This window comes from Vicia villosa, linkage group LG5 (assembly GCF_029867415.1).
Source record: "Vicia villosa cultivar HV-30 ecotype Madison, WI linkage group LG5, Vvil1.0, whole genome shotgun sequence".
In the NCBI taxonomy this organism is placed as follows: domain Eukaryota; kingdom Viridiplantae; phylum Streptophyta; class Magnoliopsida; order Fabales; family Fabaceae; genus Vicia; species Vicia villosa.
The window spans coordinates 118,260,375-118,402,452 of NC_081184.1; the positions used below are offsets into that span (position 1 = coordinate 118,260,375).

General features: G+C 34.2%; 18 protein-coding genes and 1 long non-coding RNA gene across 35 annotated transcripts in view; 8 read left to right on the top strand and 11 right to left on the bottom strand.

Moving 5' to 3' along the window:
- Positions 1–2,792, top strand: part of LOC131602188 (synaptotagmin-2) — a 5,647-nt gene extending 2,855 nt beyond the window's left edge. Inside the window, exons 3-9 of the mRNA XM_058874213.1 lie at positions 26–44; positions 460–677; positions 924–1,033; positions 1,117–1,215; positions 1,482–1,929; positions 2,055–2,183; positions 2,323–2,792. Coding sequence (XP_058730196.1) covers positions 26–44; positions 460–677; positions 924–1,033; positions 1,117–1,215; positions 1,482–1,929; positions 2,055–2,143 — 983 coding nt within the window. The 3' untranslated portion in view covers positions 2,144–2,183; positions 2,323–2,792. The remainder of the gene's footprint in view (positions 1–25; positions 45–459; positions 678–923; positions 1,034–1,116; positions 1,216–1,481; positions 1,930–2,054; positions 2,184–2,322) is intronic.
- A 490-nt stretch (positions 2,793–3,282) lies between these two features.
- LOC131602189 (pentatricopeptide repeat-containing protein At1g09820) lies at positions 3,283–5,857 on the bottom strand. Its single transcript, XM_058874214.1, has 2 exons — positions 5,440–5,857; positions 3,283–5,343 (listed from the first exon to the last, which is right to left on the bottom strand). The coding sequence occupies exons 1-2, from the start codon at positions 5,471–5,473 to the stop codon at positions 3,623–3,625; spliced, it is 1,755 nt and encodes a 584-aa protein (XP_058730197.1). The 5' UTR covers positions 5,474–5,857; the 3' UTR covers positions 3,283–3,622.
- A 4,300-nt stretch (positions 5,858–10,157) lies between these two features.
- LOC131602193 (pre-mRNA-processing protein 40C) lies at positions 10,158–25,399 on the top strand. Of its 2 annotated transcripts, none has more exons than XM_058874218.1 (17): positions 10,158–10,313; positions 10,445–10,525; positions 10,618–10,712; positions 10,794–10,949; positions 12,636–13,263; positions 13,358–13,518; positions 13,909–13,946; positions 15,311–15,389; positions 16,656–17,126; positions 20,842–20,925; positions 21,384–21,524; positions 21,637–21,743; positions 22,549–22,672; positions 23,528–23,671; positions 24,047–24,193; positions 24,509–24,631; positions 24,839–25,398. In XM_058874218.1, exons 2-17 carry the CDS (start codon positions 10,477–10,479, stop codon positions 25,154–25,156), a joined length of 2,865 nt encoding a protein of 954 aa, XP_058730201.1. In that variant the 5' UTR covers positions 10,158–10,313; positions 10,445–10,476; the 3' UTR covers positions 25,157–25,398. The 2 variants fall into 2 exon arrangements, with proteins under 2 accessions (XP_058730201.1, XP_058730202.1); XM_058874219.1 differs by having other exon boundaries at positions 10,159–10,313; positions 10,463–10,525; positions 24,839–25,399.
- A 3,759-nt stretch (positions 25,400–29,158) lies between these two features.
- LOC131607116 (U11/U12 small nuclear ribonucleoprotein 25 kDa protein) lies at positions 29,159–31,490 on the bottom strand. The gene is made up of 3 exons (XM_058879152.1): positions 31,136–31,490; positions 30,928–31,027; positions 29,159–29,584 (listed from the first exon to the last, which is right to left on the bottom strand). Exons 1-3 carry the CDS (start codon positions 31,423–31,425, stop codon positions 29,489–29,491), a joined length of 486 nt encoding a protein of 161 aa, XP_058735135.1. The 5' UTR covers positions 31,426–31,490; the 3' UTR covers positions 29,159–29,488.
- Positions 31,491–42,229: 10,739 nt separating this feature from the next.
- On the bottom strand, positions 42,230–42,800 carry LOC131605249 (protein MAIN-LIKE 2-like). The gene is made up of 2 exons (XM_058877627.1): positions 42,747–42,800; positions 42,230–42,625 (listed from the first exon to the last, which is right to left on the bottom strand). The coding sequence occupies exons 1-2, from the start codon at positions 42,798–42,800 to the stop codon at positions 42,230–42,232; spliced, it is 450 nt and encodes a 149-aa protein (XP_058733610.1).
- An 896-nt stretch (positions 42,801–43,696) lies between these two features.
- On the top strand, positions 43,697–50,057 carry LOC131602194 (uncharacterized). Of its 13 annotated transcripts, XM_058874227.1 has the most exons (7): positions 43,697–45,262; positions 45,740–46,179; positions 46,352–47,988; positions 48,642–48,842; positions 49,398–49,495; positions 49,601–49,654; positions 49,736–50,057. In XM_058874227.1, exons 1-3 carry the CDS (start codon positions 43,823–43,825, stop codon positions 47,820–47,822), a joined length of 3,351 nt encoding a protein of 1,116 aa, XP_058730210.1. In that variant the 5' UTR covers positions 43,697–43,822; the 3' UTR covers positions 47,823–47,988; positions 48,642–48,842; positions 49,398–49,495; positions 49,601–49,654; positions 49,736–50,057. The 13 variants fall into 13 exon arrangements, with proteins under 13 accessions (XP_058730210.1, XP_058730209.1, XP_058730213.1 ...); XM_058874226.1 differs by having other exon boundaries at positions 48,642–49,495; XM_058874230.1 differs by having other exon boundaries at positions 48,642–49,495; positions 49,748–50,057.
- Positions 50,058–50,196: 139 nt separating this feature from the next.
- Positions 50,197–52,874, bottom strand: LOC131602196 (pentatricopeptide repeat-containing protein At5g15300-like). 2 transcript variants are annotated; one of them, XM_058874234.1, is made up of 2 exons: positions 50,678–52,874; positions 50,197–50,569 (listed from the first exon to the last, which is right to left on the bottom strand). In XM_058874234.1, exon 1 carries the CDS (start codon positions 52,731–52,733, stop codon positions 51,120–51,122), a length of 1,614 nt encoding a protein of 537 aa, XP_058730217.1. In that variant the 5' UTR covers positions 52,734–52,874; the 3' UTR covers positions 50,197–50,569; positions 50,678–51,119. The 2 variants fall into 2 exon arrangements, with proteins under 2 accessions (XP_058730217.1, XP_058730218.1); XM_058874235.1 differs by having other exon boundaries at positions 50,197–50,596.
- A 67-nt stretch (positions 52,875–52,941) lies between these two features.
- On the top strand, positions 52,942–56,743 carry LOC131602197 (anamorsin homolog). Its single transcript, XM_058874236.1, has 8 exons — positions 52,942–53,085; positions 53,321–53,465; positions 54,128–54,294; positions 54,375–54,446; positions 54,920–55,079; positions 55,171–55,304; positions 56,261–56,335; positions 56,450–56,743. The coding sequence occupies exons 1-8, from the start codon at positions 53,083–53,085 to the stop codon at positions 56,486–56,488; spliced, it is 795 nt and encodes a 264-aa protein (XP_058730219.1). The 5' UTR covers positions 52,942–53,082; the 3' UTR covers positions 56,489–56,743.
- Positions 56,744–60,549: 3,806 nt separating this feature from the next.
- Positions 60,550–62,220, top strand: LOC131602199 (uncharacterized). Its single transcript, XM_058874239.1, has one exon. The coding sequence runs from the start codon at positions 61,271–61,273 to the stop codon at positions 61,862–61,864; it is 594 nt and encodes a 197-aa protein (XP_058730222.1). The 5' UTR covers positions 60,550–61,270; the 3' UTR covers positions 61,865–62,220.
- Positions 62,221–62,333: 113 nt separating this feature from the next.
- Positions 62,334–62,636, bottom strand: LOC131605250 (auxin-responsive protein SAUR21-like). The gene has a single exon (XM_058877628.1). It carries the CDS (start codon positions 62,634–62,636, stop codon positions 62,334–62,336), a length of 303 nt encoding a protein of 100 aa, XP_058733611.1.
- Positions 62,637–67,410: 4,774 nt separating this feature from the next.
- On the bottom strand, positions 67,411–67,800 carry LOC131602202 (auxin-responsive protein SAUR21-like). The gene has a single exon (XM_058874241.1). It carries the CDS (start codon positions 67,772–67,774, stop codon positions 67,472–67,474), a length of 303 nt encoding a protein of 100 aa, XP_058730224.1. The 5' UTR covers positions 67,775–67,800; the 3' UTR covers positions 67,411–67,471.
- Positions 67,801–70,192: 2,392 nt separating this feature from the next.
- On the bottom strand, positions 70,193–74,813 carry LOC131605251 (auxin-induced protein 15A-like). Its single transcript, XM_058877629.1, has 2 exons — positions 74,558–74,813; positions 70,193–70,341 (listed from the first exon to the last, which is right to left on the bottom strand). The coding sequence occupies exons 1-2, from the start codon at positions 74,811–74,813 to the stop codon at positions 70,193–70,195; spliced, it is 405 nt and encodes a 134-aa protein (XP_058733612.1).
- Positions 74,814–75,860: 1,047 nt separating this feature from the next.
- On the top strand, positions 75,861–76,495 carry LOC131602200 (auxin-responsive protein SAUR21-like). The gene has a single exon (XM_058874240.1). The coding sequence runs from the start codon at positions 75,906–75,908 to the stop codon at positions 76,206–76,208; it is 303 nt and encodes a 100-aa protein (XP_058730223.1). The 5' UTR covers positions 75,861–75,905; the 3' UTR covers positions 76,209–76,495.
- A 932-nt stretch (positions 76,496–77,427) lies between these two features.
- On the top strand, positions 77,428–77,870 carry LOC131605252 (uncharacterized). Its single transcript, XM_058877630.1, has 2 exons — positions 77,428–77,448; positions 77,562–77,870. Exons 1-2 carry the CDS (start codon positions 77,428–77,430, stop codon positions 77,868–77,870), a joined length of 330 nt encoding a protein of 109 aa, XP_058733613.1.
- Positions 77,445–79,478, bottom strand: LOC131602198 (large ribosomal RNA subunit accumulation protein YCED homolog 2, chloroplastic). 2 transcript variants are annotated; one of them, XM_058874237.1, is made up of 7 exons: positions 79,186–79,478; positions 78,898–79,074; positions 78,720–78,809; positions 78,551–78,640; positions 78,369–78,449; positions 78,231–78,288; positions 77,445–78,090 (listed from the first exon to the last, which is right to left on the bottom strand). In XM_058874237.1, the coding sequence occupies exons 1-7, from the start codon at positions 79,369–79,371 to the stop codon at positions 78,014–78,016; spliced, it is 759 nt and encodes a 252-aa protein (XP_058730220.1). In that variant the 5' UTR covers positions 79,372–79,478; the 3' UTR covers positions 77,445–78,013. The 2 variants fall into 2 exon arrangements, with proteins under 2 accessions (XP_058730220.1, XP_058730221.1); XM_058874238.1 differs by having other exon boundaries at positions 78,898–79,069; positions 79,186–79,416.
- Positions 79,479–83,158: 3,680 nt separating this feature from the next.
- Positions 83,159–85,952, bottom strand: LOC131607117 (protein S-acyltransferase 11-like). The gene is made up of 5 exons (XM_058879153.1): positions 85,819–85,952; positions 85,507–85,696; positions 84,275–84,497; positions 83,899–84,194; positions 83,159–83,774 (listed from the first exon to the last, which is right to left on the bottom strand). Exons 2-5 carry the CDS (start codon positions 85,579–85,581, stop codon positions 83,274–83,276), a joined length of 1,095 nt encoding a protein of 364 aa, XP_058735136.1. The 5' UTR covers positions 85,582–85,696; positions 85,819–85,952; the 3' UTR covers positions 83,159–83,273.
- A 6,258-nt stretch (positions 85,953–92,210) lies between these two features.
- On the bottom strand, positions 92,211–98,947 carry LOC131602203 (uncharacterized). Of its 2 annotated transcripts, none has more exons than XM_058874242.1 (8): positions 98,645–98,947; positions 98,161–98,571; positions 97,331–97,411; positions 96,856–97,247; positions 95,224–96,550; positions 94,516–94,610; positions 93,645–93,786; positions 92,211–93,301 (listed from the first exon to the last, which is right to left on the bottom strand). In XM_058874242.1, exons 1-8 carry the CDS (start codon positions 98,820–98,822, stop codon positions 92,631–92,633), a joined length of 3,297 nt encoding a protein of 1,098 aa, XP_058730225.1. In that variant the 5' UTR covers positions 98,823–98,947; the 3' UTR covers positions 92,211–92,630. The 2 variants fall into 2 exon arrangements, with proteins under 2 accessions (XP_058730225.1, XP_058730226.1); XM_058874243.1 differs by having other exon boundaries at positions 92,216–93,298; positions 98,645–98,946.
- A 2,018-nt stretch (positions 98,948–100,965) lies between these two features.
- On the bottom strand, positions 100,966–102,119 carry LOC131607118 (uncharacterized). The gene is made up of 4 exons (XR_009285200.1): positions 101,999–102,119; positions 101,728–101,781; positions 101,357–101,445; positions 100,966–101,277 (listed from the first exon to the last, which is right to left on the bottom strand). It is a non-coding gene; the product is annotated as an uncharacterized LOC131607118 (long non-coding RNA).
- A 36,677-nt stretch (positions 102,120–138,796) lies between these two features.
- Positions 138,797–142,078, top strand: part of LOC131602204 (alanine--tRNA ligase) — a 14,834-nt gene continuing 11,552 nt past the window's right edge. Inside the window, exons 1-3 of the mRNA XM_058874245.1 lie at positions 138,797–139,172; positions 140,009–140,247; positions 140,919–141,059. Coding sequence (XP_058730228.1) covers positions 138,884–139,172; positions 140,009–140,247; positions 140,919–141,059 — 669 coding nt within the window. The 5' untranslated portion in view covers positions 138,797–138,883. The remainder of the gene's footprint in view (positions 139,173–140,008; positions 140,248–140,918; positions 141,060–142,078) is intronic.

Sequence of the window (142,078 nt, forward strand, 5' to 3'; positions counted from 1 at the left end):
TTTATGTATCGTTGGACATAATCAGCAATTCCAGTTCTGTCAATGTGAGTTCCATTTATATTTTTAGCTGCTATAAGTTATAACTTATAATTAATTTCATTTGATGTTTGTGAAGCAGAGTGTGTGCACTTGTGTGAAAGCATTTTCAAAGTGTAACTACTATATATTTATAAAGTATTATGAGAACATGAATTTGGTGCTAATGTTATTAGTTATAGAGAGTAACTGCACTTTGGAAACTTTTGTTACTGCAGATTAAATATTTATTTGATTAATAGTCAATGGCTACTCAATTTTATAAAATATAGAACTTGAATTTTTCTTTTGTTTTTCTTTAGTCTGCAGATTTCATGTTCTCTTCATACTTATGGATTTATTATCTCTAGATTGGCTGTGGAATTTTTTTTTTTTCTTCATGTTATTAGTTGTAATGTGATTATTTTGGCCTTTTTCTTGTAGGTTTTTGACCAAACTTCTTACAGTAGATTTACCTAGACTATTTGTACGGCCAAACAAAATTGTTTTGGATTTCCAAAAGGGAAAAGCTGTTGGTCCTGTCACTGTTGGTCCCGTCGCTGATGGTGTTAAAGATGGAGAAATACAAGAAGGAAACATGGATTCTGTTGGTGAACTATCCGTCACTCTTGTGGATGCTAGAAAACTTCCTTATCTTTTTGGTAAATTCTATTGTCTTGTATTTTCTTTTAAGTAAATTGCTGTTTTTTTTTGGTTGATTATTTGTACTCCATTGGGACTTTTTTTACTATTTAATAGATTTTTTTTGCAGTCTATTTAATAATTTACGTTATGTGAACATGGTTTTTTTATCCCCTATTCAGTGTCTACAAAATTTTAGTTACGGAATAATGCGAGTATTGTTGTATTGTCTACCTTACTCAATTTTGTGTATACTGTTTTTCCAGGCAAGACAGACCCGTATGTTATTCTTAGCCTTGGAGATCAAACCATTCGCAGCAAAAAGAACAGTCAAACTACTGTCATTGGTCCCCCTGGAATGCCAATTTGGAATCAGGTATTGTTTTTGGATTTCTTGATTCATCTTTGTTTATGCTGTTTCTATATTTTTCGTCGTATTCACATGTGCTAGTACTGCAGGATTTCCATATGCTTGTTTCCAACCCTAAAAAGCAGAAGTTAAATATCCAAGTAAAGGACGCACTGGGATTTGCAGATTTGAGTATCGGTACAGGAGAGGTATGTCTTATGTGCAATGCCTAACGTATTTGGGTGATGTTTTATTCCTCATTTTCTCTATTTATTAGTTTTATACTTCATTCACAATCTACTGTGCATAGATAATACAATTAGTTTTTTTTTTGAACTTGCTGATTAGCATCTTGTTTGTCATTTGTCAACTGTCCTCCTTCAACGTGGCACTTGAGTGAAAATGGATAAGGGATTTTATAGTTAATTTTTTATTTTCCCCGTGTGCATGTTTTCTTATTTGAAAATGTTTTCAGGTTGATTTGGGATCTCTTCAAGACACAGTACCAACAGACAGAATTGTGGTTTTACAAGGGGGTTGGAGTTTTAGAGGAAAGGGCTCAGCCGGGGAGATATTGCTTAGGCTAACATATAAAGCCTATGTAGAGGATGAGGAAGATGACAAGACCGAGGAGGATTCCATTGATATTGATGCTTCAGATGACGAGTTGTCTGATACAGAAGAAGCAAATGTCACTGATCAAAAGGGCATAAGAGATTCTATGTATCAAACAGATAAAGAATCATTTATGGATGTTTTGGCTGCAATAATTGTCAGCGAAGAGTTTCAAGGGATAGTAACATCTGAAGCTGGGTTTACCAAAGGTTTGGATAATGGCTCAAATACAGCGTCTAAAGTACCAAAATCTTCTGTTGCCAATGCGGAATCAACTCCTAGTTCTGATAATTCTGAAGGTTCTGGAGGTACCATTCTCTTATAGTTTCTCTCAAATATAACCGCGTCTAACATGGATATGTATTATCTGAATATTTATAAGATTCATAAAGCATCTTGTATTCACGACGAAAATAAAAACTTTGAAATGCAGGATCAGCCTTATTTTGGCTTGCTGTGATTACTGGCATGGCACTACTAATTGCTGTCAATATCAGTGGTTCAAGTATCTTCAATCCTTAAGATGGTGTTCTACAATCTTCTTCATCTTGGTTCAGCTAAAGTAATTCTTAAGTCTTCCTTACAATATTATGCACTTACTTCCTTTGGATTGTTCAACTCCTTACATGTTATATTCATACTTCTTGTGTTTGTTTTCTACTTAAAGCTAATTTTGGTTTTTTTTTTTTTTTACCTTGCAGGTTGTGCAGTGGATTTTAATCAAATCAACTTTCTTTTAGCTACTAGTATAGTTTAGTATATTCATGAGTACTGCTGTAGAGCAAAGCATCTACGGACGGCGCGTGATTCATGGCTTGGTTTTGTGAGAGCTACAGATTTTAATTCTGCTTAAACATAAATTTATTGTTCGTATATATGCAAATACAACGATATTGTTTTTACCAGTCAATAATAAAATAGAATAGCAGGTTTTTTTCCTTTAAATTTGTCAGGGCTTCTTGTAACATTTAGAGTGCGTGAGGAATGATAGATTTTTTATTTATTAACAATGATTGCTGATGGTGTTTGGGGATAAAAGAATACAAGGCAATCAGAACGATAGTATCTAATCTAACGTCCATGCATTTCTTAAATACAGTTTAAAAAGACTGTTAAGAAACATGTGGGAAAGAGACTCCACTATAATCATTAGACAACAAAAAAAATTAAAGAATAGTGAAGAGTTAAAATTTTATTAAATCAAACTCGTCATTATGATTGATATTTACAAGATGATCTATCCTGTGATTAGTTTCTTGATAAATAAGATTGATCTCACACTTTCAATTTGTTCGAACAGTAAGAAGAGGAGGCAAATGAAGATTATTATAAGTCTTTTGAAAGATGATTAATTAACTACAACAAAGACATCTATTTTGTCAAGTAAGGAAGAGATAAATAAACTACTTATCATTCTCAATACATGGACTAGTGGAGCTGGACTTCTAGATATTGAACTTGAAAAAGTTAGTAAAAGACTTCCATTTATCATTTATAATATGTTACCTTTGAAAGGAAAATATAATGATGAAGAAAATATAGGTACCTCCAAAGATTACTTAAAAATCTCATTATCAAGGAAATTTTGAGAAAATTAGTTTGTTACTATCTTACCACAACACATGAATTTAGAGACTAAATTAAACGGGGGTTAGCTATTCATGGAAATTACTTGTTCATTCAAAGTTAAATCAATTTTAAGTTTGGAAACCAATCCAAACATGCATGAAGTGTATGGAGTAATAGATGATGAAATGTGTATAACACATGCATAAATGCTTAATACTTGAAATTTGGCGTAGTAATTACTAAGTTCTTTAAATCAAATGCTAGTGAAGCTGTAGTGACTAGTGTGTGCATTGTTCCTACTTTTCTCAGCAAAAAAAACAAGATATGTACAAGTTGAGATTTGTCTTTTGAATCTTTTATGAAGCTCTACTCTAAACAATAGATAAATAATACACTGATAACCAAAATCTAATCTATCAACCCAAGTTCTTGTTAATCCATGCTAGAGATATTATACAAGTGTCCTTCTATATCAGGAATAAAGCCTTTCTCTAACATTTCCAATCTTACAATATCATATGTAGAACGGTTTGGATTCAAACCCTTTTCCAACATCTCATTAAGAAGACCATTTGCAGCCTCTAGCTTGTCAACTTTACAATATCCTTTAATCAACACATTATAAGTAACAACATTGGGCTGCTTTTGCTCTTTCTCCATGCGCGCCCTCACCTTCAACGCTGCCTTGAGATTCCCCTCCATACAATAACCATCCATCAAAGTATTATATGTCAGATGATTAGGTTTCAAACCAAGGTTGAACATTTCATTAAGTAATTTCTCTGCATTTCTTGATTTGCCGATTTTGCATGTTCCATTTATCAATATGTTGTATGTCACAACATTGCCTTTTAAGCCATTGTTCTCCATTTCATTCAGAAGCTCCTTAGCAGCCTGTAAGTCCCGTTTTCTGCACAGGCCTGTAATTAAGCAGTTATAGGTTGAAACATTAGGCAAAATTTCTCTGTCTAGCATTGAACTACGCAGTGCAAACCCTTCCTCCATCATCCCTTCCTTACAATATGCATCAATCATAGTATTGAATGTAATAGCATTAGGAACCAAGTCTTGCTTAGTTATATCACCAAAAACTTTTTTTGCTTCCTTCATCATCTTCTTCTTACAAAACCCATTAATAAGCGCATTATAAGTTACAATATTCGGCTTCAAACCCAAACTAACCATCTTATCCCTCAAATCAACTGCCTCTTCTAGCTTACCATTATTACATAAACCGTTTATCAGCGAGTTATAAGTAATCGTATTAGGTTTCAATCCCATCTTTTGCATCTCCTCAAAGGCCTTCTCTGCAGCCAACACATTCTCATCCTTACAGAACCCATCAATAAGAGTGTTAAACGTAACTTCATTCGGACAAATTTTATCAGCAATCATTTCCTTCACAATAGCTTCCGCTTTGTACATTTTTCCAGCACCGCCCCTCTTGCAATAACCATCAACAAGAGTATTATAAGTAACCACATCCGGCGAAACTCCCCACGCCTTCATATCTTCAATAACATCCTCCGCCTTATTCAACTTCCCGCCTCTACAAAGACCATTAACGAAAATATTAAACGTGTTCACGTTTGGCCGAATCCTACTCTTCATCATCTCCTTATACACATACTCCACATCTCCAATCTTATTCCCCTTCACCAAACCACTCAACAACGGATTACACGAAGTCAACGATAACTTAAATCCATAATCCTGCGCTCGCTTAAACCCTTCATAAGCCGAATTCATCTCCGAATTTCTAACATACGCTAACACCAACATATCGATGATCAAAACAGTAGCATCACCGGATCGACCACCGCCTAATAAAAGCGAGTGAAAAACAGAAGAAACTGTATGTTTCCTGTTTTTCACAAAGCTATCTAGGAAAGACCTAACTCTAGAGTACTTTTTCGAATTCGCTAGAGAATGTAAAAGTTTTGCGGTTGGTTCGAGATCATATGAGAATCTGAACTCTTTCTGAGACCAATTGAAGAATCTATAAACAAGGTCTGAATCGATACCGGAATTAAGTAATTGATCGAGAAATGTTGCGGGTTTGGTTAGTGTAAGATGAGATTTGAGCTCTGACCAATGCTGTTTGCTCAAGAGCTCCGAGATTGTGGATGTGCTGAATGAGCTGGAGATTGGAGCTGTAAGCAGAAATTAGAGAAATATTTTATCAAAAAATTAACACATTAACAATAATTCAGTGGATTATTAATATTTAAGAATGAAATCTGTGTTACCTTGAATACATTGAGAAAGTTTGTGAATAGTCATTGCTCCTGGTGTTGTTTCTTTGAATCGCGGGTGCGGAGCGTTTTGCGGTGGCGGTTATTGCGGCCGGAAGTCGAGATGGGATCGCATCCTCGCCGCGAGGAGAGGAAGAATGTTGGAATAAGGTGAAAGAAAAGGCTGAACGGATTTCTCGGTGGTTCTGCGCTGAGATCAACTCGGAGGGAGTTTTCCGGTTAGGAAAAGAAAAAACTGAATGCAAAAAATGTTTGGAGTACGTAGACCTGGAGTTTTTACATACAAGTGAATATAAACTCTTCCCGTAGCATCACAAAGGAATGGTGTATATGAGAAAAGAAATTTAATTTTGACGACATGCTTGGTTGACAATAACCTACAAACTTAACTGTGTTCAATCCAAAAAAAATTAAGAAGACACCATTCCTTTGTGAAATGGTAATAAACATATATTTCTTACATGAAGATTTGAAGTTGCGAAATTTATGTAAAACTACAAATTTCAACTAAACTTGAGTCCAAATATAATAAATGCTTATTTGTGGGGTATTTAAAAAAAAAACAAGAGGGTATTACTAAAATTCTTCTAAGGGCAAAATGTTTGTCGCACGAATTGGAGTATTCCTTGAAAATGACTTTATTTTCAAAGAAATCAGTGGGAGGAAAGTAGAGCTTGAAGAAATTCAAGAATCACAAAGCATGAATACATCTATGTAGGAATTAGAGCGGAAAATATGAATAGTTGTGGAAGAGCAACTTGCTTCAATAGAACAAAACTAGCGTAGGTCAAACAGGATACGTCACCAACCTGAGAGACATGGTTATCTCGTAACTAATCAAGGTGATGTATTACTCATGGATCAAGATGATCCTGTGACCTACCAAGAGGTCGTCACTAGTACTAAGTATGAGAAGTGGCTAGAAGCCGTGAAATTTGAAATGAATTCCATATACACAACCCAGATTTCGACCTTGGTAGAGCCTCATGTAAGAGTTAATCTTATAGGATGCAAGTGGGTCTTTAAAAAGAATACTAACCTGAATGGTAAGGTACATACCTATAAGTCAAGACTGGTTTCTAAGGGCTATAAACAGCTTCACGGTGTAGATTATGATGAAACGTTTTCAACAGGTGCAATGCATAAATCGGTTCATATTTTACTTGCAATCGCTGCATATCATGATTTTAGGAAATACAACTGATGGATGTCAAAACTGCTTTCCTTAATGAGATTCCTCATTAGGATATGTACATGACATAACCTGAAGGATTTAACATGCCACGAGAAGCCTAAAAGATATGTAAGTTACAACAATCAATTTATGGACTAAAGCAAGCTTCCCGAAGTTGGAATTTTCGTTTTTATGAAACGGTAAAATAATATGGATTCATAAAAAACGAAGATGGGCCTTGTGTTTACAAAAAGGTTAATGGGAGCATGATTGTCTTCCTCATATTATGTGTAGATGACATATTACTCATTGGAACCAATGTCCCTACTTTGCTGCAAGTGAAAACTTGGCTAGGAAAATTCTTTTCTACAAAGGACCTGATTGAAGCAGCCTATATATTAGGAATCATGATATATATATATAGAGAGATAGATTAGAAAGACTGCTTGGTCAAAGTAAGAGTACATACATAGACAAAATGTTGAGACACTTTAATATGCATAATTCCAAGAAAGAATTTATACTCATGCATCATGGTTTGTTTCTATCAAAGACACAACCCCCTTCAACTAAGAAAGAAATGGATAATATGAGTAAGATTACATATGCACCTGCAATAGGATTTATCATCGGTGCCATGTTATGTACTCGATCAAATGTCTCGTATGCTTTAAGTGCAACGAGTAGGTACCAATCTGATCGCGGTGATGCTCATTGAGTTGTTGTCAAGAATATCCTTAAGTACTTGAGAAGGACTAATGACTCGTTCTTTATATATGGAGTTCATGAAGATCTCACTGTAATTGGATACATCGATGCTAGCTTCTTGACAGATAAGAAGACTTTAGATCATAATATGGCTATGTGTTTTGCTTAAATGGTGGCGTTGTGAGCTAGAAAAGTTTAAAACAGGATAAAATTGTTGATTCAACAACTGATTCAGAGTATATTACTACCTCAAATGCAACAAAGGAAGTTGTTAAGATCAAGAAGTTCATAAGTGAACTTGGCATAGTTCATAGCATTATGGATCCCATTTATTTCTATTGTGATAACAATGGTGTTATCGCACAATTTAAGGAGCCTGGATCTAACCAATGATCCAAACACATACTTAGGCGGTATTTCCTCATTCAAGAGATAACAGATAAAAGAGATGTGAAGGTATGTAGAGTATTAACACTTGGCAATATCGTTGGCCCACTAACAAAGCCTCTTGCGTAATAAAAGCATGATGTCTATATTAAATCTATAGGTATTAGGGGTATGCCTGGTTGGCTATAGTGCTAGTGGGAGATTGTTGGTGTAAGCCCTATAAACCAATAATTTTATTTGAACTTGGTACTTGTATTGAATTATTTTTAATAATTAAAAGACATTTATTTGTTATGTTTGTTTTTTTAAAACAATAAAGTTCCTAAAATAGCCAGATGATTGTGTGATGCATGTGGTTTGAATATATGGTCTTGAGGGCCATAAGTGTGGTCCATTAACCACTTGAGAAATTATGGAGAGAGTATAGTGATGCCTTGATGGTCCATCTCCTTTATTCATTTGGATGGTCTTCCAATGAGGCTTAGGTGGAACTCCTATCTCATTGCCTTCTTGAATGAGAGATAATATTTTAAACTTGTGACTTGATGAATAGAAAACCCTGATGGATAAATAATCAATCCTCAACCCTAAATGAGTTGATGTCAATATTTTGGATGAGAAACTCATGCTTCAAAGTCTTAAGTCTCTTGTGGCCGTTAGAAGTTCAATGTTATGGATGAATGAATTGACTATGACCTATTGATGCATGCATATGAATGTGGTTCAAACTTCTTCCATGTTAAAAATGAGAGATCAAATTTTGGGGTGCAACACCCACACAAGTGGTTATATAAATAGAACCCTTGTGTGTATGCTTTTACAGTTGATGAAGTTAGGGTTGTGAAATCTCGCCGTAATTTATCTCTCTCTCTTTCGCTCACACACTTTCTCTCACTCTCTCTCATTTCACTCTCACTCTCACGCTCTCTCTCTCTCTCTCTCTCTCTCTCTCTCTCCTCCTTCTCTCTCTATGTCTCTCTCTCAAAGTCTTCATTACTAGCATATAACACTGAGAATTGAAGAATCTTTATTTGTATGAACTGAGTAGATATGTTATTTTTCATTCAGTACGCGTGATCACTCCTCTGAATCTGCATCAAAGTTCTTAATCACCACATGAGGTAAATGTTCTATCATTGATCATGCATAATTCACATGGATCAACTTAAGAGAATTTTTTCCGCTGCGTTTTATATCGCGATTTCCCTCCAATGTCCACAAGGATGAGTGGCAAAATCATTAAAAGCAAGTAGTCTTTGACCTTAGGAAGGTTTCAGATCTCACAATCCTAATCCAAGTTTAGCAAGGGTTTTAGAGTAAATTACATTACAAGAACTTTTGTCTTCCACCAGAATTCTGGAGATGGAATGGTTAACGATGAGGATGACACTAGTGATGATTAGGGGAAGATCTGCATTAGGATTTCTGTCCACTTTTTCTTCGTCCCAAAGCCTTAGGACTGGTCCTTCGTCAGCAAACGTGTCCATTTTCAAATTTGACAGGAGATATTACGTTCGATCGAACAAATCTCCCCCAACGACGTTGATAGGAAGTGTCGGGATAGAACTTAGTTCACGAACCTTTGGTGTTGGCTCCATTAGACGTGATTGTTAAAGAAACATAAATATGGAACGAGAAGTTTCAGTGATGAGATTTAGCAGGAATATATTTTCGAGTCTCACCAACGGCCCCATTGTCCTTCATGAGAACAATATGATGATCGAAGAAGCTAATTTGAGCTTGACGTCGCAACGAGACTCCATTTGCGATGCAGTGAATGAAGATAACTTGCAAGGTTAACACTCCAACACTCAAATTAGTTATGAGAAGACTCAAAATGAAGGGAAATCTTGGAGAAATGAGTTCGTACATTTGTTGGTGCTAGAGTGAGAGTATTTATAAGTTAGAAACTAAATTGGACTTATTGACATTTTTCTTATGGGCCTCGATCCGGCCGAATCACGCTCAATTCCATCCTTTTTAATTAATCTAAACAATAAAACATAAACTTATATTATTTTATTCTATCCCTTTCAATTCCATCTCATCAATTCAAAAATATCTCTAGAGAGCAAATCGAAGAAAAATGAACCATTTACCAAATAAGTTAGTATTAGGTTAGATTTGATTTGATGGATTAAAACGGAGCAGGACAAAACATCATAAAATGAGTGAAAAAGAGTGGAATAACAATAAATTAGTTGTTACATCCACTCTAAATAAGGAGTGAGTGGGGTAACTCACCTAACAATTGCTAGTTGGATTAAGGAATACAAATAGTTAATTTATGATTCAAATCCTAACAACATTATTTATTTGTATTTTATTTCTAAACGTAAACAAATTATTGATATTTATACGTAAATTAAAAAAAACCACTCTTAATAGGATTAAATGAAAATTGACAACGATAATTGTAACGAAATAAAAATAAAAGGAGATTGATGTTAATCAAGTAGACAAACCCTTGAAATGCAAATGGTCAGCTAAGCCCTAACTCCAAACATAAACAAACAACTCACTTCGACTTCTGACTGATCTGCTACTCCATTTTCATCTTCACCTCATTCTCAACTGCTTCCCCTTCCCTATCAACCAGGTTAACACACACTCTCTCTTCAATTTCTTTCTCCTTTCTCGAATTTTCGAAGCTTCATATCCGTCGCGTTAGAAACCGCGATTTACTTTTCAGAAATTCACCTTTATTTCTCACTAATTTCCATCGTTCAGTGATTGTTTTGAATGCAGATATAACACTTTTAATGGCTCAACAACCTCTCTCCACCGAAACCCCTAATTCTTCTTCTGCAAGTATGTCTCATTAATTCACCTTTACGTTTTGTTCTATGCTTCTTATTTATTCAATTCATGCCAAATTTTACTATAATGCAACTGTTTTACAGCTCCCGCATCATCATCACCGGCGCCACCAATCTCTTACGGTGTACATCAAAATGTCAACGTTTCTGGGAATTCTCACCAGTTGTCCTCACATTCCGTTAGTATAGTATTAACTTGTTTGAATTCTCACCAATTTATGCGATATGTTGTAGTTTATAATTGGTGTCTTTTGATGCAGGGGATGAAGCCTAATTCAGCTGTTAATCCTCCTCATATGTCTGTTCAACCTCCAGTTCACGGTCTCCCTCCACATGCCGCTGCCCCTTCATTTTTGTACAATACTCCCCACAGTGTGCCGGTTTTTACTGGCAACCAACATGCGCAATCTACAACTGTAAGACTTCTGCTTTTACTTTAAATTGACGAGTGCGCATGTTGAGATATTGAATTTGTGTGTGTGCGTGTTGGGGGATAAGTTTGGGTGATTCAGTAGTATGTTAGGGAATCAAGTTAAAACATTAAGTTATGACTGTTCGAGTTGACAAAAATATGGAATGAATGCTTTGTCAATACGGGATTGGAAATCAAGTACACTACCTTGCAGAATCTGGTCGATCCTCTACCTTTGAATTGAAGTGAGTTGAAAGTAATTTTCCTTTCTGTCCTTAATAAACTGGCTGGGATGGAATCGACCTTGTCCAAGCAAGGCTCTGCTTAAGTATGTTTGACCTTTTAAAACAATTATAGTCCCAAGCCTGCTTGCTCAGGTTTCTTTAGCTATGGTCTGGCTTTTTTTGGAAGTTTCTTTTGCCCGATTAGTCAAATTAAAGACATATTTCATATCAAGATATATAAGTAGGTCATTTAATTAATTTCTAAGTTGGTTAAAGGACAAATATACCAACGAGGAGAAACATTATAAGACCTTTATTTAGGCCTTAAGTTATATCATTAAATAGCTTATACACTCAAGTCTTTATGTTGGTCAACATGCTCAAATCTTTGGAAGGAACTTAAGAGTATGATTTTAACATATTTCAAAACCTCTAATATATAACTATGGTAACTAAAAATATTATATTATTTTATATCTACTTAAATAGGTCATTGGCCTAAAAGGCTTTTTAGATGACTTAAAGCCTTACCCTTTTTTGCTAATTAGACTTTTGAAAAAGCGTTAACCTAGTTTATTTAATGAATAGTGCTATTTAGTACGAAACAATTTGAAGAAGAAATGCAAGAATGCATACATGTCACTATTTTAGAGGTGAATTTTAAATTAATTTTAAATTTGATTTCCTTTTTAATAGGAATCATGGGGTTGTGGTGATAATGAAAGATTGAGATTTATTCTTGCATTTTTTGTTTTCATGTTTTCTTACTCATAAGCATTTTCCTTATTTAATAATTAAGTCTGGCTTTGCATAATAGATTAGGCTATAGGCTTTGGTCAGATATATTTTCATGATTTCATCCCTATTTGCTACCTTTTAATTTTAATGTACAGTACTCAAATACAAACACTTATTGTGCCTATTGAATGCTCCCATTGATCTAAGTGATCGTGGACTATAGTTGGGTTGGGACTGACATAGATAGTAGACATGCTTTAGGAAATTGGAATTTGCATAAAGTAAATGATGCAAAGTGCAAGTAACTTTGAATTTGATGTAAGAAAATATTTAAATAACAACGGAAATGTTTTATTATATTAAAACTGGGGGATGTTATTGTAATAGCATTGATGGGGCCTGTCTGTTACTTTTTTTTATTGCCCCACAGTAGTAGGAAACAAATAGGATGGTTTATGTTCAAATTTATTGTATATGTTTACTCTGGTCATCTAAATTGAGGAATGGGTATCATGTAGTAATCTGGTCACGAGGTGTTGAATACCCTCTCCATACCATATTATAAGTATAAAAAAACTTGCCCCATTTTATAATAACTGTAATTAATGAGTAAAGTGTAATTTAGGAGCTAATGGCTGACGAGCATTGGTATAATTTAATTGGTGCAATACTTAGGAAAAGAGCTAAATTAATAATATTTTCCTCGTACTCATATTTGCAAATTGCAGAACATGCCCGATTCTGGTACCCAAGATTTTAGTAAAATGTCATCTGCATCAAGTAACCAACATCCTGTTCCCGCTCTTACTTCTACATCTCCAATGCCACCGCCATCTGACCCTAACTACCGCCCCACTACTTTATGGATGCCAGCTGTCCCATCATTTCCCGTCCATCCTGTAATGCCTGGAGCTCCTGGCCCCCCTGGATTAGCAAAACCTGTGAGAATTCCCTCCAATCCAGCTGTTCCACCTCCAAGCACAGAGTTTTCCTCAGCTGCAGCACTGAGACAGAATATACCTACTGGTCCCATTGCATTAGATCCTAATGCCTCACATCAAGGTTTGCCCTATCCATCCTTACCTTCCATGGTTGCTCCTCCTCAGGGGTTTTGGTTACAGCCTCCCCAGATGAGTGGTATACCTAGGCCACCATTTCATCAATATCCTGCTGCTTTTCCTGGTCCCTTTCCATTTCCAGCACGTGGTGTTACTCTTCCTACTGTTCCAGTGCCTGATTCTCAACCTCCCGGTGTTACTCCTGTGGGTCCTGTTGGTATTTCTACTTTTTCTGCTTCCAGTCATCAGCTGAGGGGAACACCTAGTTTGCAGGCCGAAGTAATTTCAGCACATGCTGGTAAGCCTACTGCTCCACTGAAATGTATTAGTTCATTGTTTTGTTTTGAAAATACAATCCATGTTCCTTACATTTGCGGTTCTTATGGTTGCAGATGACAAAAAGTTAAATGCCATTATGACTCAAAATGAGGATGCTGCTAATGATCAACTAGATGCTTGGACTGCCCACAAGAGTGAAGCAGGAATTGTATACTATTATAATGTTGTGACACGGGAATCGACATACAACAAACCTGCTGGCTTTAAAGGGGAGGTATTGATACTGACTATCTACGCTCTTAGTAGACCGTATTATCTTTTCATGTCTTGGATCACTAGACATTTTAATGTTTTTTCAATAATATAAAACTTTCAAATATTCTAGAAGTGATGATATTCTTTAATATAATTTATGTGATTACTTATTAGTATATAATGTTTGAACATTTTAAATAATGGATATCGATACACTAATAGATAGAAAATTTTAAAACATATAGATATTTATAGACTAAAACCAATACCATAATGGCACAACCATACCGAATAATTTTGGTTGCATCTTCTTACTAAACAAAACCGTCTATTTTAATAAATGATACTATAATTTATGATCAATTTGTTTTTTTAATACAAATCATTTATATTTTGCATCTGTATGCAGGCTCACCAAGTTTCTGGGCAGCCTACTCCAGTTTCAATGTAAGTTCCTTGCTTATCTCCTGGTGGGAAAGCTTTTCCATCGTGATTTTCATATGTTTATTTCTCTTTTTTATCTATTGTTGCTGTATTCTATGAGGCCTATACAAAATGTTTTTAATTACATATCTTTTTAAAACATGTATGATTCAACAGTTTAAAGGAGTCATTGACACCATTGTCAAAAACTCTGCCAGTTGCAAACTTAGGAAAGAAGATTGTGGTATGCTAATAAAGTTAAAAACAGATGTTTATTGATATATTTGGGAGTTGGGAGGGAAAGGGGGATCATTGGAAAAGAAATAGAGGATAAAAATAAATTTTCTCCCTTTGAATGACTAAAATGAATAAATAGAATGAAATGGACAATGACATATGAATTATTGCAGAATATTTTTACCTATCATCATTTGTTGATACACGGGGCCGGAGTGCTAAACTAAATGTTGCTATACAATTTTAGTTCTGCCAAAATCTCATCAGCCAGCATTCCTAGGTTTCACATCCTACATGTAGAGATTTGAATTTATGTTTGATATTCTAATCGACAAATCAGTGACCAGAGAGATGTTCCATATCAATATTGTTGGACAGCAAAATAGATTACAAATTGTAATTGCTAGAAATTCAACCACACATTATGTCATGCTATGGTGCTTGTTCAGTAATGAGGATATTCAAGAGAATCTTTGTTCATGGGTTAGGAGGCCAAGTAGAAGGGGATGTAAACCATCTAGTTCAAGCTGGGTGGTTAAAATGGTGGAGTTTCTTGGGGGTTTATTTTGACACAAAAGTACTCCTCAAGCTGAAGGGAAAATTTTATCCGACAGCGGTAAAACCTGCGGTGCTGTACGAGACAAAGTGTTGGATGATTAAAAATCAACACGAGAATAAAGTAAGTGTAGTAGAGATGAGGATGTTGCGTTGGATGTGTGGTAAGACCATACAATATAAGATTAGGAATGTCAATATTAGAGAGAGTGTTGGGGTAACACCTATAGTAGGAAAGATGGTGGAAAATAGACTTAGGTGTTTGGGCATTTAGAAAGAAGACCGGTAGATTCTGTTGTTAGGGGAATAGATCAGATGGAGAGGAGTCAAACAACTATATGTAGATGAAGACCTAGAAAAACTCTAAGAGAAACTAGTTAGAAAGAACTTGAGATTAACGAATTGCACAGAAACATGATTTTGGATAGAACATTATGGCGTAATTTGATCCATGTAGCCGACACTTAGTGGGATAAGGCTTGATTGTTGTTGTTTGATGGACAAACTGTTATTGGTTAATTGTTCAGGCTGAAAAGTATCTGTTAGTTTGAAACAATGATTTACAATCTTACAATGCCATTTTTTTCCTGTTGTAGGGTAGATTTGCCTGGTACTGATTGGCAGTTAGTCTCTACTAGTGATGGGAAAAAATATTACTATAACAAGCAAACCAAGGTATGATTTATGTCCATCTCTTAACTTAATGATCTCGGTCATTTTTCTATTTTGCCTGCCATTTTCCTGGTATATTTGTCTCTAAAATGTATTAACACTTTTTGTCGTAACATTGCCTGTTTTGTCCTGTTATTTTTTGCTTTTTTAATTTACTGCTACTCCTGGTCATGCCATTTTCAAGTGTTATTTGCATCACTGTGACAATCCCTTTTCCTTGGTTCTCTCTACTATCCCTTAACCTCTTTTCAAGTCTTATTTGCATCACTGTGACAATCCCTTTTCCTTGGTCCTCTCTACAATCCCTTAACCTCTGTAGCAGGTGTAATATTTTTGGAATGCAATGGAAAGAGGTGGAATGTTGTTGCTTCTCCACTTGAGAGATTAGATGGCGAGGGGGGTATATTGGTGTGAAAAATCTAGGAACTAACAAAACAGTTTTTGAACTTCTCTAGTAGAATGGTAACTTTAGAATAAAAGGGAAAGAAGCAGAAAATACAAGAATTAAGCATTTTTTAATGCTAGATGTCATTGTTGACATGGATCAAATGACATTCTTTGAAATCTTCGAAAAAAATCTTAATAAATTCATTTTGAGCAAGCTTTTCAATGTTGGATCATAACGATGGCAAAATAAGGAAACAAAAGTTATTTGATTTGATTTGGTTGAAGCTGCGTGCAAAAGTTTTGAAGACTGCCTTTGCCGTTGACTTGATTCGGTGTGGGGCATGTTTTCTTGGCTTCATTATAAAATCATGTTAGTGGGTGTTCATCTACATATAGTTGTTTGACTCCTCTCCATGGGAGGTATTTGACGTTTCTAGAGAAATTCATTCTTGGGCTTCCGGCTAATAACTTAAGCTTTAAAGAGAGATGGTCCATACTGTCCAAATTGTTTGACTCCTCTCCATCTGTTCTTGATTCAGTTAATTGCTGCCCCGCAAAATAGATACTTTTCTATCTAACCCTTCAGTGGTTTTTTTATCAGCACTGGGTGTGTCCTACCTTGTAGAAGTTTTTTTGTTGGTCTGAATGAAAGCAACGAGGCATACATTATTGTTGATATAACTAAAAGAGTGGTTATTAAGTCAATGCATTAATGAAACATTAACTACACCATCAGTTTTCCTAAATAAGCAACATATTCACTAGAATTTTTTAAATTGCCTAAATTTTATTTCATATATATACTGGTACTGCTTTTAATTAAATTGTAATGGTATTTCTCTATTATGTAATTTTTATTCTTTGGACTTTGTTTTGTATTAGACAAGCTGCTGGCAAGTTCCAATTGAGGTGGCTGAATTAAAAAAAAAGCAGGATGGTGATGTTACGAAAGATAGTTTAATGCCAGTTCCAAATACTAATTCATCTTCTGATAGAGGGTCTGGAATGGTTGCTCTGAATGCTCCTGCTATTATTACTGGTGGTCGTGATGCTGCAGCTCCTAAGCCCTCTAGTGTACAGAGCTCACCATCGGCACTGGATTTGATCAAGAAGAAGTTGCAGGAATCAGGAGCACCTGTTACATCCTCTTCTGTTCCTACCCCATCAGTGCAACCAGGATCTGAATCAAATGGTTCAAAAGCAACCGACTCTACAGCTAAGAGCCTGCAAAATGATAACAGTAAAGATAAACAGAAAGATGCTAATGGTGATGCTAATGTCACTGATACATCTTCAGATTCAGAAGATGAGGATAGCGGGCCTTCAAAAGAGGAATGCATAAATCAATTTAAGGTAAATTTCTTTCTTTCTTTCTTTGAGCTGATGTAGTTTCGTTTTTACTTCTTTCCTGTTATTGTCTTTGTTTCTGTTATGAGGAAACCCGATCCTTTGCTGATTGCATTATTTTTTTAACCATGCTTAAATTATCATTGAAATATTCCTATGACTTCCCTCCCTGTTTTTATTTTATTTTTTTCGAAATTTTTCTTCCACCCCTATATTTATATTTGGTCATACTTTTGGTTGGATGTTACACACTGTTTTTATTCATTCATTTTATTTCTATATATATTTTATCATTTTATTATATTTTAAAATTAATTTATGGTCCTTGGAAGAATATCAAATTTCTTAATATTTGTATTTAAAATTGATATCCTTAGGCTATTACACCATTTGTGTTGAGAAAAGAAAACAGCTTTTTTCCAGAATCACGACACATGATCTACTACAGGTTTAATTTAGGTACCCTACCTTTGGTTGGATGTATATATATGTATGCATATATGGACGGGGATCAACATGCTCTAGGATTGATGAAATTTGATGCCTAAAAGAGTTATTAAGTAGAGTCACTATGCCAGCGTTCCTTGTATTACTTGTGTTATCCTGCATGGTTCAACAACTTTTTACTGGGTATCTGTATCTTCTTACTAGATATCTAAATTATTAAACTCACTGTTGGATAGTAAGTTATTTTCACAGTCCACAGATCATATTTATAGAATTTTAGTTTAATCTAAAATCATTTGATATGTCAATGGGATACTTTAGATGTTTCTGCTTAAGCACTTTTATGATTTATCACTAGGCATATATGCTTTAGACTTTGGTGATTTGTTTCTATTAAATGTGTGAAACTCATAGATTCGGTGTAGATAATGCCGAGAACTCTAACTGATTTTCTCACAGTTTTGTATATCCTGAATTCTAATTGTTTGCATTATGATTGATTTATTTATAAATCAAAGGATAGCTCAAGGGTCTAACTAACTTCTGTTAGTGTCCTGATTTGATGAGATTAGTTAGGCCTAGGAAGGGTACTGTACAATAATTACAATGTAGCAGACCTAGTCTAAGCCTATCTAGAATAGTTTCAACTAACTTATTAAACTGATAGTAAGAGCTACTGCCTATTAGCTTCAAAAGAACTCTTTGTTTTTGCTATTGCTCATTGGGTTGTCTTCTTGACATCAGTGTTGTTAAATGTCGGTTATATTGCCAATATACCGATTTTTCATATCGGAATTTGCCTATCCGATACGATATCCGATATTCCGCTTCAATTTCGCGACGCTCCACATTTCGGCCGTTTTTTAGTATACCGGTATACCGGTTTGAAGTTCATATCAGAATTTATATTTTTCTGATCATTTTTGTAATAAGTTATATTAAAAAATAATTGAAATATTGAATGTGAAGAGGTGGAAGGAAAACGTAGGCTACGAAGAGGTGGAGACGTGACCAGTAATAATTAGTAAGTAGGCTGTGAAGTGTGAAGAGGTGAAGAGATGCAGACTAATCAAGTGAAAATGTGAAGAGGTAAAGTAATGATCCCTCCGTCTCAAAATTGCAAAGAGGACACCTATTGTGAGACGGAGGGAGTAATAAAGTGGAGAGCTGTATGGATATTAACATGATCTTGGTAGTCTCGAAAATAGAAGTGAATGTGAAGAGGTATATTAATTGATGTGATTATATATAGGACTAATAGGAGTCATAGTCCATCACCATAAATTTCTCTACACTATTTTCTTTCTTCACATTCATTCTTCCTGGTCATTCATCTTGTCCAAGTAATTCTTATTTCTTTTCTGTTTTCTTCTCAATTTTGTTTTTTGGTTTCATTTCTTCTAGTTTTCTCAAACTAGTTTCTTTTCATTCCATTCCATTGGGTTCTCTGTTTTCAAGTCCTTAAACCCTCTGTTTTTATACATTTGTTATAGTATGGAAAGTGGTGGTGAAACATCAAAACTTTTTTAATAATTGTTTATGTTAGTAGCTTTTATATGTGTTTCATGTTTTATTTTATGTATAAATATTTATTTTAAGCGCCTTTATGGTTTCCGCTATTTGTCCGTTACGATATCCGATATTTCTCATATTGGGTTTTTGGTGATCCGATATATTCCGCGATCCGATATTAACAACACTGCCTGACATTTCCTTGGTGTTTCAGTTTCGTTTTTTCTCTTGGATAAGCATAATGGTTTGATGGCTTTTGTTGAGATATTATTTTATTATAAGATTAGTAGTATCAATTAGGATATTATTATACCAAATCTTTCCTGTTTTAGTTTATTGATTAGGAGGCTTAGACCTATATATACATGTGTATTCTCTCCACATAATAAGAATTTCATATTCAAGTTGGTATTAGAGTCTGGTTTAAGATTCGGTGGGCCACCTGTAACACCTGAGTCCAAAGAAGGCGAGGGGTGGTTGCACCGCATGTAACACCTGAGTCCAAAGAAGGCGAGGGGTGGTTGCACCGAATATGGCAAGGAGTGGTCGCCACATCGGAATGAGAGGGATCCAGAGGCTGTGCAGGTATGGGACTGCATGGTTGAAGGAAAGCGTATAAGGATTGACGGGCACTACCTATACCAACAAGATGCATCTTCTTTTTGGTAGCCCGTTCCATAAGAACTCCATAGTTAAGCGTGCTTGACTTGGAGCAATTCTGGGATGAGTGACCTTCTGGGAAGTTTCCTATAAAGCGTGTGAGTGAGGACAAATCATGCTGAAAAGACTCGTGCTGGTTTGTGGGGTTAGTCGATCATCCCGAAAATAGTCTGGGGCGTTACACCACCTACTACCAGGTTTCCGCTATTGAGCCATCCACCATTTATTTCCACATTCCAGTTGTCTAGTCTTGAGCGTGAGGGTGTGTGTTAAGAGTCCCACATCGGACAATATATGGCCTGAACATGTGCTTATAAGTGGGAGCAATCCTCACCCTACTAGCCGGTTTTGTAGGGTTGAGTTAGGCCCAACCACATTTCTTAACAGTTTTGTTTATATTAGTTCTAGCTCTTACTAATTTATTCTTTTCTTGTTTTTTACTTTTTTGTGAAAGATATCTTCTGTCTTTGTACTTCCCTTTCCGCGTGTAGTAAGACTACTGTAAAAAATTAAAAAGGATTTTTGATAGCACTTACTTCTCACTTGGTACCAGATACTAGTATTCCATTTGTTTGATTTGAGTATGAAATACAAGGGTTGTCTTTGTTTTTCACCGTTATGTCTCACTTGGTATCAGACACTAGAATTCTATTTGTGTGATTTGAGTGTAAAACTACTGTAAAAAAGTTAAAAAGGGTTTCTCTATTTACAAATGGGAAATCAATTGTGTGATAAGTTGGTCTCACATGTTTAAGAGAATAAATTGACCTCACCAAGAGAAGATGTTTGAACTTTTACAAGAATTTGGTAATGCATTTGCTTGAACATTATATACTGATAGTTGACTGCTTGCATGTAAAAAATTACACGGTGAGTGAAAATCTTGATAGTATGAATTGATTCCTTTCTTACTACACTTTTACTTATTTTAAAGACCTGATAATGAAGTTGCTCTGGTTGAAGATTTTAGTGTGCTCTACTTCTGGTCATATTAAAACGTGTCATGAGTAGGGCAACAATACACACCATGAGGCACTATCTAATGTGCCTTAGTTTAAATCTACTATTATTTTGTATTTATTTGTTCCTATGAATTTTGTAGGAGATGCTTAAGGAACGAGGTGTGGCACCATTCTCAAAGTGGGAGAAAGAACTACCAAAGATAGTATTTGATCCCCGTTTTAAGGTATCTTGTGACCAAATATTTTCCATTATTTTATTTGAAAATTAGAGCCTTCCTTCATCCAAAACTCATACACATTGGTTTGGCTGTGCATGAATCATGTACAAGCGCAATGGGAAAATTTGTTGAACTTTGTCTTACACCTGTTTTTCTTAATGGTGTCTGATTGATATCCATTTTGGTGTGTGGTTAGCACGTCTAATTTGATTCTTGCAGGAAAAATTTTCCTTACCTAGTTTATGGTTTAAGGTTACCTTTCATGGGTTTCAGTCAATGCGTTGGGACTCAACTTTTTTTTGTGATCATGTATCTAGTTTTAAAGTTTACTCAATTCTTTCCAAAAGATGATATACCCTCCTCCATCTTTGTAGGTCTGTGTCTATTAAAATATTCTTTCTAACCCCATTATTTTTGTAGTCATCTGCAAAATTTAATGTTAATGGTAATATATGTCAATACAGGCTATCCCTAGTTATTCTGCTAGGAGATCCTTGTTTGAACATTATGTTAAAACTCGCGCGGAAGTAGAACGCAAAGAAAAGCGTGCTGCACAGAAGGCTGCAATTGAGGGATTTAAGCAGTTATTAAATGAAGCCTCAGAGGTTAGTGTTGCCTTTATTTGGAGATCATTTGTTCTTATAGTTGTTCTTCTATCAAGTCCATCTACCTTCAATTTGTGCAACCACTGAAAGTTTATGGATAATTTGTTTGCAGGATATAAATGACAATACTGATTATCACACTTTTCAAAAGAAATGGGGAAACGATCAACGGTTTGAAGCATTGGACCGCAAGGAACGGGAGCATCTTCTTAACGAAAGGTGCCACTTTGTGTTTAATTGGATATTTTTAAATTTTCTAACTTCATTTTCTTTGTACAGTGGTGTGTTCACATAATCACCATCCTTGCCATTGAATTAGTTATTTGGATTTTTAGTTTTCACACTGATCTTAACTATAGGGTTTACTAGCCTGATAACCAAGTTGGTCTGTTGCACCGGCCAAGCATATATATATTAATTTGGGAATGACCAGCTTCTAGGCTCTAGGGCATCTAGTAGTTTTACCTTAGGAATGAAAGCATAATATTTCCTTCATTACTCCTTTATATTCCACATTCTCTTCCATGGACATCAAGAGATGGAAGGTCTGTTAGCGTAACTCACTTCCTTATTAGAAAAGGCATAAAGGCAAACAAATCAAGTCATGCTTGCTGCATGCGAGTGTTTCTTATTTCACCAGTGTCAGCATGTTTGTTGTATGCAACAGTTCATCCAAAATGAACGCCACCTTTCAAGCCATCCTTTTTGATTTTTGTTTCTCAAAATTTGGTACATTCGACACAGCTAAGTTCTTACTTTTGTCTGAATATATCTATATTGTTTTGGTTTGGATCCTCATTTGCGTTGATATTGAACTTTTTCCTAGACAGCGAAATGATTTCTAATGATAATGCTTGAAAGCAACATGAGTCAGCAGGTAGTAGGCTAATGACAGACTCTCGGATTCACTGTGGGTGTGTCCTTATGCCCTCTAAACTCTTTGGATTTGGCATGGTAAATGGTTTCTTATGTCAATGTGATATTTGCAGAATCCTAGTTGATGGGGTTCATGTTTGTGTTTCAGAGTGCTTCCCTTGAAGAAAGCTGCTGAAGAAAAAGCTCAAGCAAGACGTGATGCTGCTTCTGCCAGTTTTAAATCAATGCTTAAAGAGCAAGGAGATATCACTTTTAACTCCCGTTGGTCCAAGGTATGGGAACATTATGAATAAGTTGTGACATACTTTTCTGTTTTTAAGATGCAGCTTTTGAAGAACATGTATCAACTCAAGTGCTGTATCTGTATAACATATAAACCAAGTTTGTGGGTCTTTTTTTATGGGATTTTCTCAATCCACCCCCCGAACACACGTGCTTCCGGAAGTATTGATCGAGTTCAAATCATGAGTCCAGTTCATAGGCTTAATTAGTATTGGTGGAGTTCTGTTGAAAGGTCTTTGTTTTGGTGACTGAGTGACTTTTGTTTTTTTTTATTATATGCCCCTAGAATTGCAAATGATAGATAAATTCCAAATAAGAGAACTGTTGCTTACACACTGATTGAGTTATGTTCAGAGTGAAAACTTTTCTCGGTCCTACAAAAGAAAATGGCAGAATTCCTTTTAGTAGTTAATATTTGTACTATTTTGAAGCTCAACTACATATAAATTTTGTTATAATTTTAGGAGAAATTATATTAATTTTTGAATAAAGTTCCTTTAAGTGTTATGATGTTTAGCTAATATTTTCTATAAATCCTGAATAAGTGAGCTTGTGTACTTTCTAATTTCGTGTTTCTATGAGTTATTGTTTAACTTATTTATGATAGATTTTGGCCATTGATTTTGATGATGTCTAAAAAGCCAGGTGCGATAAGAAATTAACTCTTCACAATTGACAGTTTATTGGAGTGCTAGCAAGATAGAAACGTTTTTTTTTTTGTTACTAAGAATGACTTAGGCAGTTGAAAAATCATATGCTTTTTTATTAAGATCTCCATTTACATCCACTCATGTTAATATCTACTTTTCTGTGGGGTGTTTAATTTTACTGTTTGGTTGATGCAGGTTAAAGAGAGTTTAAGAGATGATTCGAGATATAAATCTATAAAACACGAGGATAGGGAATTTTTGTTCAATGAGTATATATCCGAGTTAAAAGCTGCTGAACATGCAGCAGAACGAGAGACCAGAGCTAAAAAGGATGAGCAGGTACTAGGTGGTTAATACATAATATGTAATGGATGCCTTTGAAATCATTAGAAAGTTGGTAAATTGAAGAAAGAATAACCGTCGTCAAATTTTTTTTTAATTGATGCCTTGGCATGATGCTCCAGTTAGTTTGTAGCGGGTAAATACTGTTAAACTACTTCACATATACAATTTCTGGCTAAATGGAAGCTTAGTTTGTTAAGTGACTTCTATGACAGGCTGTATTAATGATTTTTCTGTTTTATGTAGCATTGTGTTATTTAAGTCGGTGTATCAATTTTACTTGTATACGGATGTTCTCCTAGCTGCTCATTTTTAGTAACTTATTATAACATTGATTTTGAACAAATTAAAACTCTTAAAACGGATTTGCAGGAGAAGTTGCGGGAAAGGGAGCGGGAGTTGCGTAAAAGGAAGGAAAGAGAAGAACATGAAATGGAAAAAGTACGAATAAAGATTAGAAGGAAGGAGGCAGTTACTTCTTTTCAAGCTTTACTCGTGGAGAGAATCAAAGACCCTATGGTATGAAGCTTTTGTTCTTCTTGCTACTGTTGTTATTTTGAAGATTAATTTCCTTTTCATAATCTGAAAGGATTTGAATATCTTTTAGGTGCTAGAGTTTTAAACAATTCATTTTGGTTTCTTAAGTATTGATATTTTTCCAGTTTTATTCGCATGGATTTCATTTTAATGTTTTTTACTCCCATCTTGAATTGGACTAAACTGCATTTAGGTGCTAGATGAATGCAAATGAGTTTCTCAGACTTGAAGGCTGAATTATACTGGAAAATTTGCTGTTTATAATAAATTTCATTTGTTGTTTGTGTATGTTCTTAGGCGTCATGGACAGAATCAAAGCCCAAGATAGAAAAAGATCCGCAAGGACGTGCAACCAATTCTGTTCTTGATTCAACTGACATGGAAAAACTCTTCTGGGATCATATAAAGATGCTTCAGGAAGTAAGTGATAATAACTGATGCTAGTGATATTTGTGACGTTCTCTCTTATATTGTTGCCTGTACTTTCCTATATATGTACTGTATATTTATTCTTAACTGATACATGCGACAGAGTGCCATTTGAATGGGAGAGGGTCTCTGTTTGAATAGAAGTGTATTTTGGTTTAAAATGTGCTACTTACATTTGTGACTCTTGTGATTGGCCAGCGTTGTGCTCACGATTTTAAAGCTCTTCTAGCTGAAGTCTTGACTTCTGAAGCCGCATCTCGGGAAACTGAAGATGGAAAAACAGTACTGAATTCGTGGTCTACAGCAAAACGTCTTTTAAAACCCGATCCAAGATATAACAAGGTTCAAAGAAAAGATAGAGAAGCCTTGTGGCGCCGGTATGCAGAGGACATGCTGCGTCGGCAAAAGTCTTCTCATGATTCAAAGGAAGATAAATATTTAGATGCCAGAGGTAGAAAGTCTCTAGAATCTTCCAAACATACATCAGAATCAGGAAGATTGCACGAGAGAAGATAATTTTTTTTTGTAATTCTTGTGCTATTGTTTTTCTCAGAATTCATAGATTAGGTTTCATAAGTCATAACCTTGAAGCCTAACATTAGAACAGAAATATATTATACATTGAAGTTCTAAATGCTGTTGTAGTATATCACTTTTATTCTCATGTCGCTTTAGGATGATATGAATATCGTTTATACTGTCCTCCCTTCGTCTCATAATAATAATAATCGCTTTAACAAGAAAATTTGTTTCAAATTTTTGACATTTAAATATAGGTATATGCTGTAAATATAAGAATATCACATTCTCTTGTAATTAATGCTTCTTATTGTACATTGATGTAGTTGAAAGACTCGGTATCTCAAGTTTATTGAGAGACAATCTTAAACTGTGTTACCGGGTTGATCCATTATCTCTTCTCCCTGAATTCATTGCTGTACTATTCTCAAACCTGATACTATCCACACTAAAAAAAAATTTGTTTCGCCTTTTCTCTCTCCCTCTCCTTCTGCTGGATTTTAGTATTATATTGAGATCTAATTCTTGAGGATGATTTTTTGCCTCAACATCGCTCCAAGTCCTTAGATTGCACCATCTGGCACTATTCGAACCACTCCGTCAACTTAGGAAGATTTTTTTTAACGAGTAAAGCAACGTTAGTACTCAATTCCTTGTTTTGGTTGCACACACTTGTAAATCATTTGTTTGCATCTCTCAATCACCATCCTCTAGTCCACAGGATTTTCAATTTTGGTGCATCTTATCATATTTGTGATAAATAAGACTCCTTTCTCTTCTATTGTTACATCTTACTTGCGTCTTGGAGTTTTCTCTTCTCTTGCTACATCTGGTTACTTACCTACTAGAGTTTTAACAAATGATTTTGATTCGAAACAAAGTCTTAAGGGATTGATATTGTCCAATTTATCTCTTCTCTATCAGTTACATTTTTCATGAATGTTGATTGACTCGTTCTTGTAACTGCATTGTCCCTAGGGGTGCTCATGGACGGTTATTATCCATAACCAGTCCATATCCATATATTATCCATTTAGCATAACCGGATTTTAAAACCAATTGTCATAACCAGATTTATTTTTTCAAAACCGGTTATAAACCGGTTATATCCATAACCAGAATTAATAACCGGTTTTAAATTTAAAAATTTCATTTTAAAAATTTAATTTAAAATGAAGTTATTAAAATAATTTTTTTTTTGGAAAATCGACTTTTCATATTTTTTAAAGACACGATTTTTCAAAAAAACTCGAATTTTTTGTTTTTTCAAAATACTCGATTTTTTGTTTTTACGGAAAAAAAACTCGATTTTTTTCGTGTTTCCGAAAAAAAACTCAATTTTTTTGTGTTTCCGAAAAAACTAGATTTTTTTGATTTTTCAAAAAAACTCGATTATTTCGTTTTTTCAAAAAAAACTCGATTTTTCATTTTTTTCAAAAAAAAACTCGTTCTTTCATATTTCTGAAAAACTCAATTATTCGTGTTTCCGAAAACTCAATTTTTCATTTTTTTTTCGAAAAAAACTCGATTTATCATCTATTTTAGAAAAACTCAATTTTTTCGTATTTCCAAAAAATTGAATTTATTCGTATTTCCGAAAAAATTGATTTTTTCGTATTTTAAAAAAAATTGATTTTTCAATTTTTCAAAAAAACTCGATTTTTCAATTTTTCAAAAAAACTCGATTTTTCGTATTTCCGAAAAACTCATTTTTTTGGTATTTTCAGAAAATTCGATTTTTTCGAACTTTTGAAAAACTCGATTTTTCATTTTTATGTTTTTTTTTTTCTTTCTGCAAAATATTTTTAAAATTTATATTTTTTTGTGATTTAAAAATAATAGACCAATTAAATTTTTATGTTGGATATGGTTATCCAAAATATGGATTTGGTTAAAACCATATTAATAATATATCCAAAATATGGATTTGGTTAAAACCATATTGATAATTAACCGGTTTTTAATAACCGGTTATGGATATGGATATGGATAAATCCAATAACCGGTTTATTTGAACATCCCTAATTGTCCCCTTTACTAATGACATTGTTTCTTTGCAGGATCGGATTTTGGGAGGATAGATTGATGTCAATGTGAATCTAATGACATATATTATCAAATCCATCATTAGTAGGCCCTCTCTCAAATCCATCATTAGTAGGTCCTGAGAGAGATTCTCTCCTTACTACTGATCCATAGTCTTCTTAAACTTCAAAAGTTGATGCCGAGTCTTTCCAACTTACAATGTTTACATTATGAATCATGGTGAAAATTGGGGACCATACTATTCCTTAAGTCAGAGGGTTTAAATATCTTAGGTTCGTAATACAGAATAATGGAGAAATTGAAGGCAAATATAAACCATCGAATTCAAGCTGTGTGGTTGAAATGGAGAAAGACATCAGGTATTTTATGTGATACAAAGGTACCGCTCGAGCTGAAGGGAAAGTTTTATCGGACTACAGTAAGATCTACGATTTTGTAGCGGACAAAATGTTGGACGATTAAGAATCAACACAAAAATAAAGTAAATGTAGCAGAGATGAAGATATCGCGGTGGATACGTGGTAAGACTTGACAAGATAAAATTAAAAATAAAATCATTTGAGAGTATCAGATTAGCGTCTATAGTAGACAAGATGGTAGAAAATAGACTTAGGTGGTTTGGGCATATAGAGAGGAGTCCTATAGATTCTGAAGTAAAGAGTGTAGACCAGATGGAGAGAAGACAAACAATTTAAGAGAAATGATTAAGAAAAATCTCAAAATTAATGAGTTGGACGACAAAAAGCATGGTCATTGATAAAATATTATGACAACAATTGATTCATGTAGCCGACCCACCTAGTGAAATAAATCACAGTTGTTGTTATTGTAGTCACCTTTCTGATCAATAGAAAGTCAATAAACGAGTTTTGTCTTTTTTGCTTTAGTTCATTTTAATGTTTGGAGTCCTTAATGAAAACTACTATCTCCAATTGTAATGAAAAGTAGATGAGTTATTTCTCTTTTTTAGCAATTTTATCATGAAATTAAACTCTATTTAGTGTGTCTATTTGGTCTTTGCATGCTGATAGCGCCAGAGAATATTATCCCACCAATTTTAAAATTTATGGCCTATAATGGTATTATTCATCGAATTTATTGTGCATATAAACCTCAGCAAAAAGGAATAGCGGAACATAAAAATAGCCAGAAATTATTCTAACTCTTTTCCTTCATGTTCCATCTCGTTTTTGGGGAGATGTTACATGTCATCTTGTCTCATTGATGACCAAGTCTCCCACTCTCTACTATTTCCTAATGCTCATTTACATCTGGTTCATATATTTTGTCCACAATCTCTCTTTCGGTCTTGACAAACTCTCATCAGGTCACTCAAGCCTGTCTTCCTTAGTTACCAACAGTCTCAAAAATGTTATCATTGCTACTCTTCAATAATACCTCATTTCACATGATGGTGCTTCTTTTTGAAATTTGTTCCATTCTTTGATTTGGCCCATGTACCTCCTAACCTTCTTCTAGATGTTATACCTACTGTCAGCTAGTTTTCATCTACCACCAGCTATGTATGTCCCATATGAGCCCACTATTGCTATCTCTCCTGAAAACCCTCCCACAAACCCTCCCACTCAACGACCTCTTCAGACTTACCAACAACGCCGACCACTATTTTTTGTACATGTCCTGACACATATTCCTCAGATTGAGATTATTCCCAACTTGCATAGTTACCACCACCTTTAGTGGATCTGATAATGGATTTCCCCATGGCGATTTGTAAATTTATGTCATACTCAACTCATCCCCTCATTATATTACTTCGAATTATCACTCTCTTTCTCCTTTGCATTATACTTTCTTTTCTTCTGTCTTATGTGCCTATTCTTAAATTTCTTGGTGAAGCTTTATCCCATTCACAATTAGATAGACAAGCTCAGAATCGTCACAGTTAGAAAAAGGCATGTTAATTAACTTAAATAAACATACATAGCAACATACACTTCCAATTTGTTGGTGGCTTCCACAAGATAGTTTCAGTTCAACATAGGGATTTCACATAATATCCTCTGTTATACTAAGACAAAACTTATAATTTTCCATGGAGTACAGGTTCGGAGAAAAATGAGTGTCATACTAGCCTATCTAATTCTATGCTAGGAAATGTCGGTCGCTAAGACTCTACAAACAACCTGAAATAAGAATCAACAATGAAGCTGTTGTTGGGCATGCTCAGCCTTTTAAGGCAAGTAATGAGATAGAATACTCGGCCAACACAAATATCAAAACATGCTACACCCAATGAGCTTAACCTCTCAACATGTTTGATCAAAAAAGCTTACTAAGACCATGAAAAAATCGATGATTTCTCCTTTTTGAGTGTCTTCTAGATTCTTTTGTCATGACATATGGGACAAAATGTACCTGCATTGGCATAAAATATCAGTAAACTACAACCCATTCCCCCAATACATAAGACATCATTCAAGAATTTGAAGTGGTGAGAAAAAAAAAAAAATTAACGAATTTGCAATAGATTAAAAAAAACAATAACGGACTGATTGAGTATTCTTGAACTGAAATTATGATTTCCCTATGAAAAGTAAAACACACTAAAGAAAATTCTACTTGAAATAACATGTCCTATCTGCTGGTTATTAAGTTGTTAACATGTAAGCAATCCAAAATGTTGACATTCGTGGAGAGAAAGTAAGCCATTGGAATTGTATTCTTCTGCATACTTTGTTTTATAGACCAAGTTCATTGCCACTTCCTAAAAAGAAAGATGTGAAAACTAATCAACAGTGAACTTCTAAAGAAGGTATCTATAGAAACTTCTGATATCAGGACAGTGTAATCTAACCGAAATTAGGTGTCAATGAGCTGAAAATGAAGGCAGATCAATTTGAACAGCTCAGTGCAGTGCATAAACTAAGGGTTGGTTCATGATGCATATGTAGAGTACCCAAGTCTAGAAGACCTACATTAGGTGATTCAGTTCCTCAACTTCCTTTCAGAAGCACAGCAAGTCCTAGCACTAGCTGACTTGTGAAAATGGTAGATTGTCACAATTATGGTGATGCTCTAAGGTAAAACTTATCAGATTTTACTTCGGCGATGATTCTAGACAAAAAGTATATAAAAAATATACACAGAAAATGAAGCTTTAACTCCAGGAAGAGTAAGACCACGAAAGATATTCGAGTGGAGTAAAACCTGAAGGCCAAGTTTTCAGGATAGAAATTTAACTAGTGCTGAGAAACATGGATACTTCAAATCAACTATTAAGAAATACCATGTATTCATCACCTGTTTTGTGGTTTTTGTGATAACTAGTAAGTTTGAATATAACAAATCAAAGATTGTTTTGACGACTAAAATACAAAAATCCATCTTGCTTCTAATTCGAATCCCTTATCTCTCAAGTACATCAAATAAATTCTTTTCAAAATGAAGAAACAAATCATTGTGCTTCATAGCAAACTAGGAATTTGAAATATTTTAGTACTACGGACACCAGAAACACGACACCAGTAATAAATTTAAAAAAAAATGAATAAATTAAACGTAATCACAAGTGTGTATGTCGGTTTCAGCCACAAACACTTCTTTATTCAGAGGTGTCGGTGCTACACATACTATGCCTTATTTTCTAAAATCAAAATTCACCACATTTGAAGGGAATATATATACATTGAAGTCGAATACTAGTAATTTAATTTCTTCAATTTCACAGTTCCAGACATCATTAGATAAGTAGAACAAACCTTAGAATTATTCCTTACACCCAAATCTTGAAGCACATCATCATCATTTAAGAGCTTGTTGTTATCAAATGACAAACAATAATTAGCCCACACACTCTTCCTGCGATTACATCACAACAATTTCAAGCACAATATAACAATTTCCATAAACAAAATCAAATAATAAAACACTGTAAAAGAACCCATAGCACTGAAACTAGAAACTGACCAAGAAATGTGACGATGACCCATGCTAGATTGTTCCATGTAATTGACCTTCTTCTTGATAGCAAGTTTCAAAACCTTCACAGTTGCCGTATTCATAACAATGACATCAAAGGAAGATGAATCCAATTTCAAAACCGAAATTCGCATTGCACTACCCAATTCAAGTCCAATCAGTGTTTCCACATCTTCCAAAGTTGGATTCTTCGGTACATCGCTGAGTATTGGATCTTCCAATAAAGCTTTCAACACCTTTTCTTTCTTCAAACCGCTCTGGTATTCAGTTTCTCCCATCTCTTCTCATTAGGACCTTTTTGCCAGACCCGTATAAGTTTCTATCCAATTATCAAATTAGTGTCAATTTAAATTTTGTTTACGCATTTCTACGGTTTAGGTTTAGGTTTAGTGATGCGAACCATGATAACAAAACTCGGACTGGACCGGTCGGTTCGACCAAGATCCGGATCCAGTCCCGGTCCAATCAAGTTTACGCACAAAACCGTGCAATAAACCGAACAAATGGGTAAAATAGATCATAGAAGAATTTTTCTTCACCCACCTCCCAACCTTCTTGCCCACCTATGGTGAATTTACCACAATACCCCTTGTTTCGGAAGTTCATTTCCGAAACTGTACTTTTTTTTAAAAAAATGTGTTTTCGGAAATGCTTCTCCGAAAACGTGTTTTTTTTAATATAAAATATTGATTTCGGAGATGCATCTCCGAAATAAAGTTACATTTTCAGAAAATGTGGTGTTTCGGAAGTTCATCTCCGGACGCACCCCCCTTGGGGAATTCGGAAATGAACTTCCGAAAATATGTCTGGACAGAAGAAAATGAAAAACAACAACAATTCGCTTTATTTAATCGGGTGAAGATTACAACGATAATATTACATATAATTAAAGTTACATATTGTTGATCACAGGTAGGTGGGGATGAGTCAACATTTTGATAACATCGTCCGCCGATCTTTGAAGTTTCGCGTCCAACTCGATCGGGCCCTTCGAAGAAAATCGGTCGAACGTTGTCCACAAAACCGCCAAATCTTCGTCGTTCTTGATCTCAAAAGGTGTGAACTTAATGCCTCCCTCGTCGTTAAGCGATGGCGAACGGTACTCGAGCTTGACAACCTTTCGATTCTCGGGATAGCGCAAAACCGTGTTGAGCGACGGTATCAACTCCGCAAACGGCGTGTCGCGCGAGAAGCGAAATTGGAACGGCATCGGGTAGCCGGTTTCAAAGTAGACGAATGCTAGGTGGGGGTAGGTTTGTGTCATTTGTGTTTTGTGGTGTGGAGAGGTTGAAGAAGAGTGTGTGGTATTTATAGACTTATTGGAGCATTGATGGCCCAAAAAACCTTATCCTGCATCAGGGGACATTTCGGAAATGAACTTCCGAAAATTGGCTCCAGACATGTATATTTCGGAAGTTCATTTCTGAATTATGCAGAAACAGACATAAATTTTGCATTTTGTTAATTGCTTAGTGTGTTGTCTAAATTGAACATATGCAATTGACATTAACCATAAATTAGACAAGCAAGTCATAAAACATAATTATATTATAAAGGGTTAAATATACAAACCCCCCTGTAATATTAGCGAGATTCGGTTTAAGCCCCATGTTAAGAAGTGTGGTTAGGCCTAACTCAACCCTACAAAACCGGCTTGTAGGGTGGACATGTTCAGGCCATATATTGTCCGATGTGGGACTCTTAACACACCCCCTCACGCCCAGGACTAGACAACTGGAGCGCGGAAATAAATGGTGGGTGGCCCGATAGCGGAAACCATAGAAGGTGGCCCACCGGATCTTAAACGAGGCTCTGATACCATGTCCTTATAAGTGGGGGCAATCCTGTGAATATAGCCCCCGCACAGCCTAGATTCTATTTTTCAATGATTTGGCAGTCCAACTGGAATTTTTATTTATTTTTTATTTAATTTGAAAGTCCAGCTGGAATTTTTATTTATTTTTTATTTAATTTGAAAGAGCCAAGTGGAATTTATTTAAATTTTTATTTGATTTTTTTTAAGTTATTAACTTTTTTTTTCGTAAGTTATTTTTATTAATATTTTTTAGAAATTATTTTTTTAAATAATCAAAATATTACATTTGGGTCTAAGCCCATTTAGATTTTAATGGTAGGCCATGCTGTCCAGTTACTCCCAACTATTTTTAATTCATAACTAAGCATGTTTGGTTGGTATATAAACATTAGTTTTGTTTATTTATCAAACGATGTGGGACTAGAAGTCCTCCTCTACTTTCAACATTTTAGTACCGTGAAGCCTTCCTGAATCATTTCATGATACAACACCATGGTCTTTTTTTTAAAAGCAACTTTATCACTACAACCAATTGTAACAGTTGCAAAAATAACAAAACTTATCAAGTAGAAAACATGCATGCATGGTTAAAGAACAAACATGCATGGTTAAAGAAAGAAAATAAGCATTATGAATTTCTTTTGAATTCTTCATCAAGTTATCATACCTTCCAACTAAAATGGTCTGCACAGCACACTAATCTTAAAAGCCAACGAAACAATCAGGACTTGGACTGCACTTGTTTCACATTTATACAATCTTAAATCCTACGTGTTGCTGCACTTTTTAATACAAAGTAAGACATCACATGGAGCAAAATATCACGGTGATATGTTAAAACAAGAATATATTGTGTTCTTTGTAGTGCTGCATGCAATTGAAACAAGATTGTGAAACCAAATAAACTCCTGGTATCCTTCGCGACGAGAACTCAGGAAACGAGGTAAAGTTTAACTTAAGGTAAATAACTTCTCATCTATAGTTTTCCAGAAATGTAAGAGTGGTCAAGACTCTCTCTATACAAAACACAACATGCATGCTAGAAAGAATTCTGCACTCTTTATTTTTGCCACAGTGTTTTTCTGCCACTACCTGTGTAATTCTGCTACAGTGTTTTTCAACTACATAACATCATCGTCCATACAATTATCTCTAACTGCATACAATTAACTCTAACTGCTTGCTCTTGATCTTATCAATTTAATTCATCTTTTCATATGTGAGTTAAAGCAAATCTAGTGTTTCAGAATTCAAAATCTAAAGAATTAAAAGTTTTATAATAAATCCATTTTGCTGGAAGAACAAATAAAGAAGAACAAATAAAGAATCTCTGCACCTAACTGTATCATCAAACTAATTCTAATACCAAAAGCCCTTGTAAATGGAGTAGAAGGAATCCTCCGCTCCCTGGGTTTTCCATTCTTGATTGGCACTTCTCAATGATATAACGTTTGTAGCGTTGCTTTCTTCTTGTGTGCATGCAGGCTTGGTTGATAAAGGACACAGGTTGTTTGATATGATGAGTACATTGTTTGGATTGGTACCAAAAGTTGAGCACTACTCTTGTAGATATTGCGGAACGAGTTATGTAGATGCTTTTGGAGTTGGATCCTTCAAATTCTGGAAACTATATCATCTCGTCCAAAATATATGCAAATTCAAACATGTGCGATGAATCAGCAAGGATGAGAGCATTGATGAAAGAGAAAGGTGTCACTAAAAGGAAGGTTATGTCTCTTTGGTTGGTGTTTCAAGTGGCCAGCTTCTTATATTGCACAGTAGCGATGAACAAATAACTCAGTATTTTTGGAGTTTCTTTTTGGAGTCCCACATCGTTTTTGAAGAAGAGGATATTAGTGTATATAATACAAAAATACATGCTTATTATTGACTTTAAAACAGACTGGAGTAATGGGCTGGAAGTATCATTGTGTGTGAAATATCATGGGTTCAAAAGGCCCAAATAAAATTTTAATAATTAATTTATAAAATAGATCTTTCTTTAAAATATTAATAAAACTAATTATAAAAAATGTAAAAAAAATATATAAACGTAGATAAAAAAGTTAAAATAATTGAAAATTCCACGTGGCTTAATTAAAATAATTGAAAATTTCACGTGGCTTATAAAAATTAAATCAAAATAAAATTAAAATCCAGTTGGACTGCCAAGTCATTCAAAAATGGAATCTGGGCTCAATAGGGACTATAGTGAGAGAATCTGAAAATTACAAGGTTTGTTTTACAAAAAAAACTTTACCAGGGGCTAAAACCTAAATTCGCTAACATTACAGGGGGGGTTTGTATATTTAACCCTATTATAAATGTATTGAATCAGTCCGATTTTACATGATAAACAACAATACATACAAAAAACGATCCGGAACAAACTAAAATTCACCGAACCAATCGGTGGATCCTAAGTCCAAAATAGGCTCATTCTTCGACCGCTCTCTATTTTGCTCGCGCTCTTGGCTCATCATTTCTTCAAACTCCGCCATTCTTGAAACAAAAGGATCCGGCCAAGTCTCCGCCTCGTTTGAACGATGTGCGGTCCATTGACAACAAGTAGCCGGTATAGGACACCCCAGTTTCAAAAACACTTGGACGAAGTGTCGCGATCGTAGATACCCGATGCATATGATTCGGCCCGACGAGTCCAATGGCGGTCGACTATGAAGTGGAAAGAAAGTCTCACTTAGTCCAAACCTCGTCAAATCGACGCATACAATATCATATGCACTTGCTATGAGATGACCCATATCGGGGAATGACATCCACTTCGAGACCGGAGCGATACCGGTAAGTGGTGGAACAAGTGCATCATGAATTTTTGCAAACTTTTCTTGATTTTCATATAGTCGGTCGTAGATGTCCCGATACGAAGTCAACTCCGCAAGAAGTTCCCGTCGGACTAAAGTGTGATTATTTTCCCCTTTACCGAGCAAACCCGCAACGGCCCGATATCCACAATTGCCGTCTCCTCCAACATCAACGATGTTATCGATATATTTGTGCATAAAAAGTGACATCTCATCAATGTAGACAATGGGTGATTTTTTTATCGGCGGTGTGCGAGGTGGCTTCGAAATACGGGCACCTTTGTTACCACTACTCTTGGACTTAGGTGTCTCATGAATTTCCGGTAACGATGCATCAACATGTTCAAAGTAGGAAGGAGATCGTTTTGTTGATGTGTCATCTTGTGTAATTTTGGACTTTTTCGGTGCACCTTTAGTCTTAACCGGTTGAGATGGCGGTTTCAAATCGGTGATCTCCGGAAATGCGATCTTTCACAATTGTTCTTTTATGTGCATTTTTGTTGTGTCGTCCGCTTTAGCAAACTTCTCCATTATCACTTCCAACTCGTCGGAGATGGTGATTTTGGAGTCATTTTCTTTCGGCGGGTCAAAATCATCAAAACGAAGTTTCTTCCAATGGTCGGCTACCTCATCCATGCGTATGGGTGAATTCAAATTCTTTTTTTTGCAAGTATACAAGCACATGGTAGGCTGTATGTCTTTCTAATCGTGCACCCACATAATGAACTATCCGGCCCCGTCGTCTCCGACCGCTTAGCTTCATGAAACAAAAAATTCAAACCCGTTCGAGATATGTTGTAAATCAATTGGGAGAATAGAATTTGCCCTTTAAACCGGTGTTCCATAACCGTCTTGCTCCGACCGAACGATGTTTGAATTTCATTGTGTTGATTTTCAAGCATTTGGTTCACGGTGTCCCATCCCCGACACAAATCTCCCTTGCTATCACCCAACCACCTCTTGAAGACCGCATGTGCGGATTCAACTCGGTTAGTCGTGGTGCAACCAAGATGTCTAACTCGATTTGTCCAAGCGCACACGACTTTTTCTCTAACTTTGTCAAGAATGGTGGATTCGACATAATGACAAAAAGTCTTAAGGGAACCACACAATGACCTAAAGTGTACCAATTTCTCGGTATACACATCTTCGGAGTAGGCATCCAAAATTTCCCTCCATGCCGCCATTATCCTATCAACCACAACACCGGCTTTAACAATTTTACCGTTTTCATCCGGCCTATCTTTTGTCCCAACCACGGGTTTCAACTTGCTTCTCACGTTGCAAGTTATGTGATACCGGCAAAGTAAAGCGGTAGATGTCGGAAAGACGGTATCGACCGCATTCATCAAAGCATTGTCCCGGTCGGTGACAATGACGTTTGGCATAACCGCTTGATCAACTAACAAAGACTTGCAAATTCCCAAGGCCCGCGTAAAGTTGTCTTCTTTTTCACACTCCAAAAAAGCAAACCCCACCGAATAAGTCTTGTCCGTCGAGGTAACACCAACTATCTCTAGAAGCGGAAGCATATACTTGTTGGTCTTGTACGTCGAATCCATCACAAGAACGGTTGGAAATGTGTTGAATAATTTGATACTTTCGGGATGAGTCCAAAAAATATCACGCACGGTAACTTTGTCCTCGGAGGTTCGGAAGCTTGAAACATAATTGTTATCGCCTAGAAGTTTCAAAAGTTGTTGCATTTCCGACCGAGGGCCCATATTTAAAACCTTGAGATTGTGCCGTTCATTGTAAACTTGCTTGATATTTGAAACGCTATCCGGTTTCTTACGCTTCAAATCGGCAAGTATGTTGCGAGGCGCCACTTTGACTATCGTTAGGTCCGATATCACATTCCTCTCTTCGCGGGACAAACGACACGCCATTGGATGCCCGTGTAACTTGACATCCAAGGCATGATTATGCATTCCACAAATCACGGTTAACCGCCACAAATCATCAACCCTCCGACTGGCACGCAACTTAAAGGGACACCCGCACTTTCTCGACCCCGTGTCCTCGTGTTTTAGCACCCGGTTTGATTGTACATAACTACCACCCCGTTCGCAATTCAAAACAACGAAAGCTTTCCGCCTACTATTTCCGTTGTCCGACCTTAAAATAACAATTGCAAATCCATTTTTGTTAGCTTCCTTCCGAACCCAATCAAGCAATTGTTCGCGATCGCCGAAGCTCCGATCAATTGTAAAATGTTGTCGAACATCGACCGCATTGATCATAGGAGTAACGTCAATAACCGGATCGTTATTAACGTTGAAAATTTTCGGAACTAATACTCCATCGTCTTGCACAATGTTGTCCGGATGCACCATACCTAACAAATGAATAAATTATCAAAAGTTGGCCAAAACTGTTTTTTTTTACTGCCAGGCCTATTTTCGGAAGTTCATTTCCGAAATATGTTAGGTAACATATTTCGGAAATGAACTTCCGAATTATATCAGTGTTCAGCAGAATTTTGTTGAATCAATGTAGTGAAATAGGGAATGAAATAAGTGATATTTACCTGAAATTGTAGCTTTTTATGCTCCCTTTAACGTGATCAACGGTTTGAAACTTGATTTTAGGACGAAAAATGGATGGAGATTGATTGGGTTTTGTGGAGGGTTTGGAAAAGTGTTGGAGAAAAATGATGAAATAGTGAAGGAGGGAAATTTGTATATGCAGAAATATTTTCGGAAATGAACTTCCGAAATATTAACGGTTTTGACATCTTCGGAGGTTCATTTCCGAAGACAGAAAAAATTCAAAAAAAAAAGCGCTTCGGAAGTTCATTTCCGAAGCAGGGGTAGTTTTGGTTTTTCGCTGGGGGTCACCCCCATAGGGAGGTGGCTAAAGAAAAAATCATCATAGAATAGGGTAAGTCCAATCAAATTTTCACACCGGTTCAACGACATATCCTATCCAACAATCAAATCAGACAGGTTACCTGGCCGGTTCGAACGGTCCGCCCGGCCGATTTGGTTTTTAGACCCAACATGTAGTCATTTATGGCATCCACAATTGCATTTTTAGAGTCAATATAGCTATATCTGAAGAAAAAAATATGGATCATTCATGTTATGCAATAGATATGGATACATGCTTTGAACAATAGCCGAAAGTGGATCACCAAATCTAGTAATCAACAAATCTTGTGGTATATGGATTGTGATATCTTCATATTAGCATTTTTGATACTTCCATCACCGATTCCTAAAATTTACTATGAAAAATTATTTGTCTCTTCAACGTCAGAATATGTACATTTGGCTAAAAGTCTTATGTTAGTGGTCAATGTAAGCACTTCACAAGAACTCCACATAGGAGAAGAATTTATAGTAGAATGAATAACTTCTTGTCTTGTTCCTTAAGGTATAACAAGAAGAATCTGACAAAAATATTCACCCAACACTACCACCTTTCCACCAAATGAAATATATTTTGCTTTCACTATATCCTTCAAAGTACGATCAACTAGTTCAAAAATAATGTATGTGCATCATAGGTGCTTCATCCCATGTGATTAGCTTCGCACAACATATTAAATTAACAAAAAGGTCTTCTGGCGTCATTTCACATGTCGAGTATTCATCAACATTTAATGGGATGTCGAACCTCAAGTATGCGGTTCTTCCACCAGGAATTATCAATGTAGTTATTCCACTTGATGGTACTGTTAGGATAATCTCACCCTTGACCTTAATGTTGCAGACATTGCTCTCTAAATGTAAGTCTTGCCAGTTCCTCCATAACCATAAAGAAAAAAAGACTCGACCTATTTTCTTCGACCTTTTTCATGATCCTATTATATATTCTCCTCTATTCACTTGTCATTGTTGACATCAATTTATGATGCTCCTTAGCTAAAGATTGTCTGTCATAGTTCAATTCATAGTAAATCAATCTATTATGTCTCTCTGATAACAGTGCTCTATTTGGCCGAAGCATGTTTGGATAGTTTTCCAAGTCTAATTATTGTTTTGCAACAAAATTTCTATTTCAGCAAAAGCATAACTCTTCAATTGATCTGGAGTCAAAAACAAATCTCTGATTGAAGAAGCACCACAACTGTAACCTCATATCCAAGGTGTCGCATCACTGAATCACGTAGGAAACTTCGCTTCACCGTAGTTTTCACAATCTTCTCCATTTTTGGTTCCGCAACTGAACATAACCTAATGTAGCTTAACTTAAATGTATTAAGGAATTGAATTATATATGTATCAAAATAAAAATAAAATGAAAAACTTACCAAATGTGAGAGATGAATGTTTTTGTCTTAAATACAATGGAGTAGAATTTGATGAAGTTGTTTGTGGGTCTATAAATTGAGAGAATGATTGAAAAAACTGAAGTATCCAGATTTTTGAGAGGTTGGCTTATGCTTTTAGAATTGTTTTCAATTGTAAGAGAATGTGAAAAGAAAGACTGGTCCAGTAACTTAAATGGGTAATCTTGATTACAATGTATGTAAGGGTAATATGGAGTCTAATTTCCAGACATATTTTTACTTGCATGAGTATGTTTTTGATGAAATAGTTTCGTGTAATGTGCTGCATCCAAATTTTAAATTTCGGATGAGGATAAAGAGATAAAATAGATTTTTCCCCCCAAGGTGAGAGATAACTAATAAGGGTGCAATGAACATCCCCTAATTTTCTCTAAGGGAATTTCTTATTCCACCATATAGGGGTGAAAAACACCCTCTAAAATTTCAAAAATTCTCATGGGAAATCGAAAATGCATTTTTGAGACGCACCTTTTTTGGTTAGATTTTAGTTAGTTCGGGAGATGCATCTTCGTTTTGGAACCGAAAATACATTTCAGATATTGCAACAAATACATTTCTGGACTTTCAGCAACTACAAGTTTTGTTTCAAATATTTTTGTAAGTTACAAAATTAACTAGTTACAACAAATTTTGAATACAATCCAAGCATAAACTATATATATATATATATATATATATATATATATATATATATATATATATATATATATATATATATATATATATATATATATATATATATATATATATATATATATATATATATATATATATATATATATATATATATATATATTAATAAAAATACAATCGGTAACTAAAATGATATCCAAATACAATCCAAGAATAAACATATATATATATATATATATATATATATATTAATAAAATTACAGTCGGTAACCAAAATGATATCCAAATACAATCCTAAAAGTCAATACACATAATATATTATCGAAACCAAAATACATAAAGATATACAAAGTCTACTGGGTATGGAGGACTATGAGTCGGCCCGTCACTCTCCCGGCCGGCGTTCTTCCGCTGCCTCCTATACAACATAGCCCCCCCCGAGCCTCCGCCATGATGACATATAGTACACCTCTAACCTCAGACCCATCATGAAACAATCCTCCATAAATACCCGTCTGTGTGATATCCATGATACGAAGACACCGAGGTAACACATCAACGGCATGATCGTCCCCAGTCTGCCCCTCCTCTAAAATATTTTGATGAGCTGACCTCGGTGGATTTACTGGAGCATCCTATGTAAGGTATGAATGAGACATCTTGAAGAAACAAATGATATTACCGTTAGCGTAGCTCCAGTCGTTTGGTGTTACGGTACTCCGGGCCTTATCTGGTACAAGATAATTTTCAAAATCATCACATAAGGCATCCATATCCCTCTATTTCACGAGGTGACAATAATAAACAGCAGGATACTGGGGAATATCATGCATGTACCGGAACTGGAGCATGACGCGCTCAGGCAGATAAGCAGCCGTCTTGCGCGACCCGCAAACCAACCATCCAAAAAATATAGCAACATTGTCGAATGGAGTCGTGACATGGTGGTCGGTGTATGTCTGAAAGTGTATATCACTAAAAACTAACCGGTCAATATAGACTCTGACGACTTTGTCGCCTGGTTCCCTCTGAGCGGGTCAAATGCAACGGCACACGGACGATCCTCACTATAACCTGCTTCAAATGACCAACCTGAGATACAGGGGAAGCATTGTAGGATCCTGGACTGAAACTACAATGATTATTAGTTAGTAACGGAATTGTAATAAATAACAAAATGGATTCACAATATAATACCAATAAATTTAATCGTAAGAAATGTGATGCTATTGGTCATCTGATTTGTCCTCCACTTGCAGCCTTCATACAACTTATGGTACAAGTACACCAAACAAGCTTCTCCCATAGTTTCACTCATGGATCCGCTCAAAATCATCAAAGAACCACAAATACATGATATTAGTGTAAGTGGCACTAGTGTCTACAAAAATGGCAGTAACAACCAGACATAACATGCATGCTCTCATAGCATACACTTTGTGACGGGTGACCTGCTCTGGATCACCATGAGCTTATTGTGCTAACAGAAGCTCATAGTAAAACACCTTCTTAAACTATCTATATATGACATGAGAACCACAAGTCTTATCCATCTGAGCCAAAGCTTTGTCAAGGCCAACTCCTAGTTTATCAACCAACAACTCCAATCCATCCTCTTTGTCGCACATTTCATGGTCTAAAAACCTCCCTCTTATCGGAAGGTGCAATAGACACGCGACGTCATTGAGTGTGACCGACATCTCACCATGTGGTAGATGGAAGGAGGACGTTTCATGGTGCCACCTCTTAACAAAAGTGTTAATCATACCATGATTAACAGTGGTATATCCACAAAGGGTCAGACCCTTCAACTCTGAAAGCACCAAGAGTTGATCAAATAATGGCTCTGCGGGAGGTAGGAGTTTAAAGATCTTCCGTCCATGATTAATGACTTTCAGCGGATCACGTTCCTGCATTAATGGTTTAACAAAATTCATTAAACAAAAATTAAATAAGAAAATTAAATCAACAAAATTAACTATAACAACAATTATAAATTTATACCTCTCAGTCCCATATATGTCTAGCAACATGACCCGGGTACAAAGGCATCAGTGACAAATCGAAAGCTCTCTCATCAGCCATTACTCATGTAGAATAATAAAACAAACGTTAATAATAAGAATTAGGCTCAAAACAAATAAAAATGCAGACAAGATAAAATCGGAGATGCATTTCTGGTTTTTGATGAAACATTGAACAAAACTGGAAATGCATCTCCGGTACGACCTCCAACTTTTCAGCTTCGTCAATGGCGAAGCTCAGCCACCATGACCTCAAAAAATCGGTTATTGGTCGTAAAAAAACATAAGTATAACGTATACTATGACTTCTAAGCTTGCAAACACTAAAAAAAATTGAACTTTAGACCCCAAAATAAAATTTGTAGGTAAAATTACATATTCTTCAAAAAGCTCAAAAACAACTTACAAGTGATGATTTATTTTGCTTCAATCTGGCTGAACACCGAACTTTGTCTGATGTTTGATTATTCTTGATGAACTTTTTGCAAAATGAGATGATTTTGACACAATGGGGGTTGAGAGGGTTTAAGTGTGTTTCCAAAATGAGGAAGGGGAAGAAGCGGCGCGCGTTTAAGTGCCAATACAAACTGGAGATGCATCTCCGATTCTATCCCGTAAGTGCATTTCAAGTTTGTTTCTGCGTGTAAATGTTCTTTAGTCTTAAAAAGTCATTTGAATTTGGGGCGCTTTCGGAAATACATCTCCGGTTTCTACCGGTGGTTGTATTTCTGTTTAGTTTAAAGCTGTTACATAGGGTCTCGTCCATCAAAACCCAGAGTTACATGATTTTGGTGGGTCCCGCAAATGTATTTCTGATTTTCAAAAACATTTTTAAAAATTCGCATGTTGCGTAAGAAAAACATAGGGTGGGTTGAGAAATCCCCTTTTTCTAAAGTGTATGTTTAGCTATTTAAATAAGTTCTATTCATTTTGGGCCACAGCCAACGCCATCGCTACCGGCCTAATTGATCCGGTTCATTCCGGTTCAGCACTTTTTTGTTTTTAATTATTTCTGCCTCGACTGAGCAGTGGAAGTAACTTAACGAACCGCATCACAGCTCTGGTAACTTACTCCGGTTTTCGATGACGGCGCCACCACCGGCGAAGCCTTTATCACTTCAAGAATGGGAAGCCCTAATGGAGAATTTCCAATCCGGCACCGGAATTGAAAAATGGAACTCTCTCGATCCATCTCTCACCGATCATATCCTATCCTCTCTTCTCCGCAAAGACTTTCCTCTTCAACTCAAATTCCAACTCCTCGTCTTCCTCGACGAATTCTCCATTTCCATTTTCCATTCCGAAAACCTCAACCGTCTCATCGAACCTCTCAAAACCGTTATCCAATCTCCTCCCGACGCCGTTCACATCACTCCTTTGTTCAAAGAGCAGTTTATGATTTCCGTCACTTCCGTTATCGTTTGTTTCTTGGAAGAGGAAAACGTTCAAACGGTGATGGAGAGTTTAGTTGAACTTCTGTTGACGGTTATTAACCGTCCGAATTTCGGTTCCGATCGTCACACACGCGCCATCGCGTGCGAGTGTTTGAGAGAATTGGAACGATCGAAACCGTGTTTACTTTCTGATGTGGTTGGACATTTGTGGAGTCTTTGCCAGAATGAACGAACGCACGCTTCACAATCCTACATCTTGCTTTTCACAACGGTTATTCATAGCATCGTTGAGAAGAAACTCAGCATTTCCATTCTCAATACACCGCATCCGCTGCTTCCGTTCAACACACCACAGTGTGTGAATCGAGAGGATTTTGGTTCGGATTCCGGTTCGGGTTTGAATACCAAGGAACTGAGGAGAGCTTTGGCATTTTTGTTGGAGTGGCCACAAGTGTTGACACCATGTGGAATGATGGAGTTTGTATCTATGGTGATACCTGTAGTTGTGGCGTTGGAATTGCAACCTTCAATGCTTAAGGTTCAGTTGTTTGGGATGATTCATTCTTATGATCCTCTTCTTTGCCATGTCGTTTTGGCTATGTTTATGCGTTTCTTAGATGCTTTTGATGGTCAAGAAGGCGAGGTTTCTAGTAGACTCTTGTTGATTTCTAGAGAATCTCATCATTATTTGGTGTTTCGCTTGTTGGCAATTCATTGGTTGTTGGGTTTCAATCAATTGGTGTTCACTAAACAATCACGTATTGAGAAGAAGATTGAGACTGGAAATGAAGTTTGTTCCTCTTTTTATCCTTCTTTGTTTGATCCGTTGGCTCTGAAAGCATTGAAGCTTGACCTTCTTGCATCCTGCTCTGTCTTGAGACAGAAAAATGATTCTGATTATAAATCTAGTTCCCGTAATGGTGATGCTGGTTTGGTTGATCCAGTGAAGGTGTTTGAACAGGGTCTCATTTCTGTATCATCCTTCAAATGGTTGCCTCCAGGGAGCACAGAGATTGCAGTTGCATTTCGTGCCTTTCATAAGTTTCTCATTGCTGGATCGTCTCATTCTGAGAGCGATCCTTCCACAACAAGAAATATGTTGGACTCCATAATATTTTGTACTCTGCAGGTGCTTATTAACAACATTTCCCATTTTAGAATCTTGTGTGGATTTGTTTTTGGTACATTGCATAAAGGAATTTCCGATTATATGATTCTTGTTTTGTTACTAGAATTGAGTCAAGTATGTATGTCACTTTCAAGTAGAATTGATTTTGCCTACAATAATTATTTTTTCGACCAAAATTTTCCTATAATTGGTTTTACTAGTATTGGTAAAAGTTATTTTTTACATTCAAATTTACACCAAACTTACTTTTAAAGTAAAAAATCCCATCACTTCATGCTCAATTTTAAACATATCAATTTGGCAAAATCAAGTTCATTCAAAATAACGGTTGTCCAATGCTCATCCAAACCAACTCATGTTAATGATAGTTATTAGAGAGATCAAATTCCGTGGTTAAGGCGAATTTACCGCTACTTGATTTGTGGTCTTGTCTTTAGGTATGGTGCATTCAAAATTAAAATCCATTTGTTTATTCAGGTGATGCTTGTGAACATGACTTTGGAGAGTCGGAGACTGGTTCCTGTTGTTGCTGCTTTTATGGACCGTTTACTATCCTGTAAGAAGCATTCTTGGTTGGGAGAGCGCTTACTTCAGAAATTTGATGAGCACTTACTTCCAAAAGTGAAAATGGATTATAAGTTGGTTTATTGCTTCCCAATATTTAATAGAATTGCTGAGAATCAAACAATACCTCCGTGTGGATTGATAGCACTACTCACAAACTTCATGATTTTTCTTGTGGAGAAACATGGCCCGGATACAGTAATGAAATCTTGGTCCCAAGGAAGTAGAGCTCTTGGTATCTGTCGAACTATGTTGGTACACCACCATAGTTCTAGATTGTTCCTTAGACTATCTCGTCTACTTGCTTTTACTTGTCTCTTTTTTCCTGATTTGGAAGTCCGTGATAATTCAAGGTATTGATTGCACTGTGTATTCCTGCTTTTAATGTAATTTGTTTTTCATGTTTGTCCCCTTCAATTTTGGTTTATGGATTATATCTTGAAGTCAGAGATAGCTTGCTAGGCTAAAGTTTAGATGGTCTGCAAAAGTGGTTACTTGACTTTTCTGATAATTGGTATGTTTCAGGACATACTTGCGTATGCTGGTCTGCATTCCAGGGAAGAAGCTTAGAGATATCCTGAGCCTGGGAGGCACGATGCTTGGGATTTCACCTTCCTCACACCAAACCACTTTCTTCAATGTTCAGTCACCTCGACCTTCTCAGAGATTCAAGACATTTAAAAACCTAACATCCTGCATTCACTTTGAGCGTCTGACCCCATTACTTGTTAAGCAGTTTTGGTCTTTGTCTTTATCAAGTTTAGCCGTGAGTAATAGCAAACCAGCTTATCTAGAGGGAATCAGGGACCTCAAACCCCCTAACGAGGAAAATGAATTTTCTGACAGCTCCAATTCACAGTTAATTCCTGAAACTGGAAGAACAAATCAACCAAATGAGCCACTCCGTGTTATGGACTCTAAAATTGCAGAAATTTTGAACACATTAAGGAAGTACTTTTCCTGTATTCCTGACTACAGATATATGGCAGGACTCAAAGTTAGCATATCATGCAGTTTGAGATTTGAATCTAATGCTTTCAATCGCATGTTGGGAATCAATAACACTGCCACAGCCCAGGAAGAGATAGATGCGCTGCCCGCTCTATATGCTACTGTGTTACATTTTTCTTCTTCTGCACCATATGGATCGATTCCATCCTCTCATATACCTTTTCTTCTTGGTGAACCTAACAGTAAGGACCATGCATCTCAAAATGCCTCCCTCAGTATTGTTCCTGTGGGAAAGGAATCCAGAGAAGAGGAAAAATATAGAGCTACTGTGGTGGTTGATTTGGAGCCCAGGGAACCGGCACCAGGTATAGTTGATGTTCACATTGAAACAAATACAGAAAATGGTCAGATCATTCAAGGTCAACTTCAGGGAATCACAATAGGCATTGAAGACATGTTTCTCAAGGCCATTGTTCCATCAGACATCGAAGAAAACTCAAGACCTCAGTACAACTTTGACTTGTTCACTGCTTTGTGGGAGGCATGTGGCTCATCCTCTAGCACTGGACGGGAAACCTTTCAATTAAAAGGAGGCAAAGGGATTGCTGCTATTAGTGGAACACAATCTGTCAAGCTTCTTGGCGTCCCTGCAAACTCATTGATCCAGGCAACTGAGCGCCATTTGGCACGCTTTGTTGTAGGTGTGAGTGGGGAGCCACTCATTGATGCTGTATGGGAAGGGGGAATTATTCAGAATGTTATTTGGGAAGATGCTTCCCCTGATGCCACTGCAGTTTTAAATCATGATGCTGGTCCACTCCGTCTTACATACAATAATGAAGAGTATGAGAAGGGGGTAATTATCAATAGCAGACAAAGCAGCCTAGGCTGTTTTCTTATTCTAATATTTCTTCCACCGAGGTTCCATCTCCTTTTCCAAATGGAAGTTGGCGATGTTTCAACTTTAGTTCGTATTCGCACAGATCATTGGCCTAGCTTGGCCTACATTGATGATTATCTAGAAGCTTTATACCTATCGTCATAACAGCTGTTGTTTCATCTACATTGATAACTACATAAAGATTACCAGTACTCAATCAGCTTGTGATAATGTATGTCTTTTTTATTCTTTTGCAATGTACAGTTTGTATGTGCCATATGTAGAATGGGGTTTTGCTGCTCAGCACATTTTTGCTTATGTGCATTTTGAGGTACATAATTCTAAGAAATTTCTTATTTCATATTTATATAAAAAAGAATTCCCTTCATGCAGTTTTATTGCTTGAAAATGATTTAGTTAGATAGATTTTTGTTTGTTTGTTCAGTTCAGATGATACATAGAAACATCTGAATCATAATAGGGTTAAACCAACCTTGAACATTTCATGTCTGGTAAATTGAATTTTGTGATATGGAAGAGCTGGCACTGCATTGTGAATCCTTTCCTTTTTGTTAAATAACTCTAGTACTGAGGATTTAGATGCTTAAGAATGGAAGAAGTGCTAATTTCCTATTACTGCTATTTCTTTCAATTTAGCTCTTGAATCTTGGCTGACTTGTTAATTTTTAAATTAGCGAGTTTTCTAAGTTTACAGGGTGCTTTATTATTTTCTAAATCCGGCAGTTGAGTTATATAATTTCAAAACTAATTTGTATCTTCACATCTTGTATTTCAATAAATTTGTTTCTTTATCAGTATTATGTATTTCTTTTACTGTGAAAGTTATATAACATATTAATGTTAATCAGCTTTCATGGGAAAATAATTTCAAAGACTTGTTGAATTACAGTTAATATTACATGTGCATTATATCATATAAAAAAAACATTACATGTGCAATAAGAACATAGAATCCCCTTGCAGATTTTGTGATATGCTCTTTCTGAAGGGTTACTCTGGGGTCAATCTTTTCTCTAAAGCTATTTCAGACCACTCCTGTAATTGGCATTATTCTTGAAGTTGTCTTTAGTATGCAGTGTGGCTTAAGGGATGCTTTCAGTTGCAGTACCAGGATGCCTTTATAAAAGCCCCCCCTCCCCCCTTCAATTCAAATTAGACTAGAAGGTACTTTCCCTCTTTTTAGTTTTTTTGTTGTCATTTCTTTCACATGACCTGTAGCATTTTTAAATAAGTCATCATTAATTTGTGGAGGTAGCACTATCCGATGACTTCTTCGATGTAGACATATAATGGATAGCGGCAGACCAATTTATATCGGGGATGATATAATGGAACTTTTAGATAGTGTGGTATTGCTAGAGTACATGGTTTTTTAAAGGAGCAAACACTAAGTTGCTGCAATAGAAATGTGGTATAACAACCGTCCCTGGAGAAAAGGAAAACATTTTAAAGTTCATGCATTATTCTGTTTCTCATTTAAGTCCCTGCTGGGAGCTATCTTATATATTTTCTGTTTGTTTCGGGAGCTGTCAATTTTTTTACACATCACATGCTTATGTGACACGAGAGTGGGCATTTCTTCATTCATTTTGTTATCCATGCTTGCGAGGACCAAACTGACAGTTAGTTAAAACATAATCCTCTTCCTAATGTCCTTTAAATTGAAAGAACCCTAACCCTTATTCCCCATTGTTGCACTGAATTGCGTCTGGATAAAAGAAATAGAGTTGTGATGGGAAGCGGTACACCATTTTCCAAGTCCGTGAAGGTAGTGCATCATTTTGGGAAGTGGTACACCATTTTCGAAGTCCGTGAAGGTGAAGTAAGCCTTTTCCTAAGAGTGGAGTCAATCCTCTTTATCATGAGTAGAGGGGTTTTCGAATGTACCTCATTACCACTGATAAAGGGTGTCTTCTATACAGAACCAACACATGGTTGAACCCAAGAAGACATTCAGCATTCGATCATTCAATAAGGTTCGTAAAAATCCATTTTTCTATTTCTATATACATGTCTGAATTCCATGTTAAGGAATTTATATTTTGATGTTTTTGCAGGATGATGACAAGGCAAATTGCAAGTACTCTATTTGGAAAGATGATTGGGATGAGATTGTTGCAGCTCAAACAGAGACATCTAAAAGAGGTTTAAATACAGATTAGAATGGAGGTTGGAAGAGGTATTGCAATGGATGACATGTGGAAAGCAAATCTGAATTATGATTGACACTTTGGTTGTTTACATGATGAGGTTCATGAAATGTTTTTATCTGCATCGTTTTGTGATGCAAATGTTGTTTATGGCAGTGTTTCAATACTTAATGTAATGGATATTATTTGAAGTAAATGTGTAGTTGTGGTTTAAGGTGGATGACAAACAATTGAATTGAAATTGGGTTAGTGTTGTGTCCGACAACACTATCATGAAAAGCACCTCACTAAAGTGATTTCCTAAACACATAATGTAATGTGTTTGACAGCAACAAATATGGCGAAACTAAAGGCTATGACATAATATATCTTGAAATTTAAAAGGTAGCATTAGTTAAATGGAGGCATTCAATTACACCAATATCTTAACATGTCTTGAAATTTAAATCGCAGTGACTTAATAGTTTAGTTGACACCAAAACCAAAGGTTTACACACAATAACTAATATGAACTTAACATAATATAATCACAAAAAAAGTCTTCAAACATCAATAATTAGTCTTCATTCATCTTTCTTCATCAGTATTGATGTGAACCTCAAGGTGGAAGCATTGTTGTTGAAATGAAATTCATGGATCTTGATGTCCCACTAATGTATGGCACTTGTATCAAATTTAGAAGTGTTTTTGTTTCCTCAAATATGTGGTGGACAAACCTTGTTGCTTGTCCATAATATGTTCCTAGCCCAAATCCAAAAGGAAATGTTCCTTATATATTAGCAACAATAAGCACCTGCAAATTATGAAACATATATCATGAGTGCAAACTGTGAGTGTTAATTGCTCTACCTGAGGACGAGGTTCCGCCTGGGGTTCACCGGCTAGGATGGTGACCAGCATGTGGTTGAGACTGACAAATCAATTTCAGTCTGCGGTTGAGCAGGCAGTTTCCATATTTTTGGCCTTATTGCTACCCCTCATTGCCACACCCTTTGATGTTGTGCCTTGATACCACCACATCTTGAACAAGTGATTTCAGGATATGACCTTCTCAGCTTAGTAGTACTCATTGGTGTCTCAGTGCCATACTTTTCTTCATCTTTTGGGCCTTCCTTGACACCTCCTAGATGATGGTGGAACTGAACTTAAGATTCTCAGCTTCATCCAGAGCTTTCATGCCAATGAATTCTTTAGCATAATCAAAGAATATTCATTTCATAGAAGGGCACATGGCTGACTAAAAAAATGTCTAACATAACTCAGCAAAGACCAATAGTTTGTTCAGGGAAGCCTATTGGACATTCATATTGATTTGGCTGTAGCCAGCTTGCGTAGGAACATGCAAGTAATCCATTTCACTCCTCAATCTCTCAACCTCATCCCATCTTCCAGCTTCAGCATACATGTTAGATAACAACATGTAAGCCCCATCTGTTAGTTTCTTCAGTTTGGCAAGTTGTAGGAAGGATATCTCAGCCAACGCCATGTTACCTTGTGTCCTACAAGCACCCAGCAATGTATTCCATAACACTGCACTATTTTGGAAAGGGGCATTCTTAATCATCTGATAAGCCTCTTCCAACAAACCCCATCTACTTAAAAGATCAATCATGCAACCATAATGCTTAATATTGGGCAGAATTCCGTACTTCTTTACCATATGATCATAATACCATCTTGCTTTATCAACCAACCCCTTATGACTACAAGCAACCAAAACACCGATAAATGTCAACCCATTCGGCCTAATACTACTATCAGGACTCTCTTCCATCTCTGAAAACAAATGGAAAACCTCCTCCGAATAACCATGGACAGCCAAACCAATAATCATAGCATTCCAACAACTCACAGTTTTCATCTTCATTCCATTAAATACTTCCCAAGCCAAGCTCAAATTCCCACATTTACAATACATATTCAGAAGGGCATTACCTAAATAGCCTTCAATCTTATGCTCGCACGCTTCGAGATATTCGTGTATTTTGTGACCTATCTCCAGTGAACCAGTTTCAGCACAGGCACCTAGGATCGATATTAGTGTCACTTCTGTTGGTTTTATTCCATCATTTTGCATCTCAGAAAAGAGAACCAACGCTCCCGCATAATCTCTAACAGAAACACAACCAGCAATCATAGAATTCCACGATACCGCATCCCTCTCAGGCATACAATCAAACACTCTCCTCGCAGCCTCAACATTACCTAACCTAACATATCTTCCAATCAAGGTGTTCCACGAAACAACATTCTTACACGGCATCAACTCAAGAAGCTTATCTCCAGATTCAAAATCATTAATTCGATTATACGCCGATATCATGATATTCCAAGAAACCAAACTAGTATCATCCTTAATTTGATCAAACATGCGGCGTGCAACCGAGACCAACCCACATTGAGCATACAAATTAAGCAAAGAGTTTTGAACACAAGTGTCATTTTCAAACCCTATTTTGATAACTCTACAATGAATCTCAGTTCCTTTACTATAAACAACAACAAGCACATCATCATCACAAGCACCACTGCCACTTTCTTGCATAAACTTATAAGCTCTAGAACAAGCTTTGATCACAAAATTATAAGTGAAACAATCAGTAACTTGCATTTGGTTATAAATATACAAAGCTTGAAGAGGGAAACAGCTTCTGGAAAAAGCACGAATCATAGTGTTGGAAATAAAAGCATCGTGCTTAACAATAGAAGAAGACTGTTGAAAAAGAGAATAAGCATGAGAGAGGTTACCCATCGGAGAAAGTGCGGAAAAGAAAATTAACTTCGTAGTGAAATCTATATGAGATTGAAGACCTGATTTGGTGATAATTGCTTGGAGTTGTTTCAATTCTGACATTGAAGAGAGTTTGTTAACCATGCAAGTTACTCGACAAATCGTGCTTCCCATCGTTTCTCTCACGCGCCACTTTTCCTCCGGCGGCGCCGCATTACCGGAATCTCTTTTGCGTTCTCACTGCCGTCGTCACCGTACACGTCACTGCCGGTTTCGATTTTTGAAAGAATCAGTTTTTTGTTTCGTGTTTACGAATAATAAAATATTTTTTTAATAAATCGTCAATTTAATCACTTAATATATATAAAAATAATAAATAATCTTTACAATAAACATTTGCCCTATTTATAAACCCTGAAGCGAGTCGGTGGCTTCTTCATCTTCCTTTAAATCGATTCTCGAAGCTTCTGTTAGGTTTTAATACACGCTATCTCTTTTGCCTGAACTTTAACATCTCATCGCAATGGTTTGTTCCTCTCTATCTCTTTCTCAAATTTTCTCTCTTTCTTTTCGTTAACATCTTCAATTTTTTCTAAGATTTTGAACGATTATTTTAATCTATGAATTTGCGATGTATTTCGATTGATTTCTCATTCTGAATTCTGATACGAATCGTTATTTTCCAGCTTTGGGAAAAGTGCTTCTGTGTTTTGGTATTTTTAATATGAATTATTTTAAGATCATTGTTATTGTGATTATAGGCTGCTGCAAAAATTCATGGTGTGTTGGCATGTACTGATGAAGCGGTTCTTCCAGTGAGTCAAGTGTTTGATGCGATTAGAGAGCTTGGAAATGAAGGGGTTGAGAAATTGGATCCTCTGGTTATTACATCTGTGTCATCACTGAGTAATTCTACCCCTCCTTTCATTATTTTGTTTATGTTGTAGTATGTTATGTGATATCATGGTTTTGCTTGTCAAATTTGTTTTTAACTTTTAAGGGGTAACTTAATTTTTAAATGTAGCCAATATGTTAAATCTCTATGGAGATTAATGATTTGGATAGAAGCGTGATCCTGAATAGTATTGGTTGTTGTTGTTTTCATCTTTTTCAACTTTGGATTTACCATATGAGGCAGTGTTTACCTCAAATGATGCTTATGTTTCTACTTTAGGGTTTTGCTATTACAAGCTGTTTTTATCACATACACAGTGTCCAAAACATGCATTTATTGAATTAGTGTACACTTTAGGCTTTTAAGCTTCTGTCAAGCTGTTTGAAAACTTAGAACTTAAATTCTCTTTTTGTTGGGTCACGTTGGAAGAAATCGTATAAATGAATTGCCGACATATTAGCATGCTTATTGCTTAATGGCTTGTGGTAACGATTTTAATGCTTCATGTTTGTGGAGTTAGAAGTTAGATGGATTTATACTTGAGTCAATACACATGTGTTGGAAGAAGTTAGATGGAAGCTACTACTATTTTTCTTACAAACTTTGTGCATATGGGGTATTTTTTTATAGCCAAAGATACCAATTTTTGACATCTATTTATTGCAAACTTCAGGCAAGTTTCCAGTGGAATCTTCCTCTGTGGATTTGGTTGTTTTAATCTGGAAGTCTCTTGATTTTCCTATCAATCAAATGACTCAAGAAGTCCTTAGAGTGTTAAAAGCTGGTGGGACAACTCTTATTCGCAAGTCTTCCCAATCTGCTGTGGGTTTAGATGATAAGGTAATAGTAATAGCTAGATTGTGCCTGGGTAAATTAATGTTGTTGAACATGATCTGACATTTTTCTCATTGTCCTTGCAGACGATACCTGATCTTGAAAACAAGTTGTTATTGGCAGGGTTTTCAGAAATTCAGGCTTTGAAATCTTCTGCGGTAAGTTTTATTTTCTGGTACCTATCTCCCTGTCATCTCTATTAACCGCTGGTTTCTTATGTTATAACTCTTCGGCAATTGAGTAAAAAACCTGTTCTGCCATAGAATAGGATAAGCTGTAAACATTTCATAAAACAGTTATTGTCTTGTCATGTCATGTCTGCTGTACAACAGAATGAAATACAATAGAAATGTGACCAATGAGTTGAGTGATAGGCTTACATGTTTCTTGAAACCCAGTTTACTGTTATTTGACGACCATTGCTGTAGTTAATGGTTTTTCAGTTTATGCTGAGATCACTAATTTTAGCTAGTTGTTTTATGATGCTATTTATTGTCTCGGACAAATTGAATTTCCTATTGCATGTCAACTGGGTATGAGCCATCAGTCAGCTAGAGTTTATTTTTCTCCTATTTAACTCCGCTCTGACCTTACAAGTTCTAATTTTAAATATCTTCTGTATTGCACATAGATCAAAGCTAAAAAGCCTTCATGGAAAATTGGTTCATCTTTTGCACTAAAGAAGGTTGTGAAGAGTTCCCCGAAAGTGCAAATTGATTTTGATTCTGATCTGATTGATGAAAATAGTCTTTTGTCTGAGGAAGATTTAAAGAAACCCCAACTGCCATCTGGTAAAGAGTACTTTTCAGCACTTATCTAGCTTTGTTCTTCAATTAGCATTCTGTGTGGTATTTGGCTATTAAATAACATGTTATGCAATAGGTGATTGTGAAATCGGAACTACAAGAAAGGCCTGCAAAAATTGCTCATGTGGGAGAGCAGAAGAAGAGGAAAAAGTATTGAAGTTAGGATTGACAGCAGAACAGATTAATAATCCTAAATCAGCTTGTGGCAGTGTATGTCTTTTTTCTTTCTTGGTTAAATCAATCTGTTGATCCCTATAGTATCATCTCGTTTTAAAAAAAGTCCTTATGTGTTATGGTATAAAAACGATAAAAGTGTTTAGAGTTAAAATTGTGATAAAATCCGTAACAGCATTAATCATGTAATGTGTCCCAAAAATGTTCAAATAGCCACCATCCCAGTATCCCAGTTTTGGAGCTGGCCGCTGCTCCATGCTTCTATTAGCATCTGACAACGTTGTCAAGACTATTTGGTTCGTTTGTCAAATCTTCTTAAATATGTTATTGTGGCATCCATGATTTTTTAATGTTTTGCTTTTCTAGTTACCTTGATTTTATTCTGATTTCCTGGTTCTGGCTTCTGAATCTTCCAGTGATAATATTTCTACAATAAAAACTTTGACTGATAAATATTGAACTAATTCCATCATTAAATCTGTTCTGACTTCTGAATTAATTCAAGGAAGTTTGCTGCTGATGTCTAGCACCTCGGGCTTTGTAGTTGTTGTTTCCGAAAACAGCAGCAGCAAGCGCAGTGTCGTTAACCAATGATTAGGTTGCTTATCTAATTTTGGATGTGCATGATGTGATCCCTTGATTTACATGTGGGATCTGGGTTGGTGTCAAAATTTTAAATAAGGAGAATAATTCGGCTTAGTTTAAAAAAACTCTTGTTGTTTTAAATTTGGTTTTATAGAACCCAACTAAATTGTATCTTGCACTTCAAAATTAAAGTTCTGTTGAATATAATCTATAGAAGACTTTCTAAGAATAGATTGAGTTATAGTTAGCCTTGACAATGAATTTTCTGGGGTTTCCTTGCAAAGTCTGGGATCTGCTCTTTGTGAGTTGTTACAGTATAGTGTGGCAATAACTTCACTATGCTATTTAAGATTATTATTATTTTTCTTTAATGGTCATTGTTCTCAAAGTTTGTCTTTGGTCTACAGTGTGGGCTAGGGGATGCATTTAGGTGCAGTACCTGCCCTTACAAGGGGCTGCCTACCTTCAAAATGGGCGAGAAGGTACTATTTTTCTCTCCCTCTACCAAGTGTTTTGGAGTCATTGCAGTGGTATGTACTGTAGTATTTGTTGCATAAGTCATTCATTAGTTCTCTTTTTTTTTTTTTTTTGTGCAGGTTTCAATTTCCAATAGCTTCCTTACCGCAGACATATGATAGATGTTGTTGAAATCTTTTGACGTGGGAATGGTATAATATGATTTATTGATGGTATGGGATTATTATCAGTTATGCTGCATACCTCTAAAGTGTGACTCTGACAGATATGTTTATGGGTGTTTGATTTCATACCGTTTAAAGTGACTCTCATAGATCCGAGTTTTCCAGCTATTATATACTATTAGTTGTCAATTTCATTCCTCTCTCTAGTAGCTTCATAATATTAAATAATAAAAAATCTTGTTTTCTGTATTTGAAAACTTGCACTCTAATATGTTTTTGTTATATCCAACCTACAAATCTTAAATTCAGCCATGCTATAAGTCATGTAATTGAATTTTATCAAGCTAAAGAAAAACAATGCGACTCTTCAAGCAATTTTGTGCAGAGAAAAACAATGTCTTCAAGTTATATGTGTTGGGTTTCTGCTCTACACTAGCTTATGATAATTTGTAAGAAATCTCAAATCTTAGTGTGGAAGTTATGTTATATTATAGTTGATGTATCCACGAAATCCGATTCTTTCTTATATAGTGTTGATTAAATTGTCGTCTAGAAAGTTACAGTCGTAACTCATAACTAATTCAGTCGCAACTAATGATATTCCTGTTCAAACTTCTTTAGATTCTATGATTAAAAGTTTTACCTGCTATGTCAAATTTGGATTAGTGAATTGGATGCTTTGTCAGTTTTGGATTAGTGAATTGGACGAATCTGCCGAAATGTCGACTAATTGGTATTTTGGTGGTTCATTCATGCTGTGTAACGTGTGTGGCAAATATATTTCAAATATCCTTCAAAAATAAATCTTAATTTCTACTATTTTCTATTTTCATTCAGCCTATAAAAAGATCTTAAGAAGAAAAAAAAAGGTTTAGGTCATTTATCTTATAAAATCTCAATAATAAAAACATTTGTAATGTGTTTTTTGATTCATTGAATCTATCTTCAAGGTATTCTACTGAAATATCTAATTAAATATCTAATTGTTAGTTTTTACTTAGACGGTATGTTTGAATTGATGGTATAAGGTATTCTACTTAGACGGTATGTTTGAATTATGTTTGAATTGATGGTTTTTACTTAGACGGTATGTTTGAGTTATGTTTGAATTGATGGTTTTTACTTAGACGGTATGTTTGAATTGATCTGAAATATCTAATTGTTAGTTTTTACTTAGACGGTATGTTTGAATTGATGGTATAAAATGGATGGAATGGAATGAAGTGATAATTAATGAGATTTCATTATTTGCATTTGTAAATATTGGATGGATGGATGGAGTGGAATACGATGAAATCTATTTCAACAAATTCTCTATCTTTTATTCCATGTGATTTGAGGTGTATGAAATAAAAAGAGGAGATTTCATTTCCTAAAAAAAAATGGAGGGTCTATTACTATAATTTTTTGTGCATAAAGTTAAAATAATAGTAAATATATGTTACATGTCTTTGAAATACGTGTAATATATACATAAAACTATAGTAATGAAAAAGAAATGGAGTTTAAGACAGCTTGAGAAGGTTACTTCGTGATCAAAAGTTTTGTGTGATGAACCAAATGAGTGATAACGGTTTTAGTATCACTTACCATACAAATACTCTAAAAAAAGATATAGAGATATATCTATATTTCAGCTTGAGAAGATTATTTCATGATCAAAAGTTTTGTGTGATGAACCAAATGAGTGATAACGGTTTTAGTATCACTTATCATACAAAGATATCTTTTCCCATTTTTATACGTTAGTCAGTCCAAATATTCTCTTAGCAAATTTAAGACCCTTCATCTCAAATTTACCATTTTGCTTCTCCTTGTGTGTTTTGATCTCATCATTGATATAAATTGTCGTCAAGATATCATTCAAATAGATAATAATTTTCTCATTCCTTATAAGTAAACACAATCTCCATACCTTCTTCTCACAAAATTATTAAATTCAAAATGATGATACCATTTCCTAAAGATTTGTTTTTACCCATTCAAAGGTAATCATAAGCATCGCCTATTTAAAAGATAAAAGTAATAAAAAAGAGAAGTTAATTAATTTTCAATGTTGAGAGAAAAAATAAATCAAATAGAAAGTTTAACATCAAATGAAATTATGTGAAAGTTTCCTTGGTCCTGCATTTTATTATTTTTTATCAGTATTATTATTTTTTATGAGTAGTGTGTAAATAGTAGTGTGTAAATAAGCAAGAGTTACTCTTGATGTACTAAAGAAATGCGCGCACACACGCACATGCACACTAAAAATATTTTAAAATATTTATCTATTTAAAATCTCTTGATAAGTTGCTTCAATCCCCTACCTAATTGATTAGGAAGTGTCTTGACCAATTAGAAAAGCAAGGTCTTATTGTCTAATCGATTAGAACTTGTATCTAATCGATTAAAGAATAAGCTTTCCACCTAATCTATTAAGAACTCTTTTAATCGATTAGGGAGAGAATATGGATTAAAATTTTCCTTGTTAAGAGAATAATTCTCCTTTCAAGTGGCAAGTTAAACTTGTGAAAAATCTTGGTGTAAGGTAGGCATAACAAATCAATCCCGCCCCGCCTGCCCCGAGTTAACGGGAAAAAAAAAACCGTTTAATTGGGAGAGGGGGCAGGTGCAAGGAAAACTCATTTTTTAGTTTCAGGGGCGGGGGAGGTTAGTACCTGCCCCGCTCCCGCATATTAAAGTTATTTTATTACCCTAATTTTTAATAATTTTACTACTCATTTACACTTCTTAATATTAAAATATCTTGTTTATTTGTTTTTAAAAAAATACAAATTAAATAAAAATTATCAAGCATTAAGAGGATTCTTAAAATAATTATTATTTAGTTTAATTATAAGTTTTTATTGCTATTGAAAAAAATATATTACAATTTATGCGGATGAGGGCAGAGGGCGGGAGACCAATTGTTAGTCTCAACCGATTTTGGAGACGGGGGCATGGTTGTTTCTAGGAGACTCGGGCGAGGCTTGTTATAGGAGGTGGGAGCGGGGCTGGTAATGCTTAAACTCTCCTCCGCCCCGCCCCCTTGCCATGTTTATTGTAAGGAAGGTTGTTGGGTTGATCCTTGTGCAAAGCTCACGTTGTTGAGTGGAAATCTCAAAGAAAAGTGTTGAGGACTTGATTAGGCCGTGTGGTTTAAGGTCAAACCAATATAAATCTAGGTGCGATATCTCTCTCTTTCACTCACTTTTATGTTATTTATTTTCGTTGCTTAATCTATTCTTCTTCTCTTTTCTTAAAATCAATCGTTTGAACAAATTCAAAAATCAAATAACACAATTCACCCCCTCTTATTTTTAAAGTCACTTGGTCAATAAGTGACATCAGAGACTAATTCATGTTATAAGACTAATTGTCTCAAGAGGAAGGAAAAACTTCAAACGGTTCACTAAACAAATTTTCAAGCTTTAATGGAAAGGGGTATACTTAATGAAAAGAGAGGATGAAAATATTTATAAAGGAAATGGATTGTGTTATCTTGACTATCGTAAAATATGGTATGTTTTTTTCTCACACATCTAGTTGAATGTGTTATGGGAAACAAATCTAGAGATACTTGGACCAAAGAGAATGAGGAAAATGTGCAGTATAATTTGAAAGCAAAAACTATTATGACTATCGTTCTCAGTATTGATGAAATTTTTAGTGTTTCTCATTGTAACTCTGCAAAAAAATGTGGGACTCACTTCAAATTACACATGAAGGTACAATGAAGTAAATGGATTGTGTTAACTTTTCCATTGTATTCTCCAAATTTGGGAGACTTTTGCATTGACTTGGGGATCTTGATTTCTAAGATTCGGGCACATAAGAAATGCTTAGGCTGCACCCAGGTCGGCTGGTGTTTGCCGCGATTCGGGGATGGAGCGTCACTGCCTCCGTCTCCGCCCGAGCTTCGGGGAGGAGAATTGCATTTTCCATCTTTCGAACAGTCTTTTGCTTTTTGAACTTTGTTTCCGTTTACTGCGAAACGGTTATGGTCGGAAGAAGTGACCTCTCATGGATACGACAAACCTCTCATGGATACGACAAAAAAACTCATGTGTGACACAACAATTTCTAACTTATAATACACTCAGTGGGGTTTTCGGAGATGCATATCCGAAATAATGTTGTTTAAATAGTTTAAAATGCATTCATTGGAGATTTTTAGAGATGTATCTCTGGACACTTTTTTTCACAAAAAATGAGGTGGATGCTTAATTCACGCATAATAAAATAATTTAAGGTGCGTTCAGAGATGCATCTTCAAAAATATCTAAGAACAATTTTGAATTTTCAGAGATGTGAGTCACTCTTTAGAGTTGAGATAAAAAACTCTCATACCTAATTTCCCAAAAGTCATTTTCAAAAAATAATAATTTTTCCAAATTAACAAAATTTTAAAATTCAATATTATTGTAAAAAAACATTTTCAATTAAGCTTAACACTAAAAAATGGTTTGTATACCATCAATAAAAAATGGTTGGGTTAACCAAACCACTTTTTAAATAGTACTCCATTGATGAACCGTTCAAACTGGAGTTCGAGGTAAGTAACTCTTTTCTTATTGTCATGTGAAGAGAACCCTAATCAATCATACATTCTCCTTTGTGTTCTTCACCAACCCCAGCCAGGTAAAAAAAACTAATTGAATGAATTGAAAGTTTTGTTGTGTGATTGCTCAACTACTATAATCCTTTTATTTTGATTTGGTGAAGATAGAAATCCTCGTAGTAATTTGCGTGAGCGTGATCACTGCATTTTTTCTGATTATTCTCTTCTGAATGCAGATAAACTTGCATTGCATTGCACCCTTTGAGATTATACAATTGCCAAAAATGATTTTGGATAAGAAAGACATTGTGGAAACTCATTATGAGGTTCTCGATGTCAAGGAGGATGCAAATTACGAAGAAATTCACGGTAGTTACCGAATTGCTGCACTTAGTTTACATCCTGATAAACTGTTGAACACGTCTGATTCATCAAGCAGTGATCAAACAAGTGCAGAGAGATTTCTCACAGTACATAAAGCATGGGAAATTCTAAGCAATTCAATTTCTCGTTTATTATACGACAAGAAGCTGCAAAGTTCAAGGCGGGAGGATTTATTGGCTTCTGAGGTTGCTGAAGAGTTAAGCTTACATGATATGACAGCTGAAGATACTGGTGAAGCATTGGAACTGTTTTATCAATGTCGATGTGGTGATTACTTCTCTGTGGATTCGTTGGAGTTGCAGAAAATGGGGTATTTCTTGTTGAGAGATGGAAGCAGTGTGTCTATATGTAATGCTGATGCTTTACCGGGATCGGTGATTCTTCCTTGTGGATCGTGTTCGTTGAAAGCTCGGCTTGTGCTCGGTATAAATGATAGTTGAAATTATTAACATTTTTGGCATGATTGGTGACAATTACAATTGAGAACATGTTTGGATAGAGATAATAAATTAATGAAGTTGGCCATTGTTGGAAAATTTCCTGGGGCTGAAACCTGTAAGTGTCATTTTCTATGTTGAATTTTGAAATTAGAATTAATGCATAACTTCAGACGTCTTGTCTATTTAGGCAAATTTATACATGTATTTTCCGAACATGTTATCAAGTTGTAAATTAATGACAATGAATTCAATTACTCAAACATCGACAAATTTATACAAAATACTTTACAACATATCTCAGTAATTCTAGACATCATGATTTTCTTAGACAAGATTATAATGAAATTATATTCATATAATGCATGGCAAATTGTTAATTTCTACATGCTACAAAGCAAAATGTCTTCTAGTCATCTTTGGCCCTACATACTAGATCACTAGAGAGAAGCATTTGAGATTTCTGTAGTGATTAACTTTCCAATTGAGAGGTGACATTAAGAAAGACGTCTTCTCTGCAAGGAATGGTGAGGCCGCCCATTGGATGATTAAATCCAAACTCTTGTTCAGCTTTACAAAGAAATTGTTGAAAAGCAGGTTGATGCAAATATGATATTGGAACCACAAATCTCTTCTTGTTCTCTACTCCAACATATACTGCTAAATACCCTTTTGGTATATTACTATTACCTGACAACATTTTCTCACCTTTTGAAAGTGTGCGGCGAAGGATATGCCTCTTAGCCTGCATTATCAATGGCAAGCGAAATGCCATTATATTCTATGAGAAGTTGATAGCAATTTTTTCGAAGAAAAAGGACTAGTTGATGGATATAGTGTGGAAATTTGAGAATGAAGGAATTTTGAGATGTTACATGTGTATATATATACAAGATTACATTGATATTTTGAAGGATAAGACCATGTTTCAATGTTTCAAATTCAATGTATTGTTGGGAATTAGTAGCAAGAAACAATAAATGTTGTAGTATGACTTAGAGACTAGATATATAAAAAGTAAGACATGTGCCTAACAGTTTGGTTATGGATTTAGAAACTTCCATTTAGACAAGGGAAACTTACGTAGACATGGGACAAATCAAGATTCATGATCGATAGATTTTAGCCTTCTAATTAGAAAATTAGTTGTTTACAAAAATATCTAGATGAGGTGGAACTTTTGGAATCTTTTCTTAAAGATATTTAGATATTACATGACTTTATGAGATGGGTGATGTGTGTTTAATATACATGTCTCATGTGGTACTTTTGAATGATTTATTTCAACTAAGGTCAGTAAAAGAAGCATGGGCATTCAAATTCCCTCCAATGTATATGTAGAAATTCATGGTTACATTGTTTGAAAATAGTATAATGTCTGAATATACATACTTCCAATGGAGAGTATATAAAAAATGTGAATGAAGTTACATGTTTTGAATTGACACTTTTTTTAAATATTGTTTAAAGAGTCGCCAAGGGAAATTGCATACCAATTCCACAATTAATAACTTTTGATGGGACTCTATGATAGGGTTAAGTAAGGGCCAAGAAGAATCACATAGTATTGTTTAGAGTAAGGTTGTCAAAATCTCGATCTAGGTCTTAAAATATTATGACTTTGTGATCTAACTCTGCCCAACAATCTCGATGTAGAATCGTGTATTGTAGACAAATTGTGAAAAAATAATCGTGAAACCATTGATTATGTGGGATGATGGCCAATTTCGGCCACGATCGGCTATTTTTCGACCACCAACATTACAAGCTGAGAAGGGTGAAAAAATGCCGAGGTCCAACAATTACAGTTCGACAATGACCGTTCGTTTTCCAGCTACTATCATAAAAAGCCAAAAAAGAGGACAAGATATTGAGGTGGAACAATTACAGTTTGGCAGATGCTATTTTCCCACCAATAGATTATTTAAGACAGTTTTGTACAGCAGGCACTTTCCTTTTCTTGTCTTCATTTGTAAGTTATAGGAAAAGAAAACCAATTTTGTTTAGTTATAGACAATTAGAATCTAACAATTTTGAATGAATATATATTGTAAACTTATTTTCCAAAATATAATACAAACAGACGGAGATCTATGTGCCGTATTTTCTTTTGCAGTGCTTCCTCTGAGAAACTAACTTCTAATAGAGATCCAACTTCCATATAATTTGTTGGGTGTATGAATATCTCTTCTTGAGAACCATTATGCAGAGAAGATATCAATAAAATTCTAGTATTATTCATGTATAATTTAGTTTGGTACTAGTTTCTTTCGAATGCATAGCACACAAGATCTTGGTTGCTTTGTTGGTAACAAGTTACAGAGAATATATTAAGTATGTACCTGAATACTTGAGGAAACCAAAGAATTGTGTTGTTTGTGAAGGAAAGAGTAAGTGTATTTATAGCTATATATTGAGATTCTATAAAGACCGAATTCTGAGTAAAATAATAGAAAGAGTAGGATGAGATAGCATGTGGTGTTGTCTTAGCTTGTACTCCACACTATCAGGTGCAGCCGCATATTTGTTAATCGGTGTACTTGATAATTTTGTAAACATACTTTGGACATGATTTCTTCACTGATTATGTTGATGTCCAGCTGATAGTGATCTCTACATGTTTGTGGTTGTACTTTCATTATCTATCTACTACATCTGATGTTGATCCTTCACCAAGTACTCTAAAGACAACACCATGTGATCTTTCATATGCCATTGTCTGACAATCACTCATATTTCATGGCCCTCCTTTACTCATCCTTATAGTTGCGTACTGTTTGTTACTAAACCTTTAGCTATATATATTCATCGCTGCAAGCATTTAGTACCAACACAAAATCATACTCATCCCAAGGTATTTCAAGTTCAGAAACTTGAGTCTTCAGTACACAATTATCCATCTTTTTTTACCTCAATACTATATTTTCATCACATACCTACAACAATGGCCTTTCGTTTATCTAGTATCATCAGAAGGGCATCAACGTCTTCAAAAGCAGTGGACGTGCCAAAGGGATATCTTGCCGTGTATGTTGGAGAGGAGATGAAGCGGTTTCTGATCCCTGTATCATACTTGAACCAACCATCGTTTCAAGAATTGTTGAATCACGCCGAGGAACAATTTGGATATGACCATCCAATGGGCGGTCTCACAATTCCTTGTGGAGAAGACTTGTTCTTGGACATCACTTCTTGCTTGAGTGTGTGCTAAAACCCATTGGTGGATCAAACTGACATAGATTTTCATAGTACAGTTTTGTATAGATGACACTTTCCTTTTTTGAAAATATAACTTGTTTCAGACAATTTTGAATGAGTTTGTTTATACTGTAAACTTACTTGCCAAAATATAATACACATAGACCATGATCTATCTTGCATATTTTCCTTTGCAGTGCTTCTAACAAAACTAACATAGTTTAGTAGAGACATTTTTGTAAATTAGGCTTATTATCTATTTCTAAAGATTGGAAAATAAACTGACAAATTTACAGAATGTGTATTTTTTGTTTAATTACAATGAACCTTACTATTCAAAAATCTCCTCTGTGCTTTTGGTTTATTAGTTAAAATATTCATTCCTTTCAGTTAAGGACATGAAATATAGGCAATGTTGTTTTCTATAAGAAAACACAGAATTGGAATTCAAATTTGAGGAATGCAAATAATTCAAATTGTTCTATTTACTATTCATCAGTTTCAATTTGTTTAAGCCTTAACAACAATTCAAAAACACTGAATCAGTGAAGTTTCAATTTGTCTATAACTAAACTCAACTAGTTTTCGTTGCCTATATGACTTGCAAACGAAGACGAACTTATGATAGTATGCAAAAGTTGTATATGTCTCTTACACATTGAGTTACATAAGAGAATACTCAAATGAAAGGTTTTGCTATTTGAATAAGGCTTTTCTTCCCTTCGACGGATTAATTAAACCTCATTTAAGTCTGCATTTTTTTGAAAATGTCAACAAGTAAAACTCTCTCCCTTTGATCGAAAATATACTTTTGCTCTGCCCTTTCTTGATGTAATTGTCAATAAATTTTGGCTTCTTGCCATTTCCTTTATTGTATCCACTCTTATATATAATACAATCATCATTACAACTATTAATGACTAATATCACTTAATTCCTAATTTATACATGTTAAATAGGAATCACAAATATATACAATTATTATTAGGCTAATTTCAAGCATCACATTAAAGAAAATGATATCATTGACTAACATCTCCCCTCAAATTGATGCGGCTGATCAAGAAGTATCAATATGCACAGTTGAAATTGGTGGGAAGGACGAGGAACAATTTTCGTAAAGATATCTGCAAGTTGAAGTTGTGAGCTGACATGAGGAAGAGATATAACATGATCACGGAGAGTCTCGTGAATGGAGTGGCAGTCTACCTCAATATGCTTGCTGCGCTCAAGAAAAACCGGATTAGTAGCAAGCTGATTGGCACTAGTGTTGTCAGCATAGGGAGGTGTCGGAGTGCCCTGAGGATGCCAATGCTTTGTGTTGTGTTTGAGGGAAATTTGCAAGCTATTTATAAATATTGAGGTTCTTTGAAAACCCAGTTACAAGATAAATGTTTACTTGAAAGAGTTAGAGGGTATGGTGATATAGCATGTTGGTGTTGTCTTAAGATTGTACCCAATCCTTTCAAGTGCAGCCTCAAATTTGTTCAGTCATTAACTAGTACATCATAGTTGTGTTAACATGCCTTATTCAAGGGGGAACATTATCTACCAACAAATAGTTTTCGATTGACCCTTTGATATTACTTGTCGAGAAGCCATTTTCTTAGATATTACTTCTCACTTGAATTGAGCATTTGCTAACCCTTTCAGAATACTACAAGACTGACATATATGCAACACCAAGTTTAGTTTCTTACCTTGAAAAGATTTTTTCTTTTGTTGTTATCATACTTGGTTGTAAAAAAGTTCTATCTCAATGAAATTCTAGTTTTCAAATTTGTCTTTAGAGTATTTTCTAAGGAATCATCATCAAATATAGTAGTAGTAGATAGATAATGCATATATGATTAATCCACTTGAAGTTGAAAGTTTAAGCACAAACATGAAGAATGGTTTATGTTGATACACCTATCGTTTTCCATTATGGCCTTATAGTCACTTATCAGCTGGATAACAACATTATCATAATGAAGAAAACATGTCTAAAACATGCATAAATTTGTGTTCCTATTTTGTAAATTTTTTTATCGTATTAAGACCATGTTGTATCTTGAATTCTAAGAGATTCCTGTATCCGCAAAACCGTGTCTTACTCTATTTGTATCTTGAATTTAAAAAAAAATAAGGAGGCATAAACTAAATAGCAATTGATCAATTGAAAATAATAAAAGCTCCAAGTTGCAAGAGTTGTTAAATTAAATTCCTTGTTTTCCTCATTAAGTAATAGACATCATGTGATTTTGTTAGACTAGATGATAAACTCTTCAGGCATGAAACTATATATACAAATAATGCATGGCCTATGTTAATTCTACAAATCAGAATGGCTTCTAGTCATCTATGGCATGATTTTCATTTGCATGTATCTAGAAAATCAATGGAGAAAAGAATTTGAGTTTACTGTTGTGATTAACTTTCCAATTGAGAAGTTGCATTAACAAAGATCTCTTCTTTGCAAAGAATGGTGAGACCACCCATTGGATGATCAAATCCAAATTCCTCTTCAGCTTTACAAAGAAATTGTTGAAAAGCAGGTTGATGCAAATATGATATTGGAACCACAAATCTCTTCTTTTTCTCTTCTCCAACATATACTGCCAAATACCCTTTTGGTATATTACTATCACCTGACAACACTTTTTTACCTTTTGAAAGTGTGCGGCGGAGGATATGCTTCTTAGCTTGCATTATCAATGGCAAGTGGAACGCCATTATTTTCTATGAGAAGTTGATAACAATTTTTTTGAAGGACTAGTTGATGGATATAGTGTGAGAATTGACAATGAAGGAATTTTGAGATGTTACATGTGTATATATAGACAAGATTACATTGATATTTTGAAGGATAACACCATGTTTCAATGTTTCAAATTCAATGTATTGTTGGGAATTACTAGCAAGAAACAATAAATGTTGTAGTATGACTTAAAGACTAGATATGCAAAAAGTAAGACATATGCCTAACAATTTGGTTATGGATTTAGAAACTTCCCTTTAGACAAGGGAAACAAACATACGTATACATAGGACAAATCAAGATTCATGCTTGATAGATTTTAGTCTTCTTTTTAATAAATTAGTTGTTTATAAAAATATCTAGATGAGGTGGAACTTTTGGAATCTTTTCTTAAAGATATTTAGATATTACATGACTTTATGAGATGGGTGATGTGTGTTCAATATACATATCTCATGTCATGTGGCACTTTTGTTAATTGTGTGCCAAGAAGAATAATCATAATATTGTAAGACCAAGAAGAATAACATAATTTTGTTTAGAGCAAGGCTGTCAAAATCTAGATCTAGGTGTTAAAATATTATGATTATGTGATTTAACTCTCCCCAACAATCTCGATGTAGAAAAGTGTATTGTAGACAAATTCTGAAAAAATAATCGTGCAACCATTGATTATGTGGGATGATGGCCAATTTCGGCCATGATCGGCTATTTTCCGGCCACCAACATTACTAGCCGAGAAGGTTGAAAAGATGCCGAGGTCCAACAATTACAGTTCGACAATGACCGTTCGTTTTCCGGCCACCACCATAACAAGTCATTTGTATTTAAATTTGATTTTCATAATTATCAAATTTCACCCTTCTCACTGACAATTAGGCCACCCATTGAATGATCATATCCAAACTCTTCCTCAGCTTGACTCAACAAGTTTTGAAATAATGGTTGGTTCAAGTATGATATTGAGATCACAAATCGCTTGTGTTTCTCTCTGACATACACTGCAACATAGTAGTTACCGATGCCCTTAGAATTGTGAATAGGAATTAGTTTAAATGTATTTATTTAGTGTAATTACCGATATAGCCATGTAACCTTTATATATACGAGAAATAATAATGAGAAAAGTATGAAGCCAATAATTATTGACATGGTATCAGAGTAGGTTTTCGATCAAACCTGTGAGTCTTAGGTTAATCTTGGATTTATTCAGCGACACCCCACTGGGTCGCTCTTGAAATCATCTCGGTAGATCTCGTTTCTCGGTAATTGAAATCATCTCGGTTCTCGGTAATCTCTTCCAAGATTGCGATTCTAATCTCTGGTGCTTACAATCGTGTTTCTGGTAGTGCTCATAAGTTACAATTTTGTTATTCCTCCTTGTTTGCAAATCGTGTTTGCTTTGATCGTGTTCTCGTATCGGTGTCGGCAAGTATTCTGAATTAGGGTTTTGATTTGGTGTCGGCAAGTATTCTGAATTAGGGTTTTGATTTGGTGTCGGCGAGTATCCTGACTTGGGGTGTTGATTTGGTGTCGGCAAGTATTCTTCAGTGTTCTGTTGGTGTTTCTTGTTTCACGTTAACAAAATTGTTACGTTAACAAAATTGTTCTTAAGTCATCTCTGATATTATGACTTCCGAAAAAGAGAGAGATCATATTTGTGTTCGTTTTACCGGAAAGAATTATCTTGTTTGGGAATTTCAGTTTCGGATGTATGTCAAAGGGAAAGGATTATGGAGTCACTTGGACGATGTCTCTTTGGCACCGTTAGAGACAACTGACTTAGATGCATGGGAAATAGAAGATGCTCAGATTATCACTTGGATTCTCGATACTATTGATCCTCACATGATTAATAATTTGCGATCTTTTTCAACTGCTCAAGAAATGTGGAACTACTTGAAGCGTATCTATAACCTAGACAATGCGGCCAAACGTTTTCAGTTGGAGCTAGACATTGCCAATTACAAACAAGGCAATCTGTCTGTTCAAGAATATTATTCTGGTTTTTTAAATTTGTGGACAGAACACTCTGCGATTATACATGCTGAGGTACCCAAGAGTTCTCTCGCGGATGTCCAAGAGGTCTACAATACTAGTAGGCGAGATCAATTTCTCATGAAGCTTCGTGCAGAATTTGAGGTTGTCAGAGGTGCTTTGCTGAATAGGAATCATGTTCCTTCTTTAGATACATGTGTTGGTGAACTTCTCAGAGAGGAACAACGTCTTGCTACTCAAAGATCCATGTCTCATGATGTTGTCATTTCTGAGTCTTCTATGTTTGCATATGCTCCTCAGGGTAGAGGTAAAGGTCGTGATATTCGACATGTCCAATGTTTCTCTTGAAAACAATTTGGACATTTTGCTCAGAGTTGCAGTAAAAAGTTTTGTAATTATTGCAAGCAGCGGGGCCATATTATCTCTGATTGTCCCACCCGTCCTCCACGATCAGCACAACGTTCAGTGCAAGCATTTCCTGCTAGTACAAGCTCTGCAGTTGGTCCTTCCATCACCAATCCATCTAATGGTGGTGCTCTCCAACCTGAAACAATCCAACAGATGGTACTTTCCGCTCTTTCAACCTTGGGAATTCAGGGTAAGTCTTCGAATGTTTCCTGCCCGTGGTTTCTTGATTCTGGTGCATCCAATCACATGACAGCCTCTTCTGAATACTTGCACAATTTACATTCTTACCATGGTAATCAGAAAATTCAAATTGCGGATGGTAATGCTCTCTCTATCACTAATGTTGGTGACCTCAACTCTGATTTTCGGGATGTGTTTGTATCACCTGGACTTGCTTCCAATTTATTATCTGTTGGTCAATTGGTTGATAATAATTGTAATGTAAATTTTTCTCGTGATGGTTGCCTTGTGCAGGAACAGGTGTCGGGGAAGGTGGTTGCGAAGGGGCCTAAAGTGGGAAGACTGTTTCTACTTCACTTTATTTCTAGTCATTTATCTCTTGCTTGTAATAATGTCTTGAATTCTTATGAGGACTGGCATAGAAAATTGGGTCATCCTAACTCTGCTGTTTTATCTCATTTATTTAAAAATGGTTTGTTGGGAAATAAAAATGTTGTTTCTAATGCCTCTCTTTCATGTTCTGTTTGCAAATTAGCTAAAAGTAAAACACTTCCTTTTCCGTCTGGTGCTTATCGGGCTTCCTCTTGTTTTGAAATGATTCATAGTGATGTATGGGGTATGTCTCATGTAGTTTCTCATGCTCGCTATAAATATTTTGTCACATTTATTGATGATTATAGTCGTTTTACTTGGATATATTTTCTTCGGTCTAAATCTGAAGTGTTTTCTATGTTTAAGAAATTTCTGACATATGTTGAAACTCAATTTCATGAAAGTGTTAAAATTTTTCGCTCTGATTCTGGTGGTGAGTACATGTCTCGTGAGTTTCAAGAATTTCTTCAACAAAAAGGCATTGTGTCTCAAAGATCTTGTCCCAATACCCCCCAACAAAATGGGATGGCAGAACGCAAGAATCGTCATTTGCTTGATGTGACACGCACTTTACTTCTTCAAGCTTCTGTACCACCCCGATTTTGGGTGGAGGCTCTTTCCACAGCTGTCTTCTTGATCAATCGTCTTCCTTCTACGGTTATTGATCTCGATTCTCCTTTTTTTCGTCTTTTTAAAATTCAGCCTAATTATAATGATTTACATACCTTTGGATGTGTTTGTTTTGTTCACTTACCTCCATCTGAAAGGCATAAGCTTGGAGCGCAGTCTGTTCAATGTGCATTTTGGGGTATAGTCACTCTCATAAGGGATTTGTGTGTTATGATGTCACTAACCATCGTTTTCGTATTTCTAGGAATGTGACATTTTTTGATAATCAGTTTATGTTTCCATGTGTTTCTCCTGTCATGAATGATATTGTTACTCTTCCTAAATTTTCTATTATGCCTCAATCTATAGAACGCTATAAACCAGGTCATGTATATGTCAGAAAACACAAACAGCAGGTTCCCACACCCCTTCCCGACGCTGAACCGCCACCTGATCCTGTAATGGTTGAAGTTGAACCACGACGTTCTGGTCGAATATCTCGAGCACCAGATAGATATTCACCAGACAGGTATGATTCCTCACATACTTCTATGACTGCCACACTCTCTAGCATATCTATTCCTACTTGCTATTCACATGCTGTTAAAGATGTACGTTGGATAAAAGCAATGAATGAGGAACTTCAAGCTCTTCAAGAGAATTTCACATGGTATATTGTCTCTTGTCCTCCTGATGTTAAACCCATTGGCTGCAAATGGGTGTATTCGGTGAAATTGAATTATGATAGGTCCCTCAACCGTTTCAAGGCTCGCTTGGTTGCCTTAGGAAACAAGCAGGAATATGGAATTGATTATGATGAGACATTTGCACCGGTTGCCAAAATGACATATGTTCGTACGGTACTCTCTATAGCTGCTTCTAACGGGTGGACTCTTCATCAATTAGATGTGAAAAATGTTTTTCTTCATGGTGACCTGGCGGAAGATATTTATATGACTCCTCCTCAAGGTTTATTTCCGTCATCTAAGGGTGTGTGCAAGCTCAAACGCTCCTTATACGGTTTGAAACAAGCGCCTAGAGCATGGTATGAAAAATTTCGCTCCACTCTACTTAGGTTTTCCTTTACTCAGAGTCAGTACGATTCTTCTTTATTTATTCATAGAACATCTACTGGAATTGTCCTACTTCTTCTGTATGTTGATGATATGATTATTACTGGTTCTGATCATGCTTCCATTCAAAGCCTTAAACAGCAGTTACAAGCAGCGTTTCATATGAAAAATCTTGGTAATTTGCATTATTTTCTTGGTCTTGAGGTTCATTCTACATCCAAGGGCATATTCCTCCATCAACACAAGTATGCCACAAATTTAATTTCTATGGCTGGTCTGCAATCAGCTAATCCAGTAGATACTCCTCTTGAGGTTAATGTTAAATATCATTGTGATGATGGTGATCTGTTGCATGATCCCTTATTGTATCGTCAACTCGTGGGTAGCCTTAATTACTTGACTATTACTCGCCCTGACATATCATTTGCTGTTCAACAAGTAAGTCAATTCATGCACTCTCCTCGCCACCTACACTTGGCAGCAGTTCGACGTATAATTCGTTACTTGAAGGGAAGCTCTCGTCGTGGTATATTCTTTCCTACTGGAGTTCCTCCTAAATTGAGTGCTTATAGTGATGCCGATTGGGCAGGGTGCCCTGATACTCGACGATCTGTCACTGGTTGGTGCATGTTTCTTGGCTTTTCTTTGATCTCATGGAAAAGTAAGAAACAAGCGAGAGTCTCTAAATCTTCTACTGAATCTGAGTATCGTGCCATGTCTGCGGCTTGTTTTGAAATAATTTGGCTCCGTGGTCTTTTGGCTGAACTTGGATTTCCTCAAATAGAGCCAACTTCACTTTATGCTCACAATACAAGTGCCATCCAAATTGTTGCGAATCCTGTTTTTCATGAACGCACCAAACATATTGAAGTTGATTGTCACTCAATCCGTGACGCTTATGATGACAGAATAATATCACTTCCTCATGTCAGTACTCAGTTGCAGATTGCAGATATTCTTACCAAGGCTGTTCCGCGTCCACGTCATCAGTTTCTTGTTAGCAAATTGATGCTCATTGACAAGCAGCATCAATTTGAGGGGGGATGTGAATAGGAATTAGTTTAAATGTATTTATTTAGTGTAATTACCGATATAGCCCTGTAACCTTTATATATACGAAAAATAATAATGAGAAAAGTATGAAGCCAAAAATTATTGACAAGAATAGCGTGTAAACGGAAACCTGTTTCTAGTTCTTGTTTGAGAGAAGAAGGAATAAAATGTCACAAATATAAGGATATAACTAACTACTTCAGGAAGCCAATGAGTTTGTTGTTTGTGAAGGCAAGAGGAAGTGCATTTATAACTACTGAGGTTCTCTTGAAACCAATTCCAACATAACTGATAGTTTGAAAAGGTACAATAATAGAGATCATGATTTAATCGGTGTACGTGACACTATTGTAAACATGCTTTAGACATGTTTTCTCAATTATGATAATCATGATATCCAGCTATAGTGACTGCGCAGCAGTCGATAACAATCGATAAACATAAACCATTCTACGTGTTTGTGGTTATACTTTCATTATCTATCTATTACAATATTTGATGTTGATCCATGACCAAGTACTCTAAAGACAGCACCATGTGTTATGGCCCTCCTTCTCTCATCTAGATAGTTATGCACATAGAGATTATAACCTGTTTATTGTTCAAAATATAATACAAAGTGAAAGATTTCTTGCATATCCTATTCCAGTTTATTTTCCTTTGATTCACTGCTATATAGAAAGTTGCTAACTTAACTTTTATTAAATGAGTAAGAAATTAAAGAAAAGACTATAATAGGAGAAATAATACCATGAAAGAAAGTATAAGGACACGGTTTCCACCAAGGAACTGAAGGCTATCCCTTATAAGCAAGCAACATAAGGCGTATAAGGCTCTGTTAGAAGTTAGTTTTGTTAGAAACACTGCAAAGGAAAATATGCAAGATAGATCAATGTCTCTTTGTATTATATTTTGGCAAGTAAGTTTACACTTACAGTATAAACAAACTCATTCAAAATTGTCCTAAACAAGTTATATTCTCAAAAAAGGAAAGTATCTTCTATACAAAACTGTACTCAAAATAATCTATGTCAGTTTGATCCACCAATGGGTTTTAGCACACACTCAAGCGAGAAGTGATATCCAAGAACAAATCTTCTCCGCAAGGAATTGTGAGACCACCCATTGGATGGTTATATCCGAATTGTTCCTCAGCTTGGCTCAGCAATTCTTGGAATGAGTTATGGTTCAAGTATGATATTGGGATCAGAAACCGCTTCATTTCCTCTCCAACATATACTGTAAAACATCCCTTTCGCATGTCCACTGCTTTTGAAGATGATGATGATTTTCTGATGATACTAGGTAAACGAAAGCCCATTGCTGTATGAATGTGATGAAAATATAGTATTGATGTAAAAAAAGATGGATAATTGTGTACTGAAGACTCAAGTTTCTGAACTTGAAATACCTTAGGATGAGTACGATTTTGTGTTGGTACTAAATGCTTGCAGTGATGAATATATATAGCTAAAGGTTTAGTAACAAACAGTATGCAACTATAAGGATGAATAAAGGAGGGCCGTGAAATATGAGTGATGGTTAGACAATGGCATATGAAAGATCACATGGTGTTTACAAAATTATCAAGTATGCAGTTGCACTTGAAAGGGAACTGTCTGCTGTACAAAACTGTCTTAAATAATCTAACTGTAATTGTTGGACCTCGGCATTTTTTTCACCCTTCTCAGCTTGTAATGTTGGTGGCCGGAAAATAGCCGATCGTGGCCGAAATTGGCCATCATCCCACATTATCATTGGTTTCACGATTAATTTTTCACAATTTGTCTACAATACACGATTCTACATCGAGATTGTTGGGGAGAGTTAGATCACATAGTCATAATATTTTAAGACTTAGATCAAGATTTTGACAACCTTACTCTAAATAAAACTATGTTATGCTTCTTGGTCTTAAAATATTATGACTATTCTTCTTGGCACAATTAACAAAAGTGCCAGATGAGACATGTATATTCAACACATATCAACCATCTCATAAAGTCATGTAATATCTAAATATCTTGAAGAAAAGATTCCAAAAGTTCCACCTCATCTAGATATTTTTATAAACAACTCACTTATTAAAAAGAAGGCCAAAATCTATCAAGCATGAATCTTGATTTGTCCTATGTATACATATGTTTCCATTGTCTAAAGGGAAGTTTCTAAATCCATTACCAAATTGTTAGGCACATGTCTTACTTTTTGTATACCTAGTCTCTAAGCCATACTACCACATTTATTGTTTCTTGCTACTAATTCCCAACAATACATTGAATTTGAAATGTAATCTTCTCTATATATACCCATGTAACATCTCAAAATTCCTTCATTGTCAAATTTTCACATTATATCCATCAATTAGTCCTTTTCCTTCAAAAAGTTTGCTATCAACTTCTCATAGAAAATAATGGCGTTTCGCTTGCCATTGGTAATGCAAGCAAAGAAGCATATCCTCCGCCTCACACTTTCAAAAGGTAAAAAAGTGTTGTCAGCTAATAGTAATATACCAAAAGGATATTTGGCAGTATATGTTGGAGAAGAGAAAAAAAAGAGATTTGTGGTTCCAATATCATATTTGCATCAACCTGCTTTTCAACAATTTCTTTGTAAAGCTGAAGAAGAATTTGGATTTAATCATCCAATGGGTGGTCTCACCATTCCTTGCAGAGAAGAGATCTTTGTTAATGTAACTTCTCAATTGGAAAGTTAATCTCAAGAGCAAACTCAAATTCTTTTCTCCCTAGAAACATGCAAATGAAAATCGACTCTGAGATTTCCTATCAAGGCATGATATTTGAATCCATTTCACCAAATGGACTATGTAGGGCCATAGATGACTAGAAGCCATTCTGATTAGTTAGAAATTAACATAGGCCATGCATTATCTGTATATAGTTTCATGCCTTAAGAGTTTATCATCTTAATGTCTAACAAAATCACATGATGTCTAGAATTACTTAGAGATATATTGTAAAGTATTTTGTATATTTTGAAATGAGAAAAACAAGGAATTTAATTTAACAACTCTTGCAACTTGGAGCTTTTATTATTTTCAATTGATCAATTGGTATTTAGTTTATGCCTCCTTATTTTTCTTATATATTATAAAGACCGGATACCTAGTACAAATACAGATAACTTGGTCTTAATACGATAACAAAATTTTATAAAATTGGAACACATATTTATGCGTATTACTTGGAATATTTTGATGATTCATCATTCACTTTGATTCCACCCTACTGCAATGTCTTAGATTTTATGCCTAAATTACAAAAATGTCTATAGCCTACTTAACTATGTCAGTCTCTTCCGGTGTCAAGTTTAAAGCCCATTCAAGCAAGAAGTAGTATATCAGAAGACATCATTTCAAGATTTATTGAGTCAAGTTGAGGACGAGTTTGGATATGATCATCCTATGGATGGTCTCTGTATTCCATGCAGAGAAGATGTGTTCTTAGATATCACTTATCGCTTAAGTAGGTGTTAATCCCTTCGGTAGAAGGAGCTGACATAGGTTATTTAACTTGAATCAAATTGTACAAATGACACTTTTTTTTTTCCTTTTCCATTGTAGTTTCCTTCCTTTAGAGGGAGATAGTTATGGACAAAGATTATAACCTGTTTAGGGCATTAGGCCAATGTTCAATGAATATATGTGACAGAATCTCTTGCATATACTTTTCAGATATTTTCCTTAGAATTGTTTCACTGTTGTACAAAAAGTACAGACTTAACTTATAAAATGGGTAATATATGTTACCAAAAACAAATGATATGGAGAAAAATAATAGAAACCCAGATTTTTGAACATGATATATTATGTAGATATTGATATATTTGAGTAAATCATACAAGGATGAATAAAATCCGATCTCGGGTAACAAGGGACATGTAGATATTGATATATTTGAGTAAATCATACAAGGATGAATAAAATCCGATCTCGGGTAACAAGGGACATGTAGATATTGATATATTTGAGTAAATCATACAAGGATGAATAAAATCCGATCTCGGGTAACAAGGGACATGTAGATATTGATATATTTGAGTACACCAGGCATGGGAAATTCTAGGCGATTCAACGGCTCGTTTGTCTCAAAGTTCAAGGCAGGAGGATTTATCCGCTTCCGAGGTTGCTGAAGATGCTGGCGAAACATTGGAACTGTTTTATCAATGTCGATGCGGTGACTACTTCTCTGTGGATTTGTCGAAGTTGCAGAAAATGGGATATTCCTTGTTGAGAGATGGAAGCAACGTATCTGTACGCAATGCTGATGCTTTACCCGGATCAGTGATTCTTCCTTGTGAATCGTGTTCGTTGAAAGCTCGGCTTGTACTCAGTATCGATGATAGTTGGAATTATTAACATTTTTGGCATGATCGGTGACAATTACAATTACAAACTGTAAGTATCAGGATATGTTCATCAATGTATTATTATTATACATACAATCTATATGCAATCTGATGATTATTCTATACACGAAACTTCGCATTTAATGTCAGGAATCATAAAATCGTTTTCTTTAGTTCCAATAGTCTCGACCATCTTTTATCAAACGATGCCTCACTTTGCCGAGTTTCATCTGAAAAACAAAACAACGGTCAATAAGTTATTCTTGAATTTTTCATTTTCAAGGTCGGTTTGTTCTCATTGCTCCTGCAATCTTGAATTACAGTGACTTTGTTAGTTGCCATGAAGTTTTCTGTTCAAAGAAACTCTTACATAGTATAGTACCCTCAGAGGCACGCAACTCCGAGGCGCACAACTTCGAGCAAGTGTCCTGCAAAAGAATTTTAAAAAAAAATATTATGGGGACTCCCTAAATAAAAATATCTTGAATTGAAATTCTGCTAAATATACTTGTACTGCTGAGGTTAGCCTGATGGCATCTTGTACAAGAGAATCAAGATCAACTTCGCATCCGGGTCTAGTATATATCACCTGTGTTAGATTATTGAGCAAGTTATTTGAATCAAAGAAATATTTCAAAGTATTTCTATCTATATGCCGAAAAAATACTAATTGATCTGAGAAGTACTTACGTAAGGGTCGCCTCCAATTTCAGGTAGCGGCGTCTTACATTTATCTCTACTTGCAGCCCTGAGAACCCATGCGTTAAAGTTTGCGTCAAGCTGGAACCATTGATCAAGCCACAAAGTCAGAACCAAGAAATTATTGTCACTATGATAAGTTCATAATGAAAGGAAATACCTGTCTGCAATATGGGGAAGAACAGTTGCTGCATTTTGAAGGCAAGGATGTGGAGATTCTTGCATCTACTGATAAGCCAAAGCTAGCATGCTGAAATTACCATTTACAAGTGTTGGCAAGTGAAGTGACTAAACAGATAAATTTGAAATTTGAAAATATTTGGATGAAATGAAACCACCTTTTGGATGGAGAGGTTGATGAATACTTGTGCATTCTTACTTGGATCATCTTCACCTTTAATCAAATCCTGTAAATGTAGGTCGCGCAAAGATACATGATAATCACACGTCCATTCCCCGTGATATTTTCCATCAGACGGCGATATTGTAATCAGACGGCGGGGGTTCTTCCTAATCTTGATTCGATCACATCGAATGAACAACATTAAAAAATGAATGCATGTAGCTTAAACAAATGAAATCTCAAGACATTATATATCACAGGCTATAAGGAAGGAGAGAGTTACCAATGGAGATTGCAAGTTTCCTTTTCTTTTGGTAGAAGCTGTGATAGTGTAACTACTAACATTAGAATTATTGTAAGTGTGAAAATGAGAGAGAAATCTGAAGGTTTTTGCCTTGGAAGCAGTATGGCATGGATTGAATATTGGACTAAAGCTTCTTTGAGATACAAAATTTCCAGATTTTGCCATATCTAAGTCACAATGAACTGAAGATAATAATTGTCAAGTGTGTTTGTGATGAGTTGAGAATTGGAATATTTAACCTTATCTTATTGTGTGACTCTCATTCAAGCTTAGGATGCAAATGTAGTTGTGTAATGGACCACATATTTCTTACAACCTTTATTCACTAAAACTCAAGATGTTTTTCCATTTCTTTAACTGCATTGTTTTATAGTTTTGAAAATCATTCAAATACAGAATTAGTTTAATTTGACTTAGGAATATATTTTTATGTTGAAGTTTAATTTAACTGTATTTGCTTTGAATTATTTTGGAATCAAGTTTGTGTTTAGAAGCTTAAAAAATGAATTAAATTACATATTTGAGGAAGAATTAGTCTCTGCAATTGCGCGCAGAAGATATCCAATTTATACACACAAAAAATACATGCAACTTAAAAAATTAAATTGATCGAGTCTTATTACATAATATTTCAAACAAAAAAAAAACTATTTACAAATTAAATCAATTCTAAAATAATTGAAACAAACTCAAATTCATCATGTTAAGTACAAAGTTAATGATGATATATATTAGGGTGTTATTCCCTACACCCCTAATGTAATGATCACCCAAAACTCCAAAATGCTATTTCAATACTTTAGATTCCAACCTTCTCACGCATTTATTCTTCAACAAAATTACTTCATGGTCGAGGCTCCCATTTTTGTCACAAAATTGATCGAATTCCAATCTCGTATCATATGTTTGAATTATAATCTTTGGATTTATCATTTGATAATGTTTTTCATACAGTAAGTTCGCTAAAATTGAAATTTTTTAATAAATTTAAATTATAAGTCATCTAGAATAAACCATACACATTTGTCATTAAATAATAAGATCAAAATAAAAGAACAAATGCGTATATATAAATGTCAAATACCAAATGTCACATGTCATAATCAATCCAAATTCAAACCATATTGCAAAAATGGCAAAGTATACAAAATAAAATCCCACTATAGAGTATATCTGACGTCCAGGTTCCTCCTTTGTCACAGGTACTGCAGCGCATGACGTAGAGATACACCAAACAAGAAATCCCCCAATTATACTTGGGGATCCTCTCCAAATAAAATATATGAGGTAGATAAGGTTGACATAGGTCGCACTTTTGTTCATAAACATGGACGTGCCGACAAAATTTAAGAGGTATGATCTCAATGCACATGCTTTATGGTATACAAGTCGTGAATCATCGCCATCAGCATCCACAGTTGCATCCAGTAGGTGGTCATGTAGATCAACCAAGGATGAAAACCTAGTATGACATCCTCTAGTGTCATCTAACTCCTGCTAAGCTTTTTTTGGGTCAACTCCCAAATAAGTCATCGTCATGTCTAGCGCCTCAGGTGGTAGTCCTAAATAGTTTAATAATTTTTTCTATATGAGAAAATAAAGAAGGCATGAGACATTGTCAAATGTGATGGACATCTCACCTACTGAAGGTGAAATGACGATGTCTCACTACTACAAAATATATCTTTGGTGACACTATATTACCACGGCCATTTAGCCACAGACTAAATAGCTAGTACATCAATTGGAGCGTCAATATCAATCATAAGTCAATATGATCCTTCAATTTGAATAGCCAAATTAATCATCTTCTATGACTTGAAATCCTAAAACATGCACTTATTTTCAAAGAAATGAAGCACACAACTAAGAGAATGACATAGTTATGAAACTGACATGAGATTTTGTGAGAAATCAAGAGTATACAATGCATGTTGAGATTATTGATCTCAACATGAAGATTGGAGACTCAAATACGACCAACTTTAAAATAAATAAAAAATCCTTAAAATCAATCTACGCATCTATAGCATCTTCCCAGATTATGCTTCTTTTCGCATTTCTTTTGGTCCTCGAAATAGGAATGATGTAGTGTTGAGCAAGATTTGGAAGATGGAGGTTCCTTTTAAAATTAGGGTCTTTGAATGGAGGCTTTTTGTGAATAGATTACCTACAAAAGATCTCTTGAAGAATAGAGGTATTTCTTTTCCTTTAAACTCTTTAAGATGTTCTTTTTGTGAAGTTGAATGGAAAAGTATGAATCACTTTTTTTTATTGTAAAGTGGTGAATATTATTTGGAATGATATTGCTTTGTGGATTGGTAAACCGGTAGGTAAGGAGGAGGATTGTTTAGATAATTTATTGGATTGGTATATATATTGTAAGGACAAGAAGGTTAGGGGGCAAGTGGGAAGTTGTTTGGTTAGCAACTTTGTGGTCGATATGGTTATTAAGGAACGGTATTTGCTTTCGGAATGACGGATGAAATGTTGATAATACGGTGTGGAATGTAAAGATGTTAGTTTGGAAGTGGTCTTTTTTGGGTGAAATTACTAGATCCAATTACACTTTTTATGAATTTATTAAGGATCCCTTGTATTTCCTTTCGTAATCTCAATTGGTTGGTAATTTCGCTTTTTTATTTTGGGGGGTTTGTTCCGCTTCTTGTGTAAACAGGTTGGAGAACCCTTTGTTCTCCCGTTAATGATATCTTGATTACTCAAAAAAAAAAATCTTCCCAGAACAAAATAGTTTGAGTAATAGGTTCAGTAACAAGTTTTAGAATCTACGAATGAACTAAATAATTGCATTGTTCTCATGCGGTTCTGTTGAGATCAAGAATAAATGACAAATTGTTTTTGGCGCCAAGAGCTCATTGTATCAATATGGACCATGACATGTAGTTAGAACCCTTCAATGGGGGTGTGGGTTTCATAGAGCTTGGATCTTCACTTGGATGAATATAGTAAACAAAATCAATATCGTCATTGAAAACATAAATTGGATCTTGATTTATGTGTGGCTACATGATATAAGGATTGAAGAAAATGCACAATCAAATACGGATGAAGATGGTGTGCAGAACTTGCAAGAGTTCATGAAAATTGAAAAGAAACTAAAAGGTTTTTGAGAAGTTCATAACTAACTTGAACTCAACAGAAAAAGGATGAAATGTTTCTCTTGCATTAGCATAATGATCTCAAGATTCTATATATACACGGATACGATGGATCACCATAGTTAACCTATTATGTCTTTATTGAATTGTTACTTACACACCAACACCAAGTAAACATAATGAAAACTAACTAATTGAAAGTGACAGCTTAACTAACTTCTTCATCGTTGTATAATATCGAGCATATTGATTATCACAATATAATAGGGTTGGTTTGTTTCAACGAACTATAAGGTCATTTAGGGTTGGTTTGTTTCAACGAACTATAAGGTCATTAAGTGGTATGTGAGCCATCGGATCTCATATATTGTTGAAGCCATGGATCTATATTCTGTTTCAGTTGATGATTTAGAGGGGATAACTTTTTTCTTTGATTTCTATGATATAAGAGAGTCTCCCAAATAAAAAATAAAAAGCAGACACTTCATGTTTGAGGTAGCAAAGGACTTGTATTGCAGCTTAATGATGTTGAGTAGTAGGAGCTATCATCCAACTCATAGTTCATGTTTGTTACCAAAAGGATGCTTTTCAACTTGCTTAAAAATTATAGTTTCATGAATAGAAGAAATAAAAGCAGAATATGTAGGAGATTTATTGTTATCAGATACAACATCTAGAATAGATGCATGAGGAAAACTGCATTCATAGGAACATCAATGGTGATGATCATTATAATAAAAGGAATAGGATCATCAAATGTAACAAAACTTGTGTCTGAAATGTTATTAGAGGATTGTAATTATTGGGAGAAATAATAAGAACGAAACCGAGTGTTACTATGATACAATAATTAACTAACATGAATGACGATATATCTTTCAAATATGCTCAAGAAGTTACTATGATACAAAATTGTGAAATAGAAAAGAAAGATAAGAAACTCTTTGATCACAGATCATGTGTATTTCCCTTTATGTGTCTCTTTAGAGTAACAACGAACCTGGGCAAAAAGCGTTGTACAGAATACGGAAAACCAAAAAACCTAACAAGATTTTGGCAATCCTTCTTTCCGTCACCATTATACGCTTGCGAACATAGGTGACTCAAGTAAGTTTCCCCCTCGTAAATAAACCGTAGCTGCTGCCATAGAAGAACACTCAACCCTAACATCATTGAAATACTTGCAGTAAATAGATAAACCAGAATAAACCCTCTGGTGGAGAGAAGCAGCACAGATCTCAGGAAGGCGAAAAAAGTTTCTTTTATAATTCTCCAAGCTAGAATTTCGTTAGTGGTCCCGTGTATGCGTCCGATGGAGTATGTCAATGGTGGCCATGTATGCAAGCCGGCATGTGCAGACACTATAGAAATATAGATGGTGCTTAACAATCCTGATATAAGGAAGGCGATGAAGCTGTGGTGATTAGCTGCACCGACACAGTTCCCGATCTGCCAAAGGATTACAAAACCGTTACCGGATTAGGATTAATATAGTTTAGACACAAAATTAGAGTAGTGGTGATGACATCATGAAAATTGAAATCGTTATGTTTAAAAGATAACGGAAGCTTACAAATGGGCAGTGGTGATCCATGTCGAGTATACATTTTCCACACGAGCGACAGTGATGAGTTCTGGGCGACTTCGGTTTTGAGCAGTAATGACAGAAGGTATAATTTTCAAGGTCACCATTTCGTACAGTGGGGTAGCTTCCCCACACTAAGTTTGGTGGTGTGCCGGCACAACGAAATGCTGAAAGGCTGAAAGATGAAATGGTAGCTACGGCCAAGGTCACTGTAACGAAAGAGTGGAAAATCCCAAAAAGACTGAAAGAATATACGACGGGATAAATTGCCCACACCCCGCCAACTGCACGAAAGAAATTAAACTGAATATGTAAGGAAAGTGTAAAATAATGCAGTAGGAACTAGAAAGCAACAGTGGCTTACATATTAGAAAGAGCATAAACACGAAGACCATAGTAAGAATGCATCGATCCCGCAGTAGTCTCCATCTATGGCCCTGCTTGTCACATTGCTGTTTGCCCTGATTTGTTATGGCCCCGCACCAGCCACATTTGAAAACCGGTGCATGAGATGGAAGCAAAAGACGCAGTCCACAACCCCAACATGTTGTCTCATAACTCTCGGTAGCCACAGTTACATGTTGCTCCTGTATGCGACTTACATAAGCAACTTATACAAATTTTCAAACTGTACAAAATAATGTACATCAAAACATTAACAACTTCTTGAATTTAGTGTTTATAAGCTATAAGCTTTCAAATGGTCGCATGTTGAATAAACGCTTGATTATGTTGTTTAGCCAAACGCTCACTAGATTTCACCCCTTCTCCAAATTAGAAGTTAAGTCTAGTCTCTAATGCAACTTAAAGAGTCAAATATACCACAAGTAAATTGTTGACCAAAAACAATGACTTTACCATATCATGCAACAAAAGATAAACAACTTCCCATCATCTATACTCTACAAAGAGGTATGGTGTGAAAATCAAATCTTTTCTTACCACCATATTTTTCAAGCTCTCTAACAAGCATAGTGTAAGGGAAAATCATCAACCCGAACACAATGCCCCAATATCATGTAGACGGGATAACTACCTTATTTTTCTCAATTAACTTCTGATTGATGTTTGGATTGTGTTGTAGGCAAAAGATATAGACTATTTTGCCAAACTCAAGGACAATCCAAACATGCTTAGTGTATGTTTGGTTTAACTTTTGAAAGAGTCAAAAGCAACCCTAGATGTATAGAACTGATTTTGGAATGATTTTGAGGTGTTTAGTGCTTCTAATGTAGAATTGATTCTGATTTTGGAATTGATTCTACTTGAAACTAAACTTTGTAACTTTTGAGTTAAATCGTGATTTATCATTCAACTCACTTCTACATAAATTTATCCAAATATAAATCATTTTACCTTCAACTCACTTTTAACTAGAATTTTACATAATCAATTCATTCAAAATCAACTATTTTCACCGCAAAACGGTTTATTGCTTAATTGAAGAGTTTTCAACAAAACTACATCCTAAACAACATAATTTTTCTATTAAGCAATTAGTAATCTTTTGAATTGAAAAATCCATTCTCATCCAAGTAATACTTCAAATTACAGAGTTGCAGAAAGAATCGAAAAGAGAGTAAGAAAATAGCATACCTGGGTTGAAGAAGCTGTGAAGTTTGTTGGTTTTGCTATTATTCCTATATTGGTTGGAGCAATTTCCTCGTTCATTGTTCCAATAAGAAACCAAGTAGTGAGAAAAGAAGTTGTTGATGATGGGTACAAATTACAATCCAAACCGCGTCAACGCCGCAGCTTCATTCAGCTTCTCCTTCAAATCACTAGTCTACTTACACAAACACAACAAGATGAACAAGAAACATCGCCAAGAGTCAAATTACCAAACACCGCTAATGAAATTTTTATGTTTTGTTCTATATTAAATAATTTTAGGAAATTCATACATACTTTTTTCTTGTTGAAAATGGAATGAAGATATGAAAGGAAACTCATTATTAAAATGTGGGACTTTTTCTATTTCAAAGACTTAAAGTAGGGATGGAAAAATTAAGGGAGTTTCTTTTTCACCCGGTTAAGTTCTTACTTTTATACTTTAACCAATTTCAATTCGACCGAGATTGTTATATTATCTTTTTATATTTTAATCCATTTCAATTCGACCGAGATTGTTATATTATTTTTTAACAAGAATGCGAATGTTTGAAATATGTTAACTATGCTAAAAAGGCTCACATATTTCTTTGGCCACAACAATAGTGGTTCTTAAGTGTGTTTTTGTAATCGGTTTGTGTTCTTTCAAATACAACATCATCAGTCATGATATGCAGGGAGTATTTGCTGAGAGATGGCATAAAAAACGTCATATTTCCACTTTGGGGTTGTTCTTGAGAACATTGTCCCTAGACATATGGATAAAATTCTGGCGGATTTTGAGAGTCATTTGGTACCAGAGGAGTATCGGAGAGCTCAAGCCACATCTCAGTGGCATTCTGTTGTGAGTTACATGACTTGGTTCTATTTTTGTGTCACACCCTATCATGATACGAGACGCTCTTGGACGTCCATCTAGGCCTGCTCATGAGGAGATCCTGGAGAATGAGCAGGTCAGAGATGATCATGTCGTTTATGTGTTGCTTATTTGTCAGAATATTATGCGGATTACACGTGAGGGCGTAAAGTTTGGACTGTTCGAGAGAGGTGGCGATGACACGATTGTCTTAGCACGTTTCATTCTTAGCGAGGCACATAATGCCTTTAGTTACCGTTGACATAGGAGGAGCCAAGGGTTAGGATTAGACATACTCAGTATATTATGCATTTGATTGTATTTTGGTTTTTTTTTCATACTTTGAGAACAATTTTTGTACTATGATTGTCTTTTTTTTAATTAACGCATTACATTATTTTATGATATCATGTTTATTCATTTTTTTTAATCAAATAATGGCAATCTTAATCGAATTAAGATGACTTTGGATTCAAAAAATTACAAACTTAGGAAACTATTTCTATACAAGAAACATGCAGACAAGATTTTTGAGTTATATCTTTGAATTTATCCAAAAATATTTGTAGATGCATCTTCGAACTATTTTTTTGGTAAAAATAAGATGACTGCTTAATTTACGAAGGAAAAAATGTGACTTTGGAGATGTATCTGCGAATTAACCTCAAAAAATTTTAGATATGTATCTCTGAAATAAATTTTAATAAAAAATGATATTTAGTGCGTTCGAAGATGTATCTCCGAAAAAATCCAAAAATATTTTGAGATTTTCAGAGGTGTCTCACCCAATAAAAATAAATTGTTAATATTAAATCTTAAGTTTGATTTACATAATGTTATAGCCTTGTTATTTTTAGATATAAGATTAATTTTTTTTAGACCGATTAATCTATTTAAAAATTTATTTTATTTGAATATATATATATATATATATATATATATATATATATATTGTAATTAATATTTATATAGATTAAAAAATTGAGCAATTAATAATATTATGTATTAATCCGAATTTATTTAATTACATAAATTTTGTGAGACAATTTCTTTAAAATAATTTATAAGATACTTCCATCATGATAACTAATTTTATTTTTATATTTAAATTTAAGTATAATATATTATTATTATTATTATTAGTTGTAGTTTTATAATAATAACATTATTCATATTTATTTTAATAAATTGATTTGATAGATTTTAAAAAAAAAAATAGCCTAAAAATTATTATTTTTAACTAAATATATTTATAAAAAGATTTAAACTTTTTCTATTCAAGAAAATCTAGTCTCGCCTCAACTTATTTTAGGGTGAAGATATAATTTTTATTTTTTGTCATATCTTCACTCTACTTGTTACTTGTGAGAGTTTTTTTTTTTTTTCTAGTAAATTATAAATTCGTGAGATTGTTTTAGGGTGACAAATAGACATGTCTTTTTGTTTGTTGGTCCAACAAAAGCCCGCTAAAAAGAGCGGAGTAAGGTGAATTTTGTTGATGGTGCGCGTCTAAAATCTTGTCTCATCCTACAAATAAAAATGAATGTGAGGCAGACGGGTCTGCGTGTATTGTATCTTTTAAATTTAAAAATTACAAATTTTTAAGTTAATGTCTGTAAAAAAAAAATAGCGGATAAGATGAGCAGATTAGAGGATGTAGACTTAAAATTTTGACTTGCCCCCCAAAAAATATTGGAGAACAGGTAAGCCGGATGAATTGGGTCTGTTTTTTCACTCCTAAAAATTGTATTCTATTATCTAGACTTCTCCACTATCATATAATTTTAAGTATCAAAATAATTATTCATTTGCTCCATTTTAAAATTTAAAAAAAAAAAAAGTTCAAATAAAATCTATGTTGATGTAAACTAGTAACTAATAACATCGACACTCAAAAAACTCATTTTGATTCTTTAAAAGGTCCTCGCTAAAAATTTTATATTATTTTATATTTTCTAATATTTAAATAACTCACTTATTTTTTCTAAATATCTATCCAACTAATTAAAAAATTTCAAATGAATCTCATTAAACAATATATTTACAGTACAAACTTAATTATATATTATTTTATTCCAATTAAAACTACAAGAAACGCTTTTTAGAATACAAAAGTTATTGACATAAAGAACGTTGAAAAACTTCAAGCATCCTATCAAATTTGGACATGGTGCTTTTAAAATAAGTATAAACACGATAAATTTTCACCAATAATCGTGCTCTAAGAGCTTCATTATCGGTGTCATGTCACAGTTTCTACACTATTATATTGAAATATTTGTGTATGTAGGATTGTATGAATATTTATAAAATATAAATGATTTGTATAAATAATTAAAAATATATATAATAATATAAAAAATTAAGTGGGGTCTAAAAAAACCCAAATTAAGTGTGATCTTTTTTTCTTATTATGAGTTTTAGTTGATTATAGTTGTAAAAATTAATTTAAAATTAAATAAAATTCAAAAATGATGAAATATTGAATAACATTGATATAGGCATCAAAATGTTCACTTTTTTGCTAGTATCCCCTAATATTTTTTTTATCATTTTAATTGATTCTTATAAGTTATAACCACATCTTACATTAACCACAAAATAATGAACATTCATTCAATTTCAGTGCAGAATTATATTATATTAACTTGGTAGAAGCTTTACAAATGTTACAATTGGAAAATGGATTGGTAAAGTGAATTAACTTCAACTGATTTTTGTTATAGTGGTAAATGGTTAAATTTTTTTACCCACCTCCCTACTTTCTTGGTCACCTCTGGTGAAAAATCATATATACCCCTTACTTCAGAAATACATTTCCGAAATGTAAGAAAATGTTGTTTTCGGAGATGCATCTCCGAAAGCGCCTTTTTTTTCAAAATCTGTCTTATTTCGAAAATGCATTTCCGAAAACAGCATTTCAGAAGTGCATTTTCGAAATACTGCGCGTTTTGCAGATTTAGCAAAACAGCCCCCTCCCCCAATTCATTTACCCTAAATCAACTTCAAACTCAACCCCAAAGAGATTTTTTGCAAACCACTTCCAAGGCTACATCAAAGGCTCCATCTACTTGATCTACTACATTCAAAAGCTTCTCAATCACTTCAATTTGTAAGTTTTATAATCCTTAGATCCATAATTCAAATGCATGTTAGGGTTGTTAGAAATTGCAAAAATGATATAGGGGTAGGTTGTTAGTAGTATTTAGGTTGTTTAGAAGCATTATAAGTTGTTTTAATGTTGGATTTTGGGGTCTGCCATGGAAGTTGCAGAAGTGAGCTTCGCAGGGGTGTTTCGGAAGTTCATTTCCGAAAAACACCTCCATTCCCAATTTCGGAAATGAACTTCCGAAGTGGTCCAGAATTTCTTTTTTTTTTTTGTTTTTTCAATTGTTTCGCATTCTTATTGATTTCAATTGTTTTCAGGAACATGGCAGACAACCCACTACGCATCAGACAAGGTAGAGAGGCCCTGACTGCATCGGCTAGACGCGAGCGGGCGGCGCAGCTAGCGTCGACGCAGGGACGGGGGCAAGGACGGGGACGTGTGCGTGTTCCCGTGCAGATGGACGAGGGTACTTCTGCATCTGGATCGAGGAGTCGTCTGACTCGGGTATCTTCTTCCTGCCAGCGAGAGGAGGAGGAGGGGGAGGAGAAGGCAGCTACATACCACGAGGCGGAGGAGGTACCAGATGTTGACCCTCTACACTGAGAGGAGGAGGAGCAGGAGGGCTGTCCGGGAGGGCCCAGTGACACTACCTTGCTGATTACCTAACACGAGCACGTCGCTCGGCGTATCGGGGGGAGAGGTATTTTTTATAATTTTCCCGACTTTATTATTTAACCGTTTTTAATTTTATTCAACATTTTCTTAACGGTATAATTAACATATTTTTTTATTTGTTTTTATTGTAACAGGAGAGAGAGAGAGACTTTGAAACAGGTGAACCACTCCCGGAAGGTTTTCAGTCTCTTTAAACCGGAGGCTGAGTGGTTTAACGACGCAATGAGAGCTTTAGGGCTTAGTGGGTTGTGCATGACGGGGTATACCACCATCAGCCACGGCATGCAGGGTGCCTTTGTGGAGAGGTGACACAGGGAGGCGTCTTTTTTCCACTTACCGGTTGGGGAGATGACGATCACCTTGCACAATGTGCAGTGCCTTCTCCACTTGCCGATCAGGGGGCGCTGTTGGACCACTCCCGGATCCAGAGGATCGAAGCCAGTGAGTGGATGGCGCTCTATTTGGGTATGGAGCCAGAAGTTGCTGACTTTGAGTGCCGGACGAGAAATGGGCCTCATATCCGGTTCACCACACTGAAAGCTTATTTCGAGCACCACCTTGTGGCGGAGGCCGAATCCGAGGAGGCGGATGACGCCCTATTTGTGCAGTATCACCGTGGTTGCGCTCTCCGGTGCTGGTACATGTTTGTGGTAGGCGCTGCACTCTTTGTGGACAAGAGTGCAAGGTACGTCGACGTGACCTACCTCCGCTATTTCATGGACTTGACTACCGTTCACCAGTGGAACTGGGGGTCAGTTGTTCTGGCATACCTATACCAGAAGCTGAAGGAGGCCTCCAACTTGAGGACCAGGCAGTTGACCGGATTCTGCACACTACTTAAGGTACGTTTCATTTTAATTGTTTCACATTCATTTATGTTTCGTATTTATTTTTAATACATTATCGTGTTTGTGTTTCAGAGCTGGATCATCTCCTACTTCCCCCGCATCCACGGCTTCCGCGTTGATCCTGAGTACGAGGACGAGATGCCCAGGGCCGCCCGATACGTTCTCTAGAGGGGGAACAATACAGTGGGACCATACCGTGGGTACCTCGACCGCACGATGTACGATGACATCTGTTGGAGGCCATTCAGCGACTACACTGATGTTGTCCCCTTTGACAGCATCTCGTTATATTCTGGCTGGTTGGCATGCGGGACCAACACCATGGTGCGGTATCTCCCTGAGCGGTGCATGCGGCAGTTTGGATTTGTGCAGATGATACCCAGGTCACCTTTTGAGGCTGCTCCCGACACAGTGACCCGAGTGCAGTTCACTGGCATATTTGAGGATTGGGAGCGTCATGTGGTCCCGGAGGAGTATCGTCGCATGGGTATGTCACATGGTTCTATCGGGTGTCACATCCTCTGATGAGACCCGACGCTCCCGGCGTTTTTAGGCCAGCATACGAGGAGATCCTAGAGAACCAGCAGGCCGAGGATGACCACGCCATTGATCTTCTGCCGATCTGCCTGCGGATAGAGATGCTTAGGCAGGACGCGTTGGATCGAAGTATCGTTGATCAGGACGGTCCAGAGGCAGTCGCCGTGATGGAGACGATCGTCACTGATGCGGGCCGTGCGGCGGCATACAGGCGGCAGAGGAGGTCCCAGGGAGAGAGGGTTAGGCATACCTAGTAGGGGGCCGGGTTTATTTTTTTTATATTCGGATTATATATTTTGCACACTATGACTCGGTCTGTATATATTATATGAATTTTATTTATTATATTAGTATTTTACGTTGATATGTCGTTTGTTTTGTTCGGCTTTTCCGTTTTGTATATATTATACGTTTTGTATATCTTTCGTACGGGACTATTAGAAAAAACATTAAAAAAAATAGACTTCTGCATAATTCGGAAATGCACTTCCGAATTACACTAAAATCTGAAAAAAAAGTATTTTCGGAAGTGCATCTCCGAAAACACCCCCCATTTGGTGTTTTCGAAGATGCATTTCCGAAGTCTGGGAAAATTTTTAAAAAAAAAAAAATACTTCGAAAATGCATTTCCGAAACAAGGGTAAACTGAGATTTTCGCTGGGAGTGACCCCCATAGGAAGGTGGGTAAAGAAATTTGAAATGTTTCTTTTCGAGGCAACACTGAAAGTGTAGTATTTTCCACTAAACTCAGTAACAGTTGGTGAAATATATTTTATTCTGTTCTATTTATTTTAATCTATTAGTATTACTAACACTTACTACATCGATGCATGCAATGTTAATATAGTTATTTGGTGGGTTTGGAGAAAATGTGTGACTTTGCTCTTCAAACAGACATCTTAGTGTAAAGCCAGTAGAGGTCTATCAAGTAACAAACACAGGAATGGTGTAGGCAGCCATTTTCAAAAGAAAATTTTGTTTGAGTTGCCGAGGTATGCTGGATGTTGCCTCTAGAATAATATACATAAATAACAACGAGATAAGTAATGTTAATAGTACAGAAAAGATGATAAATAAATGAAAGTCAAGGCCATTGTAAATGTCTCACTCCATCCTCACTCAAGTTCCAAGCTCCTTCTGCTATTTCATGATACAACTGATTCCATTCCCAGTTTGAGTACCCGAAGAAAAACCAGTAACCGTCAACTGGTTGATTTGCTGATTTCAGCTCCTCAATTTTACTAATTGTCACTATGTGATCAAGGAAGTAGGTTCCTGGTAGGATTTCAGGTAAATTATTTCCAGAACCTATTCTAGTTAAGGATAATAGAGGCATTCCGGTTTTCACAACTGGACCCCCAAAGGACAGAGGAGCCTCTTTCAATGTTTTGAAGTCTTCTTCCAACTTAGGCAGAAAACTCCAGTTTAGATGCTTGTTAATGATGAGACCTTGAAATCCAGTTATTTGATTGGCTGCCACAATGAGAATCTTGGATCCATCAAATGGCTGAACCCCCAAAAGCTTTTCTGTGGCAATTAGCACAGAACCGGCCACCACGTTAGGCAATGTTTCCTCCTCATTTGATACTGGTAAATTTATAATGTTGGGCTCTACCGCCTGATTCAGTATTCTATCTTGACCTGGGACTCCATGATATTTTGTCCGCGTGTGAAGTGATTCCCCGTGAACATTGGTTTGCAAAGTGCCATGTAAGTTTTGGTTCTTGACTACTCTTTCAGACAGCCACAGAACTGCTAGAGAATCATGACAAAAGAATTTAAACTACCAATTAATGTTTAGGTTCAACAAAACAGAAAACAGGAAATTAGAAGTTGAAGTGCTAATAAAAGCATAAGTCAAATTAAGATACAGTAACTATGAGTTTTTGACTCCACTAGTCAAGTCCCATTGAAGTCATAGTGGAGAGGAGCCTAGTAGAAGAGATACCGCCAATAAAAAAGGGTTGGGAAACAAGGATGAAAAGGTAATGACAGAGGTGATTGATCCAAGTTTGACATCAACAAAAACTGATTCAGATGCTTTCTAATATTCCAACACACATATAAAAATGGTATACCACAGTGAATGTTTTTTTACCTTTATCACCGATAAGATCGTGAAAGTTACTTCCATGCTCTGCTATAAACTTCATAACATCAATTACAGCCACATCTCCTCCATAAAGAAGAGGTTCCTTTTTTTCTGCTGGAAATAAAACCAGTGCAGGATAAACCTCCCCCTGCATATTTAATATGCACCTAACATTATTAATTATTACTAGAGATCATAAACAAAAATGCCTTTAATGTCCAACACTTCAAACTGCATAAAATTTCAAATTTACAGGCTAGACTACTTACATCCAATTATACATTTTTCAAATAAATCATAGATGAAATTCTTCATATTTCCTCATGATATCTGTTGATAACAAGAATATTGAATTTTAAAAATGTGAAGTCCCTCTATCCTTTTGCAATGCAACTAAATTATCCCATCTTAAATTCCAAACTTCTTTCTTATTAAAAATATAGCGACATAAATGGGTAACGGCCGTACAAGCAGTAATTACTACTACACATTCCAGGCTCAAAATTCAAGCCTGACCAAATTAAAAGTTTTTTTTCGCTTAAACCACAAAAATCATTTTAGGCCAATATTCTAAAAAATATGGCTAAAACCAAGAGTCATTTGAAGATTTTTGCTCATGTAGTCAACCCTACCTAGGAAAAAGCTTTTTGCTGTTATCATTGGTATAGAAAAAGCTTTTCACAAAAGTGACAATTAACAATCGATCATCTTCATTTGCTCCCACGCAACAATAATGATACATCTTAGAAATATAGTGCCAAACAAATACAACCCACTAGTAATCTCAATATTGTTTGGTATAAGTGTGATAATAATCCATAATTAATATAAATACAAGACAGGACATTGAGGCCTGAAAAACATAAATCCACAGTACCTGATCTACTGATTTCAGGATCAGATGGCAGTCATTCAATGTACAATCCAATAGGTAGATTGTCGGAATCTTCATTGTAACATACTCAAAATTTTCTGCCATGAAGCAATCAGTTGTCAAGATGTTAGAGACATCCAACATTGTCAAGCCCCCCAAATAGGACAATAAACATTGTCATTTATGAAAAGATCAATAGTTCAGGGTCAAACTCATTTACAAATTCCAAGTAAAAATCAGCATTTCAAATTCAAGTTAAAATCATTTTGATGGTGAAACGCAGAATTGCAGATGACCGGAAGTTAGGAACTATGAGCACAATAAAAAAATGATTAGCTCATTGCCAAAATAGAAGCCATTGAACAACAACTTCTAAATAATCTCATTTTAGCAAAAAACATGACAATGAAAAGATCAATAGTTCAGGGTCAAACTCATTTACAAATTCCAAGTAAAAATCAGCATTTCAAATTCAAGTTAAAATCATTTTGATGGTGAAACGCAGAATTGCAGATGTCTGGAAGTTAGGAACTATGAGCACAATAAAAAATGAATAGCTCATTGCCAAAATAGAAGCCATTGAACAACAACTTACTAAATAATCTCATTTTAGCAAAAAACATGACAAAATAAATAAGCTAAACATTAAGCAGGTAAAATATAGGGTGGTAGAGTAGAGACAGACAGACAAACATAAACAGTCCAGATTACCGTGATCAGTAACGTTCTGAGATCCCCTTTTTAAGGTATCAACATAGCCTTTGATGGTCCTATATACTTCACGAACAATCAAATCCATTCTCTGGCAGAATGCACACCAACTATTGCTAAACAAGACCAAGACATCTTTGTTCCATGCATTTGAAGTGTTCTCTTTGTTAGAAAGATTGAAACCAATAACAAGTTCAGAGAAAGTATGAGCTGTGATTCGAGGTATAGAATCCACCTCATGAAAATCCGAATTAACAAATGGAGGATGCCTGGCCTCCCTTTGGCCTTGAAGAACATATTCTGACAGCTGATATGGAAGCAAGGTTCCATTAAGAAACTCGGAAAGAAAACTATGCAGTGAAGCTAAGTTGAAACTTTTCTCTTCAGGGTAAACATAATGTTGCTGCCAAAAGGGGTCAACTATGACCATAGATGGAATTCTATAAGCACCAGTTAGCCTTTCAAGTAATTGATAATTACCATCAGAATAGAAAAAGGAACCATTAAAACCAAGAAACTTATCCTGTTCTTCTGCATACTTGTTTCCTTCAGAAGAACCATCCCTGGGGTTATTTATTTCTGATTGAACAATTTTGGCACTAGGAAGTTTGAGATCTGCAATAGATTCTTCAGATTGCACGGCTTTTATCTCTTCACCAGTGACAATAGAAGATTTCTTGACTTCGTCATGCTGAGAAGATAGCATGACCAATTTAGGATTTTCCCTAAGCTCTATAACAGATTTATATGAATACCCATCTGTCATTACAGCACTTGTATGATCTTGAGAAGTTTCTGCTGAAATTTGATTTGATTGAACTTCGGAATGCAATTGTTGTTGTGTATTGGCTGAACTAATGTCAATATCATTAGATAAAAGTTGGAAACCTAAATCCTTGGCTAGAGTGCTTAGTTTCCCGTCTTTCTTTTGCTGGACAATGTAACCCAATAACTCATTCAAAGAACTCACTTGTAGATCAGAAGCTACATTATCCACACTAACTTGCTTACCCTCATGAATAATTTTAATAGAAGATATCTTCTTGTTTAGTTTAATCTTTTGAGCTTTCATCAACAAATTTGAACTAAGATCAGATGTGCTTTTTTTTTGTCCACGGTAATTTCGGTTTAAAACTTTCTTGTGATTATCATTATTCCTATCCATTTGATTCACATGATAGTGTTGTGCCAATACTCTAAGAGCTTTAAGAGCTTCCAAACTTTTTCCCCTAGTTTCTGAGGAGTCAGATGATCTATCAACAAATAGAAGTACTGATGGCTTATTTGCTGGTATGGTGGCTTCTTGGTCATGTCCATTACCTTCCAACTAAATGAAAACAAATAAAACAGTATAAATCTCAACAAATGATTAGTTGACTGAAAGAAGCATGAGTATTTGCATGTTGGTGTAGATATCCATAGTAGTTAAATAAACTAGTCTACAAACAATACCATTGGAATTGCGATGTAAGAGAATTTATATATCTTCACCTAACAACTTAAGCTTTCAAGATAGTTGATTCATGACGAATACAGTCAAACATTGGTTTGGAGATGGGATAAGGGAGCAATGAAATATAACCTCATGACATACACCACAAAACATATAACAATAGCTAAAGTTTTATTCACCTCTTTGACGAAATGATTATTCCTCTGCAAAACATAGTTCAAGTCATCCTCTTCTTTAAGAATATGTGAACAACTTGAGCATCCAGCTAGGTAGTGAACTGCAAACCATGAACCGGAATCACCAACACCTAAGGATGAAAGCATCGCCCTATCTGAAACCAGCCCAAATCTATGTCGTTCAGGAGGCAGAAAGAATTCTTTCACAGCACTCATGAACTTCTCATAGAAAGAATGGAAATGCTCAAATTCTTCATATGAACAGGAGTGAAAATTATGACTATTCTGATCCATGAAGCCCAAACGGCCATCATTTACTGAGATAAAATCCCCAAGCCAAGGAACTTCACAAAACCCTTTATTGATGTTGTGTTCAACTTTGCACATGCCCACCTCTGATTATGAAGGAAAAAAGAAAATGAAAACAGAAAGGAAGGAAATTATGCATTTATCATTTATACTCAATCTTAGATAATACCAGCAACCTTCTGGTTAGTCTTCCCCCTTGAAAACAGTACTCTACCATTCTCTCCACTAAAACCCATCCCAAGATGAAGCCCTGCAAAAAAAACAAACACACACAGATAGTGACCCGTTTTCTAATGAGCACCGTTGTCAATAACACATTCCAAGTAACATAAAAGCCTTCAGGAAAGAGATGACAAGCTTAAGTAAATAGGGAAGTGAAAAAAAGAAAATAGTAATACTACTTAAAGAAACTATTTCTAAGAAGTTTTTATCATATATGAACTTATATCATGAAGTCTCGAAACTCAGCAACATATTTATAGTTGTATATACAAAATGAAAAGCTATTTGCATTATTTTCCTTAAAAAATAGAACTTTGGGTAGACTGCAATCCAACAGGAAAGGAATAAGTTCTGCATAAGCATGGTCATAATAAACTAACGATCATTAGCAATCTTTAGAAGCTTACAAAAAAAGGAGCTAGAAACAACTTGCAAAACATATCCATAAAGCTATTTTTATAAACTTAACAATTTTAACTATTTTCAGATAAACTACAGAATGTTTTCACAAGATATCATGGAAAGCATAGGAAATAAGCAGAAAATGGATTATGAACAATGTCTTAAGTTATTTTCATAAGTCCTCTCAGTAATCTAACTAGTGTTTTGTTCCCGTAGATAAATTCAGATGAGTCAATCTAAGTGAACAGGCTCGTATTATTGTTACGAAAATAAGCTCAAAAATCTATTGCGAGCAAATGCTAGGTCAACATCAACTTTCATGGAGGTTAGTTACAGTCACATATAAGCAACTAATAACCAAAATTCAAGACTCACCAATAGTGCCATTTTGTGTTCCATTGAATTTCTTACTCTTAGCTATCAATTTCGGCGTCCATCCACAAAAATCAACAAGAACCATAGTCTCATCAGCCGAATCCACAAACGTCGCGAAATCCCTCGGACTATCGAGCACTTTGAACGGAACCTCCTGAGGCGCATCAGAAACATAACGATGAAACGAAGATAAAATACTCTTGGCCGAAAGTCTTCCTGTATACTTATAAGCCACAGAATAATGAAAATAAACAACAGTTATCATTCCATCCACATTAACACCGATCGAATCCACAATCGTCTTCTCTTTATTGACATGCATGAACATTAGTTTAAGATCGGGAAATTCCTGAGGCTTGTTGGAGATTACAAGCGACATATCGTTCATTAGGGAACGAGATTCACCGGACCCTGCAAAAGAGTTAAGGATTAGAAATTGGATGAGATTGCGATGAAATGGAAGGGAGATGGAGGAGTTGAGTACAGGGGAGAGTGAGGAGGAGGAGGATGTGTGGATGGTGTTGGATCTGAGAAGTGAAGTTGTGGTTTGTGAGGATCTGCCATGATGAAGAGGATGAAGAGGGAACGAAGAAGAGAGATAGTGTTACTGTTGCTAGTATTAGTGATATCGCCGCCGTGGATAAGGTGGCGGGAGGCTTCATCGTTGTTTGGTTCCGTCTGCTGACTGATGCTACACCGACTGACTGTGAAACAACATGTACGCCGCAATGCCGTTTTCCGAGGGGCAGTGAATTTCCGCAAACCCTTCCTATTTTCTAAAAAAAAAAACTAGTAACAAACCCGTGCAATACGCACGGATACTAGTCTATTACGCGAATTTGTTTACATAATATTTTTATTTTAAATAGAAGTTTAAAAAAAAAAATATTTAGGTCAATAATATATCTTTTTGTATTTAAAAATATTTATATCAATAATATATTTTTTTGTATATAAAAATATTTAAATCAATACTAATTTTTTTCTCGTATACCATTTTTGAATCACAAATATTTAAATCATAAATATCATTTTTCGTATATAAAAATATTTATACCAATAAATTTTTTTCTCTATATAAATATTATTTTTTTCTTATATATCATTTATAAAAATATCTGGACCAATGGTAAATTTTCGTATATAAAATTATTTAGATTAAAAATAAATTTTTTCTCGTTTATCATTTTTGAATCACAAATATTTAAATCATAAATATCATTTTTTGTATATAAAAATATTTAAATCAATAATATATTTTTTCCCGTATATAAAAATTATTTTTGTTTAGGTAGCATTTACAATAATATTTGAAACAATAGTAAGTTTTTGTATATAAAAATATTTAGATCAATAATATATATTTTTTTCCCATATACCAATTTTAAATAAAAATATTTGGATCATAAATAGTAATTTTCATATATAAAATTTTTTAAATCAATAATAATTTTTTTTCCGTATACAAATATCATTTTGTTTAGGTGTTATAGTAAATTTTCGCATGTTAAAATATTTAAATCAAATTAAAAGATAATGACATGGCCCTTAATTATTGGAGATTAAATTAAAATTTTCGACAGAGTCAAATTTGATATCAATTTTATTATATGCTTGGATTAGACCCTTAATTAAAATATAATTAAAACATAATGAAACTCCACTGACATCTAAATAATTATCACATATTTAATACTCTTAAATTATAATGAAAACATATTTATTAATTATTTAACGATTTTTATTTATTATATATAAAAAATAATTATAAATATGCAGTAAATATGTTTAATAACTTTTATAACTCTACATTTTTATAAGTATTTTTAATTTACTTTACATATTTTTGTTCATTCACAAAAATTTTAAGTATTTATATAATTTTTGTCAAAAAAAAAGTATTTATATACTTTAATTTAAATCTTTTTCAATAAATTTTAATTACAATTAAAACAATTCTATCAAAATTCCACTTCATATTATTTTTACTTACTGAGTTTTAAAATTAAAAAAATTTAATAAATTCAAGTTTAATGGACACTTCAATAAGTTACTCTGAATTTATAATTTTTGCCCCCTCGTCATTGCGCCCTTCAAGAATCCTGAGAAAATGGTCATGAAAGTACAATACATGCTTTATTAACTCAAAATTTATCATGGACAAAACCATATATCACCGCGTAGCAAAAGAATAATAGTATTAAACTACACTGATACCATAACTCATAACTATTATTGTTGACATAACCATATATCATGCATAGCAAAAGAATAATAGTATTAAACTACATTGATACCACATTTGTTTGAGAAAATAAATATTAAATAGTAGCAGCAGCATGTATTGAATGACATGAGGATGAAGCTACTCTGCCAATCCTTATGAAAATAAATGTTAAATTGTAACACTGAACGATGCAATAATACTAAACAGATAGTTTCAAAGTTAAAGGAGAATAGTAATGAAAGTGTTATAAGTTACCTTAGTCAGTGTGCTATCAGTAGACAATTAGTTGCTTTCAACATGTTATATAAATAAATAACGTTCTAAGTGATATAATTTTCCAACGTTCACTGATATAAACTTTTTAATAATTCTAAGAACTTTTATCAAATAGATCCTATTATTATTCACTGGGGAGAAGCATTTTTCTTCTCTCTAGCTTTACTGCAGACAAAACAATAGCTTTACCGCAGACAAAAAAATAACTTTACCGCAAGCATATAAAGGTTTTTTCAATATTGAATAAAGTTGTACAAATCGAATTTACAGAGACTAGGCGATTTTACCAAAACTCCCAAGCTTGACAACTTAGATAAGAAGCATAGTTTATAGTGATCAACTAATGAAATGTAGTAAAAAAATACTAAATAGAAACCAAAATGATACAAAGAAAAATGGTGCTACCTAGGCCTTTTGATTGGGAGATACATGATACCAAATAACAGACACACAATCAACAACTAATGTCAAAAATTGGTGTTTGATATCATCTTCCAAAGCATATTTTAGAGTTTTTCTGTCAATAATCAGTGCATGTGCAACATGTGGGTCTTCTCCAGCTTCATTAATTGTGGGGCATTAGTGATTTGAGTCAAGATGTTGCCTTTGATTCCCTGAGAGGTATGCCTAACATTAGATGAAATCCATGTCTAAATAGTAAAAATGTCTACTTAATTTTAGTGAAATGAATACCTCTTTCCCCAACATTGATTAGTGAATTTGAATTTGTAGTAGAGATGCATATTTGCTTCATACCATATTGAAGCAAACTACATGAATATCTGCACCATAAAAAAATAATTATCAAACTCATTTAAATTTAGTAAATTCAAGCTTAAAATTGAAAATGCATATTGCATTATGAAGTTAAATAATTTACAGTAGACATACTTGTTTCCATTCATAGATAATCAATCAAATATGATACTACACAACCAGTAAATAATGAATGTCAAAGTTTATAGAGGAAAGTTAAAAGTCTCTATAACAACTTTTATGTTAATGCAAGGTCTTCAATAAAAATAAATACTACATTTGCAAATAAACTATATTGCTCCTCGTACCAATCCTTGTAAACTTCATAAATTAATCTCCAACTGCAACCCAATTTGAAAAACCTGCAAATCAGCCACCTTTAAGTACACTTCCAAAATTACTGCATACACAAAATAAGCATTTGATCCCTGTGTTATATTTGAAAGAATAGCAAGCCAAAGAATAGAGACTCTAACATTTACACAACAATACCTTCTCAACTTCTATAGTACTCAATTTGAAGGTAACAGATGTTACATGCTACACAGTTTAACTTGAATCTCATATATATGTACTTACTGAGTTTAATGTTTGAGACAAGCAAAATATTACTTGTACAAGAGCATGATTAACAATAAATTTGACAGCATCAAGACCTATAGAGCAAACAATTTCTTGCTGTTAATTCAACATGTTAGGCTAACATAAATACGAACAAAATAAAATTCCCTGATAAATTATAGGAAACATACCAAGAGTATCGTATAAAGGCCGTGATATATATGAATAAGCATAGCAAGCATGATCAACAATGAGCCACTTAGGTATGTTAATAAACTACAACCCACAAAGTATGTATCATGAATAAGAATTCTCAAGAAGATTCACAACTCATCAGTAGGGTCTGTGTAAGGAATCAGAAGATAGGGATTTGATTCGATCATGTTTGCAAGATCAACAATAATCATAGGCCCAAATATCTCTACTATAAATCACAAAAGCAAGTTTGGTTCACAATAGAGATAAAAGAAAATTACTGCTGACTTAGTAAAATAACATCACAGTCAAATATCACGATTCACACCAGATCAGTTGAAAAACCCAAAATAGATTTCTATCAGGCCTACTAAGAATAAACCCTAAACTTTGTTAGTATATAACAATTAATACACAGTTCCCAAGGCAGATATCACTTTTCAAAAACCACAACCACATACAAAGAACAGAAAAACCCTAAAAACTTTTGTTGTTCATCTTCCAAAACCTTTTAGGAAATTGTAAGAAAAAGAAGAAGAGACCAATGTTCACCCGAAATCGGCCACAGAGAAACAAACAATGAAATCTTAAGATTTTCATTCATCATTTTCCAGAAACCCTTCAGAAATTGTTGCAAAAAGAAGAACTGTTCACACAAACACACAGCCATAGCCACAAAGATCATAATCAAACCCTAAATCTAATCGTCATTTTCCAAATACATAAAACCCTTCAGAAATTTTTTAGAAGAAGAACAAAAGACAACAAATTCGTAGATCCAAAAACATAAAGAACAAAAATCAGAAAAATCTCACCAAAGTTCTGGAACCATAACATCATCTTCATATCCTTCAAAACATAAGTAAACCGAGCAACATCATCACCACCAAATCGCACAACATTCATCATCACCTTCATCAATCTTCATCGCCACCATATTCCCAACCGCATAAGGAAGAAACTTGTAAATGTGAAGAAGAGATGAAGCGTTTTGGAGAGGTGAAGGTGTTTGAAGAGAGAAAGTTGATGTATAAACAGTGAAGACAGAGAAATGGAAGGGGAAGACCAAGATGAAGTGATAGAATCAGATGTTAGAGGAGTTGGACAGTCTGCTATGTTATCACTTTTTGATATTTGACGGACAAAAGGGTTGCAATATTGGTAATCTAGTAGACAAAAGGTTGCTTTTGCAGACTTCCCAACAAAAGGAAGGGCGATTTATCTCAGTCATCTAAAATGTCTTTTTTTTTCAAATATTTCAAAAAGAGACCACATTGTACTTGCACGTGTCCCCATATTGTCCTACTTTAACTATTAAAATCAAATATCTTTGCAATTTGTAACAATTAATAGTAAAAACATATAAGTTGTAATCAAAAGTACAATTTGGTTGCAAAAAGTAAATTTTGGACACATTTTACCCCCAAATCAATGAGGTGGAGGGCAAAGAAAAAAGGTTAAAAATGTGTTTTCCAGAACCATTAATTTTCTTATATTATAGATAGATATTATAATGAATAATCAATTTATTCTTTTTTTTCTTATTGAAAATGAAATATAATCAATTTATTTCTCAAGTTAATATAAAAAATGCTTCTTTTTTTTTTCACATGTAATTGCATAATGTATAGACTTTTTTTTAATAAGCAATTTGTGTTTAGCCGGATTTGAATTTGAAATTTTGAGAAAAACACGCTCTTAAGACTCAAGCCTTCATCCCCAAGTCCCACACACGCACACAGTATAACGGATAGACTAGTTTTCAAGTTTGGAGAATTATTTTATTTTTTAGTTTTTTTTTCAACTAGTTTAGTGACTAAAAATTTCACCTTAAAAATGAATTAGTAAAATGTCGCAGATTAAAATTGCACATTTACAACTGATGTCTTTGCAAAACTATAAATTAGGAGAAACATAATTGTTTATATATGTATACACATGAAGAACGCGCTAAAAAAGAAACAACGTGACCGAGTGGATTTTCCGCATCTTATTCTTGGATATGGTGTTATCTTAATTTAGCCACGTTGGGGAGTGCAGAAGTTCGTGCTTTAAAGATGATAAATGAGGGAGGCCATATTAATCACCATGGCCATGTCTTCTATTTGGCCCCGTTGGAGGACAAGGTGTATTTTTTTTGTTCCCTCGAGGTCAGTGCATATAACAGTCGGGTCTCCATGGATATTATGGTACTTCATCTTCAAGTGAACAAGGGAAGCTACAATGTTTAATATCGTTGTGAAAGGTCTACCCAGGATGCAGTTATAGAGGCTCAAGCATAGAATGACCATGAATTTGGTGTTAATATATCGGAGGTCTCTTCCATCTCCCATGGATAACATCAACTTCGTGTATCTCCAAGGATGTGTCGTGGTTTCGTTGAATGCTTACAAGTTTGACATGTCATACTGTATCAGGCTTCTCTTGTCTAAGCCCATTTTTTCAAATAGTGAAGAGTAGAGGATATCGAATGAGCTTCCTCCGTCGATCAAAATTCTAGAAACATCAAATTGTCTTATGGTTGCCTTTATGGCTAAGGGGAATAATTCATTTGAAATCTCCCCAACCTTTTTTAAATCTCGGAACCCTAGCATTGGTCGACTTGGGGTTTTCAATGAAGAGTTGCCCTCTTTATGTAGACAGTCATCATTTCGGCTATTTTTCTCTTCATTGTGACTTTAGAAGGGTGATTTTCCTGGGGTGCCCCTCCAGTAATGACGCTGATGAAATGATTTTTTCCCTTGTTGGTTTCTTTGTTCTTGCCACTCGGACCGACTTCAGGAGCTTTAGCAAGTGACTTGGCCTTAGGAGATTTTCCTCGGTCTCTCTTGCAGCCTTTGATATATTCATATAGTCTACCCCTATTAATCAGTTCCTTAATCTCATCCTTGAGTTGGACGCAGACATTTGTGTTATGGCCATGTTCTGTATGGAAACTACAGTATTTTGACTTGTCAATCCGAGCAAATTCTCGGATAGGGGAAAGGAGGTTGGATGTTTGCATTGTGAAACTCGATGTTGATGCACTCCCAGTATATCTTATCTGGTGAAGTTTTAAGAGGTGTGTATTTGTCGTTCCAATTGTATACCCCATGTCCGGATTTTCTTTTCACCGAATGGACTTCCTCGCAAAAGGTTGGATAATGCCTACCTCTATGGCTGAAGTCGGGTTGTCAAAGTGAGCACTCAACTCCCCTAACATTATATATGGTTGAGTCAAGTTCAACATCACTTGTGTTGTCCGCACTTTCTTTTTTCCTAACTTGGTACGGAAAGAAGAATCATGTATGTGACCATTTTCAAAAATCCAGCAATGTAAGACTTCTTCAACCCCCTCTACTTTGAATGCCACCTTCCTAAATTGGTCGATAACATCAATAAAATTGTAGAGTAAATATAAAAGTGATATGAGTTCACTTATAATCAATGGCCAAATAAATAAGAATACAAATTAATGAGAGACTTGCATTACAATTTAATTGGGTTTAACAAAATATAACCCTCAAATTGAATGAGATTGAATAGAATTTAATCAATTCAGCTTATTATTATATTTTAATAAGAGGTGTACTACTTATTGTGAAAGAATCGCGAATACATCACGAGTAGATTTTAAACATTAGATATTGGCATGTGTACAATAAAACAACATTGTGATGCTCTTGTAATAATGTTTTTCAAAGACAAATAATGCAGTTTGGGGTCCTGCGTTGTAGTCATAGAGAGTCGTGCTTTGCATTTCGTTTGCTCAAAGATGAAAAATTAAAGGAAGGTGAGAAAAACAACCAAAATGTTGATCGACTACACCCATTGAGATTTTTAAATATGAATCAGTTATTTGGTTTTGCGAGAAATTGGAAAGTTTTAAAAACTATACAAAACAGAACTTTCCGTATGCCTTTTCATTTGTAAACTTTTGTTTTACATGCTAGCTGATCAAAATATTGTTTTGGAAAAAGTATTGTACACAGATAGACCGTAGACAAAAGACTGTTTGGAAAGTCATATGGCTTTGCTTGCACTTAAGGATAGATAATAGCCTCTTTGAGATAAAGTAAATAGTTTTTCTCTATGCAAATAAATGAACTATGCAGATTGTGGTTACTACAATGCTCAAATATGTTTACATAAAGGCCATGGTAAACAAGTATTTTATTAAAACATTTATTCAATTATTTAATACAAATTCAAATGGTCACTTCTCATTTGTTCCTGTGTAGACCGCGTGGACCAGTAAGGTGGGGAAGAAAATAGTTGTTTTGCCAAGATTGAGGAATCAATGGCTACCTTTTCTCCATCATATTTTGTTTTAAATCTAATGGCTCTAATTAAGATGAAAAAGTTTTTCCATATTTCAAAGTCAGCATATTGGAATTTGGAAGTAGACAAGTTTGGCATAAGTATATCAATCGAGTTGTTTAAATTTATCCACCCCTACTATAGACAAAGGAGTATTTAGAAACAAATCAGATGGCGGTTTTGCTTGTAGTTAAGAATAATCAACTTAGAGATAAAGTATACAGCTAATTCTCCATGCTAACTTAACTAAACAAAATAAAGAAATAGAGTACTAATGCGGACCATGGACGATGGTTAATACAATGTTCAGATATGTTTACATAAAAGTAATGGTAAACATGTATTTTAATATAATAGTTATTCAGTTATTTAATATGAATTTTAAATTATTAATAAGAGGTGTACTATTAATTGCAAAAGAATCACAAATCCATCACAAACATATTTTAAACATTCGATATTGGCTTGTGTAAAATAAAGAGATATGGTGGGTATTAATAAAACAACATTGTGATGTTCTTGTAATAATGTTTTTCAAAGACAAATAATGCAGTTTGAGGTCTTGAGTTGTAGTCATAGAGAGGCGTGTTTTGCATTCTGTTTGCACAAAGATGGAAAAGTAAAGGAAAGTGAGAAAAACAATCAAAATGTTGATTGACTGCACCCATTGAGATTTTTAAATAAGAATCAGTTATTTGGCTTTGTGAGAAATTGGAAACTTTTAAAATCTATACAAAACGGTACTTTTCGTATGCCTCTTCATTTGTAAACTTTTATTTTACATGCTAGCTTATCAAAATACTGTTTTGAAAAAAGTAACATACACAGACAGACTGTAGACAAAAGACTGTCTGGAAATTCATGTGGCTTTGCTTGCACTTAATGATAGATAATAGCTTCTTTGAGATAAAGCAAATAGTCTTTCTCTATGCATATATATATATATATATATATATATATATATATATATATATATATATATATATATATATATATATATATATATATATATATATATATATATATATATATATATATATATATATATATATATATATATATGCATATTGTGGTTACTACAATGCTCAAATATGTTTACATAAAGGTTATGGCAAACTAGTATTTTAATAAAACATTTATTCTATTATTTAATACGAATTTAAATTGTTACTTCTCATTGGTTCCTGGGCAGACCGCGTGGAGCAGTAAGGTGGGGAAGAAAATAGTCGTTTTCCCAAGATTGAGGCATCAATTGCTCCCTTTCTTTTAAATCTAATGGCTCTGACTAAGATGAAAAAGTTTTTCCATATTTCAAAGTCAGCTTATTAGAATTTGGAAGTAGACGAGTTTGGAATAAGTATATCAATCGAGTTGTTTAAATTTGTCCACCCCAAATATAGACAAAGGAGTGTTTGGAAACAAATCAAATTGGCAGCTCTGCTTGCAGTTAAGAATAATAACCTTTGAGATAAAGTATACAACTTATTCTCTATGCAAACTTAACTAAATAAACTAAAGAAATAAAGTATTATGCGGACCATGGACAATGGTTACTACAATGTTCAAATATGTTTACATAAAAGTAATGGTAAACAAGTATGAATTTTAATATGAATTTTAAATTATTAATAAGAGGTGTAATATTTATTGCAAAAGAATCGCGAATCCATCATGAATAGATTTTAAACATTATATATTGCCCTGTATACAATAAAGAGATACGATGGGTATTAATAACACAACACTGTGATGCTCTTGTAATTATGTTTTTCAAAGACAAGTAATGCAGCTTGGGGTCCTGAGTTGTTGTCATAAAGAGGCGTGTTTTGCATTCTGTTTGCTCAAAGATGGGAAAGTAAAGGAAAGTGAGAAAAACAACCAAAATGTTGATCGACTGCACCCAATGAGATTTTAAATAAGAATCAATTGTTTGGATTTCTGATGAATTGGAAACTTTTAAAAACTATACAAAACAGAACTTTTCACACGCCTCTTCCTTTGTAAACTTTTGTTTTACATGCTACCTGATCAAAATAGTATTTTGAAAAAAGTATTATACACAGACAGACTATAGACCAAAGACTGTCTGGAAAGTCGTGTGGCTTTGCTTGCACTCAAGGATAGACAATAGCCTCATTGAGATAAAGTAAATAGTTTTTCTCTATGCAAAGAAATGAACTATGTAGACACTAGTTACTACAATGCTCAAATATGTTTACATAAATTTCATGGTAAACAATTATTTTAATAAAACATTTATTCAATTATTTAATATGAATTCAAACTGTTACTTCTCATTAGTTCCTGTGCAGACCGCGTGAAGCAGCAAGGTGGGGAAGAAAATAGTCGTTTTGCCAAGCTTGAGGCATCAATGGCTACCTTTTTTCCATCATATTTTATTTTAAATCTAATGGCTCTGATTAAGATGAATTTTTTTTCCATATTTCAAAATCAGCTTATTGGAATTTGGAAGTAGACGAGTTGGGCATAAGTATATCAATCGAGTTGTTTAAATTTGTCCACCCCTACTATAAACAAATGAGTATTTGGAAACAAATCAGATGGCAACTTTGCTTGCAGTTGAGAATAATAACCTTTGAGATAAAGTATACAACTTATTCTCTATGCAAACTTAACTAAACAAACTAAAGAAATAAAATACTATGCGGACCATAAACGATGGTTACTACAATGTCCAAATATGTTTACATAAAAGTAACGGTAAACAAGTATTTTAATATAATAGTTATTCAGTCATTTAATATGAATTTCAAATTATTAATAAGAGGTGTAATATTTATTGCGAAAGAATCGTGAATCCATCACTAACCGATTTTTAACATTAGATATTGCGCTGTGTACAATAAAGAGATACAGTGGATATTAATAAAACAACACTGTGATGCTCTTGTAATAATTTTTCAAAGACAAATAATGCAATTTGGGGTTCTGAGTTGTAGTCATAGAGAGGCGTGCTTTGCATTCTGTTTGCTTAAAGATGGAAAAGTAAAGGAAAGTGAGAAAAACAACCAAAATGTTGATCGACTGCACCCAATGAGATTTTTAAATAAGAATCATTTATTTGGTTTTGCGAAAAATTGGAAAGTTTTAAAAACTATTCAAAACAGGACTTTTCGTATAACTGTTAACTTTTGTTTTACATGCTAGCTGATCAAAATACTGTTTTGAAAAAAGTATTGTACATAGACAGACTGTAGACAAAAGACTGTCTGGAAAGTCATGTGGCTTTGCTTGCACTTAAGGATAGATAATAGCCTTTTTGAGATAAAGTAAATAGTTGTTCTCTATGCAAAGAAATGAACTATGCAGACTGTGGTTACTACAATGCTCAAATATGTTTACATAAATTTCATGGTAAACAATTATTTTAATAAAATATTTATTCAATTATTTAATATGAATTCAAATTTTCACTTCTCATTGGTTCCTGCTAGAGCTGTCAAATAAGCCCCTTAATTAAAAGCCCTAATTATTTGGCCCTATTAAAGCCCCAATATATTAAGCCCCTAACTATTGAGATTTATTTTAGGGCCTAAAATTTTAGGCCCTTTGCATAATGTATTTTTTTTGGCCCCATTGAGGGGGCCTTATTTTATTAAAAAAAAACACAAAGACTTCATAATGAATCTCATTTCCTCTGGGAGTGATTATATGTCTAATGATGCAGTGATAATAATGTTAAATTTACTACTTAGGTCAGCATACCAGTTTATTTAACTAAAAGCATCACCCAATAGCCTTAGACATACAAAACCAAACAATAGTAGACAAATTTATGATTTAAAGCATCAGTGAAAGCAATTCATTAAATTAGAAGAAAGTGTCACCAAATACAGTACTATGATGCCAGATTTATCAATTAACGTGTCTCATTTTCTTGCCATTTTACATAAAACTTGTAGATTCAAAGAGATACTATTTCAGCCCTCTATCTTATAGAAGTGAGCTCTATATCTCCATACAAAAATAATATATATATATATATACACACACACACACACACACACACACACACACACACACACACACACACACACTAACAAGTCACATTCAATTTGAAATATTTAATACTTTTAAATATATTTTTTTACTTTTTAATTTAATTTTGTAATTTTATTTATTTTTTACTTTTAATATAATTTCTAATATATATATTTTTTTTTACTTTTTTAATTTTTAATTTAAAAGTTATTATTTTTTAATTTTTTAATTATTTTATTTGGGGCCTTATGACCCTCTTTAAAATTTTGGGGCCTATGTATTTGAGGGCTTACTATTCATTAATTTTTTTTAGGCCTCTTTATTATGGGGCTGGGGCCTAAATTAATTGGCCCCCTTAAATTGACACCTCTAGTTCCTGCACAAACCGCGTGAAACAGTAACATGGGGAAGAAAATAGTCGTTTTGCCAAGATTGAGGCATCAATGGCACCCTTTTCTCCATCATATTTTATTTTGAATCTAATGGCTCTGATTAAAATGAAAAAGTTTTCCATATTTCAAAGTTAGCTTATTGGAATTTGGAAGTAGAGGAGTTTGCCATAAGTATATCAATCAAGTTGTTTAAATTTGTCCACCCCTAATATAGACAAAGGAGTGTTTGGAAACAAATCAGATGGCATATTTGTTTGCAGTTAAGAACCATAACCTTTGATATAAAGTATACAGCTTATTCTTTATGCAAACTTAACTAAACAAACTAAAGAAATAAAGTACTATGCGGACCATGGACGATGGTTACTACAGTGTTCAAATATGTTTACATAAAAGTAATGGTAACAAGTATTTTAATATAATAGTTGTTCAATTATTTAATATGAATTTTAAATTATTAATAAGAGGTGTAATATTTATTGCGAAAGAATCGCGAATCCATCACAAACAGATTTTAAAAATTAGATATTCCCCTGTGTACAATAAAGAGATAGGGTGGGTATTAATAAAACAATATTGTGATGCTCTTGTAATAATGTTTTTCAAAGACAAATAATGTAGTTTGGGGTCTTGAATTGTAGTCATAGAGAGGCGTGCTTTGCATTCCGTTTGCTCAAAGATGGAAAAGTAAAGGAAAGTGAGAAAAACAACCAAAATGTTGATCGACTGCACCCATTGAGATTTTTAAATAAGAATCAGTTATTTGGTTTTGCGAGAAATTGGAAAGTTTAAAAAAGGCAAAATATCCTTTTTGGTCCCGTATGTTAACACCGGGGTTCATTTTGGTCCCTTAACTTCAAAAAGTTTCATATTGGTCCCTTAACTCTTCAAAAGGTGCCATATTAGTCCTTTTTGTCATATTGGCGACGAAAAAACTCAAAAATTGGTCGCTAAATCAGTCGCTAATATGACAAAAAGGACTATAATGACACCTTTTGGAGAGTTAAGGGACCAATATGGAACTTTTTAAACTTAAGGGACCAAAGTGAACCATGAGGTTAACATACAGGACCAAAAAGGGTATTTTGCCTTCAAAAAACTATACAAAACGGAATTTTTCCGGGCTACGCTGGATTTCTGAAACCAACTTTTTAGTTTTTTTTTTTAATAAATAGTCAATTGATTCCTTACACAAAATACAAATGTTAATCTCATAGAGCTTAAAATAAGTAGTAAAATTATTCACGAAATGGATTCTTTCTATTGGATATCGCTAAATCCTTAAGAAATCATGTTTAAATTAACTTAACTTCAAAGGTATTATGGACTAATTGTGCCAAGTTTAAATAATAGAAGTTTGGAATTGTATTAAATGTTGTTGATGTGTCATGTTGGGAATGCATTTGAGGTGTACAAGTAGTTGGAAAAACACATCCATTTTTAAATTTTTCTCTTTGTTGATTTGCCCATAATTTTTTTCTTGCCTTGATGGACCTTTCACTCTCCTTAATGCATTGAGTAGTGAAAAGTCACATTAAGAGTTGGAGTGAGAAACTAATCTCTTTAAATCTGATTGCTCTTTAATACCATTCAAATTAACAAATCTCTTTATTAGAAGAATGAAATATTGAAGAACCTAGTCGTTATTGGATAAGAGATACAAAGGTCTTCAACCTCAAATCCCTACTCCTCTTCAGTCATTTTCCATTGTTGAGAAAAGGGTAACTATCAATATCGATAATTTAGGGTTTGATGTGGATTTATGATTATGATGTTTGCGGATATGGATAGGAAAGTTGATTATTTGGCTAAGGAACAAGGGGAGAGTATGATGGATTGAGATGAGATTTTGAGTAGTGATAGTGAGGATGAAGAAGAGGAGGATGGTGATGATGTCGGGAATAATAGCAATAGGCCTGATGCTAAAAAAAGGTTGCTTTATATCTATGTTTCAGAGATATTAATATTGTTGAACTTGATTTGTTGTTAATTTTTTTTATTTTTTATTGTTAAGTTTGTTTCTTCATTCAAATTTATCTTATGCAGCTTACCTTGAATTATGGAGTTGATGTTTTGTAGCGTTAAGTAACGAAAACTGATGTATAGTTGTGAATTGGATCATGTTATGATTTTGTTTATTTCATTGTTTTTTGATCAACTAAAGGGATCATGGTATGACTTTCATAAAAATATATGTTTAACCCTAAAGTAATCATATAAATTTAATCAAGACAACTTAATGGAGAAAACGTTTGATTTAAAGGCCTTTTAAAAGGCATAAAAACATCATATTTGATTTAAATAAAAAAGGATTAAATGAATAATATTTTTAGATTTTTAAAATGCATTCACAAAATATGTCACATGGATGAAGAGTGTACCAAAAATCAAATGAAAATGATTAATTTTGCTAGGTTAAACAAATATTCAAAGTTGTAGTATAAAATGAAGAAAACAAGTGATTAAAATTAAGTTTTGGCACCCATGAGTCTTGAACTCACGCCCTTCACTTTACAAGCCAAAACCTTGACCACTAGGCCACGCGCTTGTGGTGATCATAAGGTGGTTCTAGTTTAAAAAATATCAAAATAAGTGATTAAATGGTTTAAAATCAAAACAACATAAAAAATGGTCTGAGGGGGTTCGAACCCGCGCCCTCAAGGCAATAAGACACTTACGAGCGCGCGCTCAACCACTGAGGTGGCCATACATCTGGTATACAAAACACAAACCAATCAATATATTTAAAACAAAGGCCCGAAAGTTCAAATGATGAACTTCATCTTCAACCTTGGACAAACAATTTTCAGAAAATGCAACTCTCTTGTTTCTCAACCATTTTCAAAAATATTAACATGAAACTTGTTCTAAATTTCACCATGATTTCAAAAATGTAAGCCTCGTGAATTTATTTAAATAAGAATTTTCCAAAAATCCTCAAGAACCCTAATTTTTCAAACTTAAATTAAATGACATATATTAAATATAAATGGCAACCAGTTGAAAGCTTTTTACCCTCACATTGCAACAAACATAATAAAATTGAGCTTTATTAAAAATGGTATGCAAATGCTAGAGTATGAGCTTGAACAACTTACCTTTGCAGGTGGAGATTAAAAGGTGGATTAGAGCACTTCTAGACGAGTTTTGATGATCTGGACAACTTCCTTGGACCTTAGTGATGCTAACTGAATGCTTAGACCACCTTGAAATAGTCTAAATTCTCCTACCCGAATCGAGTTGCAAGAGCTTGAAGTGAAAATGGAAGTTGGATTTAGAGTGATTACAAATGGGATATGAGTGTTTGGAAAACTTCTATATGGTGTATAGAGAGTGTTTGGATGGTTACTTGACACAGAGATTGCTTGAAATTCAAAAATCACAAGTTTATGCAAGTTGGAATTTTGGAGCTTTCAAGTGGGGGAGTGACTTTGAGATTTTATGTGTGTTTCAATTTAGAGGAAAAACCTTCTATTTATAGGGAAGATTTGTGGTTTGAGGGGGGAAATCATACCAAATGGTTGTACCAAATTCAAATGGTGTTTGTTTGCTTCTTTGTGAAGAAAGCTTGGAGTTATGGTTTCAATGTGTTTTGCCATGCTTTAAACATAACATATGGAGGCTCTTCTGCAGCTTAGATGATTTCATGTTGGGTTTGTGGTGCTTTTTATGCATAAGTAACAAGGTATGAGCTAAAGGATAAAGTTTTGGTGATTAAAGCTTCTTTATGAAAATGGAAGTGTGACATGCTTGAAATGGAATGATTCAATGGTTAATGGCTAAAACACGTGGACAATGGCTTAAAAGTTTATGTGATCTTCTGACTAGAGGGAGATTTACAAGTAATTACACCTGTAACACAAAGATCTTGCAGATTTGGGTAAGTCTACAACTTGGTTTATCACAAAATTGACCTATAATTCAAGCATGGAGGACTAACTTCATCTCTTTGATTCTCCTTGCTCAAAAATGCTATGGAGGAGTTCTGGTACTTTTTGAAAAGCCCGAAACATCCTCTACAACTTTTGTGTTTGGAGTTTTCTCAAATTCTCAAAGGATCTTTATGGAAATTGGCCTCAAAGTTGGGCAGTTTTTTGAAGTAAATCTGTCTTGTGAAATTTTTCTAAGTGTTTGAAAAAGTTAATAACTCTATGGCTCCATAACTTAAAATCCTTTCATTTTTTGGAGGTTCCTTCACAAGGAAAAAGTTGTAGATCATAACTTCCTCTTCTATTAATTCTTTGGAAACAAAAAATGGTTGCTTATTGAAGAAGTTATGAGCTTCCAAGAGCATTAAACATGTAATTTCTTCATGAAAAGGTCAAAACCCTAACTTTGACTTTTGAATCTTTGGTTGATTTTCTTGATTAATCTTGATCAAATGACTTCAATAATCTCATATTCATGATTTTGATCTTCAAAAGTCCATGGTTGACCAAATTTCCCAAAAGTCAAAGTTGATCTTATACAATAGACTTTTTCCAATTGAATTGTATTCTTCCAAGTATCAATTGAATCAATATCTTCTAGCCAAATGAATGATATGAATTTATTATTATTTTTCATTGGAGATCCTTAAATCATTTTTTGAGCCATAAGAACTTGTCTTGGTCAAAAGTTAACTTTCTAGAGAATTAGGTCAAAAACCCTAATTGTGTACCAGATGAATTTGAAAGTTGTTAATCTCGATTTGAACCACACTTGGGCTTAGATATTGATGAGGGAAATCACTTGAGCATATGATAAAGTTTGAGCCACCGTGTGAGCTTAAAAACCTTAATTTGCTTAAGCTCATTGATCAATCACTTATCTTGTGAACCAAGCAACAAGCAAACACAATCTTTTTGTATATTTTTTTGTTAGCAAGTGATTCATGAATGATTATGAATGATGATAAGGATGATCACACTCTTTTGAGACTCAATGCAAATGAGGTGGGATCTTAGGGTAAAAAACTGGAGTACAACAGCGGCCAGCAGGTCCATTGTGTTCACGAGACTCATGGGGCTTATCCACTTTTATTTTCTCTCCTCCTCAGCGAGATACAGGGTGGTCATCGTACCTCGGAACTCTAGCGTTCTCTTGGTGTCGTGAGTCTCGAGCGCTATTGTCGGCCTCCTTCTCCTCATATTGAATGTAGGATTGGGCCTTAATGAGGAGAGCGTCCAGCGTCGCGGGCGTTTCAATGTCGACTGCTTTGGCATAGTCACTGCGGGGGCACAGTCCTCGCTCGAGCAAATACTTCTTCATGTTGTCGGTCGTAGAGACCTGGACGACTTCTTGACTGAACCTCTCGATGTAGGCTCTAAGGGATTTGTCTTTCCCTTGCATGATTGGTTCGAGTGTCGCCTCAGACTTTGGATTGCAACGAGAAGTGGTGAAGTTCTAGCACTTACAAAACATATGTCAAGATAAATGTCTCAACATAAATCATAATGTTGGGACAAAAGTTATAACATCACTTGTTGACAGAAAACAAAGTGTGCATAAAATAGAATGCAGAAAGATAAACAACACCATAAATTATTAACCTAGTTCGGTGCAACGTCACATACTCTGGGAACTACCAAGCTAGGAAGGAAATCCACTATAATAGTATTAGTTCAAAGCCTAAATAGTCTCAGTTTACAATTTATCACCTAATCTCTACTTATATGCAATTTCTACCTAGGAACCTCCTAGATATGAGAATCCATTCTCACTTCCCACAGTCACCTTAGTGATAAGAACAGTCACAATCCAAGCAACTGTACCAATCACAATCCCAATGACTAAAATAAAAGAACCAAAAAGAAAGATTACACTTTCTAATAAACAATACTTGATCTTGCTTAAAAGCTCCAGCCAAGAACAATACTCAACTCTTTTGCTTAAAAGCTTCAAGAGTGAGAACAATCAGTCTACCTCAGTGTATCAGAAGATACATGAGCGGCATATAAAGAAAAACAAATAAGGAACTTGAACTCCTCTAAAAACCTAAACCCTTATTTACACTCATGGTTTCTTCTTGTGAATGCTTGTTATTTTTAGGTATAGCAAGTCCTTATATATAGACTCTTGCAGTATATGCTTGGACTCTTGAATCAAATCCAATATTCTCCTTTTCAATTAGCTGTAAGATCTTCACACAAAAATAGGAACAAATCAAATCAAATCCAAGTTTCCTAAAAAAGTCTCAAAGATCCTTTTTATGAAACCAAATTAAATTTGCATTGTCCCTAAAATATCCTTGATTGGTTGTGCCTGTATGAGCACTAGAATCTTCTAGAATCTCATATTTTTCAATCAAATATTCAAGGATTTAAAACCAGTCTGTACTGTCATGATGTTCTGGTATAGCATGTCACAACATCGGGCTGAACATCTGCCGAAACACATGACAGCAGAACCTGTCATGATAGTTGGTCAAGATGTTACAACATCTTGCTCAACATCAGTTAAGAGTTTTAGGAAAATTAATGCCAACCATAAAACCATGGATCTATCATAGGTAATAAGTTATATATACCCTTATAGTGTACATACTAGAAATTTTTTGCTAATGAAAATCAATTTTTGTCGTCATGGTAAGTTAAATGTGTTGAACGCATGGGCTTTGATGCACAAGTTTTTTTAATTATTGTTCATAGATAGAATATTATAAGCAAGTGAATTTCTACTTCTCGAATATATATCATATTTATTATGATAATGTTTAACACATGATATCATGTTCCTACACATAACACAAAGAATACTATAACGCTACTATTGGTGATCAAAAGAAATAGAATAATTGAAATATAAAACTTGAAATGCGATACCACAAAAATAGGAAGCATGAGAAAATAGTGAAGCACTACTATTAAAACATCACAATAATTTTTGTCATTGTAAGTGGTGCAGCTATTGACAAGACAATGTTGTACTACAGAAACTTCACTTTTTTAATTAGTGCATCAACAGTGGTTTAATGGAATTATTTAATTATATATTTAAGTAACATAGATTACATAATTTGGTTTTCATGTCATGCATAGAAGTGATAAAAACATATAATAATGGAAAAAGTTAAGATGATAAAGTAACTGCTTCCGTAAAAAAGAAACGTTGACCTAATGTGTCGTGTATTTTCTATGGTCTATAAATATAATTGCAGTTAATAGTAAATAGTATGACAAATCTAAATTGGTAGAGGAAATACTCCTTTTTATTCTTAATGTTTTTGCTTCATATTTAAAGTTTTTGAATCTTTTGATGTTTTTAATTCTTAATGCAATATTCGCTTTTAATTTACTTTTTTATCTTCTTAATATGTCTGCTTCATATTTAAAGTTTTTGAATGTTTTGATGTTTTTAATTCATAATGCACTATTTATTTTTAATTTACTCATTTTTTAGTCTTAATATTTCTCTTCATATTTAAATCTTCTGAATATTTTGGTGTTTTTAATTTTTAATGCAGTATTCATTTTTAATTTACTCTTTTTTGTTGTTAATGTTTCTGTTTCACATTTAAAGCTTCTGAATGGTTTGGTTTTTTAATTCATAATTCAATATTCATTTTTAATTTACTCCTTTTTATTCTTAATGATTCTGCTTCACATTTAAAGTTTCTGAATGGTTTAATGTTTTTAATTTTTAATGCAGTATTCATTTTTAATTTATTCCTTTTTATTCTTAATGTTTTTACTTCATATTTAAAGCTTCGGAATGGAATGATGTTTTTAATTTTTAATGCAGTATTCATTTTTAATTTACTCCTTTTTTATTCTTAATGTTCCTTCTTTATACTCAAAGCTTCAGAATGTTTTGGTGTTTTTAATTCTTAATGCAGTATTTATTTTTAAATTTTCTTCGTTTTTAATGCTTTCGTAATGTTTGTGGTTTTCATGCTTCAAAAAATGGCTTTATGGTCAAATGAGGAAGTTATAGCTCTTATCCAAAGGTGTGAAAGAAATGGAAGAATGTGACCCGAAAAATGAATCAGCATGGGAGTTTGTCTTTGTTGACTTTGCGATTTTGTAGGGTCGGACTTGAGATCAGAGACAAGGTTGTCGACATGAATGATGTTTGGTATTACAGAATGGGAGAACTTGTGGACAAAAAAATGCCTCCAATGACTAATGAGTTAGAGGAGTAGGTCAAAATATGGGGTGAATAGATGAAGTTGGATTCTACCGGTCTTGACGAGAGTAATGAATCTTGATCTGGTGGTCTTTGTAAGTTAAAGAGGGTTGGAAAAGAATGTGATAATGATTTGATTATGGAGAATTATGCTTTGACCTTATTTCGAAAACAATGGCCAATCACATTGAAGTGTTGAAAATACACACCAAGTTGCTTAAAGATATCAAAGCAGCAATATTGGATTAGAAATATGTGAGTGGGAGAGTGAAAATTGATGGATGAAGACTTGATGATGATTTATTATCTCTTTTGTAATTATTTATTAATATTTTGTGTGTGCCCTATTGTTTATCGATGTCCTTTAAAAATTACTACAATGATGTCAATCAGTATAGGTTAATGAATATTATGAGTCTGTCTTATATATGTAATGTTATGATATGCTATGCATCTTTGTTTATCTCTTATTTTGTGATGGTAAAAGGGTATCTTTTGTTTCATGTGAATTTATTTATTTTGTTTTTCCTGCATGTTATATATGCAATGCTCTTGTTTTTTTAATTCTTGTTCATAGCAAGAGTATTATAAGCAAGAGAATGTCTACTTCTCGAATATATATCATATTTATTATGATAATGTTTAGCACATGATATAATGTTCTCACACATAACATAAAGAATACTATAACGCTACTATTTGTGATCAAAAGAAATAAAATAATGGAAATATAAATCTTGAACTACGATACCAGGAAAATAGGAAGCATGAGAAAATAGTAAAGCACTACTATTAAAACATCACAATAATTTTTGTCATTGTAAGCAGTGCAGCTATTGACAAGACAATACTAGACTACTGAAACTTCACATTTTTAATTAGTGCATCAATAGTGGTTTAATGAATTTATTTTAGTAATTATTTAAGTAACATATATTACCTTATTTGGTTTTCATGCCACACATAGAAGCGATAAAAAAAATATAATAACGGAAAAGGTAAACATGTTAAATTAACTGCTTCCGTCTAAAAGAAACGTTGACCTAACGCGTCGTGTATTTTCTATGGTCTATAAATAGAGTTGAAGTTAATAGTAAATAGTGTGACAAATCTGAATGGGCAGAGAAAATGCTCGTTTTTATTCTCAATGCTTTTGCTTTATCTTTAAAATTTCTTAATATTTTGATGTTTTTAATTCTTACTGCAATACTCATTTTTAATTTACTTCTTTATCTTTTTAATTAACGTGTATGCTTCATATTTAAAGCTTTTGAATGTTTTGGTGTTTTTAAGTCTTAATGCAGTATTCGTTTTAAATTTACTCCTTTTTATTCTTAGGCTATGTTTGGATTGACAGAACATAACGGAGCGGAGCAGAATGGAACATAACGGATCAGAGTGGAGTGGAGCGGAACGGAATAAAGATCCCACTTCATTGTTTGGTTATTTTATTTAAAATTTCTCATTCCATCACATACACCCAAGTTGGATGGAAAAAAAAATGAGGAATTGGATGGAATGGGATGGAATGAGTTCCATCATGTTTAAAGCTTTTGAATATTTTGGTGTTTTTAATTTTTAATGCATTGTTCATTTTTAATTTAATCCTTTTTGATTTTAATGTTTGTGCTTCACATTTAAAGCTTCTGAATGGTTTGGTATTTTTAATTCAAAATGCAATATTCATTTTTAATTTATTTCTTTTTATTCTTATGTTTTTGCTTCACGTTTAAACTTCTGAATGGTTTCATGTTTCTAATTTGAAATGCAGTGTTCATTTTTAATTTATTCCTTTTTATTATTGATGTTTTTGCTTCACATTTAAAGCTTCTGAATGGTATGATGTTTTTAATTTTTAATGTATTATCCATTTTTTATTTACTCATTTTTTATTTTTAATGTTCCTTCTTATTACTCAAAACTTCATAATGTTTGGGTGTTTTTAATTTTCAATGCATTATTTATTTTTAAATTTATTTCATTTTTAATGCTTTCTTTTTTTTTTTGACAAAATTTTTAATGCTTTCTTAATGTTTGTTATTTTTTTTCTTCAGAAAATGGCTTTATGGTTAAATGAGGAAGTTATAACTATTGCCCAAGGTTTGAAAGAAATGGAAAAACATGACCGCAAAAATAAATAAGCATGAGAGTTTGTCTTAGTTAAGTTTCCTATTTTGCAAGGTGGAAATTGAGAGGTGCTATGAGACAAGGCTGCCGACATGAACAATGTTTGGTAATACAAAATGGGGGAATTTATGGACAAAAAATTTCCTCCAATGACTAATGAGTCAGAGGAGCGGGTTAAAATATGGGGTGAATATATGAAGTTGGATTCTACTGGTCTTGACGAGAGTAAGGAATCTGGATCTGGTAGTCTTCGTAAGTTAAAGAAGGTCGAGAAAGAAAGTGATGATGAGTCAATTATGGAGAAAGATGCTTTGACCTTCATTGCGAAAACAGTGGTCATGTGTGTTAGTTTTATGCTATAATTTTATGATCATGACGTATCAGTTTGAGTTAATGAATATCATGGGTATGTCTTATATTATTTTCTATTATTTTACATGCATGTTATATATGCAATAATATGATATACTATCCGTCTTTGTTTATTTTCTTTTTTTCCTGCATGTTATATATGCAATATTATTATATACTATGCATCTTAGTTTATCTCCTATTTTGTGATAGTAAAAGGGTATCTTCTGTTTCATGTAAAGTTATTTGCTTTTGTTTCTGTTGCATGTTATGATATACTATGCATCTTTGTTTATCTTCTGTTTTGTGATGGTGAAAGGGCATCTTCTGTTTTCATGTGAATTTATTTGTTTTTTTCCTACGTGTTATATATGCAATCCTATCATAAATTATGTCTCTTTGTTTATATCCTATTTTTTGATGGTGAAAGGACATCTTATGTTTCAACAGAAGTTATTAATTTGCTTTTGTTTTTCCTGTATGTTATAGATGCAATGCTACGATATACCATGCGTCTTTGTTTATCTTCTGTTTTGTGATTGTGAAATGGTATCTTCTATTTCATGTGAAGCTATTTGCTTTGGATTTTCCTGCATGTTATATATGCAATGTCATGATATACTATGCAACTTTGTTTATCTTCTGTATCATGTGAAGTTATTTGCTTTTCTTTTTCCTGTATGTTATATATGCAATGCTATGATATACTATGCATCTTTGTTTATCAACTATTTTATGATGGTTAAAGGGTATCTTTTGTTTCGTGTGAAGTTATCTGCTTTTGTTTTTCCTGCTTTTTATATATGCCATGATATTATATAATATGCATCTTTGTTAATTATCTGTTTTGTGATGGTGAAATAATATCTTCTGTTTAATGTGAAGTTATTTGCTTTTGTGTTTCCAGCATGTTATATATGCAACGGTTTTGTTTTTTTAATTCTGGTTCATATGAAGAATATTATAAGCTGGTGAATTTCTACTTCTCGAATACATATCATTTTTATTATGATAATGTTTAACACATGATATCATGTTCCCACACATAACATAAAGAATACTATAACGTTACTATTTGTGATCAAAAGAAATAAAATAATTAAAATATAAAACTTGAACTACGATACCACAAAAATAGGAAGCACGAGAAAATTGTGAAACACTACTGTGGACCTCCGTTTTTTAATTCCGGGCCATACCTCTGATCTGTAGAGATACGTGAACTGACTCTTTTTTATCGCTTATGCTTTCGCATTTTTGAAAATTCACAGAGTCGCCACCGACCTTTTATTTTATCCAATTAAGGAAAGGTTTATAAAAGAAACAGAAAAAAGACCTTTAAGAAATTTTGGGTAAGGGGGTAGGTTATACAAAGGGAAGGTGTTAGCACCCTTTGTATCCATGGTTATCCATGGGCTCTTAAGTTTGCTTAGCTCACTTGTTTTTCGATCACTTTTCAATTGCTTTAGAATGCTCATATGTGGTTTCAAATACCTTTGTAAATTGAATTTTGTAATGATCCGTGTGTGGATGTATACAAAATGCTTGTTTATCTTTCGAAAGATGTTTTGAAAAGAACGTTAACTTTGTAATAATCCGTGTTTGGATGTATACAAAGTATTGTCTTTTTTGAAAGTTTTGTTTTGAAAAACAACAGTGTATGAGAATTTTGTTTGTTTTGATTTGAGCAAGCAAACTAGGAGGTCTACCTTGAGTTGTAAGGTATTTATCCTTATTTCCTTTAAAAATCTATCCTTTCACCGGATATAAACGCAAGGTTCGATTTTGTACTCGAAACAGTAGAATTTTGACTTTGATTTTGAAAAAAATGAGATGGGATTTACCTTAAGAGGTGCAAGTGTGATTGTGTTTGGATTCAGATATTTTATCTTTGAAGTTAGTGATCTAACGGTTCAATTTTATCTTTGACATACACGCAGTTTATATATGCGGGAAATTAAAATGCGGAAATGTAAAGTGCGGAAAGTAAATCTACGCTATTACATCGATTGTGCAGGAAATGTAAACTAGCCTATTTACATGAATTTGACATCCTATACATTTATCTAGGAATTTTAAATTGAAAGAAAAATAAAAGACATATTTTTGGATTTTTTATGATTGATTTTAATTATAATTAATGCATGATTAATTAAATTAAAATGAAGAAAAAAGATGAAAATAGATTTAAACCTAGAAATTAAGTTTAAAATATGTACAAAATATTTGTCAATTAATTTTAAAACAAAACTAATTTTTTGGAATTTTTGAAATTGATTTGAAAATTGATTAAGCTAATTAATACATAATTATACAAATAATTATACAAATAATTAAAACTCAAAGAGAAAATTATTCAAAATATGTACAAAATTAGTTTATAATATATAAACAATATTTTATATAAAGAACAATTTTTTTTATGATTTTTGATTGGTTAGAATAATTAAAAAGCAAATATATAAATATATACTAATTAATTATGCAAAATATTGAAATTTTGAAGAAAAATAAAATATTTTTATTTCAGAAAATAATATATTATTTTAGAAGTCTAAAAATATTTTTTGTGCATTTTTTGGATTTTTAAAACTATTTTTAATTAATTTAACAAGAAATTAAAATAAAATAGAAAAATAAATAAAGCAGTGATCATGTGTGGTCATTATGATGGGTTATGGTGTGGCTGCGTTTTGGAGGCGTTGGATCAGATTACTAGATACATCTAGTGGCTCAGATTGAAGAGTGCATGATATAATGATGGGATTGCATGCACTGAATCCAAGGAGACTTTATTGTTCTGACTGGGTCCCACGCGCACAAGGTGGACCAATTGAAAAGCAAAGACTGGCCACGCAGGCAGTCAACTTTTCAACCTTACTATTCATCTTCTTCTTCATATTACCTGCGGATTTTCTTGCAGACTTACCTGCGGATTTTCCTGCGGATTTTGCTTTCAATTCTTTAACCTTTTGGATGACCTACAAAACGAAAATAAAAAAGAACAAGGGCCACCCAGATCACCTAAATGGACCCTTCTGAACATGATAGCGTCGTTAGTTTTTTCATTTGAAGCCTCTATCATGGAAAACGAAAGCTTCACATGTTTGAAGCTCAAAAATGGTGGAGCTTCAAATCCACGTTAAAGCTTGCATGTAATCACTCAAACCTACTCTATATCATGCCATGAGTCCATGCAAATAGTTAAATTTCATTTTAGTCAAGCATGCATACGAAAACGAAAGTTATGAGTGTATGTTCATGTAACACTTTATACACATGTCACGACTCTCATGGGACCAAGCAAAGAGCTTATTCTTACTCTATATTGCTTTAGGAGATGATTGGAAGTGATTGTTTGTATTGATATTGATTGGAATATGGAAAACGAAAATTTACAAAGTTATGAGATTTTTTGAGAATTTTGTGAAGTTCTATGCTATGCCCTCTTGCTATTTTCGTTCTCCCCTTGTTTGTGAAGTATGATAAGCTATTTATAAGCCATGGAGTGCTTAAAAACTAAGCTAAGAAGCCTTAATTGTCTTTGTTGAATTTTTGTCTTTCAAGCTTAAAATTTAAGCAACCTTTGCTTAATTCTTCCACACCTCTTGCCATAGACTTTCCTTGCACCTTCCTTGCTGCATAATTAAGTCAATTGTGGAGGCTTTAGCTTAAGATTAAAGCTATGTATTATTCTTCCATTTTTCCTTTTTAATTTAATCTTATATGTGATAAAATTAAACCAAAAATGAATAAAAATGGTGTGGGCTTTGTCTTGGTCGTGGGAGGACCATAATATTGTGGAAATGATGTTTGAACCATGAAAACTTGGCCCCATTTGGAAAAAATGCATTTTTGAGCAATGTTGGTTTCATGCATTTTCCCAAAATTTAGCCAACTTCAACAAGGTGTAAATCCCTCAATTTTTGTCATATGAAGGAGATCTTGCACTTTTTGGAAACCTCAAAGAGTCCTCTAACCAATGTCTTTGGTCTCATGTCAAAATGATTTTTGATGCTCCTTGTGTGTCCTTTTGAAAAAAGTGTCTTTTTGTTGACTTTGAAAATGACCTGTAATGTCTTTGATCATATTTTTCAATTGGTGAATCCAATGACCATGGGATCAATGGCATTTGAAAGATAATTGAATTTCCTTCAAAATGAGCTTTGGTTTGAATTTTTTGGATGAAGGATGAGAGAGTTATGACCAGTCAAAGTTGAGTTGACTTTTCAGGCAAAAACCCTAATTTTGAATCTTAGGGTTTTGTTGATTTTTGATCTTTCCTTGAGGAATTATGATCATCCAATGATCAAATGATGAATCCTTTGACAAAATATGGACTTTGACAAAAAATTTCATTTTTGACTGTCTGTTGACTTTTTTGGTCAAACGGGTCGTCTGTTGACTGTTTGAGCTGCTGACGGTGCGTCTGAGTGAATTGAAGTTTGAAAATTTGTATGATGGTACTTTGAGATATATGGATGTGTATGAAATCCATTTGAGCTCTCAAAAACTTGTTTCTCCTGTAAAAACAAGAAAACCCTAGTCAGGGACTGTTTATGTAGGAGACAGTTAAGCGTACCTGATTTTTGTGCAGTGTTGAGTCTCTGCTAATCGCGTGATATTCAGAAGACTTCTAGAACAAAAATCTTGGAATTTTGAATTGTGAAAGATTGATTTGATTGATGGTACAAAACACTGAGAATTGTACTGCCAGCAGTTTGGCTGTCGACTGGTTGTTCAGGTATTGACGTAGCAGTTAGAGTGAAAAAATCAACAGTCAAAGTTAATTTTCTTTTTTGTTGTTTTTGTTTTATGTGAAAAATGAAAGTTATTTACATGACTTGTTAAAAACACAGACATAATAAATAACTAATATTTACTGTATGCGGGCAAAATTACCGATAATAACCCTGAAAATCATTTAATGCACAGAAAAATGAATATTTGTTTGGCAGAAAACACATAAAATATTATCTGAGTAATTAAGCAATATTATGACAAATAGTACAACATTTAATACTGACAGTACAAATATTACATACTATATTGAACAGTACGACGAATAAACGGTACATTTAAGAAATAAGAAATACGGCAAATTTTAAGAATGACGATTGATAACCCATGCTACAAATAGTAACATGTAGATGATTGGGAGCATAAGCATCCCAGGTCCACAGTGTTCCGGGCTATGTAGACAGAAGAAAGACATGATCACCGTAGCAATGGTGATGACCATAAGAAAACACGTTTCCCACCGCTTTGCCATTTTGTCGGGGAAGAAGAAAGGATGGATTATGAAGTGGAAATTTGAGAGATGAATTAGAATTTGATGTGAGATTTTATGGAAGAAAATGAGAGGTATTTATAGAATGGAAAGAAGGATAGAGACGTTGGGGAATGATGTGATTCCGTACAAAAGGAAAATTTGAGTGGAAGTAAGATTTGAAAGAAAGTGTATGATAGTGTTGGGAAAAAGAGAGATGTAGAGAATAAAGTTAGGATTTGATTTTTGAAAAAGAGATTTGAAAAGATTTTTGAAAATAATGGAATATAGTACCAAAATTAGTGGGAAACAAAAGATAATAATAATCTACTTGTTACCAGTACAGTCTGAGTTTCCTGATTCTGCGCCTGCAAAAAGATTTAACTCTGTACCAATTGTGTCAGTACTATTTATCTGTAAATAAATAAATAGCATGTGTGAAGTAATAAACAGCATTTGGCGTTTGCGTAAGAATAAATTCAACTGCAAGCCAAATTACTGTATAAGAAAAATTCTGAAAACTAAGTGTTTCATATATCAGGATATTTGTTGAAATAAAAATCCATGATTATATGAGACTCTTAATTTTCAGATTGGAGTTTTCTTGAAAAAAGATGCGGGCAAATTTTGGGGTATAACAACTACTATTAAAACATCACTACAATTTTTGTCATTGTAAGCGGTGCAGCTATTGACAAGACAACGCTGGACTATTGAAACTTCACTTTTTTAATTCGTGCATCAATAGTGGTTTAATGGAATTATTTAATAAAATATGTAAGTAACATATATTACATAATGTGGTTTTCATGGCACGCATAGAAGTGATAAAAAAACATATAATAATAGAAAAACATATAAAAAAAACATATTACATAATGTGGTTTTCATGGCACGCATAGAAGTTTTCCTGCATGTTATAGATGCAATGCTATGATATACTATGCATCTTTGTTTATCTTTTGTTTTGCAATGGTGAAAAGGTATCTTCTGTTTCATGTGAAGTTATTTGCTTTTTTTTCTCCTGCATGTTATACATGCAATGTTATGATATACTATGCATCTTTGTTTATCTCCTATTTTGTGATGGTGAAAGGGAATCTTCTGTATCATGTGAAGTTATTTGCTTTTATTTTTCCATGTTATATATGCAATGCTATAATATACTATGCATCTTTGTTTATCTACTATTTTGTGATGGTGAAAGGGTATCTTTTGTTTCATGTGAAGTTATTTGCTTTTGTTTTTCCTGCCTGTTATATATGCAATGCTATGATAGAATATGTATATTTATTTATCATCTATTTTATGATGGTGAAATGATATCTTCTGTTTAATGTGAAGTTATCTGTTTTTGTTTTTATTTTCCTACACTTATATATGTAATGCTATGGTATACTATGCATCTTTGTTTATCTCCTATTTTGTGATGGTGAAAGGGTATCTTTTGTTTAATGTGAAGTTATTTGCTTTTGTTTTTCCTGCATGTTATATATGCAATGCTAAATATACTATGCATCTTTGTTTATCTACTATTTTGTGATGGTGAAATGGTATCTTTTGTTTCATGTGAAGTTATTTGCTTTTGTTTTTCTTGCATATTATATATGCAATGCTATGATATAATATGTATATTTATTTATCGTCTGTTTTATGATGGTTAAATGATATCTTTTGTTTAATGTGAAGTTATTTGTTTTTCTTTATCCTGCACGTTATATATGCAATGTTATGATATACTATGCATCTTTATTTATCTCCTATTTTGTGATGGTGAAAGGGTATCTTTTGTTCCATGTGAAGTTATTTGCTTTTGTTTTTCCTGCATGTTATATATGCAATAGTTTTGTTTTTTTTTAATTCTTATTCATAGCAAGAATACTATAAAGCAAGTGAATTTCTACTTCTCGAATATATATCATATATATAATATTTATTATGATAATGTTTAACACATGATATCATGTTCCCACACATAACACAAAGAATACTAAAACGCTATTATTTGTGATCAAAAGAAATAAAATAATTGAAATATAAAAATTAGGGTTAATAGTCGTTCACCCCCTGCCATATAGGCGAGTTTTGATTTCCCCCCTTTAAAAAAAAAAGTTTTGGATTACCCCCCTATAATTTTAAAATTTTTAAAAGTCCTAGTCTTTTTCCCTTAAGAGGAAAATTTACCCCCTATAAAATACATTTTTTTGATTTACCCCCTGATTTTTACACGCTTAGGGGGTGCCCGAAAAATATAGGGGGTAATCCAATTTTTTTTAAAGGGCGGAAAATCAAAACTCGCCTATATGGCAGGGGGTGAATGACTGTTAACCCTAAAATTTAAGAAGCATGGAAAAACAGTGAAGCACAACTATCAAAACATCACAATAATTTTTTTGATTGTGAGCGGTGCAACTATTAACAAGACAATATAGATTACTTAATCAATAGTGGTTCAATGGAGTTATTTAATTAAATATGTAAGTAAGTTAGATTTTATAATCTGTTGACTCCTCTTCACAGATAGAAGTGATATAAGAAAAAACATTAAATAATAGAAAATGTTAACATTATAAAGTAACTCTTTCCGTAAAAAACAAAGTTTAACCTAACGGCCGTGTAGTTTTTACTCTCTATAAATAGAGTTGAAAATAGATTGAAGTTGATAGTGAAGACTGAAGAGTGTAAAGTTGATAGTGAAGAGTGTGTAGTTGATAGTAATGCTCCCTTTTAATCTTTTTCATATTTAAAGTTTTCTATATTTTTTATTTTTAATACAGCATTAAAAATGTTTTCTTATTGTTTGTTGTGTTTTTTTTCTTTTCGAGAAATTGGTTTTGTGGTCGAATGAACAAATTAGAGCTCTTGCTCAAGGTGTGAAAGAGATGGGACATGGTGACCGACAAAATGGAGCAGCCTTGTAATTTGTCTTTGTTGAGTTTCTGGTTTTGCAGGATCGAACTTGGGAGGAGCTCAGGGACATGGCTGGCTACATGGATGAGGTTTGGTATTACAAAATGGGGCATCTCATTGAAAAAATTCCTCCAATATGACTGCTGAGTTGGAGTAGCATCTCAAAATATGGAGTAATTATATAGAGTTGAAATCGGTTAGTGTTGAAGAGAGTAAGGAATCTGAGTTTGTTGGGCTTAAGAGAAAGAGGGTAGGTAGTGATGATGAGTCAGTCAAAGCACTCAAAGCGGTTGAAGTTGCTATGGATAAAGATGAGTTGACATACATTTCAGCAACAGTGACCAATCATACTAAGATGTTGAAAATACACGGCGAGATTCTTCTTGAAATCAAGGCAATGTTGAAGGGGAAAGACGCGAAAGGAAAAGGGAAAATGGATGAATGAAGATTTTATGGTGATTTAGGAAGTTTTTTTTTTGTTTTTCCTGCATTTTGTATATGCAATGCTATGATATAGCATGCATTTATGTTTATCTTCTGTGTTTTGCTTTTGTTTTTCCTGCATTTTGTATATGCAATGCTATGATATAGCATACATCTATGTTTATTTTTTATGTTTTGCTTTTGTTTTTTGTGCATGTTATACATGCAATCCAATGTTATGAATTTTAATGAAGGAATATTATTATGTTTTTAAGTAAAAAAGTGTTATGTCACTGTTATCATTTTTCTATTGTGTTTTCATATTTTTCATTTCAATTATGGAAGACAAATTTACAATTAGAAATTAGAAAAAGACATGTTAATTTATGTATTTTGTTTTAGCTTTTGTGTTATTTTCTGGTACAATACAGTTCTTTTAAAAAATTGTTTAACAAATGGTTCTGTTTAAAAAACGGTTCTTTTAAAAAATTGTTTAGTAATAATTTGGTACATATCGAAACTTATAACCAATACTCCGAACCAATTATTTGATTCAGTTTGGTGTTTGAACAAATTCAAAAGATTGGTTTTGGTTCATGTAAATTTTTATTAGAGTTTGATTTAGTGCGAATCAGTTTTTTCAATAAATTATACAATGACCAACCCTACAATCCTATGACTCCACCAGTCAAGTCCTATTGAGATCTGAGTGGAGCCTACTAGAAGCGGATACCGTGAAAAAAAGGGTTGGAAAATAAGGATGAGGGCTAATTACACGTGAGCCTGTGATGCAGGGAGTGTTTCATCTGAGACTATTATTGTTGGATCCTGTTGCAGATTGTCCCCTTGGTTTAAGGCCTCAGGTTGCTCATCAACTGTTTCATCTCTTGGGTGTTTGGCAGCGTCTGCGCTTCGGTCTGAATTTTTCTTAAGGCAGAGCGTTTGCTGGGTATGCAGTAGGCTATCGTGCGCGATCTCTCGGTGTCTCAAGAGTTGTGATGTCTCTTAGGTGTTTTGCAGTGTCTGCGCTTCCGTCAGAATTTTTCTTAAGACGAAGTACATCCTGGTTGCGCAGTAGGCTGTTGTGGGCGATTGTCTCGGTGTCTCAAGAGTTTCGGTGTTATGAGTTTTGATGTCTTTTTTGATAGATTGAAATTTAGTTGTTTGCTGCTGGTTTTTTTCCTTTTTGTCATACAGTTATCAGTTTCCTGTCCTGCTTTTGATTTGGGATATCATATATGTTGGCTTAGGTGATACTCAGTAGTTCTGGTTATTGGCTTTAGTATGCTTAGCCGTGATGTACAGGGGTATTATCGTGTGGATTATGGTGGATGGTCGCACTACTTATGCGCTAGTTTTCTCTTTAATTAATGGTAGTATATTACAGTGAATGTTTTACCTTTATCCTCTGATAAGATCATAAAAGTTACTCTCATGCACAACGAATCCAAAAACTTCTAGTAATGGATGTAATATAAATAACTTTTTTCTTTTTTTAATTAAAGGTCATATTTGAATTGTGTATAGGTTTTAAGAAAATAAATGATTAAGTTGATAAAAAATAGAATATATATCTTGTAGTAGGAAAATTATATGTGTTCACACGAGTATCCATTATGGGACGCCTATTTTGTTCAATATTGTATTTTTTAAAGAAAAAAGAAATTTATGTAATTAATATTATGATGCATTTCGTTCAATATATGCAATGCGAAGTTATTTGCTTTTTTTCTTGCTTGTTATATATGCAATGTTATCATATACTATGTATCTTTGTTTATCTCCTGTTTTCTGATAGGAAAAAGGTAACTTTTGTTTCATGTTAAGTTATTTGTTTTTTTCCCTCCTGTATGTTATACATGCAATGTTATGATATACTATGCATATTTGTTTATCTCCTATTTTGTGATGGTGAAAGGGCATATTCGGTTTTCATGTGAGTTTATTTGCTTTTGTTTTTCCTGCATGTTATATATGCAATGCTATGATATACTAGGCATCTTTGTTTGTCTACTAGTTTGTGATGGTAAAATGATATCTTCTGTTTAATGTGAAGTTATTTGTTTTTGTTTTTCCTGCACGTTTTATATGCAATGTTATGATATATTATGCATCTTTGTTTATCTCCTATTTTGTGATGGTGAAAGGTATCTTATGTTACATGTGAAGTTATTTGCTTTTGTTTTTTCCTGCATGTTATATATGCAATGCTATGATATACTATGCATTTTTATTTATCTAATATTTTGTGATGGTGAAAGGGTATCTTTTATTTCATGTGAAGTTATTTGTTTTTGTTTTTCCTGCCTGTTATATATGAAATACTACTATTAAAACATCACAACAATTTTTGTCATTGTAAGCGGTGCAGCTATTGACAAGGCAATGCTAGACTACTGAAACATCACTTTTTTAATTAGTGCATCAATAATGGTTTAATGAAATTATTTAATACAATATGTAACTAACATAGATTACATAATGTGGTTTTTATGGCACGCATAGAAGTGATAAAAAAACATATAATAATAGAAAAAGTTAACATGATAAAGTAACTGCTTCCGTCTAAAAGAAACTTTGACCTAACGCATCATGTATTTTCTATGGTCTATAAATAGAGTTGAAGTTAATAGTAAATAGTGTGACAAATCTAAATTGTTAGAGAAAATGCTCATTTTTATTCTTAATGTTTTTCTTCATATTTAAAGTTTCTTAATGTTTTGATGTTTTTAATTCTTAATGCAGTATTCATTTTTAATTTACTTCTTTATCTTCTTAATGTGTCTGATTCATATTTAAAGCTTTTGAATGTTTTGGTGTTTTTAATTCTTAATGCAGTATTCATTTTTAATTTACTTGTTTTTATTCTTAACGTTTCTCTTCATATTTAAAGTTTTTAAATGTTTTGGTATTTTTAATGCATTATTCCTTTTTAATTTACTCCTTTTTGTTTTTAATGTTTCTGCTTCATATTTAAAGCTTCTGAATGGTTTGATGTTTTTAATTTATAATGCAATATTCATTTTAATTTACTCATTTTTATTCTTAATGTTTCTGCTTCACATTTAAAGCTTATGAATGGTTTGGTGTTTTTAATTCTTTGTGCAGTATTCATTTTTAATTTATTCTTTTCTATTCTTAATGTTTTTGCTTCATATTTAAAGTTTCTGAATGGTATGATGTTTTTAATTTTAAATGCAGTATTCATTTTTAATTTACTCATTTTTATTTTTAATGTTTCTGTTTTATACTCAAAGCTTTAGAATGTTTTGGTGTTTTTAATTTTCAATGCAGTATTTATTTTTAAATTTGTTTCGTGTTTAATGTTTTTTTAATGTTTGTTGTTTTTTTCTTCAGAAAATGACTTCATGGTCAAATAAGGAAGATATAGCTCTTGGCCAAGGTTTGAAAGAAATGGAAGAACGTGACCGGAAAAATGAATCAGCATGGGAGTTTGTCTTTGTTGAGTTTCTGATTTTGCAGGGAGGAACTTGATTGGAGATATGAGATTTAATGTTTTTAATGCTTCTTTAATGTTTTTAGTTTTGTTTAAATTATAACCACTAGATCATTATCAGATGGTCAAAAATGACTGATTGTGTGAATGTAGGGTCTTTTGAGCGTAGTAAATCATAGTCCCCGTCTTTTAGTGTATAATGTTTCTTTAGTGTTTTTTGTTTAACTTTTTTTTAGAATTTACGGTTCATCATTTAGTGTTTAATGTTTCTTTAACGATCCTTCATATTTAATGTTTGTAATGCTTCTTTAATGTTTTTGGTTTTGTTTAAATTAGAACCAATAGATCATGGTCAGAAATGACTGACTGTGTGACTTCAAGTTTTATTGACCGAAGTAAATCATAGTCCTCATCTTTTAGTGTACATTTCTTCTTTAAGGTTTGTTTAGTGTTTTTGTTTTACCTTTTTTTAAAATTTAGGGTTCACCATTTAGTGTGTAATGTTTCTTTAATGATTCTTCATATTTAATGCTTTTTTTAATGTTTTCTGTTTTGTTTAAATTAAAACCACTAGAACATGATCATATGGCCAGTAATGAACCGTGTGACTATAGGGTCTATTGACCACGGTAAATCATAGTCCCCATATTTCAGTGTGTAATGCTTCTGTAGTGATTTTTAATGTTTTTGGTTTTACCTATTTTTTATAATGGCTTAAATACACTTTTCGTCCCTGTAAGTTAGCGTGTTTTTGATTTTCGTCCCTGTAAGTTTTTTTTTGAGTTTTAGTCCCTATATCTTACTTTTTGCTCGAGGTTTAGTCCCTAAAGCCAAAATCCGCAGGAAAATCTGCAGGTTACCTGCGGATTTTCTTGTGAAATTTCCTACGGATTTTGATTTTAGGGACTAAAACGAACGCGAAATTGAAATATAAGGACTAAACCCCAAAAAAATAACTTACAGGGACGAAAATCAAAAACACGCTAACTTACAGGGACAAAAAGTGTATTTAAGCCTTTTATAATTTATGGTCCATCATTTAGTTTGTAATATTTTTTTAATGATTCTTCATCTTTAATACTTCTTTAATGTTTTTTCTGTCTTTTTATAGAATTTAGGGTCCATCTTTTAGTGTGTTTTGGTCAAAGTAGAAAACACGATAATAAATCAACATGTAGCTTTATTAAATGGTCTTTATAAGCTGTTGTCTAACTTCCACAACAGTGTGATTTTTTTCTTTTTTTATTAAATGGGGTTGCGCTGAGAGTTCTTTTTCTAAAGTGTTTTTGTGTTTTATTTTTAATGTGGTACTAGTTAGACGGCTTCAGGCCTGGGGATTATGTTGTGGTGGTTTTAAATTTGTTTAGGTATGTTTGTTTGTGTGGGGATTAAGAAGCATTTTCTATCTTTTTTTTCTTTCTTTCCTTTACTATTGGACTGACGTGTTTCTATTCGCTTGCAATTTTGTTTCCATGACTTATGCTTCATTGGTTATAAATCCTTTATTTATGTGCTGCTTTTTTTCTTCAAAAATGGCTCAACGGTTGAATGATGAAGTTGGCGCCTTGGCTGAAGCTATGCAATTTGTACTTCTATCTGACTTTAACACTGCATCTAACTAGGCTATAGTTTTTGTTGAGTTCCCCATTTTTGTTGAAAATGGTAGGCCATGGAAGGACTTAAGAGATAAGTATTTTGAGTTTGATAGAGCTTGAACAAAATGAACAAAATAATAATTGGAAGGACCTTTGAGTCCAAAAACTAATGAGGATGAGCTACTGAGTATTTGGCATCGACATATGAACTTGGATGTTATTGGATTTGCTGATAAGAAATGGAAACATACTGGAAAAGGGGAAACTTCTGCTCAACAAAAGGGGAAACATATTGATGTTGTACCTCTCAACGTTGGCGCGATCAACTCTAAAATCAACATTGTTTGCCATATGAAATCTTTTTATGGCCTTGATACATTCCTCCATTGAACGAAATTTGTCTCCTTCTTTTAACCGTGCATCTGTTTGAGTGTATATATCATAGAAAATATCAGACGATGGTTCATCCCCATCCAAGTTCAAGTTCCTCATGTGCGTTGGAGGCATATGCACTTGATCTGGTGGCACAACAACATCATGTTCGTCTTTAGATTCCTCGTTGACCAAGTGATCAACTTCTATTTCCGGTGCTTCTTCTTCTTCTTCTTCTTCATCTACGACGTCGACCTCTACTTGCTCGTCGACCAGTGAATCAATGACTTGTGACTCCACCAAATGTGAGGGTTAAACTTCTGGTAGAGTAACATACAACTCTATGGACTCGTAACCAGAATACTCATGATTGGCAAACATATTCTGCAGGTCTTCATCATCTTTGACCTCAACTTGGATAAACTTGACCGGGTTGTTCCCACGAAGAAATCGATATTGGTAGAAAATTTGGAATACATAACCCCGTGCAAGCTTCATCTCTAATCTCTTTTTAAAGTAACTAAAATTTTCTTTTCTGTTTAAAGAAAACTGTGTAACCTTAGTGTTTCTAAACAGAAAACCAACATCTTCACAAACATGGGTCTTGCCAAAAACATGAGCGTTGATAATATATTGTGGAGAGGTCATTGTTGAGTGTGTAATGAGATGTGCAATTTTTCACATAAGTGGTTTCCTTTATGTAGACGAACAATTGTTGAACCCTAAAACAATATTATTTGAAATCTGCTTACTATACACTCACATGCGGAAAAAGTTGATGAGATGCATGCCTGTATCGTCACAAACGTGTACAATTGATTTGAGGTATGCATGATATTGTTGCACAGTCGACTTGACCAGACACAACCATACTGAGTTGCGTATACTGTACACTAATTATTTTCAGTCATACTGAGTTACGTATTCAAACAGCAAACTCTAGGAGAGAAAAAACAAAAAAAAAACTCCCCAAGAAGGCGCATATGTATAAAAAGTGGTCCCCACGTGAAAACCCTAATTTGGCCTATTCTTATGCATGTGACCTACCTGCAAAATGTAGTCTATCATACATGCATGCGACCCTATACCTGCACTATGTAGACTATCCTGACACGCATGCACCCCTATTTTATAACTTTATGCATGCGCCTAGACTATTCTGCAGACTACACTTAGCCCTGCACAAAACACTATGCATGCACGCCTAGTCTATTGCATGTGACCCCTATTTTATAACTTTACACATCTGAATGCATGTGAACCCTATTTTATCACTTTAATATATGTATCACATGCATGCTCGCCACTTGATTGTCATGTAATAGACATCAGCATAAACCATTCCCTCTATAAATACTCTCATAGAAAACTCATTTTTCATCAACATTTCATCTATCATCTTCACACACACACACTTATATTTTTCAATTTCGCATCAAGTTTCAGAGTTCTTAAAAATGGTTCAACTTCCAACCTTGGGTGAAAAGCACAGAGGAACTAGGGCGAACCTGGAGAAATTTGTAAGTTCATACTTATTTTCTTCTAAACATCTATACTTATATGATTTCCATATTAATATATTTATACGTGCTTTTTAGGATGTCTAGCGATTCCGCTGTCATTCTCACACCTATGTTGAACCTAACGAGAGGATTGTTTCGTACCAACACCATCAGACCTCCGAACACCTTTACCGTGAAGAGTATCAAACGCCCTACCAAAATCAACCCAGCCAACAATAGTCCCGGGGCTTCACCCAACAACACCACGACGCAGGCTCCTCCACTAGGCAACCCAGCCAACATCACTCACGGGGCTTCACCCAACAGCACCACGACGCGGGCCCCTCCACTAGGCAACCCAACCCCGCAGATGACAAATACGACCCAAACGAGCCAATGATCCCGCAATCATCACTTTACCCTAGCTTCCAACAATCACAACAACAACAATATGGCTACACCACACCCCAATAAACAATGTCTTTTTTCCAAGGCAACTCAAGCGTTGGGTTTTACCAACCATACAAGGCGACCCCACCACCACGATTAAACTTTGAGGGCATGGGGACTCGACTCTTTGATAGTAGGATTGAAGACTACATGTCTAACGAGCGCATGAAGGGGCTAATCCGAGGCTCACCTACCCAAACACAACGAGAACATCCAAGGACTAGGGGGATCGTCGACCACCTTCCCAACGAATCCGAACAACGCCTTCTTGCGGAACTGACGGTCATAATAAGGGTCACGATTAGAATAATTTTAATGTTTTTTAAAAATATATTCCCGTATTTAAATTTTTTTTCCCGTATTTCCAGTTGTAATGCATCGTCTTATATCATTAATATATATTTCCACAATTCTAATTATTTATTTAGTAGGTTTTTTTTTAAATATTAAAAAAAAACAAAAAAAAATCACAGCAACATTGGCGCCACCCGAGGTGGCTTATAAAAACCACCATGCACTAAGTGGCGCATATGACCAACTTTTTGTACTATGGCGCCATGGGAGGTGGTTCCTATGTGTAGGGCACCTCCCAAACTTGGTTACCCAAGTAATTTTTCCCAAAACCTAATTTTTTGGGTAATTTTTTTTAAAACTTGGTTATTTTCATTTTTTTTTCCGAAAAAATTGCATTAAAAAATTATTTTTTTAACCAATTTTTTATATAAGAAGACATTTATATAGGAGTGTGAAAATACAAAACCGTTGTTGTCAATACAACTAAATGTATATTATTAATTGATATTTATTTATATATGAAAAAATGTGTGTTATTAATTGATATTTATAAAACTAAATAATTGCATAAATATTTTTATGGAAAAAAACGTGTCACTTATAAATTGATTATAAATAATTTTATAAAATATGAGAAAATGATTTGTTTGTAAGTAGAATTAAAGAATAAAATGAATGATTTACCTTAATTTATCGTAATAATATTTATTTATCATTGATAATATAATAAAATATATGAGATAAATATTATTTATATATGAGAAAAATGTATTGTTGATATCAATATTTATATAAACGAAAAAATTAATTATTGATACAAATATTTTTATAATATGAAATTAATGATAAAAATATTTTATAATAACAGGAGTATCAAGTAATTGATCAAAATATTGAATAATAACGAGAACAAATTTATTATTAATTCTAATATTCTTGTAAATAAAGCCAAAACAATAATATTTATATCCAAACAAATATATTATTGATGGTTAAATAATTTATTTTAATTATATTTTAGAAACAAATGTGCATTACACAATTATAACCGTGCGAGCCATTGAGATTTGAGATTGACAAGGTCAAAAAGGATTTGGAGTTGCATAACATAACCCAAGCGAGAATAAACAAAAAGATTTAAGACAAATGATATGAGTGAATGAGAAAAGGTTTCACTTTCTTCATTTCTCTTTGCACCCGTAACCATATATTGCCGCCGCCGCCACCCTCACTCCCCTCTCCCTCTCGCGGTGTCTCCTCCTTCTCTAGATCTCATCTCTCCACAGCCTCCGCCGTCATGCCAGGAGCTGACTCACTCGATATCGAATGGCCGGCCAAGCGCGTCAGAGACACCTTCGTCAAATTCTTCGAAGATAAGAACCATGTCTATTGGAAGTCCAGTCCCGTCGTCCCCTTCAATGATCCTACTCTCCTATTTGCTAACGCCGGTACTCTGTCTTATCCTTTTTGTCGTTATTATTCTTTTCCACTCTTACTCACAGTCACTCAATCAACTACTTAGATTATGGAGATTTTTAGAATTGAAATCGATGTTGTTTGCCTAGAGGTAGAATCTCAAATTGAAGTCATTGATACTGTTTGTTTTTGTTTGAGTTGTGCAATTTCGTTTTTGGCTTATTGAAGCTTTCTCCGCTAGCTGAATAGTCTTTTTGTTTTTGTTTCCTCACTTTTTTAGGGTTTTAAGAAATTTTAAATAGAGATAAGAATCCTTTTAGCTTAATTTAGTGCTTAAAATATAAGCACTTATGGTATAAGGGCAGCTACTGCTTAAGTATGTGCTATTTCTATAACAAAAGATAAAAGATAAAGTGCCTGTTTGTTATATGTTATAAACATTGGGAAAAAGCAAAGTCCTACGTTAATTAAAGATGGAGCTGGAAAAGAGTTTATATGGGTACCCCTCACCTTACACGCCGGTTTTGTAAGGATTATTTTGGCCAAACTCTAATTCTAATAATAAAAAAAGATGGACAATAATGTAGAGATTAAGTTTGAGGGATTTTTAATAAACTCAGAAGTTGTTTTGTGTTTGTTTATTATTCAAAAAGTTGTAACAGAAAGCTTATAAAATAAGCTGAAAATAGCCTATGGACGGACACCACATAAGCTATTTGAAACAGTCTCACAAGTGCTTATTCTCATAGATAAACTCAAATGAGTCAATTTAAACATGTTCTAAATACTAATGGATAGGTAAATATAGTACATATTTTACACTGGTAGTTCTGTCTTGTAATTTTTTTTACGATTATTTATGTGCCAGGTATGAACCAATACAAGCCAATTTTTTTGGGGACTGTTGATCCTAACACTGCCTTGAGCAAACTCTCTCGTGCGTGCAATACCCAGAAGTGTATTCGAGCTGGTGGTAAGCATAATGATCTTGACGATGTGGGGAAAGACACTTACCATCACACTTTCTTTGAGATGTTGGGAAATTGGTCGTTCGGTGATTACTTTAAAGAAGAAGCCATTAGCTGGGCATGGGAGCTTCTAACCAAAGTATGTTTTATCAATTGGAGTTTTCTATGGTGCTTCTTGAATTATATGGCTTATGTTGTTTGTTTGTTAATAAAGGTGTATAGTTTGGTAAGATCTCTATGAGAGGTGTTGTGCTTTGGAATGATATCTAAACTCTAATAGCTAGCTAGTTTGGTAGGAAGTTACTGAAGCTACCCATACTGAGCTATATTGATTGTTTCTTCTATATTAATTAAGTTTTTTTGCTGCTTAAATAGCATGTGTAGTGTTCAAACTTTGTTAAGAATAACACTTTTCAATTAGGAATGGCACTATCACTCACTGAAGATAACTACGCTTTCCATTCCATCAACTATACTGTGCCTATCACTACTGCACTGGGTTTCATTTCAAGATGAATGACATCTGTAAATTAGTAGTAGCGGATATCAGATTTGGGAATGGCAATCCTAATCTGATATGGTCATCGGTTTCTAAATGTGGATAAACTTATAGTCTCAACCAAAGAAAAAATAAATTGAAATGTTCAATTCAATTTGAATAGACTAGCAAAAGTTAATATGTTTTTAGGTGTTTATCTTGTTTGCAATATCTTCAAATGTAGATATTGATAGTTATATAATTTCTCAGTAAATATAATGCACAACTATATATATATTTTTGTTTTTACATTATCTACTGTTGCATTGTAGGTTTATAAATTACCTTCAGATCGCATTTATGCAACCTATTTTGGTGGTGATAAGAAGGCTGGTCTTGCCCCTGATCTTGAGGCTAGAGATATATGGTTAAAGTTTTTGCCTCCTGGACGGGTGCTTCCTTTTGGCTGTAAAGTATGCTTTCACAGATGTTTTCTCATAAACATTTAGAATGAAATATTTTCATAAGACATGCAAAATAGATTTTATATGATACTAAGCACTATATTTAGTAATTTGATTTGATATGATATATTTATCATTCATATAAGAGATTAATTACTATGTATTGTCAGTGTAAAAAGTTTTACACTGTCAATTCATCACCATCATCTGTTTGCATTATTTTTTAGGTGGTTAAAATAAAAGTAAAACTTCTCCCAACATTCCATGTCTATGATTAACTGACTTTGTAAAATCCTTTTACACTGTCAGTGCATTTTAATTAAATTCTCCCTATAATATGTAATATTGTCTTCCGTTTGGGTTTTAATTTGTATGGAAAACATTTATATTTGATATTAGGTATGTCTCCCTCCATAACAAAATATAAGCAAGTTGACCATATAAGTTGTAACAAACTATAAGCTAAAGTTGATTTTTGATACCATACTTAATGCTAATATACCAGAAATGCCCTTAATTTAGTTTATTTAATTATACTAATTGAAACAAGTTTCACACCATTGTTTGTATTGAGGGTTAGATTGGATATTGTAGTTGATTATCAATAGGGACAGCCAATTTTCTTAAGAAGTGTGAAATGGTTGATTTTACACTGACTATTTGAGTATGCTGTTTTGGGTCTCTCTTAAAAGAAGAATTTGGGGGGAAATTTTCCTATTTTTTGGTGAAGAGAAAATGAAGAAAAAATTAAAGTCAGGCGAAGTGTTACCTTAGACTGAAGTTTTCCTAGATACAGTAGCTTGTTGCTTTTCTGAATGGAGCACCTTCATATTTAATGGGCGTTGTTATCTCATAAGGAAATTTTTTATGACGCTTCATATGTTTACTTCTTTTATTCTATGCCTGTGCCGAACTAATGAACTATTACGATAACAAATTAACATTATGACTAGTGGTAATTATCAATTATTAACAACCGACCATTACTGGCCTTTAATTTATAAGCTCTTTAAGTGGCCCATATGCTT

Bases quoted from the DNA above. Each gene is read 5' to 3' on its own strand.
- LOC131602189 (XM_058874214.1), bottom strand. From the start codon at position 5,473: ATGACTATTCACAAACTTTCTCAATGTATTCAAG. The intron at 5,344-5,439 runs GTAACACAGATT...TTCTGCTTACAG, and splicing joins ACTTTCTCAATGTATTCAAG to CTCCAATCTCCAGCTCATTC.
- LOC131602193 (XM_058874218.1), top strand. From the start codon at position 10,477: ATGGCTCAACAACCTCTCTCCACCGAAACCCCTAATTCTTCTTCTGCA. The intron at 13,264-13,357 runs GTAAGCCTACTG...TTATGGTTGCAG, and splicing joins AGTAATTTCAGCACATGCTG to ATGACAAAAAGTTAAATGCC. The intron at 13,947-15,310 runs GTAAGTTCCTTG...TTCCTGTTGTAG, and splicing joins CAGCCTACTCCAGTTTCAAT to GGTAGATTTGCCTGGTACTG.
- LOC131607116 (XM_058879152.1), bottom strand. From the start codon at position 31,425: ATGGGAGAAACTGAATACCAGAGCGGTTTGAAGAAAGAAAAGGTGTTG. The intron at 31,028-31,135 runs GTCAGTTTCTAG...ATGTAATCGCAG, and splicing joins GGTCATCGTCACATTTCTTG to GAAGAGTGTGTGGGCTAATT. The intron at 29,585-30,927 runs GTTTGTTCTACT...ATGCCAATGCAG, and splicing joins GTGTAAGGAATAATTCTAAG to GTACATTTTGTCCCATATGT.
- LOC131605249 (XM_058877627.1), bottom strand. From the start codon at position 42,800: ATGGCTGATGAGAGAGCTTTCGATTTGTCACTGATGCCTTTGTACCCG. The intron at 42,626-42,746 runs GTTGCTAGACAT...CCATTAATGCAG, and splicing joins TGCCTTTGTACCCGGGTCAT to GAACGTGATCCGCTGAAAGT.
- LOC131602194 (XM_058874220.1), top strand. From the start codon at position 43,823: ATGACGGCGCCACCACCGGCGAAGCCTTTATCACTTCAAGAATGGGAA. The intron at 45,263-45,739 runs GTGCTTATTAAC...TTGTTTATTCAG, and splicing joins TAATATTTTGTACTCTGCAG to GTGATGCTTGTGAACATGAC. The intron at 46,180-46,351 runs GTATTGATTGCA...GGTATGTTTCAG, and splicing joins GAAGTCCGTGATAATTCAAG to GACATACTTGCGTATGCTGG.
- LOC131602196 (XM_058874234.1), bottom strand. From the start codon at position 52,733: ATGGGAAGCACGATTTGTCGAGTAACTTGCATGGTTAACAAACTCTCT.
- LOC131602197 (XM_058874236.1), top strand. The intron at 54,447-54,919 runs GTAAGTTTTATT...TATTGCACATAG, and splicing joins AGGCTTTGAAATCTTCTGCG to ATCAAAGCTAAAAAGCCTTC. The intron at 55,080-55,170 runs GTAAAGAGTACT...GTTATGCAATAG, and splicing joins GAAACCCCAACTGCCATCTG to GTGATTGTGAAATCGGAACT.
- LOC131602199 (XM_058874239.1), top strand. From the start codon at position 61,271: ATGCAGATAAACTTGCATTGCATTGCACCCTTTGAGATTATACAATTG.
- LOC131605250 (XM_058877628.1), bottom strand. From the start codon at position 62,636: ATGGCATTTCGCTTGCCATTGATAATGCAGGCTAAGAGGCATATCCTT.
- LOC131602202 (XM_058874241.1), bottom strand. From the start codon at position 67,774: ATGGCGTTCCACTTGCCATTGATAATGCAAGCTAAGAAGCATATCCTC.
- LOC131605251 (XM_058877629.1), bottom strand. From the start codon at position 74,813: ATGGGCTTTCGTTTACCTAGTATCATCAGAAAATCATCATCATCTTCA. The intron at 70,342-74,557 runs GTGTGTGCTAAA...GGATTGTTTCAG, and splicing joins GGATATCACTTCTCGCTTGA to GTTGGAGAGCACCACCATTA.
- LOC131602200 (XM_058874240.1), top strand. From the start codon at position 75,906: ATGGCGTTTCGCTTGCCATTGGTAATGCAAGCAAAGAAGCATATCCTC.
- LOC131605252 (XM_058877630.1), top strand. From the start codon at position 77,428: ATGAATAAAATCCGATCTCGG. The intron at 77,449-77,561 runs GTAACAAGGGAC...TGAGTACACCAG, and splicing joins TGAATAAAATCCGATCTCGG to GCATGGGAAATTCTAGGCGA.
- LOC131602198 (XM_058874237.1), bottom strand. From the start codon at position 79,371: ATGGCAAAATCTGGAAATTTTGTATCTCAAAGAAGCTTTAGTCCAATA. The intron at 78,810-78,897 runs GTGGTTTCATTT...TGGTAATTTCAG, and splicing joins TCAACCTCTCCATCCAAAAG to CATGCTAGCTTTGGCTTATC. The intron at 78,289-78,368 runs GTATATTTAGCA...ATTCTTTTGCAG, and splicing joins GGCTAACCTCAGCAGTACAA to GACACTTGCTCGAAGTTGTG.
- LOC131607117 (XM_058879153.1), bottom strand. From the start codon at position 85,581: ATGAACGAGGAAATTGCTCCAACCAATATAGGAATAATAGCAAAACCA. The intron at 84,498-85,506 runs GTATGCTATTTT...AGTCGCATACAG, and splicing joins TCACAGCTTCTTCAACCCAG to GAGCAACATGTAACTGTGGC. The intron at 83,775-83,898 runs GTAAGCTTCCGT...ATCCTTTGGCAG, and splicing joins TGGATCACCACTGCCCATTT to ATCGGGAACTGTGTCGGTGC.
- LOC131602203 (XM_058874242.1), bottom strand. From the start codon at position 98,822: ATGAAGCCTCCCGCCACCTTATCCACGGCGGCGATATCACTAATACTA. The intron at 98,572-98,644 runs GTACTCAACTCC...ACTCTTTTGCAG, and splicing joins CCTCCTCCTCACTCTCCCCT to GGTCCGGTGAATCTCGTTCC. The intron at 97,248-97,330 runs GTATTATCTAAG...CTTCATAATCAG, and splicing joins GACTAACCAGAAGGTTGCTG to AGGTGGGCATGTGCAAAGTT.